General features: G+C 42.1%; 1 protein-coding gene across 3 annotated transcripts; it reads right to left on the bottom strand.

Moving 5' to 3' along the window:
• Positions 1-51,888: 51,888 nt before the first annotated feature.
• On the bottom strand, positions 51,889-127,699 carry SEPTIN7 (septin 7). 3 transcript variants are annotated; one of them, XM_082753914.1, is made up of 14 exons: positions 127,674-127,699; positions 109,629-109,731; positions 76,889-76,995; positions 71,063-71,163; positions 70,328-70,462; positions 68,186-68,303; positions 66,254-66,346; positions 64,907-65,003; positions 63,291-63,342; positions 62,537-62,662; positions 58,508-58,528; positions 55,597-55,732; positions 53,445-53,584; positions 51,889-52,913 (listed from the first exon to the last, which is right to left on the bottom strand). In XM_082753914.1, the coding sequence occupies exons 2-14, from the start codon at positions 109,636-109,638 to the stop codon at positions 52,874-52,876; spliced, it is 1,176 nt and encodes a 391-aa protein (XP_082610040.1). In that variant the 5' UTR covers positions 109,639-109,731; positions 127,674-127,699; the 3' UTR covers positions 51,889-52,873. The 3 variants fall into 3 exon arrangements, with proteins under 3 accessions (XP_082610040.1, XP_082610039.1, XP_082610041.1); XM_082753913.1 differs by lacking the exon at positions 127,674-127,699; XM_082753915.1 differs by lacking the exons at positions 58,508-58,528; positions 127,674-127,699.
• Positions 127,700-144,179: the final 16,480 nt, after the last annotated feature.

Here is a 144,179-nt window from a genome sequence, read left to right as displayed (position 1 = left end):
TGTGCAGGCACATGATGCTTTGGCAACCAAACACATCTGGAAAGACAAATGCTGCTCCTTCAGTATGTATACCTATATAATATATTGCCATCCCAAGCTGGATGTGAGTTCACTCTACATGCTAATATAGGGCTGAGTGCATGGTGACCTTCATGCCTGGGGCTTCAGGAGCCTCTTCTGGATACACCAATTCCCCATGCCTGTCTGACATCCAGCACTACCAGGCAGACATCAAGCTGTCCACCGTAGCTGGATGACTTTTACCTCTCAAACTGTCAGTTTGAGCTACTCAGACTAAGCAAACAGTAGATGTTAGGTGCAGTACAGCCTTGGTGCTGCACAGGAATGGGGTGACTGATTTTTTTTTTCCTTCAGCTTTTTCCATTGCACATCACTGTTTGCCAGCATTACTCCTAATAGCGTAGGACAGTATGATTTCAGACACCCAGGTGAAAATACAACACGGTATAATCTCCAACTGTTTTGGAGATTATCTATCAATAGAGGTCTGCATATTTCTAATGGCTTCTGGCCCAGCTCTGGGAGGTCTTTGGACCCAGGCCTGTCATTGCATGCTGTGTATGAGGATCTGCCATCTGCATTGCCCTCACTGAATCCAACTTTCTCTAGCATCAGTATGCCTAGCTGGAGAGCAGGGGATTGCCCAACCTGAGGAAGGGTATCAGCACATGGCCTTCACAGGGTGTGTTTGAGATAAGCAGTCATGTACGCTAGCAGTTGGCAGGAACACTAAATGGCATTCACATCAATTGATCCTGATACCATCTGGCTTTCAAAGGGCTAATTCTGCCAAAGACAAACACTCAGTGGTTCTTGCTGGCTTTGTGGTAGATTGAAAAGAAATAGGGAAGGAATTTTGCTCCATCTGTATGCTTTTGTCCTCACTGCTTTTAGATAAGGTGACACAAATTTTCCAATTCAGTTTGGATTTAGGCTGGTGATTGTTTAAGGCACAATGATGACTCTGTATCACAAGAACAAATGATGAAAGAAACAGTGTTAGAAAAGATCCCTCAGATCAGTGAAGACGCTGTAGTTTCCTCTCTCTTAAGCTTTGAATTTCATCTGGTTTTCCCAAGCGTAGGCCCTGGCAGGACTAATTTGGGGTGCACTGCCCAGTAGAAACGTTGCACCAACTACTAAAGGATATCAAGACCTAGATGACCACTCACAGACGAGTTCCCCAAGGTGTCTGCAAGCCCCTCAGCAGTGCCAGGTGCATGCTTCCCTTTGGACTTCAGGAAGAGTTAGAGATTCCCAGGAGATCAGGCCAGGCTTTGTGCATGGAAGCAAAAAATCAGGCCAAGAATTGATCCTACCTTAAACCAAGTGAAAGAACAAAAAACAGACAAAAGTAAAGAAATAAACAACAACAAAACAACAGCAACTTATATAAAAGCCAAAATAGGGGTGTCTGCCATTCTCTAGGAAGTTCCTCATACATCCTATAAAGCACGGTTTTAATTAATATGTTCAGCAAGATCGTATCAAGTAGTTTCACTTTCTAGAACTGGAACATTTAATAAGAAGTGAACTGTAATATTGATTTAAAATTGAAAGTTTAAAGTTGAATTAAACTTTTAAAAGAAACTTAGGAAAGGGGAATATCTGAACAAAATTTACTCTGTTAGAAAAGACATTCTTACTAAAAGTGTCAGACATTTGTGACAACTGTCAAACAATTGTTCCAAATTCACTGTTCAGAAAACCCTAAGGCATCTTTTAAGAATTTTGTTTTTTTCCCAAAAAGTCTTGAAAATCTCTAATATTTGACTAATATAAGTTGTTAAAGGAACAGATGAAAAACCAGCTGAAAAGGGGTTCACCTCACTTTCCCACGTCACTTTGTAGGGACAGATATTTAATATTCACATATTTTAATCATTGGATAAAGCTCAAGGGCTGCCTACAGAGAAGATAGCCATCTCTCTCCGTGCTGTCTTCTAAGTTGTGGATGTCTTCTCTTAACAACTCTCTTATGTGTATGATGGTGTCACAAGTGTCTCCTAATCAGGCCCACTGAGAAGCAATTAAGATCCAGGACCGAGTTACCCAGCAGTTTTCTTTGCTTCCCACCTTCTGTACCACCTCCTTCCTTTCACTTGGCATACACTCCCACTCTTTATGACTGTGCTTTTTACAGCTCCTTATGTCTTGGAGCTATCAGTGGCAGCAAATCAACAGAACGGGCTGCAATGGGTGAGGGAGAGGAAGCATCAGACGGCACAAGGGCTTCTCTCAGCACCCCAGTGCCCTTGCAGTTGGGTCAGTTGTTTCTTCTCTTCTCTACTCTGCTCATAAGGCTCTGCCAGCTTGCTGGTGTGGTTTTGTCATTTCTCACTGTGCTACTCCTAACTGTGGCCTACTTATTAGTATTAATAAGAGTTATTAATAACCTCTTCAAATGCGTTCCATTACAGCAGAAAATTCTGTGCAATCTTCCCCCCCCACACACAGATATCCCCATGAGAGTGGTACAGCCTTGGGGCAGGAGTCCAGAGAAGCTCAGAAATCTACCTGTGGAGATCTTTAAAGCCCAACCATAGATGGTCATGAGCCACCTCATGTAACTGATGTACCCCTTTACTATAACTAGGGTATTACACTATGTGATCTCCCTTCTAACATAAAGGGAGTTCTGTAGAAGATGGTGGTCTTGGACTTGTCTTGATAGACAGAAGCAGTGGTAGAGCTTGGTGAGATGTAGACAGCACCACTATGGGAAAGAGAAGAGGTAAATAGAGGGTTGGGTGGTGTGGGACTGGTACTCTCATTTCCATTCTTGGCAGATCCTTGGGGATAACCATCCCAATTTAATCTGATGAACTAGCTTCATCTATACTAGTTGAACGATACTTTTGATAGTTGAAGAAGTTGGATAAAACAAACCAACCCCTCATGCATTTGTTCTCAAATAATCAGTGTTTCTTTTCTTTTTTTTTTTTTTTTCTTTCCTTCTGGTTCTTCAAAAATTGAGATAATGGTCTGTTAACACTGTGCAACTAAATCTGAAAGTCTTCTGTTAAAGCTTTTTGGAGATGGTCCAGTAGAGAGACTCCCTAGTAAAGGAGAGTTTGTTTTGTTTTTTCTGAGAAAAGAACCTCACCCTTCTGACAGAAACATCACAGAGCTTATATTCTGCTGTCACTCTATGTGACGCGTGGGGTTAATTTTAAGAGAGAAAAACCGAATGGCCTTTTTTTTTTTTTTTTTTTTTTTGCCAAATAGGGAGAAGTTTGCTTCTATTGTTCTGATGTGATCAAAGAGAAGTTAAAAGGATTATTTGTCTTCTAAATGGAATTTGATGTCCTAATGCAAAGAACAGGCTTTAATTACAGAAAGTTGAAACAATGTCTCCTTAGCAAAAAGTTTGAGGTGTGTTCTTGTTTTGCTTTGTACTTATTGTTACAATTACTATGCAAAGGGATGTGTGTGCTTAGGAATCCAAACAATTATAGTAGGATTTAATTTAGTCTTAAGAAATATCATCACTGACAACAGGAAGATTTTCCCTTAACTTATTTGTTTAAAGAGCAAAATACAGATACCATGACGGGTTCATAGTCATTGGACAACATACTGCATCAACACAGAAAGGGACAATTGCCTTGCCTTCAGGAGGCAGACCCTTTCCCCATTTGAAAGCACAGCCCAGTACAGAAGACATAATACAAATAAATCTCCATCTCCCACAGTAAAAACAATCTGCCATCCCTCAGAAGAAAAAACATCAAATACTAAAGTCACATTAAGATTCTGCTCCATACTGGATGAAACTGTCAGTTCTTCCTAGCTTGTAGTTATTATATTTGGTAACATCAATATTAAATAATCAGATGATGACTAATTGTGTTAATAAAATAGCCCTGCAATACAATACATCATTCTGGCCAGGTTTTCAGGTTTAAAATGCCTGCAGTTTTTTCCATAGCTATTCTTTTCTGCATTTTAATGGTCATATCACAGGACATAGATAGTGGTTTTCTGGCATCACTTTTGGACGTAGAGTTTCCAAAACTTGAGGAAACTGAAGGAAAAGAAGTGAACTCCCACACTTCTGTGAGGCTTTCTGAGTATGAAAAATGCACGCTGTGTTTGTTAGAGGCTGAAGTTGAATTAGCATTTAATTGCATTAACATTTAAAGCTTAAAAATGTCAGGAAAAGGCTGGGAAAAAAAAAAAAAAAAAAAAGAAGAAGAGAGACAGATCTGAAGCACACAAATTTAAATGCCTGATTTGGATTCCTGATGAAGAACCATCTCCACTTTTCTTGCCATGCTGTAAACAACAAATTAGCGTGTTCCATCTTAAATGCCCCCACCATCAGCTTTCTAAACAAGTTGAAGCTAATCAAATTTAACTACTCTTCCCAATTAATTCTGTTTTCCAGAATGTCATTTGATAATGCAAATTGCAATGGGAGTAAAACGGAGCATGCTCTTCTGAGGGCTCAGGGCTGTCAGACATGCTCCATTTGCCCTTAGCACCCAGCTGCGGGGAGGAGATGCACTCAAGCTGCCGCAGCAACCATCACCATGCCTGCATGACTTGGAGCAACTTGAGAAAAGTCGTGCATGCTCAGTGACTGTGTTCTTTGAACCACATGGCTCAGAAACTTGCACCTTCAGGATACAAGTGATCCATCAGGCTGAGAGGAGACCAAACATAACAGCCCATGCTTCCAGCTGAGAGAATAAAGGAGCTGTATACATTTACAGTCCCTGCTACTGGAAGAAGTCTTATGCTGTAGCTTTTTTAACCATGAGATTTCTCTAACCAGCAACTGTACAGAAAAAACTGTGGTTTAAAAAGGCCTGATAGAGTCTTTTGCGAGGACTCTCTTGAGGATTTTTTCCTCAATTATTATTATCCCCTCAAATCTGAGCAGGGATCAGATATCTACAAAGTATAAGCTGACACCAGAAATCAATGCAGTCCTAGAAGGTCCAGTAAAAGCATGTGCTTTTGTGTTCCGTGGGAAATGGTACTCCAGCAGTATCACATTGCTGAGAACTTGCAATTTCATAGCAAAATGAACTTGCACATAGAAGAGAATATTCAGAAATTCATAACAATATTCATTTTTAATGAAGACACTGAACACTGAGAGCTTTGTCGCTTCACTTCTGTGCCCAGGCTGATGCCTCTGTAATGAGACTCCAGGCGTAGGAAGAACTGGAATGGTGCAGAGGTGTCTCAGCATTTCTGTGCTGGAGAGATTTCAGGTTTTTGGTCTCTTCACTTAAGAAGTTATTTGACAGTAATGGATATTAAAGAAAGTAAAGTGTCTAGAAGATCTGAGAATAAAACTTCTTCTGAGTGGGGCTAAGGACTGTTTGGTTTTGATGAATATTTTCACTGTACTGAAAGCCCCAAGAAGGACCTCTTGCAGACTGGGATGAGCAGAGCAGTGTCCAGAGGACCAAGGCAAATGAGGCAGGTTACTACAGCTTCATGGAAGTATTTCATCTCCTTCTTTCTGTTAACAGCAAGGTTCACGCCTACAACGTATGCCTCATGTATGAATAGGATATACAGGAAATCCTTTGGGAAAATACCAGTGAAGGTTTTTCTCTAAAAACTTCTGATGATCCTAGGTTATAAAATGCTCAGGGGTACTTGCTCTGCTACACTTTTCAAAGGGGCACGGCTGAGAAATAAAAAACTAACAATGAGGGATTGTAAATCATCTGCTGGGGTTCCCACCACCACCACACATTCTTTCTAATCAAAGCACCTCAGGAACCTCAGGAATATCACAGAAGTCTTTCTTCATGCCATCTTTGTTACAGCTGGAGGTGCCATTAACTTTTTTTTTTTAAACAACTGAAAAGCTAGAGAATAAAATTAAATGCCTGAAATCACAGGTCTTGATATGTCTCAGGCTTTCCCCTTACCCCTGGAACTGCTCCATTGCATATGCTACATGTAGACAATCCTGTAAAGTCAAGCCAGAAAGGAGAGAAAATGTTGAGAACCATTTGTTTCGAGATACATCATTCAGACACTGCATGATTCTGCATGCATCAAGAAAATAGCCTCCTTCACCAACCTCTCCTGCCAGCTCCCCAGTTTCTTAAAGCAATATCCATAAATTTCTGGAATTTCTGTATGGACATGAAAACAAAATGTTACTGTACTGTGACGGCTTTTGGCATGGTCACGTATTGCATTTGAATCATTGCTTGTAACATTTTTATTTCTGGACTGTGAAATCTTGCCCACCTGACTCTTAGATTAATGTATTAATAAGATAAAGCTATATACCATAAGGCTTCTCAGATAAAAAGCTTAGCTATGAAAAGGTTTCTTCTTATCCATTTTTATCCTTGACTATGTCAGAGTGAATTGTAGCATCTAACGCTTCAGCTAAAACCCCTATTCTGTGTTTGATCCTTAAAACTCCAAAATAAAATAAATACTATCCTATTTGTTAATTTTAGATGAGGTGACATGCAACAGAACGAAGCACAGGCTCTGAATAACTGTCTCCTGCTGTGTGATAAATGACAGAGTACAACTGAGTAATGCAGAGGCAATTAAAATAGGAATACCGCCCTGGAAGTTTTCACCCTATAACCCCATGACTAAGGGGACCCAAGCAACCAAGTGAATACCAACAGCTTCAGCTACATCCATGCAGCATGCTGTTCATATATAGCCATACTGCATAGCATGAGGGAGAATAGTCCAAATGAGGAGAACTTTGGTCTGCTTCTCTGGGAGCTGTTATTTTTGCCACAGCACAGAAGGGCCCTCCATACAGCAGCCTTCCCTTCCCTACCACCACCCATGAAGGCAGTCGAGATCATGTAGTGCAGCCAAATAAACAGGAAGACCTTTCATGAGGTGGGACATCACTCTCCATGCAACAGTTCTTTCAAGAAGCTGCTTATTTTGCTGTGAGTTTAGTCTCATTGGTTTTGCTGACTTAGTGAGCGTACATGCACACTTAGGTGTTGGCATGTTTTTTTTTTTTGCTAGAAGTCATCCTCTGACACCTATGTGCATTATGACAAACGAGCATGCAGCAGTTATGGTACCATCTTCTGGCAGAGATAGTCTGTGCTGCAGCTAGGAGAGGATGGATTAAAATAAATAGATAATTGGCTGTGATAGAGCAGGGAAAACTTGAAAATGTTAAATCTCTTACTAGCTGAAACTGTAGGGCGGGAAAGGCAGTTGGCAAAGTCCATTTCAAAAGCACACACAGACAAAGTGCTAAGATAACCCTGACTCCTGGCTTAATCTCAGTTAACTAAGGTGTCATACAGTCTTAACTGTGACAGTATCTGAGTTATCTCACCAAGGCACTGGAATTAGTCATAAAACAGAACACTATAATTCATTCTGTCAAAGCTATTTTTGTTCACTCAGAGCTGTTTTTACAGACTGACATAACTGTCAATAGGTATGACAAGCCTTTATTGTGATGTTACCTTTGCAGAGCTAGAGACTTTGGCGTAGGAGAGGATGAAAGACAGGCTTCTGCCAAGCATCACGGCATAGAGAAAGCCCATCTAACCTGGGGAAACTGGGACACCATGTTCTTCTTCCTATTAAGCCAATACCAATCCCACTAAAGCTGCTTCACTGTAAGGCTGGCTCAGAGTCAGAGCCAAGGACTGGAGTGATGCTCCACGCTGGCAGTTTCCCAGAACCCAGTTCTAGACAGAAGGCATGGGTAATGTGGAGACAAGGGGGAAAAAAATAGAAAGGAAGAGATTTATGGTCTAAATATTCACTTTTTGAATAAGCTCCTGTCCTACACAGCTGTCTTTTCCCTATTCCTTTTTACAGCCCCACCTGCACACCTGACCTGACAGCCACACACTTCCAGAGCACAAGGATTATCAGATATCAGCTGAATGGGATACACTCATCTATCAGAGGGGAATACATGCAATACACCACACAGCTTATCTTTACTGAGCCAACCAATACCCCAAAAGAACAAGAAGTTCTCTGTATTTCAGCATTACCAGTGTGCTCTACTAGTAATTTTTAATAGGGCTTCTCATCCTTGGGATGGACTGACTTCTTGCATTACCTTTGTCATGGAAATCAATAACATGCAGCCTCATTTCACCCAACAGGCAGCTCTGGCAGGGAGGTTAAGCTACAGCTCTGTGGCCACGGAGGGCTACACACCCCGCTGCTTGGCACACCAGTCTGTGTCTCAGCAAAGCAACACATACATGGTACGAGACAACCAAAACAAAATGAGCTATTTACCTTGGTCTGTGCTGAAAAAGTCTTTGCAAACTGTTCCTTGCTTTGCTCTCAGAAACTGCTTGCAAGCAGCTGACAGCTGAGGCTTAAAAACCACACTGATTAGAGATGGCCTGTGCTGAGTTAGAAAACCTGATGCTTAAAAAAAAAAAAAAAAGCCAGCTAGGAGCTAGCATCCTGTTAGATACTTTCCCATAGCACCTAATGAGCTGGCTTTCAGGAGGAGCTCCTCATCTGGCTGAGGTTGCCTTGTGAGCTTTTCTGAGCAGAGATGACTCCTCTGCCAAGCATCCTGCTGTGTTTAGCTCTGACAGGGTCTGCTATAATGGAAATAAGAAAAAAAAAATCAATCTGTGTTGCTGGCACCAGGGGAGTTCCTTGCCCTGCAGTAAACAGGGCGATGATGATTCTCCCAGCCCTAATGGGGACCAGTAAAATGTCAAGGCTGGTAGCTGCCCTTTCCCTTCTGATGTGATGGTTAGCCCCTGGAAGGGAAACAAATTACTGAGGTGCTCCGTCTGACAGCCACTAAACACCTCATTAGGGGTGAAAACTGTATGTTCAGCATCGCCATGTAGATCCTTACAGCAGCTGGGGTGTCGAACAGCAAGCTGCAAAGTGAGCTCCCCTGCCACACAGCACCTTTTGCTGAGGGGAAGCTTCTCCTTTAAATAACTCCAAATCCCAGGCAAATAATCGTTTCCATTCTCAGCGCTTAGCTGTACTGTTTGGGGCTGTGTAGTCTGCCTGTGTTTATAAATAACCCACTTTGTTTACCAATTATTTTAAGTATTTTCAGGAAAGGGAAGGAAGAAAACTCTGGGAATATTGCAATTGCCTGTCTGCCCTCATTAGCCCAGTAATTATTTCATTGTAATTCAATTGTTTCTTGTACTCAGTTCAAGATAAGAAGACAGCAACAGCAATAATAGCTTATGAAGTTCCTCTTTATTTTTTCTTCTTTCTCCAAGGCTATTCATCCCTGCCTCTGCACCACTCTCCCTCCTTGTTAATATACACATCTTGGGGGGCTTACTGCTGTGCATTGAATTGGAGTTAAAAATACTTCTTTTAAATACTTCCTTTCTTTTCAACTTTTTTTTTTTTTTTTTTTTTTTTTTTTTTAAACCCAGATCAGCTGACATTTTTCATAGTGGTTACATGGTGAAAGCTAAATGAAATTTATCTTGTTTGATTCAAGTTAATAAAATCTGCAAACATGGTGTGACCTATTACCGAAAACTAGGATGCTTTAACACCCACATCTGTGGATACTCAAGACTGTGCCAAAGCAAATGCTTTGAACTACACACCAGCTTTTGATGCTTTTTACTATAGCAGCAGAAGTAGGAGGCAGAAATGTAGATCCCAGGTGTACGAGCATTCCCATCAGAGGTAGTAATGGCCCAAAATACTCACAGGAGTTTGGAGTTTCTGCAGAAGACCAGCTTCCTGCTGCTTGGGGCTTGAGTGGACTCACTGGGCACACTGAGAAGATAACCAGGGCTGCTCAGCAGATGCACAATGTCTGAAAGCAACCTGCTGTCTTTGTGGCTTTGCCATGACCAGGGGTACAGCCAGAGCAGCACCTCCAGGGAGCTGTTCTCCACTTTGGATTCTCCGCAGTGTCCCAGCCTTCCCCTTAGTGCACACCACGAGGCCCTGCAGCAGGCAGCCCCAGCAGGCAGCCGCTTGAGGGAGAAACCTCCCTCAATTTGCTGGGAGTGAGCAGAGCGCAGCAGGGTGTGCTGCACCTCTGCTGGGCACCCTGCACTCAAATATTGAGGCTGTCTCCTCAAACTACCCTGATTTGGGTTTGGAAAACAAACAAACAAACAAAACAAAACAAAAACAAAAAACAAAACTTGATTCTGCTACTAGACGCAGGTAAAAACCCAGTCATGAAGGAAGGGGGGATTTTAGTATAGCTCCTCCATTTTTAAAAAAGCAAGTTTTGGTGTCAACTTTGATGACACAATTTCCTCAGCCATGATATGTTGGACTGAACAGTTTTCAATTTGTATCTTCACTTAATTTTAAAGCTAAAATGATTAATCCTCCTGCTGTTGGACTCAGATCTTCATTTCAGAGATCAAGGAGATCTCCTTACTTGGGAGAGAGCTGTATATTCCTCCTGCTGACACGTCTACTCCCACTTAGACCTCAGCAGAGGAACAGCATGGAGTTGCATGTCTTCTGCAGCAAGGACAGGAACCGACAATTTCCTATACACATTTCCTTTTTTTTTTTTTTTTTTTTTTTTATAAATTATTTCCCCACTTTTTCAACCAAACAGCAGCCACATCCCTTGTACTGCACCAAAGTCTCCATGCTCAAGTCCATGTCACTTAAATCCCCTCTAGGCAAGTGACCTTCTCCATGTATGTCTGATGCCACCACACCTGGAGGGTGCTGAGGCTGAACATGCAAAGGGCAGCATGCTGCTGGTGAAGAGGCAATAGGAAGAGGCAGAACCAGTGGGGAAAACAGCTCTGGCTTCACCAAGACTAATTGCATGCAAGGAGCTGTGAACTCTGCTCGAGTTTCTCAAATCTTCCATGCATTTATTTTGGTCATCAGCATGGCCTTTCTCAGAGAAGCTGGGATGTTCTGGGAACGGCTCAAGAGGAGGAAACTTTCTCTGACCTCACCAGCATGTCCTGGAGCGGAATAAGAGGCGTTTGGGTTGCTGGTCAAGGCTTTTCTGGTTTGCCAAGTGGCAAATTGCTTTAACTCCCATAAACACTCCAAATCCCTAGAGGTGGGGAAGAAGAGGAGGAGGAAAGAGCAAAGAAGTGATGGAAAAAAAAGAACGTGAGTTCTCTTGAGCACCCAAGAGTGACCGAGTACTCATTTGCAGTAAACCATTTCAGTGCCAAATTTTCCATTAGCTTCCCTCTCTCCTGAGGCTTTTCTGGGGGCTAATTTTAACTCACATTGCTGTTATAAGGTGGTTACCCATATCCTTGCAAGCAGTGTTACCAGCCCCACCACGAGGTCTGGGGTGAAAGAGGAAGAGTAACCAAGAGAGGAAGAGGAATGAGCGTTTAGTTTGGCTTGGGCTGGCTGGGCCACCAAGAGGAAAATCCAAATAGGGATGGAAATGCCTTTTTAAAAGAATATTTGGAAACTGCCAGGACCCTCTGAGATGGGCTCAGCCCTGTCTCTGTACATCTGCACCTAATGTCAAGGCCACTGACTGTTCCCACCAGCGTCTTGTTGCATTGTGCGTGTTTGTGCTGTTTCTCATGCAATGAAGCTCTCCTCAGAGCTACACATTTTTCCTTGTGCGCACTACACAAGGGAAGTGCTGGACCTTGTTAGCACATTTCAATTGCTCTGTGAAACTGCCTTTCCAGGAGGAGCTAATATCCCAGCATCAAAACTGGGAATAGCTTATCTTGCAAAGGAACAAGAGGGGCAAACGTCCTTGACTGTATGGAGTCAGTGCTGTTCAGCTCTTTGCACTGAGCCCTGCCTTGGCAGTGGTAAAGGACATCATCCTTCATGTTCTGAAGCTGCTCAACTTAGTTCGCAGAGTTTCCTTCATGCTTGGTGACAAGCAGAGAGGACCTGCGTGAAGAAGAGAAGCTGGCTCTGATGGCAGCAGCCCATGCCTTTGAAGCAGGGAGAGCTGCTTTTTCCCCATCTGTCACTGGTGACTTTCTGAACAAACGTGGCATGCAGGGGGGTGACAATCACTGAGACCCAGTCGAACACTTTGCTACAGCGATGTTGTTTCCAGATTTACTGCAACAAAAGCAGGGAAGTCCAGCATAGTGTCCTTCCCAGACAGTGAATGACTACCGTGAACACCCCCCAGCAGCAGGATTGCTGCTGATTTTCCCATACTTGGACTCTAATCACTTAGTACATATCCACTTCTCTTTTCAGCCCTACGAACATGAATCACCTCCAACAGGAGCCTGTACCATTTGCAGTATGTCCAGCAATGTTGCACAACAGCAGGATTATCCTGTAGGGATGTCCGAACTTGTCTGACCTAATTTCAAATCCCTTCAGATACAATGAATTGGAAAGTTCAGCTCAGATTCATGCATTTCTATGTGCGAATTGATAAAAAGTAAACAGGGAGGAAAAAATGCAGGGGAAAATGGTACTCAGTCTATGAAAAAAACAAACAAACAAACAAAAAAAAACAGATAAAAATGATCATGAAATTAGAAGCCAAGAAGGGAAAGAGAAACTCTCTAATAAAGCCATAATAATCCATGCTGTGTGCATGTTACCTCTTCGAAGGAGAAGGAAAGGTCATTTTATCCCTGTGTCATCATCTGTCTCCTACCTAGAACGTGCTTCCATTGTAGATTAAGGGACCACTGTAGAAACCATAAAATAAAACATTTTGGAAGCTAAGCAGATTTGTAAACCTCTTCAAAAAGTATTTAGAGCAGTTTGTAAAGACCACATTCATAAATACCTACTTACAGTACCAAAATCTGGGGAGGCTATGGCAGATGACATCATGCTCTCACTGTATGCGGCTTGCTCCTTTGTTTTTTTTTAAATCAATAATCCTGAGGCTATTCCCCAGCAACATTTGCAGGCCCATCCAGCCTGCTTCCCCACGAAGTCCTGACTCAGGACAGCCCCAGCTGCCTACCTGCTCTCAGGTCACAGATGACTTCTGTGCAGCTTTCCATCCATACCAGGGGGTGCGAAACTCAGCAAGGTAGGTTTTCCAGGTGGAAAACTGAGTTATGGTGAAGTGAAACAGCTTGTTTAATGCAAGCAGCTCCTGTCTATGGCTGGAAAAGAGGCTTTTGCTTGAAGAAATACATTTCTGGACATTTTTACCACTGGGTTTCTCATCCTTTTGGGACACCCACCCTTTAGCCCAAGATGTTTATGCAATAATCTTTTTCTTGATATTGGGCTTCACTGTCCACTCTCACCTTCCATAAAGCTCTTAGGAAGGAGCCAATTTATTATAAGCATGGATTCCCCATGGATTCTCCTCCCTGCACCCTGTCAAGCTGGTTCAACCCTCTGTTTCAGTCACCTTGTCTATAAAATGGGACTAAAATAATTTGCTTGTTTATAATAAGGGTTATTATTTGATTTAGAGTTTGTTTATAAAGAACTTTGAATATCTTACCCATGTGGTGAAAGTGCAAGATGTTGAACTTTATTTTGCTTGAATTTGATTTTGAAATGGCATCATGCACCCTCAAGTCCACTCTCAGAATCACAGAATCACAGAATCACAGAATTTTTCTAGGTTGGAAGAGACCTCAAGATCATCGAGTCCAACATCTGACCTAACACTAAGAGTCCCCACTAAACCATATCCCTAAGCTCTACATCTAAACGTCTTTTGAAGACTTCCAGGGATGGTGACTCCACCACTTCCCTGGGCAGCCTGTTCCAATGCCTAACAACCCTTTCAGTAAAGAAGTTCTTCCTAACATCTAACCTAAAACTCCCCTGGCTCAACTTAAGCCCATTCCCCCTCGTCCTGTCACCAGGCACATGGGAGAACAGACCAACCCCCACCTCGCTACAGCCTCCCTTGAGGTACCTATAGAGAGCGATAAGGTCGCCCCTGAGCCTCCTTTTCTCCAGGCTGAACAAGCCCAGCTCCCTCAGCCGCTCCTCGTAGGACTTGTTCTCCAGGCCCCTCACCAGCTTCGTCACCCTTCTCTGCACCCGCTCAAGCACCTCAATGTCCTTCTTGTAGCGAGGGGCCCAAAACTGAACACAGTACTTGAGGTGCGGCCTCACCAGAGCTGAGTACAGGGGGACGATCACCTCCCTTGCAGAAACACAGTATTACTCGACAAAAACTTCAGTTAGAAACAAACTTATCCTATTAATAAAGAGAAAATGAGTTCTATTTTACCAAATACAACTCTTTCTCTTGAGATATATTCCTCAAGTTTTTATCATGATTTATGGTTAATCAATAAAATGACTTCATTAAGTTCTTCATGGCCCACACATCTGGTGTGTTATGGCCTGGTCTATAATTAAGCATTTTATTGGTGTAACAATGTTAGAAGTGCATTTTCCCGTATTAATAGCAACAATAAAGAATAAAGGAAAGTGCACCAAAAATTCTTTTGCTAATACATTTTGCAGATTGTAGGGAATGGATGCTACTTATAGGTTGTAGGCTAAAAAATCTTGCATGCAGGTGAGATATCCTGCACAGATGAGGTGGAAATGAGCCCAGGACACCTATGCCTGCATGATATACAGCACTTCCCTTCAAATGCTCTTTTGTAATAAAGCTGTGGTTAGAAATGAACCTTTCCTGATCCTTTTCTCACCTTCCCTAGGAAGGATACACTTGGTGAAACACAAACAGTTGGACAGTTTGGGGGTTCACCACTGAAAATCCCTCTTTCTCACTTGACACCTCTGATTTCACCTTCTAAATTGCTTCCAGATTTCTGATGGTTTGGGCAAATTCCATCTCCATTTCTTATCTAACTGAGGGACAGTAAAGATCACCTGGGCTTTGAGGACATACTCCTTGACTGACTTGGAGGCAGGAGGGATGTGAGAAAACCCTCCTGCTGACTGAAATCCCACTACATCTGTCCATTGGATGGTTTTCCACAGCCTTCAACTTTCACAGTTTCCTGGACCAGTGCCTGAAATCTGCCTCAGATAGCTGAGCTTTTCCTGGGGGAAAGTTAATATTTTTACAAGCGTGTGGTGCTCTGGGGCGGGGTCAGTCCCTTCACTGTGGTGCGCACAACCCAAAAGCACAACTTTAAAAATATAATCATGTTATTACTATGGAGTCCAGCACAGCCTGGGAGAGAGAGAAGCATCCTGGCCCAGCTGTCTCTTGGGGATGTCTCTTGGGGAAGACAAACCCTGCAGTGTGCTGTGGTGTCTGGGACCACATGGCAAGGCCAAGCACAAGGTGATGGGCTTTGGTGGTTCCCTGAAGCATATCCCCAGAGGACTGGAGCTGCTGAGAAGAAACCTGCTCGTCCTGTTCAAAAGTGTCCATTAAACTCATATTTAAGAATGTCTTCAGGGGTAATTCAGCATTATCTGTAAACGTGGATTACTGCCTTTGTTAATATTTTATGATTTCAATTAGTCATTTATATTTTTAGAAACAGAGACCATAAAAAATGTAAGACATTTTGCTTCAGTTCTGCCATGGCAAAGATCTTTTTCTCTAAATTATATTTTGTTAGAGCTTTGTACATCTGATGAAAGGAACTGTAGTGAAGTTAGAACAGATCTGCCTCGTCTCTAGTTTTCCACCAAAATATGGGTCTACCTGAGTGTATGGCAGTGTATATAGTTTCACTAGTCAAGCAGAAAATTCTCCTCTCCAGATCTCTTGACAGCACTGAATGCCCTAAATACCTCTCATTTCGCTCACTGTGTTTCTCCAGGGCTTCTCCTTTTCCTACACAAAAACATACCTTACAAGTTAAAGCCATACCTTTGTGCTCCGTTATATTTAAAGCCCTCCTAGCTTTTCCATTGTGTGAATATCCCTGCACCATATATTTCCACTGCCTTGGGCATGTTTCAGCACAAGGGCAATGAGAGAGTCCAAAAAGCCAACTAGCCCATGGCTACCAGCTTGCCCACCCTCCCTTCTGAGAGGCTGCTCCCCTTCTGGGGAGCCCTGTGGGGGTTCAAAGAACAGAGGCCGTGATGATCCATTATGATTTCTCTCTCCCACATCTAATCACAGGCAGGTCCAGATTTTGGTCTGATAAGCTCCAAGCACAAAGATGACCCATGGCCATCAGTGTTTGGGTCAGTTGTGGTGGACTACGTGGTCTGAAAAGTTCAAGCAGCATTACAAAGGCTGAGCTTATGCTAGTCCCCAACTCCAGAAACTTTCACTAAATTTTATCAAATATAATAAAAACCTGCATTCCTTGTGGCTGGCAGGCAGGAGACGGATCTGGTCAGGCAGCACCTGAACATGAGAGCTGAGGGTGTCACTGCACTGTGCTTTTGCTCCCAGCTTTTGGCCAAACTGGGCAGACTGCTAGCTTCACGCAGATCCTACTCAAATGCAACTTGCCACATTTCAAATGATTTTTAATAGGGAGTTGGAAGACACAGTGCTGATATGATGTTTCCCAGGAAGGGGGAGATGACTAAAGTTTTCCTAGAATCCAGCTAATTGCTGATTTGAGAACAGGCTCAAGCACAGAAACTGCAAATGCTGTCAACATCCCTGTTCAAGAGGCAGACAGAGGATTTCAGAGAGCAACTCATCAGGGTTGTGGGTGCTTTCAGCAAAATGTGGCTGTACATTATCGGTGCTCTGGATCTCTGCAAACACCCAGCTGTCCCATGGGCTGTAAGTGAAATTTGGGCACTGTTGCCTTTCATACCCCGGCTGTTCAAAACCGTGGCACAGTTGCAGGCAGGAACCCATTAAGTAGTTTTTTCCCTTGTAATGTTATTGCTCACAGCTGCTGGAAGTGCACACACTCTGGCTTCCAAATATAGTAAGTATACTTTCACTGTATATCTTCCCCAGCACTCCCATTTTTCCACAGCTTGCTTTACATCCTCCAGGTCCACATTCTTCCTGGAACTTTACATTAGTTTCTAAAATGGACTGGAAGATCCAGGAGGCCCGTGGTGGAAAGTCACCACCTTTTAAGTTCAGCAAGTGTAAGGTGAAGCAATACTTAGAGCACTGCCAGGTTGTCCTCTGAAGTGCTCCCAGTCCTTTTGTTTGGAACTTGTGGTACACTGAAAGCATCTGGGAGGAAAACCGTTTAACACGGGAATAAAGGGAAATTAAAGAAATAACTAGAATATAAATCTTCACTGACTCTGCCCAATCTGGCAGGATCTATCTTTTTTAAAACACTTCGAGGCTTACGCTCTCTTAAAGGGAACCTCATCTACAAGCCACAGAATTACAGCCAAGGTTAAGACCCACATTCATCCCACAGACCTTATCCTCACAGTACAACACGAAGGGAATGAGGCAGACAGATACAGGCAGACCATGATTTCTAGCCACATACCTTCCCTGCTGCATGCCCAAGGACCACGCTCAGAGATGTGCCAGAATGTGGGAAGCCCAATGCCAGAAATGGCTTTTTCTATGAAGACACATCAGGTGAGCTCCAGTGGCAGCTTTTGGTCCTGTTGTACAATACTGCAGCCAGGACAGAAAGAGGAAAAGTAATTCCAGTTGTTTGATGTCCGTGTGATGGGACAAACGCTGTGGGACCATCCCCACTGCCCTGGGTGGATTTCTCCATTCTGTCCCTGCTCTTCTTTGCATATTTTTGCAGTCTAAAACATTTCTGTACTGTGTAGGTGACAGAGCACTGGTGCAGACTGCCCAGGGAGGTGGTGGAGCCTCCTCGGAGATCTTCAAAAGCTGCCTGGATGTGGTCCTGGGCAACCCATTCTAAGTGGCTCTTCTTGAGCAGGGGTTGGACCAGGTGTCCTTCAGAGGTCCCTTCCCACCTCAGACATTGTGTGAATCCTTGAAAAGAACCATAGGATGAGAAAGCAGCTCTGGGCTTTTCATTTTAAATCTCCCAAGAACTGCCTCATGCATCGATGAAGCAGATTTTACAAATGTCCTTACATCTGATAACAAACCTACACAAAGTTGTCCCCACACTTAATGAGATGTCTGAATGAGATGTCTGAATGCTGCTTTCCTGTCAGGGAGCTGAAAAGGATCTGCTAGCTTTCCTCTGCTTGTTTCCCCTCATAATTTATGAAAAAAATCTAGTTTCGAGCTACTGAGATTAGCTGGTTAACAGTACAGGGTCAGTCCTTCCAGCATCCATCACCCAGGGCCTCATTTTATGGATGCTAGAAGGTGAACACCTGGAGTGACAAGGAATGTCACTCTGGTAAGATAATTTCTCCACCTTCTTTATTTCATCATAGTTTTTCTGGTGGGCCCAACAAACAAACAAACAAACAAAACACAAAACAAACAAACAAACAAAAAATGAATGACAACGTTGGGGTTAGAGAACACCCCCAAAGACTAATCCATCTGGGAAAGTTTTGCTGCTTATGTAAATGGATAAAAGTTATACTAGCAAAACTAGGCCTGGAGAGATATTTATTCTGTGTGCTTTGGTTTGTGGTTTATCTTAACCTCCTTCCAAAATGGCAAACTGGAATAAAAGCAGTTACACACTGAAGTAAGCCTCTGTAGGTATGTGTATAAGTATTCATATTGTTTCCTTCCAAAGACAAAACCTGAGAAATATACTAAATAATGTTCAGGAAAAAAATGTAAAGCTTATGATATTCCAGCAGATGGAGTCTTGTATACTACAGGTCTTAGGACAAAAGGACATAATAAATGCATGTTACAAGCCCAATTCTTTGCTTGTATAAAGTGGCAAACTCCTGGAGCTGATGTAACAGTGGCCATATACATGAGAATTTTGTCCATCTGGTTGGCCACGTGAATAGTAACAGCATTTACAAAAAAGTGTAACATGCCAAAAAAAATGCCCATTTTATGTTTTTGCTTTTAATTAAACATGGTCACCCCCTAACAGCTCTATTTCCACCTTGGCAAATCCTCATCCTTCTCCTATGCCCCAAGCCCCCGTGTACTACCTGGGACCTCATGTCCTGCTGGTACAAGACCATGTCCACCTGGGACCTCATGAGGCTCAGGCAGGACTGGTGGCCCCACAACACGTACCTAAGGAAATATATCAAAGTTATCACCTTCCCTTCTCGATTCCTATATCTGCTCAGTGAGCTTTGCCAAGGCATTTCACCTTTTACTGCCTCTACATCCACATCTGCCCAGATAAATGGTAAGGAAACATACGGCATGTGAATGCTGAGTGCCACAGGAAGCATATCAATGAATCACAGATTACAGAATCACAGAGTTTCTAGGTTGGAAGAGACGTCAAGATCATCGAGTCCAACCTCTGACCTAACGCTAACAGTCCCCACTAAACCATATCCCTAAGCTCTACACCTAAGCGTCTTTTAAAGACCTCCAGGGATGGTGACTCCACCACTTCCCTGGGCAGCCTGTTCCAGTGTCTAACAACCCTTTCGGTAAAGAAGTTCTTCCTAACATCTAACCTAAAACTCCCCTGGCTCAACTTAAGCCCATTCCCCCTCATCCTGTCACCAGGCACGTGGGAGAACAGGCCAACCCCCACCTCGCTACAGCCTCCTCTCTGTAGAGAGCAATAAGGTCACCGCCTGATCCTCCTTTTCTCCAGGTTGAACAAGCCCAGCTCCCTCAGCCGCTCCTCGTAGGACTTGTTCTCCAGGCCCCTCACCAGCTTCGTCACCCTTCTCTGCACCCGCTCAAGCACCTCGATGTCCTTCTTGTAGCGAGGGGCCCAAAACTGAACACAGTACTCGAGGTGCGGCCTCATCAGAGCCGAGTACAGGGGGACGATCACCTCCCTAGCCCTGCTGGTCACACTGTTTCTTATGCAAGCCAGGATGCTGTTGGCCTTCTTGGCCACCTGAGCACACTGCTGGCTCATATTCAGCTGACTATCAACCATCACTCCCAGGTCCTTCTCTGCCTGGCAGCTCTCCAACCACTCATCTCCCAGCCTGTAGCTCTGCTTGGGGTTATTGCACCCCAGGTGGAGGACCCGGCACTTGGCCTTGTTGAACTTCATGCAGTTGACCTCAGCCCATTGGTGCAGCCTATCCAGATCCTCCTGCAGAGCCTTCCTACCCTCAAGCAGATCGACACACGCACCTAGCTTGGTGTCATCTGCAAACTTACTGAGGGTGCACTCAATGCCCTTGTCCAGATCATCGATGAAGATATTAAAGAGGACCGGCTCCAGCACCGAGCCCTGGGGAACGTCACTAGTGACTGGTCTCCAAATGGACTTGACTCCATTTACCACGACTCTTTGGGCCCGGCTATCCAGCCAGTTTCTAACCCAACGAAGCGTGCACCAGTCCAAGCCAAGAGCAGCCAGTTTCTTGAAGAGAATGCTGTGGGAAATGGTGTCAAAAGCCTTGCTGAAGTCAAGGCAGACCACATCCACAGTCTTTCCCTCATCCACCCAGTGCGTCACTTTGTCATAGAAGGAGATCAGGTTCATCAACATCAAATGCTGCCTTTCATGCATGCTGACTAGGCCTGATCGCCTGCTTGCCCTGCAAGTGCTGCGTGATGACTCTCAAGAGAATCTGCTCCATGAGCCTCCCTGGCACTGAGGTCAAGCTGACAGGCCTTTAGTTTCCCGGGTCTGCCCTCTGGCCCTTCTTGTAGATGGGCGTCACGTTTGCTAGCCGCCAGTCAACTGGGACCTCCCCCGATAGCCAGGACTGCTGATAAATGATGGTAAGCGGCTTGGCCAGCTCCTCTGCCAGTTCTCTCAGTACCCTTGGGTGGATCCCATCCGGCCCCATTGACTTGTGCACATCCAAGTGCCGTACCAGGTCACCAACCAGTTGTTCGTGGATAGTGAGGGCCACATCCTGCTCCCTATCCCCTTCCACCAGCTCAGGGTACTGGGTATCCAGAGAACAACCGGTATTGCCGCTAAAGACTGAGGCGAAGAAGGCATTAAGCACCTCCACCTTTTCCTCATCTCTTGTAACTAAGTTTCCCTCCGCATCCAGTAAAGGATGAAGATTCTCCTTAGTCCTCCTTTTTGTGTTGATGTGTTTAAAAAACATTTTTTGTTATCTTTAATGGCAGTAGCCAGATCGAGCTCCAGATGAGCTTTGGCCTTCCTAATTTTGTCCCTGCACAGCCTCACAACATCCTTATAGTCCTCCCTAGTGGCCTGCCCACTTTTCCAAAGATTATAAACCCTCTTTTTTCTCCTAAGCTCAAGCCACAATTCTCTGTTGAGCCAGGCTGGTCTTCTTCCCCTCCAGCTTGTCTTTGGGCATGTGGGGACAGACCGTTCCTGTGCCATTAAGATTTCCCTCTTGAAGAGCGCCCAGCCTTCCTGGACTCCTCTGCCCTTCAGAACCACCTCCCAAGGGACTCTACCAACCAGTGTCCTGAACAGCTCAAAGTCAGCCCTCCGGAAGTCCAATACAGTGGTTTTACTGGTCTCCTTCCTGGCCTCGCCAAGAACAGTGAACTCCACCATTTCGTGGTCACTCTGCCCAAGACAGCTCCCGACAATCACATCCTCCACCAGTCCTTCTCTGTTTGTGAAGAGAAGGTCTAGTGGGGCGCCACCCGTGGTAGGCTCACTAACCAGCTGTGTCAGGAAGCTATCTTCCATGCTCTCCAGAAACCTCCTAGACTGCTTTCTCAGGGCTGTGTTGTGCTTCCAGGATATGTCAGGGAAGTTGAAGTCCCCCACGAGAACAAGCGCTGAAGATTTTGCAACTTCTGTCAGCTGCCTGTAGAACTCCTCATCCGTCTCCTCATCCTGGTTCGGCGGTCTATAACAGACCCCGACCAGGACACTAGCCTTGTTGTCCCTGCCGATCCTAACCCAAAGGGACTCGACCTTGTCATTCCCAGCCTCGAGTTCTACAACATCGAAAGACTCTCTAATATAGAGAGCCACACCACCACCCCTTCTGTGCTGCCTGTCCCTTCTGAAGAGCTTATAGCCGGTCATTGCAGCACTCCAGTCATGAGACTGGTCCCACCACGTCTCCGTGATGGCAACCAAGTCGTAGCCTGCCTGCTGCACGATGGCTTCCAGCTCCTCCTGTTTGTTACCCATTGGTGTAGATGCACTTCAGCTGGGCCATTGCCTTATCCGCTGGCCTTGCTATTGTTCCGCCTGGCACAACGCCAGCAATCCTTGCTTCAGCCCCATCCCCCTTCTTACCTCCATTCCTCCTCAACTACCAGATCCCCTCCCTCTGCCCGACGGCGACAGGGCAGGGGGTCCACCCCCATTTGGGGTGTCTCACCTCGATACCTCTCCTTGAGCCCCTGCAGGGAGTAGCTCCACAAGTCTATCTCCCTCTCACACTCCCTGATATCCCTCAACCTCTCCACCTCCTCCTTGAGCTCCACCACCATGCGGACCAGGTCATCCACCTGCTCGCACCTCACGCACGCAGTTTCTCTACCTCCCGCCGATGGCAGCAACAGGCTCAGACACTCCTTGCATCCGGTGACCTGAACTGCTGCATTTTGAAGGCACTGACAGTGTTAATCAGCAAGTGAAGGCTGGGCAATAAATTACCATTGCTAAAGAACTGTTGCATTTTGCAATGCTATTTCTCTCCCAAGTATTTGTTTCTAGCCGGAAAGTTTGCAGCCCCCCCACATTTCTGGGAGAGAAGTTTTACTTCTCTACTAACAGCACAGAGCTGAAACACTCAAGATACTCGTATTTCACTCTGTGTGTAAGACCTTTAGCAGCATAACCTGATAGTGATGGCAAACAGGTAAAGGAAAAACATGCTCAGCTTGAAGTGCAGGTTTTCATAGCAGCATGACCTGGGAAGAGGGAAAGTGCACAGCATGCAGCAAAGCAGCTCCTTGGGAAACTGCAAGGAGCTCACTTGTGCAAACGCTCTCAGGGCACACATTGTGGTGACCTCGCATAGCCACGTGGACAACAAGCTCTAAGAACAGCCACACTGCACTCCCAAAGCTGGACAAACACCCTTGCAGCCTTACCCATTGTGTATATTGTTGGTCAAACCTGCCTTGATTTATAGCCCACTGTAAATGAGGATCAGCAATGGGTGGAGAGACATTTTTCAGAAATCACTGAACACCAAGAGGGAACATTCAATCATATATCAAAGCAGAGCCAGCCTAGAGACCTGGGTTTACAGCTAATAATATCACATCCTGTTAACCTCCCTGCTGTGCAGAAGAGGTTTTTTGCAAAGAAATCCACCTGGCTGTAGGGCTTTCACACAGTGACTTCTCCACTGCATTCAGCAGCAGGAGACAAAAATAGGAAGAAGGTGTGAGAGACATAATTAGCACTGTTAACTTTCACTACAGACAGTCAATTAGGATGAGCAGTGACCGCTTAATTCATTCAAAACAACACCTGTTAGGAAGGAAACTTAACTCAAAGCCTAAGAATGAAAACCAGAAGGATAAATAGAGCGTATGATGCCCTTCAAGCCACACACGTGGGATTGCAGCGAGTGGCAAAGCAGCCCCATGCAAGGCCTGGCCATGGCTGCATGGACCACTGTTGGCTTCTGTGGCTTGGCTGACTTTGTGGTGCCTTAAATTGAGAGATGGATGGCAGGTGAAGGGAAGACAACACGAACAGCTTGTCTGAGCACACAGGCAAATGCCAGCTTGTGTTGACCTTGGCTTGGGGAGGCAGGGAGCCCACCGCTGCTCCTTGCCCTGTGGCTTCCTACAAACCTCTGCTGCGGGTACAGCATTTCCAGAGGCAACTGGGCCAGCTGGGAAAGCACAGCAGCAACTACCAGGAGCTGAAAGACTTCTCTTTTCCCAGGGATCTTATCTGTTTCAGCAGAAGCTATGTTTCTGAGAATCCCAGCAGCCGCTGTTCAGTGACTGAAGGATCCTCAAGCCCTAGAAAAGCTGTCCTCTAATCGCCTGCTCTCATTTTCCTGTTTCACCATCAGGTGCTGTGAAAATTAATTTGAGAAAGTATCTGACTGGACAGTGCTCAAGCTGCAGTGGGCAACATAGCTGGATGCCACCAGAGACGGATGTCAAGAAATTAATTCCATTTCTCTCTGGCTCAGTACGCACCCATTTAACCAGAAACACTAGAGGATTTTTAACCCAACATAAGCAGAATTTCCAACTTACCAATAAATCCAGTTTCACACTACATGAAAAATTTTGGGAAGAAATACACCTTAAAATTTCTTAAGTGTTTTCACAAATTGTTTTAGGCTTTTTTTTTTTTTTTTTTTTTTTTTTTTTTTTTTTTCTTTTTTGAGAGGAGAATATTTAAGAAGATGTATGAAAAGGTTTGAATCATCTGTATTTATTGAATCCAGCAGTAGGGCTGATACAAACCTTGGAAAGAGCCTGCCAAATATGTGTATCCTGTTAGATTTTCAGCTTATTGCTAGCACATTTCAGAGATGGAAAGCAGGCAATTGCTCTGGTTGTATTTGACAAACAAGTCTTGTGAGATGTAAATTAAGAAAGCCTGTTTCTGAGATCTGTATCCTCGTTATGCCATATTATAGCACAGAAGGAACCCTAGCTTGTGCAATAATGGCAATGAAATATTTAGATGTACCCAACGGAGAATCAAACTGTCATCTTTCAGCTTTGTCTCTGGATTAGATGCTAGCTGGAGCCAATTTTCCTGACAGGAGAACAACACTCAGTCACTGACAGCAGAAGAAAAGATCACTTTGAAATCTGTTGAGCTGCCATGAGTCTTACGGACGCTTCACTACTTTTATTTTTTTTATATATATTATTATTTAATGGATGCTACATGAAGGTGGCAGGCTTAAAATGAAGAGAAAGCCATGGTTCTTCAAACACAGCCTTGTCAGAGGTGGGGCAGTGCAGTGGCAGGGTCCTGTGCACGTGAGCACAAGAAAATGGGGCAAAGCCACCCCTGAAGCATACAGCCAAATGTAAATAGTTCGATGGATGCCAAAACAGCAGGTGGATCAGCCCTAAGATCACCACCAGGTCAAGAGCTGCCAGGCAGCTGTGGCTCAGAGGCTGACGCGGACCAAGAAGGCATTTGATTGCGTTTTTCCTTGGTGATCTTATCACCTGGCTCAGCTCCTGGCATCCCAGCTCCTGACATCTTATCAGCTTTTCTCAAGCCAGAAGGGAAATGCTGAGCCACGGCAAAAAATCAAAACAAAGGAGACTGACTGTTGTGGACAGGCATTAAAAAAATAAAAAATAAAGAAAAGAGTCTTAAGCTGCTGGATTAAAGAGACCATGGGGCTTTTATATTTAATTGAAGCACTTCTGTATTATCTCAGTGACAAAGCTTCGCCAGGATTATCCTCTGATTTCCAATCTCATGTCCATGTTTTAGGGCTACCTTCAGCTGGTGAAGTGATTAAGGGACCAGCCAGGCACTGGGATCCTGCTCTGCACAAGTCAGGGTCAGCACCTACTTTTGTAACAAGGGAAAAAGTCCATAGAATGTTTAGTTGGAAAGATAAAAGGGCAGATTGTAATGTTTTGTTACAGAGTCACAGAAACCAGTTCTGGAAGGGACATCAAAGAAGTCACATCCTCAAAGAATATGAATGACCTGCTCTCAAAGATCTCTAGCCATGGACCTTGTGCAGTGCCCCAGAAATTAGCACCTGTGCGGAGACATATTGGTTTTAATAAATGCTTTCTTAATTCCTGGCAGTGCCTGGGCTCCTTTCTCCAAGATTCACGTACAAAGGCAGGACAACAATGACAAGGGGCTATAACTGGATCCTTCACTCCCCTGGGCTTCCCCAGTGCACGGCTCCTCTCACCTTTATAAGCACAGTGAGCTTGTAAGGGTGTAACAGGTTTGTAAGGGCCATCCCAGCCCAGTAGGCGAGACCAGACCTCCAGGTAAGCTCCTGGAGGTTTAAGATCTCATTTTCTTCTGCTTGGTTGGTGCCACGGCTAAGTCCCTACATCCTACCCGTGCAATAAATAAAAAACTTCTGAATTTCTGAGCAGTAGTTTGGTACCGGTTCGGGACTTTCCCTGGACTTCACTGGAGAAGAATGAAGCATGCAGTGAACAGCACTCAAGCAATGTCCCAAACACGTCCTTCCCTCACAAAGCACATACTGCTGCCAGAGACCTCCTAACAGCTGTGAGAGCTGAGCTTCCTCCAGCACATGCCCCAGGAGGTATCATTCATCTCTGCTTCTGTGCAATTTGCGTCTCTTACCTACATTACCATTTGTCTCCCGCTTTTTGCAAACGTTACACTGGGTCAGAATAGCAGGCTATTTAGAGAACAATGGCTCTGTTGTGCTGGATTTATAAATCACTGCTGATATGAGCACTGATGAGTACCGATTGCAGAAGTCATTTGTATCTATATATGTGTATGACATCTAATAACATTTTGTTATTGTTTATAATCTCTTAAAATACATGTTTACCTGGGCACCTGTAGTCATATCTATATATAGTTCTCTGCATTTATCTGCTAACTTGGCACCCCCATCAGCCTCCTCTTAAAAACAGCTCCAAGGCCCCCATTTCTTTATCCTCCCACCCATGTCTCCTTCCTTTTCACCTCATCTACCTGTCTTCACTCCCCAGTCTCGTCCCCTTCATCCCCACCTAGCCTCCAGTGCCCCACTGACGACAAGTCCTCAGTTAGGCTGTCTGCACAAAAGCAACTCCTTACACTTGTAGCAGAGGCAGTAGCCACAGATGAATGGGAAAATGAAGATATTACTGTTAATTCTTTCCCTGTAGACACCAAACATAGAATCACAGAATAGTTTGGGTTGGAAGGGACCTTAAAAAATTCATCTAATTCCAACCCCCTGCCGTGGGCAGGGACGCCTCCCACCAGACCAGATGCAAAATGACCCCCCAAACTCCACAACAACATAAGTAGCTCCTCAGCCACGCACAGGGCCAAACAGGGAGGGCAGAGGGACAGGAGGGCAGCACGGCTTCAACCTGGCGGGCTGGCAATGCAAAACGCCCTGGCTGGCATCATGCAGCCAGAGCTGGCTGTGTGCTGGGATGTAGTCCCAGCACTTGACAGCAGCAGATCTGGGTAAACAACCCCAGCCAGCCTGTCGGGAGGGCTGGCATAGCTCTGCAGGGTGTAAAGGTATGCCCAGAGGCTATAATTAGCAAGTAATTCAGCCCCATAGGTGAGTGGACTAAAGCAGCTGGTGTCCACGCGCTATAAGCAGCCCCGAGGTTTTATTTCAGATGAGGTCTGGTTCCTTGGACTCAGTGTCCCAGAGGCCAAATGGGTTTTGGGGCGTGCATGGATGCAGTTTCTGGTTTGAGTCCCTTTCCTTATCTGCACAGGCGAAATTCAACTAGCTCTGAAAAACCATTAAGAAACAAAACAGGACAAATTCATCAAGTGGGCGAATCTCCTGGAGGCAGCGGCGTTACTCAGAGCGTCAATACCACTTCATGCTTTTCTTTGTCACGTTATGAAATACGTAGAGCGACAAATGGCTGTTTTGACTGGAAATAGATTTCACCAAGGAAACATTCACCAATTTTAGCACCCATTTGACCTAGGACAAAAACAGCAGCAGCGCGGATCCGTGTCGGCCGCAGAGCAAAGAGAAGGCTGAGCAAATTCTTTTAGTGGTTTGCATAGCTGAGGCCCCAGATGGCCACCACCATCCCTGTGCTATTAATAAGGACTATTTTGGAACAAATGATCATTTCACAAGCAAACAATCTTATTTATTAGCATTATCGTTGTTACTGCCAGCTGCAAGGTGTTTCGAGTACCTCGTGCATTGCGCCACGGTGCAGATGTATCCTGACCAAGGGAGGCAATGGTGCAAGACAGAGCCATGAATTAGCTTCTCTGCTCAGTGGTACCACTGGGAAAAATCTCACGGCACTTTTCTGCCCACTTGGCTCCTTACTGTAATGACCTGCAGCAGCCGTTCTTCACTGCTAACGATAGCAGAGATGGTGCTGCTCACATTATCTGGGTTAGCCCCCTCAGGTATTGGTGTTTTCCTCCTCAGTGTGTGCTCTGCAAACGGGCTTTGATGACTCTGAGTGGCAGAGCTGGTCCCAGCTGAGCTGGGCTTCAGCCTACTTGTTGCTTTTTATAGGTTAAGCTCTTGCAAAGTGATGTATTCTGGATGCTGAATAAAACCACAATAAAAAAATAAGAGGGGAAAGCAGGGAGGGTGATGAAGTGGTATCAGCCCAATATAGCACACTGGGGAGGTGCTCATTTCAAAGCCATCCTGAAACTTTTACTCCTTCAACTTTGACACATAAAAAGGCAACAGTGGAGCTGGGGGGTCATTGTTTGGTTCCTTATATGCTAATATTGTCATTCACTGGCATGAAGAACTATCAGAAACGACAGGACAAAGCCTGATTTTCAGCCCAGATTTCCCCACCATGGTCCGGCACAGACCATAGGTGTAATGCGGGAAGGGCAAGACCTAGCACTCCCTGGGATGCCAGCAACCATTTCCAGCCCCATCCCAGGCAGGATGATGCTCCACACAGCCGGGCTGCTCCAGGCACCCTGGTTCAAAATCCAGTGATGGAGAACAGCAAAGCAACCCTGCCTCCATCCTGAGGGCTGCCTGCCTACTGATTTTGCAGCATCTGTGAACTCTTTTGTGGTCTGGGGGAGAAGCCAAAAGCAGGCTTGTAATAGAAGTTCAGCCACAGCCTTCGGCATAGCTTGGCAGCTCTGATCCTATAATAAAATCCAAAGCACACGTGAATCTACAAAACAGCACCGTGAGCTTTCTATTCCTGTCTGCAGTATTTTTAGCAAGCAGAGCAATTTTTAGCCATTGTGGTTTCTTTCTCTTTTGATACAAAGAGGTTGTCAAAACACAAGCATCTGCTTGCAGTGCAAGGAGCAGTCGGTCAATTCGGACAGACACCCCTGACATTTCAAAACAATGACTGCTCAGCAATCAAATTCCTGGCATGCTGTGAAATGCAAACACGTGAAACTGTTACCTATGACAAACATTTCTTCACTGGATCTATCACAGGACCGCAGTGAGGAAATCCGAAGAGGAGGGAAAAAGTCAACATTTCTCTTGTGCAGACAGCTTAAGGGAAAGGAATCCCAAACTTTGGGCAGATGTTTGTTTTGCATTGTGGCAACAACATTTGTTTCCTAAACGGAGAGAGATTACAGCGTGATCTGCATTTTTGTTTAAAAATACTTCTCCCACTGTCTGGGCTGCAGCATAAACAGGATGCGCTGACATTTTGGTTCATCCAAGCCATTTGCCACGGCAGGCACATGCTTGTGCTCGTAAATCTAACCCACCTCCCCAAAATAGATCTCCATCACCCATACAGAGCCGGCATCGCCTGCTCAGCTTTCTGGGCATCAGGAAATGTGGGGATGGAAGGCTCCAAGGCTGCAGCCAGCAAGACCGAAGGCAGCGGCCAGATCAGGGCCTGGGGGACACAGTGCTTCACAGCCAGAGCCCAAGCTGTGCGTACCTCCCCGTGCCACCGGGTTAATCCCTTTCTGGCCAGCCACCAGCAGTTATTAGTGCCTGGCCGTCCCTGCAGACATGGAGCAGGTCTGTACCTCCGTGACTCATCCCCACAGTTGTCACCAAGAGACCGAGATGTTTGTCTTTGGCTGCTGCTTGTGTCGATATGGACTGAAGAAATTGCTAGGGACAGTCCCACTTGCTTATTTTTTCTCCATTAAAAGAAATATGACAAGAATCTTGCAACCCCCTTGGGCACAAGAGCTGTCTTTGCCAGCAACAGGCAGCAGCTGAAACACCGGTGGTTTCCCAGAATAAAGTCATTTAAAATCTACACAGGAAAACTCTGCCGGGTCTGGATCCGAGCTTTCCTTACAACATGCCTTGTACAGTGCAAGCACCTTCCCCATAAATGCTACTGCCATAAGTCTTCAGTAATGAGAATATTTTTTCTTCTCTCTTTTCCTGAGCTCTGCCCCGACACAGCACATGAGGACTTGCTTGGCTTTAGGATGCCTGTGGTCACACTGAAACCAGAAGGGCTGCATCCTTTTGCACAAAGGCACAATGTGAGCAGTAGAAGGTAGCCCTGGTGGCTACAACCACATCAGACTAAATTATGCACCCCACAAGCTTGTGTTCCTGCTGAGATTCTCCAAACTCTGGTGAACAAGTTTATTGTCTCCAACGGCGGCATCCAATCAAGCTCAAACAGTGTAAAAAGGTGTTGGGGAAGCATATTTCACTCAGCTGTCATCTCTTTAGCAAATAAAATTCCCAGAGAGCTGTCTGGAGTTTTATGGAGAAGCCCTTTGCCAATGATAAGTGCCTTGGCTGTGGGAAAAATTTTACCAGCATGTAACAACTATAAGGGCTAAGGATGAAAGTAATTGCTTAGAAAACAGCTCCACAAAATGAAATAAAGATATTTGTTTCAACTCAGTGAGCATAAACTGCCGGTTGAAGGAACAATCTTTGATTTTGTTTGCTTCTTTCTGGTTAATGAAAAACCAGATACGCTTGATTTTCAATATGTGGACAATGACTATAAATACTATGGTCCCATGAAGCAAATCTTTGCTCTCCGTGTTTCAGCCCAGAAATTGATGGGAAATGCAAAGATACTGCACATTTTCTTACAGGTAGTTGCAAGTCCTTTAGAAAATAGGTTTATCATTAAATATTCCTGGTACCTCTCCTCCCCAAAACTACCTTGTACTCCAGCATGGAGTGCTCCAGTGGCGTGAGCACCTGTGTAACAGATCCTTTATGTTTCCCACAGCTCAATCCTGCATGCAAAGGTGGTCTATAACATACAGGTGCATCTGCTAAGACACAGCAGGTGCTGAAAGAGGTGAAGGAGGAAACGCATAGAGTTTCCTAATAATTGTAAGGCTCGCACAGGTGCCCCATATAGACTTGGATGTCCCAGCATCAATGGAAAGAGAAATATCTGCTCCTGTAAGCCCTGGGTGAAGGTCAAGGGAAGCCAGCTGGGATGGCTAGGATGCTTTGAGTGGGCTGGCAGGTCAGGAAGTGCACTTGGGCTTCTGCTGACAGATTTTGGCTGGTGCTAGAAACATAAGATGAGGAGATGGCGGCAGCAGCGGGCAGGAACATTTGACCAAGCACAGCATTTACTGCTTTGAAACAAAATATGGGAGAGGAGGTAGGCCCAAACAACACCTGAAAACCCTCACCATTTTCTCTTTAGCTTTCATTTAGAGCAAAGGGAAGTTTTACTAGAAAGATCACATCCCAGGCAGAACTGGCTTTATCTCCAGGAGGTGTTGCTAATGTAGAAGCACAGCCACATTTCTCTCCTCAACCCAGCTTGGCTTTCACCTATGCATGTCCTAGGAGTTTTGTCACATCAGACTTCTGGGCTGGGGGCATCCAAATCCAAGAAATGCAAAGGAGAAATGGAGGCTCTGGACACTGATGGAAGGGCATCAGCTCTCACTCATCACCCCAGCCTGCAGAGGAGTGCTTGAAAATGCACCCTCATCCCCCTGAAGGGGGAAAGAAAGAGCCAGGCATTTACTGCTGTTTTTTTTTTGTTGTTGTTTTTTTTTTTTTTTTTTTTTTTCTCAGATGAGGATATTTTTACACCAGTCGCATGTTTTCTGGTGAAGGCTGAGCTGCTTCACAATTTTCAATGCCAGGAACTGGCAAGGCAGCAAAAGCAAAGACAAAGCTGGCATCCAGCTCTGTGAAACGAGCGTGCCTTTTTCCCTCTCCCTCCCACTCCTTCCCTGCACCAGATGCCAGCCGGGACATGCAGAAATGCCTGCCATTTCCCCAGCCCCCTGCACGCTGCCTTGCAGCGCAGCCAGCTCCCCACCATCCTCTACAGCAGGGCAGCCGAGGCATCTGTGCTCGCAGCTCCCCATCCTCCGCCTGCCTGTTACACGTCGCAGGGGTGCCATCCTGGTGTGGATAGCAGATAAATAAAGGCTGCATTAAAAAAAAAATAATAAAAATCAGGGCAGGGAGGAATAACCCCAGAGGAGCTATACCAGCAGGGAAATATTAATCATTTCTGATTAATTTCTTCCTTTCAGCTTCAGACAGGCAGAATCTCCCCCTCTCTCTCTCCCCTGCTCTGGACTTTGTGCTGTTGGGTTGGTTTGCAACCAAGAGAAACGCCACATGGAAGGCCACCTTTGGAGCATCTCCATCCCACATGAAAACGGTGCACATCCAAAGGCAGCACAGCGCAACCCACTTGCATGAGACTGCGAGCCTGATATTTATCGGGAAGGCTTTGGCCATACAGAGAGTTCTCTGCAACCAGAGATGCCTGCAGTGAATGTGGCTTTGAAGGGGTGGGAGTTTTTCAAGCTGCTGGGCATTGGCCTGACACTGCTCCCAGGAATGTCAGCTGGAATTTCACACCTGACTCCACTGGAACCAGGGTCAAGCCAATGCTTCGTGCTTCCCAAACTCTTTCCCGGAGCTTAGAAACTTGCTGCCTACCTGTCTCTATCCCCAAAATATAGCTCTGTATGGGATGGCACTCAGAAGATGGGGTTTTATTCCCTCCCTCCAAGACACAGAGAGGAAGAAGTTAAACTGAAGTCCTTCAGGACCAAAGGCTACATGGAAGCCTTGGCTTGTGAACCAGCCCAGGCCCAGCGGTAGAAATATCAGCTAGGGACCAGCTGAATTTGGCAGACACTGTGCGATGCCTGTGGCTGAGGAACTTTAGCCTCTTTGTCCTGAGGAAACAAGACAGACTTCGTGCACAGCTCTGGAGAGAGGAGAACACAACTGGAACACAGGGGTGCTCTGCCCATGGGGAGGGCAGAAAAACATAGGGGTCAAGGCAAGGGAAAAATGTCTGTGTGAGCTCACCAAGCATGACACTGAGCAGGAATCACGTTCAGGAGGAGATCTTTCCATCAGTTACGGGTGCTCTGGAAGAGGGACACAACCTGGCTGCTAGGGTAGCTTTTTGCCACAAGCAGCAGCTGGGGGGCTTTGCACAGGGGCACTTCCCTCCCAACACAAGCTTGGTTCCCACCTCGCAGGGAACCTACACGTAGATGCCAAATCCCTTCATTGCATAGCTTTCCCCCTTCAGGCAAGAGCAGGTCATGGTCATGGAGAACTGCTCTGATCAGGGACATGAGATTGAATGGATTAAATCCTCTTCCCTCACCTCCACCCCTCCTTGCAACAGCTGGTGGAGAAGAGCACAGAGAAGGCCAAAACAGCAGCGAAGATGTAGGGGCTCTGTGGCCTTGTGCTGGTCACCCTGCCTGCTGCCAGCTGCCACATCTTGGCCTGAGTTTTCAAAATACATCAGTGATTTAAGATGATGACTTTTTAGGGGTGCCCAGATTAAACACTGCAAAAAGATCAAAGTTTCAGAGGGTGTTTGATGTTTTGAAAAAGCAAGATCCTTGCAGGGTGCCTCCAGCTGGTTACCCAAATGGAAAAACTCAGCACTTTCCCTTTTCTTACTTCATCTTCATCACTGGCTAAGCAGCAAGATCATACAAGGAGCAGATACCCAGAAAAGTAAAAACTGCTTGGGAAAACACATACAAAAATAGCAGCAGTGACCATTTTGCAACACAGGGCACACAGCTATGTGAAGAATACGTTTCTGTGCCAGCAAAGAAACTCAGACAATTCTGTTAATTAAGAAGCATCGATACACAGACCTGCTGTCCTGCTCCCATGACAGTCAACAGCTGCTCTTGCTTTAGAGCTGTAGCCAGCAGGGGGGTCTGCCCTGCAGAGCACAGGATGGAGGCTTGGGAGATGGGAATTGCTAACCCTTCATTACCAGCCTTCCTGTGGGCTTCTCCAGCTGTGAGATGTGCCTCCATTCTCCTGCAGCATCCCCACTGCTTCAGAGCTGCATGTGGTCAGTAACTACAGAGGATAACAGTAGAAAAGTGAGGATATACGTGGATATTCCTTACAAGGGGCTGGTGCACTCCTAACTTATTGCTCAGGCAGGTAGCACACGGTTTCTGAAATAAGAACTCCTAAAATGCAAGCTTGCAGTAACATAGCCTCCCCTTCACACCTTTACTCAGCTCAGAAGCTCCAGTGCTTCACTATTTCTTAATCGTTCAGAGCTGCCCAAACTCAGAGAAAACCTTTGCAGGCAGAGCCAGCGGCCAAGCTCCTCAGGCCTGGCCATCCCTGGGCTATTGACAGAAAAGCAGCTCTGGTCCCAGGAAGACTGGTGGTACTTCACCAAAACCTTCTGCAGGGCTGAACTTTCCCCACATAAATGCTAACTAATGCTCTGGCCAGCCACCAAATGGCACTTCTATCTCCTGAACAGTTCCTGTATCATCCACAGCTGACCCCCTGACTCTACTTCAGACCAAGGGCAGCAAGCTCTCAGGGTTATTGCAAGAATGTCAGGTCTCTGTTCACTACAGGGATCTCGGGCATGGATGAGGTGAGAAGTGTAATCCCTTCAAGTCCAAGGGCCCTGATGATGGCCTGGGCAACCTCCTCCATGCTCCCAACATCAGCTTGTGATAGGGAACGTGCCCCAGCATCTACAGGATGATGTGGGCTGTTGCTACTGCGACTGCGGCCACAAGCATCCCAGGTGCATCAGAGCATTTGTTTTGTGTTCTCCCCCACCCCTCCCTTTTGCTTTGTCTTTTTCTGTAAATCATGTGAGTGTTTCCACTCTAGGAGGCCAGAGGCACTGAAGCAGCACTCAGTAGCAAACAGCACAGTGGTGACCATGCTTATGAAGGACGATGGTAATACCCACTTGACTTTTTTTCCCAAACCACAGCCACTTGTTTCTACCATAGGATTGCACATGGGGCCCACTCTCCCTGGCAGGATTATCCACAGGGTGGTGTATGTTAGCTGCCTGCATGCTCCTGTGGGGGGGCTGGAGGTGAGCAGATGTGCCCCAGCTTCTCCTCTCTTTTTGCAGAAGGGTTTCTAGGAGCCCCCCAAACTAGGTTTTGGCTGTGGAGCATGCTGCAGGGCATACTGGCTTTGTGAACAAGTCAGCAAATGGGAGTAATAGAGTAAATAGCATTTGTCAAGGCAAAGCCAAGGCAGGGAGACACGGGCAAAGGGCTTTATGGGACTCAGGATGGGGGAAAGTAGAGTGAAGGAGGAAAAAGGTTCAGATTGGAAATAAAACAGTAAATGATGCACAAAGGACAAGTGAGAATGATAGCTAACCTGTCACTGCCAATCCAGCCACATGTGCTACAAATTTACTACTACACATAGGGCTACAGCTTGATACATCCTCACTAGATAAAGGGAAAGGGGACAGCAAAGCTGTTAAAGTGGGATCACAACTTTCTAGCCCCCTCAGAACAGGAACAGAAACCCCAGCTTCCCCATCAAGCAGAAGCAGAGGTGTTTTATTTTTTATTTTCATTTTGCAAACCCAAGTGGCATACAGAGATCTAGAGTCAGGAAACATGGTGGAAAGCTGAAATCTGGGCTTGCCCCTAGCCCTGCTTTACCCAGCAAGGGCAGCTGCAGCACTGGCTGCAGCACTCATCAGGAGATGCACATGTGTGTGTGTAGGTGTGTGTGTGGAAGCGTAGGCATCTGAGAAAGGTTTCATTTCCCTGCTAAGAGATGCACTGAAAGTATTTTTGGGAAGCCCAACATCCCCTTGGCATGCAAATCAGCCAAGCACCCCAGCAATAACTGAGGCAGCCCATCTTTCTTCTTTCACTTTTCAGCCAGACAAGGTAACCCCCAGGTCGGGCACTGCAGTCAGGATGGGCCATGAGAGGGAGCCCCCAAAGATCCTGGTCCAACCAGGATGGGCAGTATGACTCCTCCAAACTGCAGGGAAATCAAGGAAACCAGCTGCTGTCTCCTGCCTCTGAACCACTGCTGCAGCTTCCTCACCCCTCAGCTTGATGAAGTTTGAGTTTGGCCTCTCTGGCAATTGTTAAAATTCCTTTTGTAAACAGAAAGATATTATCACAGAGCAGAAAAAAACAGGTGTGGAGCATTTGGGCTGAAGAGCACACAGCCACCCATGCACCAAGCAGGCCTTCTCTGCCCACAAGGCAAGTGAGGCTCTCGCTGTTCTGCAAGGTGTAGCGCACCTCACAAGCTGCAGGGCTCACCTCACAGCAGGGCCTTCTGCCTCCTAATGCCTTTGCCTTTCATTTGAAGATCAGAAGTCATTACAGTCAGGGCTACACTAGTTATAAACCGCAAGCCAACAGGAGCCTTGCCTGAGAGCTGTTGTTTAGCAGAGGCAGCTGTGTTTGGGGTGAAACAGCAGGGTCCAAGAGCTGCCTGCTGCTGTGCCTTCATGCGCCAGGGAAGCAGCAATGGTGCTCAAGGACATCAGCGGTTATTTATACACCTGTAGGTAATGAACACCCTTGTGCTAGCTGCAGCTATTTCCATCTTGTGGATAAAGATGCAAGTGAGCTGTGAGCCACACCTCTGCCCACAGGACAGCAGCGCACTCTGGTTCACACGCTGCCCCCAAAACCCCCCAAATGTATGTGACCAAGCCCCCTGGAACACGTCAGGGGTGAGCACTTTGTATGGCTTCACTGCAGCAAGGGACACACACACTGCTCAAAAATCCTAATGGACCCCCACTCAGCTTCAACAAGGGCACAAAAACACTGGACTGCCTGTCAGCTATTCCCTCCTGCAGTGGCTTGCAGCTCAGCTTTGTCTTTACAACAGCTCAGCACTTGGAAGAGACTGGCAATGAGCAGGCACTTGCAGCATCCTGATACCTCTGCACGGTATCCTCCCTCCATGGCCAGCGGCACCTCGATATGCCAAGGAGCAGTTGCTGTGCTCCTACCAGCAGGTGACTGGCAGCATTTTGGTTCAGGTGGCACGATAAAGGACCACCCGCAGTCAGCCAACACCCTGATGGCAGAGGCAGATGCATGAGGGGTGCTGGGTCTGATGACCTGAATGAAGCCACTTCTCTCCAAGTGGTGTCATTTGGGCACTCCCTCCAGGCAAAACCCGCCTCCCTTGTAAAGGTTGCCCCAGAAGTCAGAGGAGATAGGGCGTTCATTGACTCTGTAAGCAAACAGAGCGAAGCTAAGCCCACCTTGCATCACCTGCAGCCAGCCAATGCTTGGGTGGAGAGGAGAACAGGAAGGCCGGGGCCCACCCCACGGCTCTTCTCCGCTCCAGCAGGCTCGGACAAGTGACCCCTCCAAAGGACACAGCCACAAATTGCTTAAACAAATGCAAAGTTCAGACAACTGCAAAGGGCTCACCTCACTTGCCAAAAAATTACAAAACACCAGTGTTTGCTGGAAAACAAGTCTGCGCAGCGCGCTTGTGAGAAAGGCGTGATGCCAGAAGGCAGCGAGCAGGGCAGATGAGGAAAGACTGATCCTTGCCTAGACAAGACTGATTTTTTTTGGCTAGCTTTGCTGTCACTGCCCCAAGAGAAGGGTGTGGGGTCATCTGCAGCCCAGGGCCGGGGACAGCAGTGGCCCTGTGGGGCTCGTCCTGGCTGGTGAGGCAATGTTTGCTCACACCTCGTGGAGCAGGCCCAGGGCAGCTCCTTCCATCGCCTGCTTGGTCAGGCGGTGACTGACCTCTGCACGGGGGCTTTGAAGTCCTGCATTGCCTTTTAATGCAGACAGATTTGGGGATGAAAAGCTGACTGCTGGGAGCTTGCCCTTCCCCTCCAGCCAGCAGGGAAGACACACGAGCATCGCCTACTGCAGCAGCACGTTTTGAGTGACAAACTGCTGCTCCCCTCTCTGCCCTTGAAGGCAGCACAGGAGGACAGCTTTCCCCTCCGCACAGCACCAGCTGTTGCTTGTCACTCTTGGAAAAGCAACTCAACACTGTCACCCAAAAACAGTGTCCGGAGCTGTACATAAGTCCAATGAATGAAAATCTCAGTGGCCGAGGGGACAGAGCTGTTGGTGCCAGCACAACTGCTCACACAAAGAGGCTCAGGCTGGCTAGAGGCTCCTTTGTGCTGGACACAGCAGGAATTACACAGGGATTCTGCAACTCGTGGCATGAAGATGTGACTGCATCTTCCCCATGCGGTCTGTCCAGGGAAGAAGAACAAGGAGCACAGATAGCAGTGCTGGTGTGGATGACTACAGAAGGCTCCAGAATGCAGAAAGCCACCTGTGCCACAGGCCAGGAGTTACACAGCCACGGAGAACCACCTAGGTTGGAAGAGACCCTCACAGTCATCATGTCCAGCCACCAGCCTCAGCTGCTGAACCCCACCGGTAGACCAAGTCCCTCAGTGCCATGCCCACATGGAGTTACGGAGTGGTTTGGGCTGGAAGGGGCCTTACGGATCACCCAGTTCCAACCCCAACATGTGAACCAGGCCATCAGGGCAGATGAACTCATGTCTTTCCCCATTCAGCTGCACAGCAGCACGTATATGGGTATGCAGCTCCTTGCGTACCCCACGGTCAGGAGTGCTGCCAGACCTACCTCAGGCGGCTCTCCAGCCAAGCCACATTCCTCAGCATGGTTTGGCACATTAAGAAACCATGAATCCATCCCCCAAGGCTGCTTTTTGAACAATTAATTTCAGCCCCTCTCACCATTAGTAAACTGTTGCTCTTTACTGCTAGCTGCAATGCTTTTTTGGACAGCCACTGAACATCTCACAGCACCTCTCCTTCCCAAACACACTGTTTTGCTCCACACAGAGCTGCACACCAGCTGCCCCACAGCAGGGACTTAAAACCCTAGAACTTGTTTCTTCTTTTCACCACCAAGCCCTACAACCTGCTCATGCTTTGGTTTCCATTACAGGGACAGCAGCCCCCAGATACATTTAGGAGGTAAAACACACTGTGTAAGGGGCTGTGATGAACCACCTTAAACCCAAAATCTTTGTCAAAGAAGGGTTTGAATCTCAGCACATAAAATTTGGCTTCTTAAGCTATATAGAATGAATATGAGAGACAACAATTTAGGTCTAAAACCTTCCTTTCCCCCCTCACTTAGAAGGATTTACCAGCCACCCCTGCCCTCAGATGCTGGAAATCTCTCTCCTGAGGTCACCACTGCAACAGCACATGGACCAGAGTGGAAACACAGCCACAAAACAACAGCCTCCGGTTCCCTGTATAACCTGAGCCATACAACCGGCAGCTGCAGGGGATTGCATCCCAGCTGATGGGGGTCAGCAATCACTCACAGCTACCACCCCAGGAAGGTGCTGGGATCTTTGGGGTTGGTGATGAGCCTGAGCCTTTTCTGCTCTGCCCTGTGCAGCTGTTGGTGTGTTTCCAGAGCCTGCAGAGCCCCTGCTCTGCTCTGTCCAGGAGAGGTGATGCACGAGGCTTCAGAGTGCCATCCAGCCATTTCCCACCACTGAGCAGGTGTGCTAATTAAACAAGCTATGCCATTAAACACTAACGAAGATGCACGGCCTGGAACAGCATGATAGCCTCCCAGCAGGGCCTGAGCCATCACAAAGCAGTGCTTGCTTTACTATGCCTGCCCAGAGAGAGCATCCTCGGGGAGCATCCCCACATCTGTCTGCTGCTGGTGACCAACAGGCAATCAACAGAAACACGTAGGAAGAAGAAATTCCCATAAACACCACTGGCTGCTGCTAAAATTAAGTGGGAAAGGTGCTTCTCCCTAATGCACAATTCCTTCCTGAGTTGTTCCTCCCTCCTGGCTTGCAGCGGTGCGGTGAGCCAACAGCGAGCCAACACTACATGGTGTGTCAATGGGTTTTGGTGAAGGTGTTTGGCTTCTCCTGTCCTTGCCCACTAGTTAAGATAGCTGGGGCCAACACTGCCAACCCCACACCAAAGCACAGAGTGGGGCTGTGTCCCCAGCCCAGCTCTCAAACCTGGGTCCTCCAAGCAGGAATTTCTCTTCTTGTCTGTCTTAGGATGGGATCACCAACACTCAAACAGGGATCTGCCTCTGGAGCCATGCTGAGCTTTCCAAGGCACCCAGGTCACACTGTATTTCAGCAGCAGTTGGAACCAAGCTGAGGTTTTGGGGAAGCTCACAATGTTTCTACCCCAAACCATCCCAACCCTAGACCTGGGCATACACATGGCCCTCAGACATCCTTGCTGAGGCTCTCCTCACCTTCTCATCCTGAGACAGTGGGGAGAAATACCCCAGGTAGGGCTTGGGCATGGCTCTCCAGGCAGGGTGAGCCATGCACCGAGGTGGCTGGGGTGCTACCTCCCTGCTGCTGGAGTCTCAGCCACCTTTTTTTGTCCTGTGGGATGAGGCATTGGCCAGAGAAGGAGACACGGAATTAGATGTTTTTATGAGCCTCCTTCTCCTGAGCCACCTGCAGAATGCAGGCCCAACATCTACTGCACTGGTGCCAGCTGTGGAAAGCAGGCTGCCTCTGAACCCAAGGGCAGGTAACCCCAGATGCTGCTTGCTTCACACCAGGGTTAGCTGGTGGCTGGATTTCAGATACGCTTGCCACAGGCTGATGACTCCCTGAGGTAGTAGCTCAAGACCCAGAGCTGCCAAGAACACAGAGTTCATCCTGTTGTGTCTTTGGCTCCAGCCCTGCTACTTTCCCCAGCTCGGACAGGGGCCAAGCTCTTCCTCTGTGAGGTTAACGAGAAGTTCAGCACTAATAAATCACCTCCCAACACCGTGCAAACAGTTACCTGGTGCTCCTTGCTGGGCCCAAGGAAGCAACCCTCATCTTTACTACGCCAAAAGCAGTGGCACAGGAGGCTTTGCATGAGGCATCATCTCCACCCAGAGGATGGAGACTTTGGTCAGTGTGCAGCACGAACCACGAACCCACTATCTCCGTAGGTAATGAGGGGTTCATAAAAACATGGAAGCTGCAACCCAGTTGTTTCACTGCTTATTTGGCAAGAGCTGGCTGGGAACTGAAGTTATTTGGGAAGCTGGTGGAGGGCCATCCCCCCTGCCAGGTGTCACCTCTTCCATGGGCACCATGTGCCAAGCACCTGCCACATAATTTTGCAGTGCTGTCCATTCAGGAATCTTGCAAGTTTTTGTCCGAGAAAGTGTTTCTACCTTCCTGTCCTGGTGTTTCAGACTGAAAAGCTGGTGCCTCTGCAGCACGAGCAGATTGCTTGAGGACCCCCTGAGCCAGCAACGATGGTGGGCCCATGGCCAGGATGTCCGAGCTGAGCTCCTGCATGGCATGGGCCCAGCCGCAGTGTCACTCTGTGTGGGTTGCTCTCCAGGGTTGGAGCCAGCTCTGGGTGCTTGAAACCGGCCTAGTAAACAGAAGCTGATAAGATCAGTAAGGACAGCAAACGTGGGTTGAGGGCAAAATGCAAAATCATGGTTATTTTTCTGATAAACAATATCTGAAGGCTATCTGCTGCCCTTTCCACACAAGCCTGTGCACCTGCATCCAGAGTCAGGCTCTTGACCCAGCCAGATGCAGAGCTGGCAAAAAAAAACAGCGAGTAAGGGATGGGGAGACAGACCTCCAGCAGCTCTCAGCACCCCAAGCCCAGCACCCATTCCCATACCACTGCCTCTCTACTGGGGCCCTGAGAAGGAGAAAGCCATGCTGATCAGCAAAATTTCCACTTGCTTGCCAGGCTGTGGTGTACCACCTCCCGTCCATCTCTGACCCTGCTCCCAGGGACCCACAGGGATTTAACATCCCTGCCCCAAATCCCCCCCTATCTGAAGGCAGACATCCCCTAAAACCCAGCTCATGGTGCAGCAAACCAGCTCAGCACCCCCAGCACTGAGCCCCACATTGTGCCCATCCCACGGGGCTCAGCAGGGCAGGATGCTGCCAGCTGCATGCCCACCGTGGCCAGCCACAAATTCGGGCCCCACTGCCCCACAGAGCCATGACCACCACTGCAATGACTCAGGACCCAAAGGACACTGCAGGGACACCAGAGCCGGGCTGCTGGTGTGGGATGATGAACAGGGACGGCACGTGCTGGCCCCCAGCTCCCGAATTAGGTCAGTGGAGTTGTAACAGCTGGCAGTGGAGCTGCCTTTCTGCAGGAATTAGGCCCAAATGCTGCTTGGAGGCTTTGCTGTAAATGAGCACCCACCCTGGAGTGGAACCAGGGGAGCTTTGATGTCCCCCCACAAACACACAGCATCTCCACTTAAGCAGACAATTGACAGACAGCAGCTTTGCAAAGACACAGGCCAGCCCCCTCAGCCCCAGAGGTGCCTGTGCAGCCGAGCCAGTCACAGGGACATGCACAGCTCAGGTTGTCTCAGATAATCCCAGAGCCAGTCCAGTTCCTCCAAAATGTGACCATCATGTCAGTCCAGACGGAGCCACAGCTACCACCGGCGCCACAGGTTTTGAACACTGGTGCAGGAAGAGCATGTGGAAGAGGAACTGAAATCATCAAGTAGGAAGCAGCAGGTGTTGAGCTCATGCCTTTTATTGTTGTGGCATATTTAATTTCTAAGTAAATGGGAATGTTTGCTTGCATTCATCTCCGTGCAGCTGTATTACCACAGCTCCATATGGCTGGGGATTGTCCTCATGGATGAAAAGATTGGTAGACATCAACATGGTATGTACAAGAACAACATTGAGAGCATGTTTTAAAAGGAAGACTTTGAGGCAAATGGAAAACTAACTGAAGAGTAATGTGAATCCCATCCCAGAATGACAGCCACTGCAAGAGCACAAGATAAAAAAGAAAGGGGAAGCATCTTTGTTGCCAGTGCCCAAAATGAACTTTGCTACTTAAATAATGTTGTGATTTAAGAAACTGGTCTCCTCACCACTTTCAAATGTCATCTGCTGGGCTTTGAGGCATTTACTGCTGACCACTCATCTTTATGCACAGAAATATTTTAGTAGCCTTTAAATCCTCTTCATCTCTTTGGGAATTTTCAGGACTTTCTGGGCTAGCCTTTACTGTCTGCATAGCTACAGAGATGACCTTTTGTTGTACCAAAACCCTGTAATCTGACTTCATTTTCTGGCTGCTGTTTTGTCCATAATAGTCTCACTTATTTTGTCAGTTCTTGTGTGTTTAAAAAAATATGTGACCTCACCTCTGGACCTCAGGGTTGTCTGTCAGTGCCCCAGATGAGATGGAATTTACAGACTGTGCTTTTATGGAATATTATTGTCTGCTTTCTTGGAGTTGAAGCTCACTATGTAGATTTTGCACCATTCTGTGCAGCAACTCATCTGCACCATTAGCAACTACTGCCAGATCTGAATGTGCCAAGCAGAATTGCACTGCATTCAGAAGGGGAGTTGGTTGGTTGACTTTTTATTATTATTGTTTTTAAACATCAAATTTTTGCACATCACGTTGTCCCTCATACTTCATACCCAGGACATTTTGGTTTTGCTAGAGAGAGGTAAAGAAGAACTGGACCATAGAGATGCTTCAGAAGAACAACAGACACAATGGGAAGAATTTAACCAATGTTCTTTGAGTAATCAGAAATCACACTATTAAACCACTCTTGTATGGACCCTGGCCCTTTTGCCTGGATCCTTTTTTTTTTTTTTTTTTTTTTTTTTTTTTTTTTTTTTTTTTTTGCCACAAATGCCCTAATTTTAGGCTTCTTCCAACAGCTCCCATTTTAAAAAGTTTTGGCCTTCTCCCTTTTGGGACTACTCCTAGACACCTGTCCAGATGCTGGGGCTAAGTCATGTCCAAGCTATCAGCTCTGGGCTGATTACAAGTTTGTGGTCGATGAACTTGGAATGCCAAGAGCCAAGGCTGATGAAACCTGGATATCTCAGGTCTCAGCACTGTGGCATCAACACGGTGCCAGGAGATTCCAGGTCAAGGCTTGAATCCATGCTTAAAGTCTTTGCTTGCAAGCCAAGGCCCACACAACTGTACTTCGTGAGGAAGCTGAGATTTCGTGGTGGAGCTAGACAGAATAATAGTAGCAACTCCATCAACACACTGTTAAAGGAAATGCAAGAAATACACTAAGGAAGAGGAGCAGGAGGAGGAGGAGGAGGAAGGTTCTAGAGGAGAGAGGTACCACCAAGCACTTCCCTGCAGGGAAGTGTGGGTATGGGAAATTGCAGATGTTTTTCCAAATCATGCATTTAAGAAGCCATTAAAACACACACATGAACATCCCTGTGTTCAGTGAAAGCTTTTTTTCTGCATCTTTCCCTAATCTTGTCAAAGCTGTCTTGTATAAAAAACATTTGTCAGCATGCATGGAGGCATTCCCACATGCCTTCACACACCACTGACTATTTCCAGGGAAAACTATTTGACCCACAGGAAAAACAAAACAGCAACAACAACAACAACAAAAAAAAACCCTTCTCTAGAGAGGAACTGTAGTCCTACTTCAAGATACTTGTCCACTGCATTTCCAAAGGTTTTCCTTTGGAGTCATTGGCAAACTGCTCCTGAGAAATGTAGGGGCTGGAAACAGAGCCCGCTGTTTCTTCAGCTCCAAGAGAAAGAAAACAAACCCTTTGAGAACTTCAGTAGAATTTCATACAGTAGAGGATGTTGCCACCTGCTGTTTAAATACAGGCAGACACTAGTTCCCCCGGGCTTTGGTGGCTTTTGGTCATTTCTGAGTTTTTGCAGCCTGGTAAGAAGGTGGTGAGGAAGTACTGCATGTTCTGGTCAGGGCACTAACATTTAACCTTCCATGCTTCTAAATCAGCTTTCATCAGCTTCTCTTCCACTGTACCCTGGCAAACACCATGACCTGTGCAACAGTCCCTCCCTGCAGAGTTTCTTCACTGCAGTCAGGATTTCAGTTGGTGGTCTGTGACAGCAAGCAGACAGCAGCAAAGTCTCCAGAAGAGCCCAGATAGGTATACAGGGGGCCACATCTGCTTTGGTGCCTCTTCATAAACTCATAGAATTGTTCAGGTTGGAAAAGACCTAGATCATCTGGTCCAACCTCCTTTAACCTAGTTCTGACAAGTCCACCACTAAACCATGCTACTAAGTTCTACATCAACATGTTTTTTGAAGACCTCCAGGGATAGTGACTCAACCACTTCTCTGGGCAGCCTATTCCAACTCCACACAACCCTTTCTGTAAAGAAATTTCTCCTAATATCCAACCTAAACCTCCCTGCTGCAACTTGAGGCCATTTTCCCTCATCTTGGTACAAGGTGAAAGTCTTCTGGTATGATGAAGATAAAAGCTGGCCAAGTCTTGGGGGTCTGAAACCAAACCTGAGACAGAAGTGTTTATTATTATTGTTGCTGTTTTGAAAGAGCTATAAATAGTGCTTAAGCTAAACACACTAGGAGCAGGTGTTGAACTGCTGCCCTTATTTGCAGAAAAATTAGGTCATAGTATTGAGGATTAGAGCATACACAGCTTGGTATTAAAAAAAAAAAGAAAAAAAAAAGAAAAAAAAAAGAAAAAAAAAGACTCATTTTCTGAGAGGGTGGCTTGGTGATCAGAAAGAACTAAGACCAATGTAGCCTGGGCTGTTCTGCAGGCACAGCTGATGCAGCAGCAAGGCTAGATCACTGTTCCCCCAGCACAATTTTTTCCCCCTGGCCATCAATTACACCTGCCCCGGGGAGAGCTTCGGCTGCAGATGCAGTCATGGTGCTGGGGAGGGGACAGCAGGGCAGAGCTGGGTGTGCTGAGCCACGGCACACCACCAAACATCCATCTGGGGACCAGGGGAGAAAATCCAGCAGAGCTCCCTGCTCAGTAAGGATGGAGATGCAAAGTGTAGGAAATCCAGCTGATTAAATCTGGACGTGCTTCTGGCTGCTTCCTGTAAGGTCTCAGAGCAGGATGGAGTTACACAGCTACTCGCTTCTTTTCTTGTTATCTGGGAGCTGAATCAGGAGACTTTTTCTGTCAGCCTTTTTCCTGATAGGGCAAGTTCACCTTTATGGCTGCTGCTGTCACCCAGTTACCCAATTCCATGATAATTTTCCATCCCCCGAACTACTTCCATCTAGGTTGCTTTTTAGGATTTTTTTTTTTTTTCTTAAATGCAGGGCCCAGACTGGTGGCCTGGATGGTCACCAGCCCCCGGCTCCTCCTGCTGGGCCCTGCGCAGCCAAGATGGATCCTCTCACGTTCCAGCTGTGGGACCTCAATCTCTAAAGTGTCACCAGCTGGACTGAATGCAGGCTGGACACTTGGGGGACTTATGGCCAGCTGCCTTTTGTGAGGCCATCGGGTGGCAGTGACTCTGGGGTGACATCACAAGGGTCTCGGGGTGCCCCTGATGGCAGCACTTACAGAAGTAACCTGTCATGAGACGATGCTGACATGAAATGGCTGCTCCACACCAACAGGAGCAATGTCTGCCAGGCTGGGGTCCAGGTCAGGAGCTCGGCCTTCGACCTGGGAACTGCACCTGAGAGCCAGGGATGTCCTTGACATGCAGCTGGACACCTGAGCACAAGAGACATCCTGAAGAGACCATCGGGGGGACACAAGAATCTGGGAAACATCAGCTGGGATGGTGACAAAGAGCCTAGGCACAAGGAAATTGGCCCAATAAAGTGGGAACGGGCATGAAAAATCAGGAGTTGTTTAAAGAATATCAGGAACATCATCAGCTCTTGGCTGTCCCAGGAGGATGGCAGAAACGGACAGCATCTCTTGGTTACCTGAAGTGGTGGTGTCATCGTAGAATCATCACAGAATGGGCAGGGTTGGAAGGGACCTCTGGAGATCATCTAGTCCAACATCCTTGCTGAGCAGGATCACCTATAGCACGTTGTGCAGGATGGCATCCAGGCGGGTTTTGATTATCTCCAGAGAAGGAAACTCCACAACCTCTCTGGGCAACCTGTGCCAGTGCTCCGTCACCCTCACAGTAAGGATGTGCCCCTTCGTATTGAGCCAGAACCACCTGTGCTTCAGTTTGTGCCTGTTGCCTCTCGTCCTGTTGCTGGGCACTACTGAAAAGAGACCGGCTCCATCCTCTCGACACCCTCCCTCAGATATTTATACACATTTGGGGAATGAGACGCTGGAGAGCAGCCCTGCAGAGAGGGATCTGGGAGCTGTGGTTGACAGCAAGCTGAATGTGAGCCAGCAGTGTGCCCTGGTAGCCAGGAGGGCTAACCGTATCCTGGGGTGCATCAAGCATGGCATCACATGGCATGGTCAAGGAAGGTGATTGTCCCGCTCTGCTCTGCGCTGGCCCAGCTTCACCTCGAGTACTGTGTGCAGTTCTGGGCACCACAGTACAAAAAGGATGTAAAACTGTTGGAAAGTGTCCAGATGGTGAAGGGCCTAGAGGGAAAGACATATGAGGAGCGGCTGAGCTCTCAGCTCCACACAGGACACAGAAACACAAAGCAGCAGCAGGGAGTGAAGGCAATGAGCAAGCAGCTGCACTGGCTCATGCCCTAGCAGGTGACAGGACTCTCAGCTGTTCACTGTGGCCAAACCTGCTTCAATTTCACTAATACTCAAGCCCCTGCCCTCATCTCCCACAAGAAAGGTGACATTTTTGCTTTTGCATGGAGACCAGAGTATCTGTGATTTGTTCTCTTTTCTATATGGAGAACTAAAGAAAATAATGACTTAGGTGACTCATCCAAGTTCTCAATGGTCTTTGCTAGCCAGGTGGAAGCCTGAAGGCTGTTCGCAGTTTTCAGGCTTGCAACATAAAGCACAGGCTTTCTCTTAGGGAGAAATCAGTGCCTGCACCCTGCTGTGGCTCTGGTTTACCTTTGCTGACACCCAAAGAGCAGGGCTGCTTTGGCCAGAATGAAGATGGTGGCAAAAAATTGTCTCCAGATTTTAACACCACCTTCTCCAGCATAAGCAAAATTCAGATCAGTGGAGACTTCAGAACCTCATTTACTGCTGTGCTGCTGGAAATCAGGACAGCTTCAGACAGGCACATTGCGGTTGAAACCAGGGCAAAGCTGGGGGCAAGCTGCAGCCCCGTACAATGATGGGCAAGGGAGGGGCTGGAGCAGGGCAGCCCTCGCTCCAAAAGGCAGCAGCCACCCTGCAAATGGTGCTGCCCTTGCAAGACAAGCACAGTCCACAAAACACAGCATCATTGTGACTAGCGTGGGACAGGCTGTGTAAGATCTGAAGCCATGGCACTGGGTGAGACATTACTGGGTGCCACTTCTCTCCTGAGAAGTACTTGCCATGGTTTGTGTGTGCTCACCTCACGAGCACATGGGGATGTTTCACTTTAGGAAGAAGTGATCCAGTGGCTTCCAAAGGGAAGGAACAAACTATTTTAATATCTTCATGAGAAGCTCTTGGCAGTAGAAAACAGGTTCCTCTTGGCTATCAATAATCTTTAAGAACTATAAAACCTGTCTCTGACATTGCTCAACAGCTGCTCTTTCCATTCCTTGGGCTTCCATGAGATTATTGCTAGCAGACAAGGAGGGAATTGGAGAAGGCAGAGGAATAATATTCTCTTAATAAATCAAAACCACAAATTTTATCTTGACTTACGCAGGCTATCTCAGGGCAAGCTGCAAGATGATCGCCTTCATTAGAAAACTGCTCTAGCTGCAAAAAACAAGCATTGTGGCCGCCTCAGAGACCTCTCCGGATGCCAGCACCGAGGTGATACATTACAGGAAGATGAGAGAACTTGAGCTGCACTCCAAAACACGAGGCAAATGGATGAAGATTTCTACTCATTTCCCTAAGTCTGTCAGCGGTTTCTTCTCATTATATCACTTGGAAACCTGGTTCCCTCAGTCATTTGCTTTTAAAAGCTCATTAGAAGAGTGCAGCACACAGAGCAGATTATTAGCACTTGCATTAAGCAAAGCTGCTCCCTGGGGCAGAGCTGCGGGTGCCTCGGCAGCATCTCTGGCTGGCTGCCCAGCCTGCTCTGCAGACCCTGCTCCCCTCCTACCTCCTGAGGGTCCCCAAGGTGGATCCTGATGAATTGTTTGGGCTCCCAGGTCTCACAGCTGGAGTTACACATCCTGGAGACCACAGGAAGGGAAAGAAAGACCTCGTGTGTGCTGTGCTTCCTCACTGCTGGACATAATCAAAATTAGGAGAAGCCGTAGCAGCACAATGTAATTGTGGAACAACACACTGCTCCACAATCACCAGGTGGGTGAGGAATCCCATTCGCACCCTCTGAAGCTTACCTCTCCTGTTTTTTTTTTTTTTACCAGGAGACAGCGCACATTTCTGAAGTGGAACATTTGGGGCTGGATAAAAGCCATGGAAGCATCCAAGAGCACTAGCTGAGTATTCCCTTGGAGAAATAACCATGTGACTGAGGTGGGAAAAGCAACAAGGCAATGCAGAATTTCAGAAGTGCTCAGCTCCTGATGGTACGCGAGCAGCTCATTCCAGGAGGAGCAACAGCAGGTCCTGGTTCCAGCAGCAGGCTGGCACGCTGGCTGGCCACCAACCCCACCAGCCACCCAGCAGAACAAGTTCCTCGACAGGATATGGGATGAAGCATGATCGGATTGTGGAGAAGGGAGTAATTGCCTTTCATGAACCTTAAAGAGCACAAGCCCAGGAAACTGAGATGTTGGCAATGGAGGAATGTAAACAGTATTGAGAGGCTTGAACACATTAAGATTAAGCTGGCAAGAAACTTGAGAATTGCATACAAAAGCTAGCCCTCAAGGAAAAGCAAGCCCTTAGCTTGGGCACATAACACAGCCTGCCCTTGCTACCCAAGGACAAACTGTGTGAGCTAAGATGGACCCTTAATATACTGGTCGGCTCCGCACTTACAGCTACACCTGGTTTGGCCACACCTTTTGCTTACTTCCAAAGCATAAAATTTTAATCTCCCACCCAGTCCCTGATTCCCATATTGATTTATTTGTATTGAAACCTTTAAAAACATGGTTTTAAGCTGTTTGTGTTAAAGCCAGACTGAGGTGTTTCTTGAATCAAGAAAACCAAACCAACCCTCTTCTCAAACAAGTAAGGACATCTTTGTTATGCTTTTCCTGGATATTATGAAGATCACCTCTCTCCCTAGGCTGTCAAATTGAGGAGTGTTTTTGGTATTGCTTGAGCAGCATGCTCACAAGGAGTACTCGGGTGACACAAGGTCACCTGAACTCAGGAGGTACAGTATGCGGCCTTTTGAAGAACCAGAAAGGGCACCAGCTGGTCAGTGACTACCAGATGGGAAAGCTGCTGTGAAAAGTGAAACCCTCAACATCATCCCATGTTGTGGTTTAACCTGGCAGGCAGCTGGGCACCATGCTGCCATTCGCCCACTCCCCTCCTCCCCATCCCACAGTGGGATGGGGGAGAGAATCAGGGGGAAAAGTAGAACTCATGGGTTGAGATAAAGACAATTTAGTAGGACAGAAATAGAAGGGAAAATAATAATAAGAGAATATACAAAGCAAACGATGCACAGTGCAATTGCTCACCACCCACTGAGTGATGCCCTGCCATTCCCTGAGTGGTGGCAGTCCCCCGTTTTATTGCTGAGCACACCACTGCTGCATGGTGTGGGACATCCCTGCGGGCAGTGCGTGCCAGCTGCCCTGGCTGCGTCCCCTCACAGCTCCTGGTGCACCCCCAGCCTCCTTCTGAAGCTGAAACTAAGCGAGGCAAGAGAAAACGTCACCTGGATGCAATAGGTTTCTGACCAACTGCTATACATCAGCCCACAACAAAGCCTCTGCTGCAGGTACTTTGAGTTGCAACACAAATAAGTAAGCTTAAGATGCTATTAAGTAAAGTGAGTTTTTAGTTTACAGAAATAAAATGTTTTTATTATTATATATTCAGTGGGAGAAAAAATGGGCTGTCATAGTACTTCTTCAGCTTAAACATTTTTATTGGCTACACAATTACTCTTTCAAGGTAATTTTATTTATTTCTATTTATTACAAGTGTGGAAACTCTGAAAAAAATCTAACTTTTGGCAAACTCATACTTTTCTGGTGAAGCCCAAACTTACCATAAAAATCCAAGCATTTAAGAAACAAGTTCAGAAGGGACAACAAACGGACAATGTTCCATTTCCAAAACCAACTCAGAACATTTGATTTCCATATGCTCTAAATGTTCATTCAAATACAATAGCTATTATGTTATATAATATTTTATGCCCTCATACAAAGACCTAACGAGAGCATAACCTCATTTCTGATTACCCCAAATGTGGGGGGTGGGGTGAGGGTGGGTTTAAGGTAGGGACAGAAAGAGAATAAGTACAATTAAAATTATTTGCTGATAACTTAAATCCTTATTTCTGAACAAATGGGAATGCTAAAGTACAACCATTTCCATAGGAAGCAAATCCAGAGCTTTGACCAATCCTAAAAGCAATTCAGAGCTGGCGCTTCTTTTCCTTGCAGTAACTTTTGCCTGTTCTTCACATTGTTCAGTTTCATGAATTCCACTGAAACCTGAGAGGGCACGCAGGGCAGACAGGAGCTGTGATATATTAAAAGATAAGAGATTTTGCAATTATTTTGCAATTCTGTTTATTTGAAAGGGAAAACTACGTCTACTTATTGATGACCAGTGTCTTCTGTGAAAAGAAAGAGGCAGTGTACTTAAAAGGAGTCCTTTATACAGACTACTGAAAAGCTCTTCATTGGGAAGCTGTATGAATAAATGACATTTCCAATAAGTGTAATTCACATAAAAGAAAGCATGGCAGCAGGGGTAATACAGTGGCATCTGAAAAAAAAAAAAAAAGAAAAAAAAAAAAAGCTGTTCTTCATTGTTTTGCAGGCAAACAAAAAGATATAAGGAGTCTGCAACAGTTTAAGAAGTTACAACTGTTCTTTCTGTTCTTTATATACCAAATTCCTGACTACTACTACTACTAAAACTGTCTCAATTCACTTTGAAATCAAAATAAAAGGGTAGAAAACAAATGCTTGCCGATGACAGAAGTTCCTGAAGAGGCTGCACATGTGTTAAAATGCAGCTAGATGCACATAAAAGCTTCCATAGGGCATAAAAGACGATGCAAAGGCAGTATTCCTGGGCCTGGAGCAGGTCTGACACACAGCAGGAGCGTGTGGACAGCTGGTGCCCTCTTCTGGACAAGCTAGATACTTGTTCAGCCAATGCAGAGCACAGCTGGCCCCCAGCTACTCACTCAAACAAGATTTACTAACAATTCAACAACTCACAGGCATTTCTGTACCTTAGGCTAATTCCTCAGGCAATTCAAAGACAGGTCAATGTGGGACAAAGACAAGGCCTGTGGGAAAGAGAAAACTGGAGCACTTCCCGAGTAAGTGCTTGGCTATACAACTCCTTTAAGATTTCTGACACATCACCGTGTTACATCACAACATTGTTTATTATGTGACTTTTTACAATACAAACAAAAAAAATACAGAAATGCAGTATATGAATACAGCTAAATGCGAAATGGTGACTTTTTCTTGAGGCCATATTCCCATTTCTAGTAAAATAAAGAAAGACTGCACACAGGTAGAAACAGGTTGGTAGTTAACTCCACAATTTTGCCTAGAAATGACCTATAAATGTGTTTTCCTGCTACTTACCATAAAATGTAAAAAGGGAGTTAAAGGAAAGTTTTACTCACTGGTTCCTACCATATGAAAGAAGCTATATTCTATTTAGGAGGGCCAATATATGGAAAAATACCTAAATTAAATGTTATTACAAAAATGAAGCAGTAATGAGATCCTTCAGGCTAAAGAAGTTAGTAAATGAGAATAGCATATATTTAAAGAATCCAAAACATAAAAGGGTTGTTATAAAAAGCTTAGGTGCACTTTAAGCCTACGACTTTAGTTTTTCCATGTGTACTTTTAAACAATGGAAGTGTCAAAAATAGGGTCAACTGTGTTAGACTAAATTACATTATTGTATATGCTGCACTGAATGGAATTCTTGTATTATAGTAATAAAGAAGCATCGTTTGCATCATATTATGGCAATTTGTCCTCACTAAAAACCGTCTTGAGTCCTTGCATTTTTGAATATCCTGTAAACCGTCAAACCACCAGAACATGATTGTACAACAGTAAAATGTTTTCTTTTGCATTAAAATGACATCTGTTTTAAAAAAAAAAAAAGGAAAAAAGGTACTTAGAGCTGTTATTTTTCCAAGTACACAACACCCTAGACAATTCAAGGCATCTCATTCTCCATCAAAATTAACAAAAATTTGTCATGCTGTTAAATCCATTACTATGGACACAACTGGTGCAAAATTGATCAAACAGATCCAACAAACACTGATGTCCAGGCTGGCATATTGGCAACTAATACGTAACTGGTGGTCAAAATGATGCATTTAAAATATCTTCCCTTTCTTCTTGTTCTTTTCCAAGGTTCTACAATGATATAAAAAAAAAAGTCAAACATCGAATACATGTTATTAAATTCACTTTTTACATGATTTTTTTTTTAAATAAGCATTTTCTCAAGTCTTACAGGTTCCAATACACTGTATGAAAATGTATTATATTCATCGTACTTGTGCATGAAGTCAAGCAGTGCATTTATCACGTTACCCTATCTTGTGGATTGCAGACTTAATCAGTTTAATTCTTGAAGCTTTAACTCTCCACCCTTCAGAAGTCTGATACGATCTACCTTTCAAATACTACATTTTTTTTAGATAGATCTGGCTATGTATGAATATAGCATTTTTCCAGATTAAAACTTGCTTTTGAAGCTAATAATAATCCCAGTATTTTTGAGAGGTGTTCATCTGCAACTAAATGCAGTTTCATTTTTTTATTGGATTTTAAATGAATTTCCATAGAGGTCAAACACCACTGACCATTATTACTATGGAAATTTCCTTTTAACAGAAAGTTACAGAACATTTACTATGAACTGCAGATTAAGAATCAATTTACCTGGAGGAATTCTGTTGTTCCAAAATACGTTGCTGAGCTTCCCAGTTTGCTTTCTCATCCTCAAACTGGCGACGCTTTTCCTCTAATTCTTTGTGTTGTGCCTCCAAATTCTTTTTCATTTGCTCATGGCGTCGCTGCAGCTATAGAAAAAGTCATGAACGGACTCAGCAACGACACAGAACACTGCAGCAACAAACATCAGCAACTATACTAAAGTGAGATAGTATCAGTTTCTCTTCAGAGAAAGTAACTCTTAAACCAAAACTTCTAAGGTTATGGGTATAATTAAACACAAAGAAAAGCGTTTTAAATCCCTTAAACACGTTGTAAAGCTCACAGAAAACTCCCCAAATGCTGCCTGAGTCACAAATAGGAGTTGTAGCCAGTTACATGCAGCAAGCAACAGGAAACTCAAGGAAATGTTGGTATTTGATGCAAACCTTAAGCAAATTACAAAATATTTTAATATCAGTAATACATAACATAGTAGCTTTGACTTTGGAGGAAAAAAACACACATTGATTTCATCCTATAGTGTTAACTACATTAAGGATCTGTTTGGAAAAACATTATTAAATGGATTAATTTACTCACTAATTAAACGAATTATTAGTAGTATTACTGAAGTGAATTGTCTACACTGCCAGTATTGCATAAGAAGTCTCTCCTGAAAGCTTCTGGTGATGGGACCGGCAATCAAATGCCCTGGATGCAAGAATGGAGACACTGTGAGGAAAAGTAATCCCATTCACGTGCTGCAACAGGTTTTTTTAAATGACTTCATTAAAACTCCCTCTTCTCTCTTACAAGTCCTTATTCTTATGCAAACCCTTTAACATAGATTTTACGTTTTTTTTTTTTTTAATATACTTTAAACGCAGCACGGTCTACTGCCTACTTATAGAGATATACAATGGAGTTTACGAAGTCGTGAATGAAGAAAGGGGAGAAAAAAAACTTATCAGTTTCTAATTGTTTGTTCAATTCAGCAAGATGCTATCAGTGAAAAAAGTCGAGAGATAGTACATGCAAAAAGACGTTTTTTTTGCCCTGTTTTTCCATATAACAATTTATCTACAGAGTTGTTGTCACAGCACATTGTGGAAGCCAGAATTATAAATGGGTTTGAAATATTTACAGAAATTAAGGAAGCAGAAGTTCATCAATACCTAAATAAACACTGTGATTCAAATAAAACACTTAGCTTTAAAACTCTCAAATTTCTGACTGGTCTACCTTAGTATTTATATCCTTTGTTTACCTATTGACTTCTTTTAATGAACAAAAAAATAGACTGAAAAAAATGCAAGCCATCAACCTGATTCAGTATACAATGGCTCCTTACAATGCCTAGACTGGCAAGCATTTCAACTACCCTGCCAAATTTCCTCACTTTCCCTCAAATTTGGAGCCACACTGCATCTTTATGAACATTGACTATTTAAAGCTCTTCCATTAAGCTTCTTGAGAGAAGCTGCTTACCCAAAACTTAAAATTAATTTTCTAGTTTAATGTAATTTTATACTAGTCTCTTAAAAAGAAAACACTTCAAGGGCTGCTTGAAACCCATAAAAACAATTTCACTGTGAATAAAATCCATTCACCTGGATGAGACAGAAATTAGTTAAGTATCAATAAAATTTATGTATGTTTAAACGATACAAAAACAGTGCCAACAAGATATGCCTGCCTCTTTCTTCATCTAGTAACTCTTATTCAGATTATCCCTTAGACACTGTATCAGAAGTTCCTCAAATGCCTTTTCAGTATGCAAAGCAAATTATTATTACTAAATTAGCTTATGTAAAACATGAAAGTCTGAAGAACTTTTTTAAGCAATTGTAAGAAAACAGGTATAAAATATTCCAAAGAGGGGAATATTTTAATAATAATAATAGTATTTTAATATTTTAAAAGAGAGGGTAAGAAAATTAAGGAGTATTTCAAAATACTGTGATTGTGAAAATAAAACAAGAGTGTATATGAACATTAAAGTTGCATTTGAAGTTTGTGCTTATCCTATTTCAGCAAAGAGAAAAAGTTGGGAAAAATAACTGAGTTTTTGTTACACGTAAAATGTTGGAAAACCTTGGAGAAAAGAACCATCTTTGTATTTGTTCACTTTCAAGCATATTTAAGACATTTTCATTACCTCAGCTTCAGAGTCCTTCAGTTTCTGAACTTTTTCTTTGACTTTCATCTCAAACACCTGTTCCATCTCCATTTCCATTTTTTTCATTTTGGCTACATGCTCTCTCCTTTCCTCTTCCATCTGTGCCAACGGGCTCCTGCCACAAATCCAGAAGAAGTAGTTAGCTAATAAAAACTTTTTTTCTTTCTGTAATATTTGGGTATCTGTATAAAAAAAGATAAAAATCCTGAAGCATTATGATAAATAACACAGCTTACATTCATTTTACATTATTTCATTAACTGTTAAGCTTCCTACCAAAAGGAAATTTCATACAGTATATCTCCCCCCTCTCCCCCCTTTTTGATTTATATTACATTACGGTTAAAGAAGCTCTTGACTTTTTATCTTTGGTAGAACCTGGTCATGGGTAGGGAATAAACCAAAGTTACGAGTAATAAAAAAAAATGAGTATCTTCCAAGTGATCTTCAGGCATCTTGTTCTTTGCAGTTCAAATATATATAAAAATCAATAGATAGAACCTTTATGTAGAACAGATTAATAAAAATTTTTAACAGAGTTTCAGACAGAAGTCCCATTTTTCCTTTAAATTGTCACTGTTCAGAGTGATTGTAAGCATCAAGTTAGCATTGCAACTGTGTTGAACGAGGTGGTCATACTTCCAAAGAAGTTGGAAAAAAGTAGCAAAAAAGTTTTGGGCAACTGAACATTCATCAAAATGATAGCTGGAAGAATTTCCTTCAGAAAATTATTCATTAAATTGATGTATAAAAAATAATATCTTTATATATCTTTATATTTATTTATTTATTTGTTTGTTTGTTTGTTTGTTTAATGGTTACTACTTTTTGGAATCCTACAGAATTTTTAAAGCTATATAAGCTTGAGACCCACATGAATGTGGTGCAAGCTCTGAACAGCAAGTTTCATATTAAATACCCAATAAACAGGATGGTTTTGATCTAAGGATGATTGCTATATGCAGCCTTATCATAAGAATTTCATGCTGTTCAACAAAAGCAACCCAAACAAATCACTGGCCTCTTTTTTCAGTTTTGAGAATGCATGGCTTTGGAAAACATCAGTTTTAGTTGTCTTATTGATAAAAATGGAGAAAACAATGTATAGGGAACAGTTACAATCAACAACAGAGGCTATCTGCTGTAATGTATGCATAATTTGCTCAGGCAAGCAAATTATAAATTAGAGATGGCAAGTTTAAATCCTAGCAGAAATATTATTTTCACTTTCAGTGCTTAAAACAAACATAAAAACCCCAAACTGTTCTGCTTCAATTCATGCAGAAAAAGCACTCTAGGAGGCAAACTAATTAAGGAACTTCCAGCAATGACTGAAATAAAATTAGCAACATCTATTTTGATTCAGAATGTACCACTCATTCTTAAAGGAATGAGCTTACATATTCGCCATAGTTAAAATGTGTTTTTTAAGATCTGTTTTGACTGTTAATGGCTCAGTTTATCCTTATTGCTTGCTTTCGACAACTAGCCATACAGTGAAAGTAAGCAGGGTCCCATAAAGTTTAGGCCATGTGAACAGTTTTTCAAATACCAGCATTTTAAAATGTGCTTTAAAGGTTACGATCAGGAGTGGTAAGGAGAAAGAAAATGGCATTTCCACAAAAAATCTGATTGAATCTGAACTAATAGTTGCCAAGTTTGGACTGGTGAATAAAATTCTGTATTACATATGGAACTGAAACCGATCCTCAGTTTAATGCTTACTCTAGCCATTCAAAAGGCCAACTGCTAGGAACTTTTGTCAAGGAAAAAAACTTGGTTAAACACGGGTCACATATAATAATACACAAAAAATATCTCGCGTAAGAAGAGAATGAAAGAGGAGGTGAGTAGCAGTATTTGTGTAAGCTAACCATCTGTCCTAATAAAATTATTTCACTGTTACCTTTTAGAGGTGTAAAGTTCTCAAATATGCCTGCTCTTCAAAAATTAACTGAGACATGGATCTGAATACTAACAGATCATTGCTGCATTTCCCATAGACTTGGGAGGGAAGTAGTACTGTCCTTCTGTTGACAGCCTCATCATCTAACACAGATGTCAGGCAAGCTTATTTGAGAATTTGAGAAAGTGGCAAAAAACAGTCTGCACAGAACATTTGATAAACTTACAAGTGAACTTTTACAGCTGAGATTTTTACAACAGAGGTCACAGCTAGTTTTGTTGGGTCATAAGTATGTGACATGGGTAAGTGCACATTATCCTTTATTTCAGGATAAAATAATACAAGGGGCTTAAGCAAAAAAGAGCTGAAAGCAAAACACTAAATAAATACGTAAAACATTTAACTGATTTAACAGGATGTGTGTTAAAGCAGCCCTCTAAGATCTGCAAAAGTTAAAAAGTTATTCTGCATATGTGCAAAGTGGAACCTCTGCAAGCCAGTAGTAAGATAAACCCATGGTCAGAGAAGGTTGAAGTAATTGATTTCCCAATCCAATGAAAACTTGTAAATTTACAGATAACTATAATGAATTAGTGGAATTTTCATAAGCATCTATATAAACATGATGGAGCTTGAGATAGAAACTGGGTAAATTTCACAATTTATGCACTGAAACAGCCTTTTCTACTCATTGTTGAAATTTGACCGTATTTGTCTTGAGGCTTAGCCAAAAAGTTCCCAAAGAGAAAGGGTTTTTACAGAGATATTTGTCCCTGAAATTATTTATAAGTTCTTAAAATTTACATTAGCAGTGCTTTATAAGAAAACCAACAACAACAAAAAACAGCTAGGGAAAAAAAAAACAATGCCAAGAGCTGGATAACAGAAAACTGTTATAAATTTGAAACATTAAACAGTAAAACCCTTTTTGTGTTTAAATAATTTTTGTCTAAGTTTTTTGGAAAAATTTAAATGACCACTTACATGCCTTCAACTGTGTCAAATCTAAAAAACAAAAAATACAGAGGCTTAGCTTAGCATGCTTAAATAAAACCACAAAACCAAAAAGCAGTAATTAAAAAAGTAAATTCATTATTAATAGAGTCCTAAAGCTAATTATCTGCTCCCCCAGAAAGCAAGTTTTTCACAGTAACAGGAAAGACTGTTAGTTAAAGCTTATTATATTTAAAGTTCAGTTAGTAAATCACTACACCGTGTAGATATTAATGCAGATTTGATGTGCAGATATTTTCAGCAATAGTTTACCTAGAGTATGCAAGCTCTTCAAGCAATTTTAAATAGTTCAGTGACACAAACAACCACTTGCTATAAACAAGTTTTATGAAACCGAAGCCATATCGAGGCTTATCTACTCATTAAAAATTATCTCCTAGTAAAGGATGTTATCAATGATGTCCTTTTATTAATGAAATTAATAATGTTCCTGTGCTGCAAAAAGAGCACTTCACATCAATGGCCAGCAGAGGTCTCACCGGAGGCTGTGCTCAGCTCTGGAGGAAGCTTCACTGCAGTTATTTCCCCTGACCTTGATGCTTTACCCTGAGCTTGTGTTGGGTTAGCATTTCACATACACCATAGAGGAGAAAAAATAGTCTGAAAACAAGATTCTCATATTAAATCTCACAACAAGTAAGATGGGTTTAATACCCTAGAACTATTTCACTGAATTTCCTTCTCTCTGGTGAAAAGGAAGCAGAGAATCTTGGCTTTTTGGTAAGATAACAGTAAGAATATGGTCAAAAGGAGTTAGAAGTAGTTTAAACTAGGCAGTTAGAAGGATTTATGCATTGTGTATTTTGTGACCCAGTGTGCCAGTTTATTGAACAAATCTCTAGATAAATAAGGCTGATCTTTACAGTATACAACACGACTTTCAATTAAATATGGTTTTATGTTGAAACTCACTGAAAATATCAACTTTGTATAGCAATTTAAGAATTTTATATTTCAGAGCAAATGCAAATTTTAGCATACGCCACATAGTGCACATGTAAAATTATAGTTACTGCACAGTGTGAAGAGACAAGTTATTGCTATACCTGAAGATTACCCTTGATGATTATTTATATATTATTTAAGAGATGAAATGATCTTGACAATTTGAAGAAATCAGACACTAAACATAAAACACAAAAACACTACGTAATCATGGTGCATGCTTTGGATGGCTCTTAGGTCAGTGTGTTACTTGTAGAAAAGTCAATTACAGTTTTACCAAAGCAAAGGAGGGAAAAATCAAAGAAAATTATCATCTAGACAGAACAAATTGCTTCAGTTCATCTGCACAGTATTATTAAATCTTATAACGTGGACTCATACTGATTTTCACATTTGCACTTTTGTTCAAAGAAATAAGTCAACAGTTGCCTGAAAAATAAAGATCCGCTAAGATCAGAAAAATATAGCTGCATTGAAGGTAAAAAGATCTGGTCTCCAATATCTTTTGGAGAAGTGCAATAACCACAGCTTGTACAATCTCTGCCTATATATACCCTTCCAGTTTACAAAAGAAACAGCAGGTTAGGAGTTTCCAGAGCCAGAGGTTTTATCTGTGTTTAACAGGATGCTTGTAACACCACCAGACAGCATCAGAGCATGTCTCTATTCTCAGACAGAGACACTGGACCCATCTCCCATTAAAGAATCAGATTTCCAGAGGACAAGTCAGATATTGCTCCATTTTGAGACACAGACATTTCTTTCAAAAAAGGAAGCAGCCAAATATAAGATTCCTCAGGGGATGCACAGATAAAGCGTTAGCATTCATTCTTCCCCCTTTCAATTGATTTCTAGGAAGACATGCATGGTTATTAGGAAAATTTTCTCTATGCTGCTTCACCTATACTAAATTCAAAACCATGAAAGCACACTAAGCTTTAACATGCTTTTTGGCTTAAAAAAAATGCTGATAATTCAACATATGGAAAAAGTAGCAAGACAAGAATAGCATCAGCTTCTTCATAACCAGCATGTGCATTCATGATTTATAATTTTTTAAGTCATCCTGAGTTTGAAGAAAAACTGCAAAAGATTCAAAATTTCGTATGTTTGCAATAGATTTTGCCACCTTTCAGATGGCTGAATCAAACTGATAACTTATTTCTTGAGAAAAAAAACTGACAGCTCAGAGTGCCACCTTTATTAATTCACATCAGAGATTCAGTGCTGCAACATTCTGTGCATCAGATTTCTTAGCAAGAAAATGAGTTCCAAAAGGCACTAAAAGTGCTATAAATATTCAGGTGGAACAGCACAGTGACCTCAGATGACAAAAAACTAAGCATGATTCTGAAAGCAAAGTAATTCCAAACATTTGGAGCACAAATCCTAGTGGAAAAAAGTTTCAGAAATTAGCAACTGATTGACAAGATTGAAAAGATTGAAAGAGGAAGAATACAAACATAGTTTTTGAAGTCCTTCTGGTACAGGTATATATACAGAAATGCATCTTATTTTGTTTGTAGTATAGGAATCAAAAAAATCACTTTTTTAAAGAAGAAAAACAACAAACAGTACCTTGGATATAACTAATAGACTAAGTCTGTAGGTACAGACTAACATAAATACAAACAGGCACAAAACACAAGAAATAGTAAATGTTATCACAAAAACCAAGGTTCTTCTAAATCTGAAGAAAATCCACTGAGATTCAGAAACAGAGATAAACTGCTACTAAACACTGCATTAAAAATCAAAACAAATTCCTATGATACACAAAAGAGCAATAAAAAGTTTCACTTTTCAGTACAGTGATAGCAAATAGCACAGTAAAAAATAAAGTGAACAATACACTAAAAAAGTATAACAATAGCAAGTTAGATAGATGCTGGAGGCAATGAGTAATCCTCTATTCTGCATTTTCTTTAATCCACTGTCATTGAACAAAGAATTAGGCTAAAGATCTTCCACCCAAACGCTCAAGAGGGCTTTCTTCCCTGTTGTTCTCCTAGCTGTGCTATTTGTTCTCCATGGTGACTATCTCATTTAGTAATTTCTGTTTTTAAAACTCCTCCCCTCTCAGCCATAATACTGTACTGTCATGAGGATGAAGTGCAGCTTGAGAAAAAGTTCTAACATACTTGCTATATGTACTCAGGAGCCTTGACATGTAAATCAGGGATAATGTGATGGCAATAAATATGAGTGAGAAGTAACCACTGTGCTATAAACATATTTGAGGACTACTTCTGTCTGAGACTTGACCTCACTACATCACTAATTCATAATAATTTAATAACCGATTATTGTTGATAAATATAGAACTGGGAAAATGCATGTATTAAATGAAAAAAACATGGTATTCTCAAATAGTATTGTATATGAAGAATTCAATAAAGCTTGCTTTTAAATCTTCAAATAATTTTACCATGTTGGCAAACAGCTTGCCGTCAAGATGACTTACTAGCATTAAAGAGCAAAAACCGCAACAAAAATAAAAGCAAAACCCCTGCATTGCAACTTTCCTCTCACAATGGATGAAGATGTTGCAATAATTCCACTATCATGATAAACAACCTTAGAAGAAGCCATGGCAGCCATTCAATAATGACAGTGCGTCTGGATTGCCAAAGTTTCTAAATAAACATTAATCTATTTTTCTCTCAAAAACATCCCTGATGCTGACTATTGAGTATTCATACAAAAACAAATAATGCCAAAAGAGTATATATACCAAAATAGAAACACTACTGCACAAAAATTTTCCAGTATCTACTAATGAAATACAACTCAGAAACAGTGAACGTATGGTTTCTCTTCAAAACTGAATCCAACTAAACCCCATTTTTTAACCTATTCACTTAAGACTAGTGTAAACCTTAATGAAACAGAACAAAACATGAGTAAGCCAGAAGTATAGTGTTCACAGACCAGAATGCAGCAAAGAGGCAAATGACTGAAGAATAGAAAGTGAAATAAGTAATTCCCACCATGAAACCAACTAAAAAAATAGCGGAAGGATTAAAGAGCAATACAATCTCAACAAAAACTTACTTTGTTAGCTGCCCTTTGTTTTTGTTGTTGTCAACACCATTGTAGGTAACAGCTGCCAGTTTTCTGCTCCTATAGTTCTCATAATGTACATTGTTAGTGACATCCTTCAGGTCCTGCATATGAGTTCTGTCAATAAGTGTAATTTATCAGCTTAGTGCACAAATACAAAATACTACGTGCAAAATTAGTCTCTGTGCCTTGTGCAGATTGACTTAAACTATATTCTGACATTAAAGCCCCATTCCCCACAATGTTGTCATTCTTCCATTTAAATAAGAGTTGTCAAGACAGCTAAGTCACAGAAATAGCTGATTATTTTGCACTGAACTAGCAATTGTTAGAGCAGATGAACTTACTGAACTGCTGTGAATATAGGAAGAAAAACCTCTCAGCGCTTAACACAATGAAGGTTGCTTTAGAAAATACTGACACTGAAAATTTAAAAAGATGCCTGCAACTAAGTACACGTCAGCACTAACAGACAACTTGGGTTCTTATCGTTTATCACCTTTTTTTTTTAAAAAAAAAAGAACAAATCAAAAAGAAGAGTGGTATCCGATAAAAAAATTTCACTGGCACCCCTAGCTAGATATATGGTTAAACAAATTGGTTTCAAAGAGTACAAATTTTGTTTACAACTAAAAACACTGGATTAGTATGAACTCACAAGTTTAGATCTTTTTTTCCTCCAACATAAAACTTTCCAGCCTGTTAGACATACTAGAAAACTCCATGTTACCCATTAGTCGCTTACCTTATCAACATGTTCCTCAGAATTGTGAAGTCACAGTGTTCCCCATTTTCAACTGTGGAAAATTATAATTTTTTCTTGAGACTCCAACCAAAATATATGCTTTACTCAAAGACATCATCCACTTCATATGCTCATTCAACAGGTTACGCCCAGACTTTTTTCACTCACACAGGATGCGTGTTTACAGTAGAAGAGAATTAGTGATACGACTTTATCAGTACATCTTACCAGCCAAGGTATGTTCCCTTAAGCCATACTAGAAAATTGCACCCTGAATCAGTATAGCAGAATAAACCACCTCAGCAGAAACAGTTTTGCCAGTTTAACTAACTTCATGATCCCTTGGAGGCCCTGTCAGCACAGCTGTATTATTGAAGGTCAGACATTAACTGAAGACCTCAGTCTAGATCCAGTTATGCCCAAAGCCTTTAGAAGACAGACTTCATGAAGTCTATTTCTCCCTCCAGCCCCACCAAAGGAGATATAAGTCTTCAGTTCAATTTTAATGCATCTTTTGTTGTTCAACTAGACAAAGGAAGTCTGTATATTCAATTTGATGCACTTGTCTACAACCCGAGTGTGAAATATTTCTCAAGTTTGTTTTAAAATAAAGAAGAGCAGTACCATTTTGTACATTTCAAAATACTAACGCAAGAGCCTTAAAATAAAGCTTGATCATCTCTGGTGCAGCTGGTTTTTGCTTTGTGCCAAACCTCATTTCCTGCCAGACATGTACTTTAAAGAGAAATGCTGCAGCATTTTAAAGTATTGGTCCATACTGTGCTTGGATTCTTTGCTATTTTGACCCATATTGAATTTATAGTCATTGCCCTTGAAAGGCAGAAATAGTGAGAAAAATCTTCTCTTTCTTCAATACATGCACTCTACAAGGAAAAAACGTGTAATCATAATGGAAAAACAATGCAAGTTTATAACAATTCTTTTCTTTATATGGCATGGTGCGAGCTTTATTTTTCATGTGCTGTTTCAAATAGGTAAATAGATGTGAAAGCACAAGCAATGGTTGTCAGAAGAACATCGTTATCTTTAAAGCTTATCTTCTACTGTTAGAAAGGTCTAAACAAAGGGAAAAAAAGGAACTATGAAAACTATTCAATTCAATACAAGCTACCTTCCTGTTGCTAAGCCCCAACAATTAAGGCTAATATATTTTGGGTATTTGATAGGTATAGGAATTTGGTATTTAAATTCTTACAGAAACTTTAAACTGAATTTATGCTAGTCAAGCTGATCAAATTAACATTTATAATGTGAATACCCTGAAAAAAAAAAAAGAGTTCAAGAAATGAACACAGTTTATATGTAAGAAATTAAAATAAGAATGCTAGTAAACACTTGGAATTTAAGTCTCATCTTATGTAGGAACTGTAATAAGTTACTACGGGTTTTTATAATTCCTCAGTGAAGCTTCAACAGGAATCTGCTTGCAAAATTACACGTTGCTGAACCTTTACCTTGTTCCTGTCAGAATAATAAAAAATAGTACATTCAATGGATTTCCAGTGCACATTATACCAAGCATTTTAAAAACATTTCAAATAAATACTAACATCCTAATACATTTCAAATGGCCACAAATAACGAAAAAGCCTTACCTTCTGCAACTCCCCACGGGTACTGCCTTCCTCTAACTCTCTTGCCATTGACTTCAATGATCGTATTACTACCTACCACAGCAAGAGGTAAACGATCCTACAACATAAAGTATTGCTTTAAAACTCAATCTTCTCTAATGCAAAAATATACCAAAAGCATATCATGTATAAACTTGACTGAGAGCAGTTGGGTGCTGTAACACTGTAGTGCAGCTTGCCCAAACTGCCAGAATAGTTGCATTCACTGACCTCTGACTTGTTTTTATTACACACATTCTACACACACACCTTTCTGAAATTCCCTATACACTGTCACATACTGTAAAACTGGGTAAGAAGCAGACACTACTGTTACCTGGTAAACTGCACAGGCAAAACCATTTTCTATTTAATTAACTTGCACAGTAATTATTTATCAATTTGTATCCCCACTGGCTACAAGGGTTGTTATTTTGACTGGATCTTGCATCCAATTTTCAAACATTTGCCAAAAATACTAATTCAGGTTCTTGTTTTCAGCTGAAGCAAAAGTCTTTTCAGTGTAACAAGCAAAGTAGTCAAGAGCTGCTTCAAATAGCTGAAAGGAATAGCATACAAAGCCAAATATTTTGGACTTCCATCCTTACTTTTATTCTTCCTCTTCTCCTTTAGGCTAGCACATCTTAGTCCCAGAATAGCATTCATTTGTGCCATTTGTGTTTTATCTATCCTACGCGATTCCCACAGTAACAAAAGATGTAAAAGCTTTTATAGGCTGTTAAAGTTACTGAGCAAAAAAGATAAGTCCATCCACAAGATGGACTTCAACATGAAAGAACAAACCAAAAAACACAAGCAAACAAAGAAGTCATGCAACAGCCTGACAGCCCAACAGTCATTCAGATTTCCTTTAGTCATTCGTCTAAATTAAGGTTTTGGTATATCAATTGGTTAGACATAACTTCTATTGAGTACAATGCATGCAATTCATGCCACTGCACACCTTCCTGAAAGAGGATCCTTGCCTCCTACCAAGCTCACAGTCAAATGAAGTGTGGCAGGCAGGTAGAAGTCAAACAGGGATTAAATAAAAAGAAAGCAAGTGATCTGTAATCTTTCAAAAGTTTATTAATGAGAATGTGATCTCATGTTCTCGTTCTAAATTTCACCCATTAAAGGACTGAAGCAAATCTGAGAAGAACTTCATTCTCTCAAATAAGAAACAGTGCATCTTAGAACAACCTCTCATCTTTTTATCCTCTACATTTTGGTGGGTTCTTCACTATCAACAAAGCTTTTCGCTCTCCTCCCCTTTCCCTCCCCCCCCCCCAGTCAAAGCAAAAGAGAAGCAGTTAAAGATATATTTACCTTTATCTTTTTAACAATCTTACTTTCTTCTTCATCATCTGTTTCTGGAAATTCATATATTTTAATTTTGTGTTCTTGGATTTCTTTCATTATCTAAAAACAAGAACATGTTATTTGCTTGACGAATGCAGCAAGAAATAAATTATTATAAGACTATGAAATCTGATTCCCCCTCTTTGCATACTAAGGTGATTAACTTACATCATAGAACTTGTACACATTTAACATCATCTGGCTACTCCAAGGGATTATTAGCAGGACCATCACTCCTGTGGCAGGAGAATGCGGATTAGAGCCAAAGACCTCATAGCTAATGGAACACTGTCCATCAATGCAAGGTACAAGAATCAACCAGCAGTTTTCTACGTCTGGGCCAACAGGGAGATTTACGCAAATGGCAAAAACTAATACGATCAAACTTAAATTCTCAGACTAGTCTAGCAACTGAATACCTTATAAAAAAAACACTGAGTAGATAACTGCTGGCATACTTCAGCCCTTTTAATTCCCACAACAGCTACTGCTGTCACACCTATTCTTTTCTGTTTCCAGCTTGCCTGAGCACCTATTGCTTGAAGCAAGATCATCTATTTTAGATAGAGCTTGTGACTGATGGACTGATTCCAGTGGCAAGTTGCGCTGAAAAATATTTGCAGGCACTAATGAAAATGTAAGAATAACTGACAGCCTGATCAAAAATGAGGCTTTACTGTTTTGGTGCCTGATTTGTCCGAAGCATATTTTTAGAAACAAGCTGATTAGTTTTCCAGAATTTTGGAATGGAAAAGTATTAAGCCATTTAGCTGACAGCTACATTGCAGAGCCTTTGGGAATATTTCTGGTTCATGAGTTTGCAATCTTACAAGAAATATATGCTTCCAATTCAGGCAAGGACTTCTTTTCAAAGTTTCATTTTGGAAAGTCTGCCACATTTAACATCAACTCATTGATAAAGCTATGTATGTACTAAGAAATATTCTGCATTCTACATTTTTTTTTACCCCTTCCACACAGGGTTACATCCAAAGAAAAACCACTTGAAAAGCTAACAAAATGGACTTCAGGTCTACAGCATCTTGCCTACACTTCTCCAAGGCAGAAAATGTCATTGCATTTTAAGTCTTAAATCAAGAGCTTTTTGCACAGCATTTCTTAACTCTTTTTTTTTTTTTTTTTTTTTTTTTTTTTTCAGAACCTGTGTTTTTTTAAAACTAGGATGGGACTCAGTTCAACAAAATCAACTTCATGTCTCATTTTATCCTGTTCTGTGTTCTCCTTATCCTCCTCCTTGCATAGCTGAAATAAAACAATCCACTTGGGAAGCATTACTACTAAATTTATTGTAAAAACACAAAGAAAATTTCATTTGTGTCAATGTTGCAATTATCTTACCATCTTTAAAATACATCGCAACAGCCCAAAGCTTAACACAGACATACTGTTTCAAAGCTAATATTTAATGTATCTTTACATGGCATTCACTTTCATGTTGAAGTGCTAATAAAGTCAGTAACAGTGTAAATACTGTTAAATACTGTTTTTGTGTGTGTTTGTGTGTTTTGGGGATTCTTTGTTTGGTTTTGGTTAGTTGGTTTGGATGTTTTATTGTTCTCTTTTCTTTATTTTAAACAACTTCTGTTAGGCACCTAAATCTTGAAAGTTCCCTTCCCACCTTACTGATTTTTATCTCAGTAGTGAAATACTTCACCCGCCAAGAATCATGCTACACTTAAAACATCTTTCCCTGAGGAGAGAAACAAGATTTCACCAAGAAATATAATTAAATCTAGAGATATAAATTACTTAGCTTTGCTGTCTCAAGTCACTGCTTCAGGGTTTAAATTTTGCATACAAGAAGTTAAATCTCACCATTTCCATAGGGACCGGCTTACTAAATTAGTCCACGTCGTAAATATTCATCTTTCAACTCACCTGTTTTTTAAACTGTTGGCATTCCTCAGGTGTAAGTGTGTCTGCTTTGGCAATGAGTGGAATTATGTTCACTTTTTCATGCAGGCGCTTCATAAACTCTATATCCAAAGGCTTAAGTCTGAAAGACAGCATTAATTAATATAAATTGCAAGGCTTTGAACAAGAACATACAAATGATTCAGGATTTGTCCTGACAACTGTTCTTAAGGCACTGATTTATAAGTGATAGATGGTAGAATGAAATTCAGAAAAGACTACCAGCAACTGCTATAGGAATTCCCTAGCATAGTATAATGCTAGGAAAGTAAATTGTACGTTAATGTTACTAAGCAGTCAAGAGAATTCTGCTAGCTGAAATTACATTCATTTAAGCAAGTGATAAAAATTCTTCTACCAAGGTTGCAAAGCTCGTGTCATTAGCTGGAAAATAGTCCTATTTAAAACCTGACTTGGTAGGAGTTTATAGTTGTGAATCATACCATGTTCACATATCCAGCTCTACTTTCTGAAAATTATGTTTATTTACATGTCCTTTCCTGAGAGTGAGCTGTAAGATTCTTTTTTATATGTATTGCTAAAGACAGTTAAAACTGTGGCCTGCATACAAACAAAGCAGAAGTATCTCATCTCTGAAGTACTATGTTTAACAAAAGAACATTATGAAAGAGGATGGCAATGACTTAAAAAAAATAAACACCCACCACACAGGTACATCAGAACACCAGATATGGGTCAAAATGGTCAATAGTTCTTGTTTGCTAAAGTAAAGCCATAGGTTTTGATGCATTAATGCTTTAGAATTATAACAAGTTCAGTCAGGCTTAAAGGATTCACTTAAAGGATTTAACAAGATTATTTCTCATATTAAATAAATTAGGATTAGGAACAGATTGATTTGGTACTCAAATTAGCTTCTCCTTGAAACCATATACATACATACATAAAAGAATAAACAAAACATCACAGAAAACGTATTTATCTCCAGTTTAACAGCTTCTACTTGCCACTGAAAGTCGCAGCATGATTCCTTTAAATAGCTAACATTAATGTATTTCTAGTTTAAGAGCACTGGTGTGGCTATCCATTCACCCTTGTATGCTTTCCCTCTCATTTCAAAAAGCCACCTAAATCAACTTCTGGCTGATGGTCAGCTGCCAAAGGAGAAGGATAGTTCCCAACTACAGCACTTGCTTGATTAACATGCATGTTAATCAAAAGAAGTTTAGTGAAGACAAGTCTACATTAGAAAAATAGCATTTTCTTTCCAAAGTTTAGAACTCTGTGTAGTTCAAAATGGTTACTGGAACCATTCAGATGCTAACTAGAGAAGCTGAATGTAATAACAGGCTTTTTTTTTTACTACCAGAGGAATATTCCTCAGGATTTCTTCATTACTTCCTTCACAGATTTTACTACTTTCCATCTATTCAACAGAATAGGCTACTTATCTTCTCCTTCTCCTGGTTTTGAAGGTACAACTTAAGGAGTCTCTGAGAAATGTAATCACTTGTAATACAATAAAATGCTAAGCAACAAATTTCAGATCTAGCTGGCCTGCATCTAATACACCCTGGAAATGCAGTTCCCTCTCTCCACCACTAGATAGAAGTCTGATCAAGTTAAAAATAGGAAGGGGTGAAGGATTGCATAATAACTGGGGAAAAAAAATCCAGAACATGAATATTGCAACTGTCACTAGTCAAAGGATTACACTCCAGGTGAATAAAACATTCTTAAAAGGATGCAAGTAGCTTTCAATCTTTGATTTATCATTAACCTCAGAAGGGAAGAAAAATCCTGTGCCTGAGATGCGAACCAGCTTCTACAGTTGAAATTTAAATGTGTTTGGGCAAAGACATACATATCAGAAGCAATCCTGGCACTTTTGAATACTTATGTGTTTTTTAATTGTTCTATTTTTTTCTTGGTATGTTATTAATGCACCATCATATTTTCTCGTGTTCTAACTTATTACCTGGCACGCTTGCTGATGTTTGACAAGTCAAAGTAAGTTTGTCTTTGAAATTAAACATGGTCTGCAGGTCATTAATAAGCCATATCTGGAACTTTCCATACATAAGAATGCCAAATTTGGGTGTTTGGGATATAGACAGAAAGGAAACAAAATACACTAATACTAACCCATGTCCTGAAGGAGCAATGAAGTACAAACAGCACTGCACTCTATTATCTGGCATCTGACGTCTGTTCACTCGAGATTCTGCGTTCAGGTAGTCCTCGAATTTACTGTCGATGTAGTCAATAACAGGCTGCCAGCTGCAGAGGTTACATGAATAAAAACCTGTAAGTTACATCACTTATGTAAAAAAGTCTGACTTTGCTAAGAATTAAGTGTACGCTATTTCCCTATGACTTTTTTTTTTAATTAAAAGAATTCAACACAGTATATTGTAAGCAACCAGCTCCTCAACACACAATCAAATTACACAGCTGTACAGATACAATCTACTAGCTCATTGAAAAACCCTTTCAAACACAATTACCATCACTGTAATAGCATTAAAGAAAATCCTTAAAGAGAGTATAGGAATACACCAAAGGAATATACTTTCTGGTCAAATCTTGTGAGAGCATTCAACTAGGTTTAGCATATTGGAAGTGTTGATACAGATCTAAAGGTTCCATTCACTTTAAAGATAATTAGAGACAAGCTGATTGTGTTTCAATCAAGTCATAATGGTAATAGAAACTACAGTAGTCTAAGTTTTCAGTTAATAGCAAACTGCAGACAAGTTTAAAGCCATGAACATTTTAACTGAAGATCAAAGTGTACATTTTGAAAAAAGTCAGAACGCATTGTCTCACACATACAAAAGAGATACAGAATTTTGTGGGAAAACACAAAGAATGTCTTACCAATTACTATTATCCACAGCATCTCCAAATCCTGGTGTGTCAACTATTGTAAGTAGTAACTGAACACCACCTTCTTTGATTAAAACTTTTGACTGCTCAACCTGTAAAATGAATGAGATTAAATGCCTAGCAATTTAGCCATTGATTTTAAACACTAGGAAAAGGATTCAATGAATAAGAAGTCTGACAAAGAATTGCTGACCTTTCTGCTTCAGAGCAACTTGCTTTGCTTATAAAATCCAAATTATTTTGATATTTGTTGATTCATACATTTTAAATTTAAATCACAACTTTTTTTTTAAACTCAGTAATAGAACCCATTTAAGCATATAAAATGTCCCAATAGTTTAACTCCTGTTCAAAAGATGAAAAACTCTAAACAACAATACCGATGCCAGTACAAAATTGAGAGAGAGAGAGAAAGAGCACTAATCCCCCCTTCCCAAACAACCCAACTAGGCTAGAAACGTAGCTATACTCTAGTCCAGGTTATTAAAAAGATATAACATATTTGTTTGTCTGCTTTTAGTGCAATGCTTGGGAAAGGAATCCTAGAAAGTGAGGGTTTCCTGCTATAGAGGCAGGGAGATGGGAAGGTAATGCAATCTCGCTGCAATCTGCTGTGACACAGCTCACGTGACTGTAATGGTTTTCTGTTAGCTCAGGGCTCGGATGGAAGCCTGACTCAACAAGACAACTGCTGCAGCGCAAGACATGATGCAAGTTTTGGGTGTGGGAGTGCCTGCCTGAGTTGTGACCACCCATCTGCAGCACAGTTCCGTCCTCTTGCAGGAAGCAGGTCGTGAAACAGAAAGCTCAAGCCACACGGCAAATGGATGGCTAACACTTCATATCTCAAGAATTATCGCCAATGCCAGCATCAGGTGCATCTCACTGATAAAGCAGCATTCGGTGAAAAGAGAGCTATAAGCACTGTTGTATCAGCCAATCTGACCCACAGCAGTGAAAAAAAGAAAATCACATTAGCAGTTTGGCTCTTTTGAACTGCTCACACATTTAATCATGCTTTTTCTGATATTAAGACAATTTCTATTAATTATTAGTGAAGCTGCTTTCTTGACACAAAATCAAGAAATTAATTATGCCAGACATTTATTCCTAACAGCAAATGGCTGCAAATAAGTTTGCAGATGTTTACGCCACAGTGTTGCTTAACATACTTCTTAAGCCTCCTGATCATTACCTGGGGAGAGAAAATTAAGTTAAAAGTAACTAGGTGAACCCTTAGAGAAGATGCAGTAATGAACTTTCAGAGAGTAGAAACTTGGATAATAAATCCCATTTGGATGGCCTCTTGACCAGCTCAAGATTTGAGAGATCTCCTCAATGCTACTTAAGTGCTTGCACATACCCATTTGCACAGCTGAAATGGATTGGCTCACAACCATACCTGAAACTTGTTGCAAACTCTTTGCAGTCACTGGTTATGTGATGCAACTCCAAACTACAAGATAAATTAGCACTCTGCATAAAGTCCAACTAAATACCTCTTGCACAAGTAAAACACTGACTGTAATTAAGAGCATGTTCAGAAGCACAGAAAACAGCAATAAATAACTCCAAAGAAGCTGGGGCTCTGTATTTAATCTCTGAATTTGCAGAACATTATTTTCCCCTACTTTTCAGCAAGGATCCTATCCAAGCCAGACCTATCCATTTTGCTGCTAGGTCTTGACAAACAAATACAGCAATACCATGGCTGTCTGCAGCCTGCGGTAATTATGAGCTGGTTCCTCACCAAACAAAAAGGCAAAAAAGAAAAAATCATTAATGCATCTTCACAAAACAAGGACGCCCAACTCTGGGCTACCTGGGTAGTCAGTCACAGGAGAAGGTAAATTGGAGTGGACTTGGAGGTCACTTAATTCCATCTCCTGCTCAGGCGTGCCTAACCACAAAGTTGGGAAGGTTTAAGACAAGATTAAAGAACAAACAACAAAACCGAAACACACAACACCCAGCAGCCTAAGACACCACCAAGTTACCCCTTCTATAACTGCACAATTTCTATCCTTCCAGAAGCATCCAGTCCAAAGCAGTGAGAGCCTGGGAATGCATATGCAGCATTTGAAAAACTCAAGTTTTAATTGTTGTGAATAGATCTTTTTTTCCCTCGAGAGCGCTACAGAGAAATTTTATTGTACACAATTGATGCCAGAACTCAAGGCAGTAATCCCCAGGCACACAGTCAACTCAGCCAAGAGTTTACTACTCACAAGCTTTAGCACGCAGGAGATTAACTTCTGATTCCTTTAATTCTTTTTGCTATCTTGCATGCAGTAACCACAGAGCCCTCACATAACGGAGCTCTCTGTAAGCATAAGAAACCTGTAACACTTTCAAAATATTGCAGATGATAAGGTTAAGAACTGTAGTATTGCCAAGTGCTACAAGGTATCGACTTTATTCTCTGGCACACAAATTCCCAGCAAAAATCATTAAATTATTATGCTCTCATAGCGGAATGCTTATTCAGAAAAAACAATTAATCAAGTACAATTTTGAATGTGTGTTTACAACAATGAAAAAGGAAGGTCAGGAGCTCTGTAGAAATGCCACACCACATGTTTTTCCTGACCCTGTATGCTTGTAAGTGTGGCTAAATTCCTGAAGTCACCTTCTGACAAGTGGCCTGCAGTAACTGAGTACCTGTAGGCAGCACTAATACCTTTCTAGGTGGGGGGGATTTAAATTCTTACGTTTCATCAATTCATGCAGGTATCTTGCAGAGCTTTCAAATACCTACAGAACAAGAAACTCAGTGCATCTAGGTAAGTGTGCCATGAAAGCATGGGAGACAGACAGACCATATCCACCACACACTGTAAGCAGCAGACATGGCTGGTGAGAGACAGCAGGTGAAGACCCTGCCATAGAGCCTCCATGTCTTTCTTTCGTAACCTGGATGGACGTGCCCATACATGGTCAAAGACACAGCAAGCAGCAACATCTGGCAAAGACCCAGAAAATCTCTGTAAACGAGTGTCATTCATAGTTAAGCATCCAACTGCATCCTATCATCTGGTTTTACAAGTTTTCCCAAGGGATTCATGGAAAACATTAGTTCAAGCCTTGGAATTTAAAACTTTTTAATGAAAATCTACTCTGAGCGGCCATTTTCCCATGCACTCTGGCTAGCTGGGTCACACTGCTCTGTCCTCCAGCACTGCACCAAGTCTTGTGATGCCACACACGTCACAGCTCGAGGAACTTCAGTGGGTTAAACAAGACTGCATCCATCTGACATCAAGTCATTTACTATTAGCTGTTTTCCATGAAAGGAATACAAAGAATCTGCCTCACAAAACGACACGCTGCTGCTTTCAAACATTGCCCAAAATACAGTTTGCAATTATCTGAGAGAGTCTCTTACACGATGCCTAATCAGTAAATGGTTCCCACCATGTAAGAACAGGAAATTATTACGACCAAGATTTTAGGATGTTTTGGTACCCTAAATTTTCTTTTGTCTGTTTCACCTCTATGCTATAAAACCCTTAGCATTTTTCAATTCAGAAAGGTTTGCAGTGGCAAAGAGCACAGATCCCATGGATCCAAAGAGCACCTTCTGCTGCTAACTCTTTGGTTTCACATTTGATTGGAAGCTGTGTGCTGGCAATTGTGGCTGTCTTGTACGTGATTCCAACGCTGTAGTGGCAGACTATTTTATCCTCACTTCAAAACTGAAATAAGACAGTTTCATCTCTGAAGAATGCAACATGTCAGGATGATTAGATTATCTAATTTTGCAACCAAGCAGATGAAAGTACTTAACTCGGATTCCAGAAACTCCACAGACAGAGCGTTCAGTTAGTTTTCCTTACAGTGATCCACCATTAATCAGGGATGGGCTGAGTTAATTTGAAACCTGTCTTGCAATTTTTTGTTTTAGCTTGTATGTAAATTTTTACTATTTTTCCCAATTAAAAAAAAATAACAAAGTAATATCTTCTAATGACAGGAATCCAACTCATCCTGAAGTTATTTAAAACTATGCCTGTAAGTGAACTTGAATTGATTTAGCTTCAGCTAACAATGTGTAATCAACAATAGCAAAATCACAAGAAGCCCTTCTACCAATAAAACTCATCCTTCTCCTAAGTTTTCCAGCATTCACCAGGCTTCATCTCCTTTCCTTAATAAGTGTATCATACTAGAAATAAACTATTTGCATCTTTTCCACACCACTTAACATTTCTTTGAACCATATACCTAAACTCAGCCTAATTCAAATAATACTCTACTACCCCTACTAACAAGCTAGCAAGCCCATTTTGTCAGTCACTGTTATCTTATATTAAAACCAACCAAATAGCTTAACAGACATGGCCAAAGCTTAGAGAAACGTAAATATATCATCAAACTCTGGATGTTCAAAAACTTTCCTCCAAATAAAAAATAAAGTAATAACAAAAAAAATCAATATTCTGCAAATACGTTTTTTTATTAGTACTCAAGCCTGATGTTGGCCTAACTGACAAGCAGTTTTATTTAACCTTTTCAAGTATGAGCATAACTAACTTTTCCCTGGCCCTCTGATAACGAAGTAATCCAATGTTCTGAGATTGAAGAAAAAAATCCCATGCTCCAAACAAAATCAGAAAGCCCACAAAACACGAAGGTCAGTGGGTCATACCACTGGAGCAGTGTTATCCAATTCCAGTTTAAAAAAAAAAAATTAATTTTACAGCTTCTCTTTAGAGCTTTGACTACCTACTAGCTCAACATAGGCTTCCTAATCCCCTCGTGACAGCTCTGTAAGTACACCACAACTTCAGACACAGCTGAGGTGCTCTGAGACTGTCACGTTTTGCAGCTGGTAAAGCCATGCTGGACCACAGCAACTGTGAGCCATAACCTGGTCTTCACCAAGGGGTGAGTATGAGATTGATGAAGACAGCTTGTGATAATCCAAAGTCTTAAACAAGTGACTGATGTGCATCAAGGGAGATGAGCAGAGCTCATCTGTTCCTACTCAGTTGCTCAACTGCGGAGGCAGAAAGTAGCATGCTGAAGAGCAGGAATTTCCTAAACCACCCACAACATTAAGAGGACGTTTCACTATTTCTTAGTATTAGGCAGTTTTCACTTTCTTTTTGAATAACATTTTTATAATATAAACAGCATACTTTTTTTTTTTTTCCTAAGAGAAAAATATATTGATTCATAGCAAAATATTACAGAAAGCAAACCAATCAAGTTCATTTTTTTGATTTAAGCGTTTCAACCGTATCATGCACTTGCAGGAACGTTGTCTTTACTCATGTAGTGCTTAAGTCAGTCAGGTTCACCCTAGGCCAACAAGTGTCAGAACAACAACTAACAACAGGTAAAAAATGTACAATAAAGGACACAGGTTGCACAATATTGCCAAATACTTTTACATAAAAGATTTGCAGTCAGTAGAAAGACCGAATAATACGGTTTCTAAAAGCCTGCCGTAAACAGTCAGAGGTTTTAACACACATTTAAGTATTTCTAATATAGATACTTAATATTTAAATTGATAATAAGACATTCCACTTCCTGACAGGACTGCACCTGTATCACATTTGTAAAGCACAGGCAGCACACAAAGCATCTCACGGATCCCTCCTTTCAACATCCTACAATTTTCATAACCTAAAAGTTGTGTAGTTACTGTATGCTGAGTGACACCCTGAATATTTTTGTGAATATTTCTGTGGTTTACACTGTGGCTGCACTTACTTAAAACACAGGTACTTATGTGACAACTATAGCATTTTATGTCACTACATTGCAAGTTAATTTACTCAAGCTGCAGTCTTCCACCCCAAGACGTACCTGTACAGTCTTTTTAATTCTGTGTGAAGGACCTGGATACTCTGGGGAATATAATTCTGTTAAGAATAATGAGTTGATTAATGTTGATTTTCCCAGTCCAGATTCACCTAGAAGAAAACAGAACAGCTTCATTAAAACTGGTAGTATCACACACAGTATAAGCACTTAGCTCTAGATCCGAGTACTCTTAAAACATAATACCTGAAAACCTTCACTACATTCCAAGGTTTTGAGAAGCTGTAATCTTTTTCAGTTTCAAGGAAAACTCTGCGTTTGTGGTTTTTTTTTTTTTTTAAATCAGAAAATCCAACTGTCACTATTGGATTCTATAAATATTCATTTTTCCAATCACATTTTAAAGTAGTGCTAAACACATTTAGCACTTCTCCATCGCTCCCATTACAATGCTTGAAGATGATATTGCCCAAATTAAAGTTTATAAATAAGCCATCTTCCTGGTATCAGTTTCTGTCACTATGCCAAAGCACACTAAGCTTTCTCCTTTATGTCAACTATTATTTGAGGGTCTTAAGGGGGGCGGAATTTCGAATTACCCTAATTACTGAAGTCACAAAAGCTAAAGAAAAGTTTAAAAAAAACAAAACACACACACATCACCACAAACAAACAAACCTATGTGATTTGCATGGGAAATTTGCAAAGGAGCTATTTCAACACGACAACACGACAATTCACACCAGAACAAGAACTAGATAAAAAGATATGAAACTGATGCTTTCTGGTTTAATTTTTCCATGTGCAGTGCTGTGAACGTGTTAACCTAAACACAGAGAGTGACACAACTTTGCTCTTAAACTAAGAAATCTGGATGCAAACTACTGTAAACGTATTTACACTAAAGGAAAAGAACCAACTACACTGCCCCCGTACTTTAAAAAGACAAAAAAAGTTGTCTAAGCCCCATCAGCCACCCAAAATGATGACTGATTTTGAGACTAAACTCCCAGCTTCAAAACTCGTCCTGAGCTAAGTGCCCTAGGCCAACACAAGTACTTCAGGGCTAGGAAACAGAAAGTAGCTATGGACCTCAGCAGACAAGAGTGTCTCCCCACTGTAATCACTGGCTGGATTTCATCCACAAGCTAGCTTATACACATCAGCCAGCTCAATTACAATTGTGGAGCTTGAAGTCTCTGGGGCATTGAGCTGAACAATCTGATTAGCTATCCTGTAAATGGATTAGCAGCTGCTGAAATGCTGCAAGCAGAGCTCCTGCAGGCTGGCTCCGTTATTAGCGGCGCTTGTTCTCCAAGCCCAGCCCTGGGTGAGAGATGAGCTAACGCGTGCTTTGAGAGGGTCTGGCTGTGCATGAGGACAGAGACACAGCGTTACCACCTCAGCAGAGCACTGCTGGGAACACCAACCCCAAAACGACAGCTGTACCAGGGCCAGAAGGGGCGGGTTTGCTGGCAGGCACCTCACCGCTACTATTACGGATTCTGCCTTTCTCCGTGGTCAGACATGTCAGAGCTGTGCCTCAAAGTGTTTGCTTGCAAGGGATGCGCATCCACTGCTCTTCTGGGAATGGTCAGCAGGAGCTTAAAGGCCTTTCCCTACTGAGTTTGCACGAGACAGAAGCTCCTGAAAGACACGGCTTTCCCAACTATCTCCGCAGCCAGACTGAAGCTGTGTCTTCGTCTCAGCACCCCACCCAAGATGCACACATTGTTCCGGATAAGCTGGAGTATTATTTATCCACCCTGCTGAGCCTCCCTCTAATTCTGCCATTTATAAGATTCATATTCTTTCATCCATCATCCTGTTATATATGGAGTGGTAATTCGTGTCAAGAAAATGGTTGATATTAATAAAGGGGGAGATTTGGGAATGTGACCATGGGGGTTGGAAAACCCTGTGATTGAGATAACATTAAACTCTTAAGGATGAGGCCATCAGGAATATAAAAGAGTTCAGAGGGAACAAAGAAGGGTGATTCCGGAGACTCCATGCAGTCTCCGGTTTCTTGTTCTCCAGCCGTTAAGGCATGGATGTTTCTGGGTGTTTGCTGTTGTTGTTACATTCAAAGTTGTTTAACCAATGAAAAGTTGTTTTGAAAAGAACTGCTGTGGAGAGAAGGGTATAAGAGGAGAGCCTGCCCTCAAGATAAAAAAGGCAACACGATGAAGTTATGATCAATAAAGAAGCAGGAAAAAGAAGTGAAGAGGAACAAGCTAGCAGAATGGAGACCAGGACGGGAACAGGCATTTTGATTGCCTCATGAAGATAGGTTCGGCCAGACTTGGCAAACCGCTCAGAGAAGCTCGTCGCTGGAAATAGGCGCACTGGAGCTGGAGAGAATCTTGAGCTGAGAGAAGCGGACCTGTGCACACAACTGCCTCTCGCTGGTAAGCAGCCGGGCATTATGGGGAATCATACATCCTTAGGAACAAAGACTGTCCTGGTAACCTTACAGCTCATTCTCCATCTTAACAGTCAGACAGTTTATGAGCCTGAAAGATGGGGCCAAACTGAGGTCAAGGTGTGGGACTCTGCAACTAAAAACGACAAGGTTGCAGGAGGATTGCTCGGCACCTGGCGAGCAGTCTCTGAGGCCTTAAAGAGCCATGTGGAGCCACAATCACAAACGCGTGGTTTGCCAGATAGTGAGGGAGCTGTGGGCTCCTTTACTGATCCGACTGTTATGGCATGGGCCCCTCTGCTGCTACAGCCATCGAAGGCTTTTGCTGTTACGCCCCCTGCTGACCTGTACGTGCCTTTTGACCCAGGTCTATTGGCCTTGAAAAGGAGATGGATATGCTTTTCTTCGATCTGGGAAGAACGGGATACATAAGGCCTGAAGACCGAGTTGCTTGAAAACTTAAAGTGAGACATATTGTTCAAAAGGAATGAAAAATGGAGACTGTTAAGTCATGGAACTTAAAGGATTGTTTGTTACCTTTCCAGATTGTACGTATGTATAGGCATACTCTGGTTTAGTATGTAAAGCAATGTCCTGTATATTTAGAAAGTTTGATGTTTGTGTGTGCATGTTGGTGGAGCGTAGACTCCCTGCACACCCAGCGCTGTTTACTTGCCTTTTATACCTTTTATAGCTTTTATACCTTTTAGAAATATTTGTTTTATAAATGTTACAAAATTCAGATTGAATTGAGACCTCATTTATAACAATCCTTTTTTCAGTCGACCATAATCTCACAGAAGGCTCTCTGCTGAACTGTTGAAGAAACACGGATGGGCTGCAGCACGGCCAACACTCACGTGGCCAATTCCACTTCAACATGCGAAGAGTTGTCCCTTCTCCCCTGTCAGGCTCCCTGCTCGTCTTAACATGCTGCAGTACTTAAAGCAGAACACACACACAACAAGCCCTTTTCCCAAGGATTAAACTGCTCGTCATGTTGCCATTGAAACTGAACATATGGAAAGGAGATTTTGAACTCTGAAAGGATCCAATGAAAACCAGGAGCGCACCCGAGATGGTTACAGCAGCTGGAGCAGCACTCTCCATACAGGATGGCCCCTGAACTACTGCAGCCCCAGGCACAGACAGATCTGTGTGTCCCCAAACCCAGCACCAAGGGTGAGGTGGCAGTTCTGAGCTCAAAACATCTATGAAGGTAGTAAAAGGCTGCAATAGCAAATACAAAATTACACTGAAACGGTAGAAAAAACACCCGTAACAGGAACATTTGGTCTAAACTTTTGGGCAGACCTGTGTGGTGCCAGGAGTTGGACTTGATGGCCCTTATGGGTCCCGTCCAATTCGGGATATTCTGTGATTTGGTACCTTACTATGGGGAAAATGCTGCTTCCACTGCTGTCAAGCAGAAGTTTCTCTGCTGCCTACAGGGGATGCAGAATTAGAGAACCCAAGTGCATTCAAACAAGTCTAGCCAGCCTCTTCAGACACATTCAAGTATTCTGAATTTATCTAGAAATGTAAAACAAAAACAAACAAGCAAAACCTTTGTTTTTCCCATATAGAAGATTGTTCAATGCAAATTCACCTAAAAGGATTCCCTCCCTACTGGAAAGCCTTGAGTTGCAGCTTCAGAGGATTCCAATGGGCTATGAATACTATGAAGAAAACAGAAGAGAACAGGGAAAACAAATAGAATTTACTTTGCCTTAACATAACACAAAGACACATCCACCAAAAATGCTTCCTCCCACTTTTTGTACCCACTTCTAATGACGTTTTGCACTGCTGCCACACCATGAAGCCAGGAAAGCACCATGGCAGTGTGCTAACTCCAGTCACTCCATGGATCACAATGCGTTCCGAGATCTAGCTACCTAATTCACACTAGGCGATTCTTTTAGAAATGTCCTGACTTTTCTAGTTTCAGCATAAAATGTGTCATTTCACAATGAAAAAAATGAGAAAAAAAAAAATCCTCTGACTTTGCAGGATAATTGGAAACCAAACATTCAATTGCTATCTCCTGTCTAACTACTGCTGACTGCCTTTACCTTGCCCTCCCTCTATATTTAGCTTTTTCTTTTCTATTTAAAATGCATTTTTGGGTCTGAAGAGACTACCAGTAACTGCTGGAGTGGCCTGCAAACTACAAAACATAGTCTCTAGAATAATATGAAAACAGGTAAGTACAGAGAATAAACAACTGGAAAACAAGGAAAACATGAAAACAGGTGTAGAATATATATATATATTTTTTTTAATTAAAACAAACAAAAAACCACTCCCCCCCATCACCAACTCAGGAACAATTGCTTTTGGCTAAGCTATACAAATCTTTCACCTTCATTTCCAAATCGCTCATAAATTATCACAGATCAGGAGTTTTGGAAGATCAGTTACTGAATTTATCTACAGTTAACTTGCATGTGTTCAATGCACGTTTTTCTCCTGTTCAAGTTCCATCAGCTCTTGTTGCAACTTTGATACTTTAAAGGAACTTAGGCTGCAAGCATCTCCTCCCTATAATAACAGAAACGAATTGTTATCCTTAAATCTTAATGATGCTGCTTTTTTCACCATTCATTGTTGTGGCACGTTGAGAATGTGGCCTCTTTCCAACCTCCTCCAACTTTTCTACCTCCTTCATCCTTATTTAAGCAAGTACAGAAGTGGACAAGCAGTCCAATTCCATTTCCAACTTTATACCTAGTTGTTTTTTGATGAATAACTCCTACTGGACAGAGGTATCTTCTCATTCACATATTACATTTCCTGATAACGCACCACAGTACATCTTCCGGCTATCATATGGCTCTGAAAGTCCAGGATCAGTTTCCTATTGTGATCTCCTAATACTTTTAGAACCTTGTTTGGCTAAAATCCAACCCTTCAGCACGTAAGTGTGACTTACACACTTGGATTTATGAGGGTTCATTAAACATATCGAGTGATCTAGCTAACTAATCGATACTGAAGATTCTCAGCGTGCTCTCTGCATGTTGTATAAGCATTTCCTACCCCTTCATTACTTACAAACTACTCTGGCAGAACTCACCAGCAGTCTGTCCACTCTTCCCTAATGAGTGCTTGGCTACTGGCAGTCAAACAGCATTTCATGTTGTGCCCTGTGACATACAACCACACAGCTGGGAATGCGACCACGTATCCTATCTGTACTTTAGAGTTTCAAGTTGCTTTCCCAAGCCCCAAGCAGGACAATTTGTAAACCTTCTATTAAATTGCCCTAAGAAGCATGCTTCAGGTATTCCCACCAAGAAGACCCAGTCTCAGTGTATCTGCTAACTAGTGTATCTACTAGCACCAACAGACTACAAGGATGCATCAACTGCTAGCAACTGCAGTGGGTGAGAGAAAGGGGGCAGAGATTTTTAGTGCACCTGATAGCCCCAGATAGTTATTACAAAGAGATCAAATGCAACAGAAAAATGCTGCACTTCCCAACAACACAGATATACAGAATATTTACATCAAGGAACATTTTATTTTTAGCTGGTGAGCTAGGTTTTTGATGCAATTTCTTCCATTTTATGAGTTCTAACTCGTGTCATTGTTTGTTAAAATATCACCCCAGTAGCTTAACGCTGGTGATTCAAAAGAGGAGAATAAGCTTGTCAGACAACAAAAATAATGCACATTATCTCCTTCCATCCCTGTACAACTCACAGTATGCGCACACAACAGCACTTGCACCTTTATGCAGATGCCCAATGGCCTTGATGGTACTAGTTTTGATACAGAAGTGAAGCTACACGATTAATCAAATTTCATTATGAGGCTGCAGACTAACACGTAGCACTGAGAGCAAATAAAGCATTAAGAGCCCAGAAATGACCACAAAAAACAGAGGCTACAAGATGCTTTTAATTTTAAGGCTGATTTTAGAAACTTTTGCAAAGGCTAGTTCTTGCCTTCGGCACTGTACGAAACGCAAAGCAATGCTTCAATAAATGTACAGGAAAACCCAAACAAAACCTGTTGGGAGCTGGGGTGGGCTCAACACCATGCTCTGTGGCTGTTCTCCCCTGTAGCTACAGTATCGCGAAGGACGGTGTCTCGTGCAGTCATGCAGATAGTTCAACGTTGTGTTCTCAGACACTTATAAAGGGAAGAAATCCAAAGCTCCGCCATTTCGTAATTTATGCTCCAAATTCAAGTTATGGAAGTAACATCTGCCAGACCCACAGAGTTGATCCCAGTAAAACATAACAGGGAAGTCTGCTGGTGATAAATTTGCTTTTGCCTATCAGCAACTGCGTCAACAACAAGAAGAATTTGACATTCAGTATACAAGGAGACAATTTCATCAACTTTCTTCGAGCATAATTTAAAATTTAAGTGCAGTAACTGAGGACAGACTCTTGGCATATTGTTCTGGCCACAGATCCCATTCAAATAATTCAGAAAAGCCATTAAAAGCAAGGAAGTACTTCAGAAGAATACTGAAACAGATTCAAGATAGCATTTTTCAAATTATGTTATTCCCTCTCAAAGCAGAAGCAGTTCTCGTTTTCTACAACTTGACAGATTAAAATGGCCGTGAAGCAGTGGTTTAACTGACCATGTTAGACTTTGGCTGCTGCCAGAACGAGTGGCCCCTGCTCCCAACCCACTGCTTGTGCTGGAACTCCTAACACACCATGGAGAGGCAAGAAGCGATCCTGCTAACTAAGGCATTAGGGTGTTGGGGGTGGGAAAAGGAGGGAAAGTAAGGGCAAGACAGATGAGGTAAGTCAGGTCTACAGGTTTCCATATATATATATATATCTATATAAAGTTAAAAAATCTACACTTAAAATCAGCCCAGGCATGCCAAAGCTTACCTTGTTTTTGTTTTCAGTGCTATTTAAAAGAAACCCCTACGCCTGATAAAGCTTCAGTCATACTGCAATGCAGTTTAAAAGACATTACAAGCAACAAGAAGTTGTCAAAACTGACCTACATGGAAAATCCAAATGCACAAGCTCCCTGTGAAATAACTGGGTTGAGGGATTCAGTTGAAAATGACAGCAACTGCAGAGCTCCAGAACAACAACCTTCTGCGGTTAAATTCCATAACCAGCACGTACCTTGAATTTTCAGACTTCAATGAAGCCAAAACAAAGCCATCACAAAAGAAGAAAAAATATACAGGTCCAAGATGAAAAAGTGAGGAAAAAAGTTGCTTAGATGCTAAAGGATTTTTGTTTGTTTGTTTGTTTGTTTTAAGGCTAGGAAACATACATCTGAGAATACCACTGCTTGGTCTGGAAGAACTATGCATCTAGAGGAAGCCGCAGAGCTGGGCTTGCTCTCTGAAGAGATACAAAGTGATGCATATAATTCATTACATTCCCCAGTGATATGAATTGAAAAAGGAGAGAGGGAAAGACAATGGTAACACAATTTTCACCTATACATTACTATCGGCAATGTACTATATAGCATTTCAAGCACATAGAGTAATTTCTAAGATACCTTTAGTTCTCTAGTCAGCAGATGTTAATCAACAAACCACAGATTAATTAGTCACAGCAGGATCCTTCATTACTTGGGGAAAAAAAAAAAATACAGAGCATGATGATGAGAAAATGTTAACAAAAAAAGTGACTTGGATTTATTTTTTCTGAATAAATTTTTCTGAATAAAAGAGACCCTGGTACAGATACAGGACCCACACCTTAAGGACAGTATGGCTTGCACTACTCGCTTTCTACTTAAAAACAAGTGCTACAGAGCAACTCAAGCAAAAGGAGAGACAGGTGAAGCACATTAGGCAGGATGTCAAAAAAAATGAAACATCTGATAGCAACAGTATCACAGAAATTTACAAAGGACAAAAAACCTGAATTTTATGCACATGGAAATTAGTAAGTCTTCCACATAATTCTACAAAGAGCACCTTGACTTACTCAGCACTCCATTAGCTCTTTGCTTGCAAATCACGCATCAGAACAGTGAAAAATATTGAAAATAAGTGCTGAGTGCTCTGAAAATATCCCAGGTGAAACGTTCTGCTATTGAAGCGATCCACAAAACATGTCACAGGACTGAACTGAGAGATTCCTAGAGCCAGTCATAATTCTTTTCAACATCTTATACCTTGCCTCTAAATGCCGTCTCTCCTGAATATCTCTGCAAGTGCTTGCTGTTGCAGGCAGCACAAAGGAAGCTGTATTTGGACAAGGCTCTTCGTATCTGGCATGACTGTCAAGAGAATGATGCAGAAGGCTCACTTAGGGAACTCCCCAAGTTTAACCGTGATATAATTTGGGGGCAAAAAAGAGAACAATTAGGGCAACGACCTCTGCAAATTAGGATAAATGGAGGGAATTCTATGCCTGCTTTTCAATATTTGGCTTAGTGCTAGTAAATCAATGAGCAAAAATGTTGCAGAGATGCTCTTCTGGATATGCTGCTGCCTCTTCTCATGACAAAATACACAAAATTTGATACCTCATTTACTTGAGGTGGTTATTTTCTTTAGTTTCCATACGATAACTTCCACCGTATTCCATAAAAATGGGCATTTTGTCTCTAAAGGAGAAATATGTAAGCTGAGGTAGGTTTGGATTGGCTTGTGTTGTCAGAACTACATCCTTCTTGATATGTTAAGAATTTCTTTTGTTTAAATGCTAAGCCATTGCTTCCAAAGTACTGCCACCACTATTTAGCTTTCTAGTAATTACTTAAGAGTAAAACTGAGCTGCTTTTACAGCCAACATCAGGAGCATATGTTTGGAAAGCTGAAAGGAAAAGAGACAGACCTGCTGATAAGGTTACACCCTAAGGTCTGTCTAGCATGTTTGCGATGTTCTGCTGTGGCTGAGCACGAAGATCAGACACAGGAGGTAGTCCAGGACTCCTCCTGGAGCTCCTGAGAACTGGTGAGGACAGCCTGGAGCCCAGGAGGCAGAACGGGGCAGTCACTGCCTTGTCCTTCAGAGCAGGTGAGGATGTATACAAAGAGTAAGCACATGACAAATGAAGCAATTCTTAAAATATTTTCCCATGTAATTCTTAAATCATTCAGTCAAATGCCATGTTAAAAAAAAAAAAAAATACTGACATGGTAAATTAGTGAATATCTAGCATCTTCTCTTCCTTCTCAATGTCTGCTGAGTTGTTTAGCTATTGGTTTCTGCCATGCCTGGCACTGATGCAGCAGAAAAGTGGTGAACAAATACTTGCCAATTGTTAGCTTCCTCTGAGTTAGCAATTTTGGATGTGTTCAGCATTTCTGTCAGCAATGTATACCTCCAAGACCTAAAATACAAAGGATCTTGCTATTTCTCCTCAACTACAGTGTAACAGTATCCCTTTAAATTAGCCTTTCTAATACAAAATACCAACAAAATCTCACCTCATCTCCAATTGCAGTGCCTATGCTATTCTAGTCTCTAGGTTTCACCAGGGATTTTACAGCCATTTGCTTTTTTAGGGATAAGAGTACATCGCATATTCTAGTAATTTCCATATACCAGAACCCAAAATATTAGCATAACAGCTTTGCAGTACTATGGATTTCTATTTTATCTGAACTTCACAATCTGAGCTGAAGAAAAAAAATCTTATGTTGCTCTCCCACAGTCAAAGCTCGTGCCATCTTGAGGAACTTGCCTTAGTAACAGTCAAATGGATTCCTATTCAAATTAGTTCTTGCAGGTAAATGCTTTATCATCTACTTGTTTCTACTGAAATGGAAATTTACTAATGAGCCTACAAAAATTTAAGAAAAGCTTCAGTGCTGCATGGAAGTCTAAAGAAGATACATTAGATTAACATGAAGCTATTTATTTACAATTTAACATATTTGAAAGCTCCCCATTTAATAAAAACCTTAGAGAGTCAGCTGCAAATAAAAACAAGTGAGATTTCCATATTCAACAGCTGTTTGATTTGAAAGATCCCAAACAACTGCTATAAAGCTAAGACTACAGACACGCTAAACAAGCTATCATTCATTAAACTGATGAGTTTTTGTTTTTAAGATAGGACCAAAGACTTACCTTCATCCTACACAGAACTGGGCAGCAGCATTAATCAAGGCTTCAAAAAGAAGCGTCAACTCAAAAGCACGTTGCCAAACGATGGCATTATGCATTTATTAACAGCAACTACTTTGATCCATGACTTCAGCTGAGCAGTGCTACAGGTTGTGCTCCTCCTGAACTCTCAAAAATTTCAGACAGCTGCAGAGTCCACAAAATACAATTTCTAAATACTTAACACCTTGGATTATTTCTCAATGGCCGATTATTTCTCAAAAAACCGACTCAGGCATAGCTTCACTTAGTATCTTTAATGTGGAAGGTATCCCTAGGATGATCAGCTCCCCCAACTGCAGAGGGCTGAAGATTCTTCAAGGAAAAATATCTTAGATCATAAACACAGATCCTTCAATGCAATCACCACAATACAGGAAGTAATTCTGATGTTAGAAGATTTTTAGCCAGCACCAAGCAAAATTCCAGTACAACCACAGTTCATTTTGACAAGTTACTGCAAAAAAAATGATTAATCACAAAGTTGTATCAACCAGGATCACCACCAAAAAAAAATATAAATTCCAGACTCCACATCACCTGTTCTCTGTATTTGTGTTTTTTTTTGTTTGTTTTGTCACTCTGAAAGACTGTCTGAAGACTTAAACTTCCATGCCGCTCCCAGAAAATTCTCCAGCTGGATCCATACGCTAATCCAATCTGGCCAAAGCACTGTTAGTTGTCTCAGCAGCAGCAAACACTGCAGGCTGGTCAAAATCTGAACTACAGCCTGAAGAAACAGTTGCTGTTGTTGGATTGTTGGATCACAGTTTTTCCTAATTAAACCAGAACGGTGCTTCAAAAATGCCACTGAGGCCGGTATGCCTCTTCAAGTACTTAAAAGTGACAGATAATAATTTCTGTAGTCTTATTTATGCAACTGAGATCCTCTGCAACTGAACTTTCCATTTCTAGCATCTTTAAAAGGTTGCCTGCTACATTAAGCAATGGGGTGAAAAGGGATTTCCAGTATCTGTTAAAAAAAAAAGACTCAGTTTAAAAAAAACTTCTAGACAGTAACTAGTCAAAAAGAGACTGACCACATATGGAATGCACAGCTTAATTTTTTCCCCTTCACTTTGTTCTGTTTTTCATTAAGTAAGAAAACTCCTCGAAGTTTTGCAGTGAAAAGTATTCAAGTCTCATTTTCCTAAAAGTCACGGTAACCTGGTTTGGAGAAAAAAAAAGCTGACACGTACATGATACTGAAATGGAAATATCCTCTTAAACTTTAGTTTTTTGAAGGAGTGTGATTACTGAAAGGCTAGACAAATGAGAAAACACAAATCTTGAAATAAACAAGTCTAATGCTGACTCTAGAACCACAAAAAGAGTGTGTTTTTTTTTCTGTATAGTGTTTTATCCATTACCTTTTGTGACGCTAATCATCCTTGCCATGTTCCGATGGGAAATCTCTCAAAGGAACCAGTGATCTTGGAGACAGCAGCTCCAGTTATTTTCCACTGGTAACTTGATGCTAGTCACATTACAGACCCAGATGGAAGGAGGACTAGAAAGAGACACTTTGCCACTTCAGATTGGTTGGTGGAGGTAATGAACTGCAAAACAGAGCCATGGCCAAGGCAATGGCTGCCAAGGAACTTGCGCTGATTCTAATATATTTGAAAAGAAAGATGCAATTCTGGATTTTTCCTACCTATTTCTAAATGCTATGACTAGAAGAGCTCATTGCATAGTACGGTGTCCTTGTAAAATGGAAAACAAAACAAAACTTTTACAGTGCCAATAGTGTCATTTAGTGTTGGAACTTACTACAGGGAAGAAAACAAGGCAAGTTTTTATAATTGCATATCCGTAGTATTATTGGGAACTCCACCCTCAAAAGCAAAGGAAAGACAACAGCCCCAAACCAAGATCACTTAAATGAAGGTCTGAATGAAATCTCCTAAGGAAAAGGGAAAGAAAATGAAGAATCCAACAGATTCGGCAGTCTTACTGCACTGTAAGGCATCTCAAACATCAGTCTGCATCAGAAGATACATAAGCACACACACACACACCAGAATCAACAAAAATTAAAGGAACTTGGAGAAGAGAAAGTTGGAAAGTCTTTGAAAAGCATGAGGAAGTTGGAATAAAATTGAGAAGTAAGCTGCTAGCTGGATCTAAAAATAATAGATACGCAACAGCAGCCCCAGTCTATGCTGCTTTGATCAGAGCTTGCTGGCACCAAAGCCATGCAGAGGAGCTAATTTGAAAGCAAGGGCAGAGTCCTGAATTGGCTGTCACACAGGGAAAGTGGTAGCACTCACCCCAGCACCCAATTACATAGAAGTCAAACAGTCCCAGAGAAAAATCAATCAGAAAGCTGTGGAAAATGGTTTTAGGCAAGATTCAGACTTTAGCAGAAGTGTCCGCACTATAAAATACATCAATAAGGCCTTTGCTCTCCCAAGAATCTTTGTTCCAAAAATAAACCCACTGCAAGCAACCATAACAAGCTTCCTCTTTACATTATGCATGGCAGGTTAACTACTTTTTACAGCCTGTTCTAAATTCGTCTACACTGAAAAATAAAAACATCAGGGTTGTCACTACCACCCTCCAAAACGCTGTCTTTCCTTCCAAGTAAAAAGAGACTCTTAGAAACTCATCTTCAATAATGGTTCATTTAAATTACAGGATTATAGACCTAAATTTCTCCAGAGATAATTCAGGTACTAAAATGACCAACCAAAGTTATTCCTAATTGGGCATAACTTGCTATTTTTGCTACCAGAGCTCCATTTCCCAATACCATCCCATCCCCTCAAGCAGTGGCACCTGTCAGGGTGCTATGCTTCTTTTGCCTGGACAGGCAATTTCAGAAATTAAAAAGAAAAAACTCCTTCTCTACCAGGTAACATCCTAATTACTGCAAAAGAAGTCTCTTCATGCCCTTACCCCCCTCAAAAAGGGTAAATAAAAGATGCAGGCTCCTGCCTCTTCTTATATTTCAGGGCTTTCCCTCCCAACGTCGTGAGCATGAGCTGTGTCATTTCTAGTAGTTAAAACTATCCTGAAGGCCTGAACATAAAGGTAATACATTCCTTGGTCCAAAAACGTTCCTGAAACATACTTACCTATGATTCTGAAAGGAATTATTTAAGAGTGTTCAGTGCTTCTGAAAGAAGACATAAGATGTTCTCTGTCATTAAGTTTATGATCTCAAATCAGGTCAGATTTCTCAAAGGCAAGTTGATTTCACAGCACCTCTACAGGAGCACAATAGATTTGGTTACATCTTCATTACCAAGCAGACTTTAAGGAGACTTTCGCTGGTTTCTTTTTGCTATTAGGCTCAATTTCCTTGCAGATCAATACAGCTCAATCGGCCTTTATTCAGCACACGTTTGGAAGCACCTCATTCATACGTTCCTTCATGCTTAACTGACCATGTCACGAGTGGGAACAAGCAGAGAAAAACAGCATTAGAAACTCTCAGTCCATCAAAGAGGAAATGGATCTTCCTGCCAATTTCCTCATTAGGAAAAAGCAAACTCAGCAGGCCTACTGCGGGTCCTCGAGCGCTCTCTCTGTGCTAAACATCTTGGCATTTATGGAACTGAGAGCGACAAGCTTGAAGCTTTTTACTACTGGCAAGTTTGCAACAGTTGACAAAGTAATTTAAGAATGTTCAGAACTACTCTGGCTAATTCAACTTAATGATGCTGATGAAGAATTACATGAAATGATGGCAGACAGCCTACTCAGGCTGTGGAACGTGTCTTCCTTCAGTTAAGTACAGCGGTGGGGAAAAAGGAAAAAAAATACAATCACCTTTTACTGTCATGTCATGAACACTCAACACCAAGTTGTGCCAGGCCAGGTGTGCACTCACGATTGCTTTAGACCTAAATGCTACAGAAGAGCATCAAATGGTAACAGTCTCTGAAGGAACCCATAGCTCTTACCTCAACATGGTGTACAAGCCCCTCAGCGCAATACACACGAAAGAGAACAAAGATGCACAGTAACTTCTCAGGAATGCTAATTTATGCCCAATTCTCCTCTCCTCCATTCTGCAAATTTCTGCTTTTCAAGACACAGACTTAAATTTTAACATTATGAAATAACACTAAAATGGTGTTTTACTTTAAATGTTTAAGTTAAAGCTTACAGCCTGCATTTAAATTCATCATGTGCTTTTATGGATTCTTTCAGCATTTCTACATGTAAAAACTCCAGGCTTCTAAGATGTGTTACTAGACACGTAGTGCCTTGCTTCTTTCTCCTTTTAAAGACATCAGCATAACTTAACAGCAAATATAAACTACTTTCTCCATGCAAGAAAAGCCAAACACTGCAGAATTTCTGTAATAATTCATACTACTGGAGTTAAACAAGATTTGACCGCACCTAAGGCCAAGTTTACACTTTCACAAGAACAACAGCTACAATAAGAAAAATTTCTGTCATTTCTAAAGAGTCAAGATGGGCTTTATTGCATGTCTATAGTAACAAAAGCACCTAGATCTGTGCATTATTACTGCAGGAGTTGTTCTGTAATTGGCAGAACCAAGCATGATTTCCCAGACACCAGTCACCGTCGCTTCCTAAAAGCAATTACCGCAGCAGCTCCTTCCTTCAGCCCTCTTGCCCGTCTCTCTCTGCCTGAGAAGTGCCCTCAGCATACACCTCAAAATGATGGGCCAGCAGCTGGAACTTGCTGCAGGCGTCCTGGACACACTCTCCTGATTTCGTTCATCTGAAAGAAATGCAGTTCTTGTGCTGCAAGGCTACCCCATGATGTGGCAAAGCCCAGTAAATGGGAACAACTGGGAGCTTCTCTTCCAAAACAAGTTGGGGTCAGAGCTAAAACTCCATTGCAGATGCAGGCAGCTAGCATGCTATCTGCCCAAACCAGAAACACAAGCGTGACTTGCTAGCCGCTAACAACTGTGCTAACTAACCAGCTAACCAACACAAACCATAGAATAAAAAAAGCTCGTTTATACTGTCCTCCAGGGACAGAAAAGCACACGATCCTACACAAGTTTCATTAAAAGTATATACCTTTGTGAGATTCCCAATCTTTGGTACCTCTTGAAGTTCCTCAAGAGGTCCCAGTGTTATCCAGAGAGGGACGGAGGAAAAGGAACGGCAACCAGCAGCATGAGCACATAGCCTTCCGCCCATACAGAAGAAGAACAAATTCATGGGTGTCAGACAACAGCTATGGGGAAAACAGGACTGATATTTTATGCAGACATCTGCAGTCTTGAGGTGAACCACAGAAGCACTGATTTTAAAATCTGAATGCAGAATACTCCCCCAGTCTCATGGGGCTCTTTCGCATGATCACTGCCAGCCTCAGTTATCTAAACGATTTTTTCCTGGATACACAACCCAGTGGTACAGGCACGCATTTATGGGTCAATCCAGAAAGGAAACATACTTCCCTTCTCTTTCCTCAAAACTGAAGGGTCTCCCTTCCCACACCCATGGAAAGGAGTGAGGAAGTAAGCTTTTATTCAACCAAGAGAGGAACACACCCATAACAGTTTTTTCCTTATATTTCATATAGGTCTGTATTAATTCTTTTGAACTCTAGCTTCCTTACACAAAGCCTGTTGGTCTTTTAACTCTCTCACCCTTCAAGTGCAGGAAGTGTTTCAAATACAGCAGAGCAGTGCCTCCTAGTCCTCACTCCTTTCAGACTAAAGCAGCCTTCCTCAAGCCAAGAGTCACTTTCTCCCCAAGCAAGGTGGTGGTTCGCCAACCAAGGCAGCAGGATTCACACGGGACAGTGGAGATACTCCTGCTTACAGGGGCCAAGCTGAAAGAAATCCATTGATGTTGGCATCTTGGAAGTGTGAGGTAACTACTGGGAGCAAGGAGTTGACTCCACTATCAAATAGGGACTAGAAATTAGTTCTCTTAACCTTCTATGCAAGAATCCTACCCAAGAAAGCAAACCTGAAACAGCCTATATAAAGCTATGCAATTTTTCAACCGCACTCCTACTCTCAAATCTGTGGTTTCATACATGTACTGTTTCATAACCCACTGAATACATTTACAGCTCTAACATTAGCCCATTCACCCCAAGAACAACAAGCTGCAGAAGATGGTTAGGCTACCTTGAAGAATATTTTGTAAGACATGCACATACGCTTGCAAAGAAACTGAATTTAGGTCACAGGGGAGTGATGGGAACTTAATGCCATCTCTGTCCCCACGGTTATGAGAAGAAAGGATGGCCTAGTATAGGTGCAACAAACACACTCCTATCTGACACATGCTGTTCTGCACCAGACCTCCTAAGATTTCATTAAAAACAAGCTGCATACAACTTTTGCGTAAAACTAAAAAAAGCAAACAAACTCCAAACCACACAGAAGTGAAATTCTGAAGTTGCTCTTATCGTTTCCTTTTACTTGCTCCTTTCCAAGAGCACTATTCAACCCAAAGCACAGTTGAAATACTATTTCAGAGCTTCAGCGCACTTAACCAAGAAGGATCAACACTCAACAATTACTGTGTTTCATATATCCTCAAAGTGCCAAGAAAAACATGTATTTAAAATGGCAGAAAGCTCTATTAATCCATACTATTCATAGCTTACACAAACAGTGCTTAGTTTTGATTTATAACCAACGCTAACGACTGATTAGCAGGCTTAGAACAGAGAGATTAACCAGGCTGTTCCAAAAGGCAAGCTATAGTTGTTTCAACAAGTTCTGAGTAGTTAAGTTATCAACACAAAACAAGTCACAGTAACTATGAATGAACTCAAGTACAGCCAACAGGATACATTAAGATAGTAAAAAGCAAAAAACACCTTTCAAAAACCACAGAACGCAGCAACTTCAATACAACTTAAAAAGGTAAGAATAGATTGCATTTTAGCAAAACTTGTACTTTACTGGCAACTTTTTTCTTCTTCAAATATTCAAAGTTTTCCTTATATAGACTATCTCCATATCCAAGTTTTGTTTTTAAAAAATAGGAATTCCAAATCCCTACACTCTATAACTTAGAGTGAAATTATATGTCCCAAAGCAGATGAAGAATGCAAAGAGCTTGGGAACAGCTTCAATGTATCTTTTGTATTCTTTTCAGCAATACTAGACTTCAAAAAGAAAAGCAGCATATTCTGCTGTTCTGGATGCAACTAATCTGTTATCATATAGAGGTTTAAGCAGAGACTTCAGATGAAAATGTTATGCTAAACCCTCTTATTTCAAGCTAGACAACTGACCCAGCTTTTCAAAGCACGAGGAGAAAGGAAAAAAATAAAACCCTTCAGAATTGAGAATATTCGATATACCCAGCGCATGATTCAGACCATGAGTGAGGAAATGGACCACCACATCTGCGGAAGAACTAATTTTGCACTTACCCTTTATGTTGCTTGCCTGTTAGACATGACTCACAGAAGACCGAAATAAGTCACCCAGATGGCTACAGAATGCATTTAGCGATACTCTGAATACACCAAGGGCAGGACCAAACTTACACATTTAAGCCTTCGAGAGGAAACACCCCATGAGCTCACATGAAGCACAACACAAGAAATATCTTAAAGAGCTACAGAGAGGAACGCACACTTGTAAAAGGGCATCCATGACGACTTATACAGACTAACTCCAAAGGTTAAGCAGAACATCAGCAATTGAATTTATTCTGAATAGAGTATCTATGCACAATGTCCTCGGCACGGTACCCACTAGACACAGTCCATCAGACAAGAAGTCTCCCACAAGAGATCTGCTTGGAAATAAACGGTGTTAAATGGCAGATCTTTTTCTGACATTTGGAGGAAATGCTGAATGCCACCACCTCTACTTCACTCAGCTGCGTGATTCCAGTGCATTGTCACATCCTCATCTGCAAGGACTTCAGTCACCTTCCAGGAAGACCTCAACATGGTGAGAGAAAGCTGGTGGGCAGGAGGGTACTGCGGAGACCTTTTTGTGGTACACTGGAAAAGGCTGAACAGAAATCCACCTGTGTTCACAGAGATAAGGAAAATTCCTTCCCCCAGCACCGAACCCGAATTGTGGCATTGCAGCTGACAGCAGCACATGCCAGCACTACCTAGCCCAGTCACTTTGTTATTTTTAAAACATTTTATCCACAAGAACTTAATTGCTAATTATTTTTGCACTGGTTATCTTTGCAAATCAAAATTTACTGTATGTCAAAGCTAAGTAACAATAGATAAAGTTGCCTTAGTCTTCAGTTTTCACCTGCTCTTTCTGGATTTGCTACGCCCAGGTGGGAAGATACTTGCTTTCTCCCAGAATAGCTTCAAGAATAGTAGCTTTTGCTTGCTTCTAGAAGCAGATATATCTGAAGTTATACACATGTTCTGGCATATGCAGTCATTTTGTTACAAAATGTGGAAATGGATGAAGATGTTTGTGAATACTAAGCAATAACAAGCCTTCTGGGAAGTGTCCAAAGTACATCAACAGTAAGCTACACTCAGAAACAAGACCTTTGGACATGAAAGGATGCTAAATATACTCAACAGTAGTTCTGTGGCACAGCAGCTTGAGCAGAACAGGTAGCAAGGCATGTGAGGATAAGGCTCTTGAACTTCCACTCTCAGAAGCATAAACATAATCAAGACAAAGTTTAGCAGACCAGACCTACATGATCCTCTACAGGTACAATGACAGTTTAAGTTATAGTACTGTTTTTATAGCTGGACAATAAGAATTGCCAGAAGAATTGCTTCTTTCTTTTCTTTTTCTTTCAAAAAAGATACCTAATTTAAAAGTTTTTCTCTGTATCCTGAAAAGCCAGCTGAGTTGTTGGAATCCTTTTGCTTTTGATGTAACAAAACCTACCATAAAACTCAACTATGAGGATGCTTCATATAAAAAGCCAAAATAATAATAATAATAATAAAAAAATCTTAGCTAATTGTGACTACAGTTGATTATAAGCAAGAGCAGCTATTTATTTATCCCTCCTCATAAAAGAAAAAAGAATAAATCAGTACCACTTACTGAGGTGTTCATGTCACCCTGATAATAATGTAAGTACTGGCACATGCACCAGAAAACGCTTGCAGGAAAGAACAGGAATTAAAAAAAAATGCTACTTCGTGGGAAAATTCACAGGAAATATATAGCAGGCACCGACAACCTAAATTTGGCATACACACCCACCTCTCTAAAAGGCACCACAATCTGCAGTATTTCTAACTGTGTCTATGTTCATTTTCTATCTCTTCTGCAGAGTTTAAAATCTTATCCAATAAAAGCCAGTCTCAGACTTGATCTGAAGAGTGTTGATAGCTAGCATTGTTAGATCAATGTCTACCTGAAGAAAGTAAGCAGCTTTAACGAATGTGTGACTTTTTTTTTCCCCCTAGAAAATACAGGCTTTCTTCTGCAAAGGTCTAGCCCTCGATAGCTGGAGCAAAGTAGCAAGCAGCTTTCTTCTTATTAAGACACACCCTACCAAAAGCAACAACAAAATGCAAAAAACCCACCTGCCACTTCTATTATTAACAGGATAGCAAAGGTGGTTCTAAAGAATTAAGAGTTGATACAGCTCAGTATCTGAATGAAAATGCAAATCACTTTACGGGGAGAAAGGGAGACTTCAAGAGGGCACGCTCCATAAAGCCCCAGTATGAAGAATATGAAATTCTTCAGGTTATGAAATATGAACAAGTTATTAAATGTCTCCCCAAAAGAAAAAATGTAGTTTAAATTCATCATTTAAAGGCTAGGGTCTTAAGCCTAATGCTTATTTTTCAGTTCAGCAAGATGAAGATAACCTAACCCTAGCAAGTTACATCCAAACTACATCACTTACAAACGTTCAAGCAAGGAAAGAACACAACAAAACAACATTTAAGTGAATCATGGTTGTTTATTATTATTATTAATATTTTAATAGCCCATTTGAATATAGATCATATTGAACATTCATGACTTTCTTTTAAGAAGACAACAGCAGTCAGTCAAGGAAACTGGTAAATACACAACAAACATAAGGTTATTTGAATAAGCAGAAGAACTCCTCTATTTCTGCAATCAGCTCGTCTTTCTTACCAGTAATGAGGAAGCTTTTTTTGCCCTGCTTTCCAAAGCATAAAAACGAATACAGTAACATATTGGTTTTAAAAATAGAATAGGATGATCAACTCGTTTTATTCATTAATTATAAAGTCTTTATTAAGAAGAGCTATATTGACAAAGGTATTAGCACTCCGCATATTGAAATCAGTGTCATTCACATAAGAATTACCATTAAATGAAATTTAATTGAACATAGTTTCTATCTGAAATAATACTATTTAAACTCTGATTAAGCAAATACTTAGTACCATGCCATGATTTCAACTGCTGTCATAACGCTAATTCTCCTCTTGATTTTCTGTATTTTGTTACGTATCTCCTGCTGTCTGTATGCTTGCCAGGTCTCAGTCAGCCACCCAACATAAATTAATAGGCATTAGAGAAGATAAATGCGGCACTTTGCACTGGGTCAAAAGCAAGTTACTTTTACCACAAAATGAAGTTTCTTTTTACTCCTCCCCCCCCCCCCCCCCAAAAAAAAAAAAAAGTAGACTGATAAAATTTAAAGAGATCAACAAAACCAGGAGTAAACGCATATACACACAGAGCCGTGTATCTCCCCATTCATTACAGAGTACGGTTTATTTTTTGAACTTGTAGGTCTCAGCTCCTTTCTAACTAGACAGATGTACAAAAATGTTTTGTAGTTGAAGAATAAATGCTTTTGTTGTTATTTTAAGCAGAGGCTGATTTTTTTTTTTGAGTAGAACATCAAATAGCCTGAGTATCTGCAAAATTCATAAAGTACTTCCTGAGTTAGCTTTATTTGTTATCTGAATGCTTGCCATTTGACATAAGTCAACAAAAGCAGATAAATTCACAGTCAAGTACAAATTTGAACAAACACTGTCCTCGTTCAAACCACAGTCTAAGAGCATATACGGTGTATAAAACCCACATCCTTTTATGTGCTGTATAGCCTGGAATAGCTACGATAATTCAAGGCAATTTGTTCCCATTCAAGGGATTGTTAAAACTAAAATCTGGCCTGATTATCCAGTCTCAACTCATTCGTTTCCAATCAGTCACTAAAAATATTTAATCATTGAACAACTTCACTATTAAACAGTGTCATAACTTTACATAAAAGGATCAAAGTGTACAGAGTGAGAACTCCTTCAGAAGGACATTGTTTATTCCCCCACAAGAAATGGGCACAGATTTAGTTTCCCAACTACTAGACTGCCTTAGCCTGCTAATGGAATGAATAAGTAATGTACATTGTTTGATCAAATTCTACCTGGTTTTGCACAAGGAGCAAATTTGAAGCATATATCAATGGATTTTGCAAAATGACCAATAGAATACTTTTCCCTGCATTTTTTTTTTTTTTTTTAAGCTTCAGTTGCTTGGGAAGAACTAAGAGCCGAAACAAAACCTTGAAATAATCGTTCAAATAAAAGTTTTATGTACTCTGAACATCCCAGACTACAAATGAAAAAAAATCATCACGGCTTTACAGAACAAATGACTGTAAAAAGCTATCCTTATTGATCCAGAAATCTACATACAGGAGTGGATGTGGTACAGCAGCCAATGAGAGTGCAGGCAAGACCTCTTTGAAGTCTGATGTCTTTAGGGTTTCCCTAAAGCTCATAAACTGGCTACAAATAGTAGTGACTACATTTCAACTTGAACACTGTGCTTTATGCTGCACTAACCTCTCTGCAGGTCATGAAGTAAAATTAACCTTAGCAATCTGATGATCAGAGTCAGGGTCATCCACTGATACTTTGAAAAGTCCCTTCTGTCTTTGACTTGTGCCATCCTACACGAAGACAATAGTATTTTTACTTCGGGTATTACTTGAATTGCTCAAAGACCTCTTTGATAGGCTGTTAGTTCTTATGTAAAGTATTTTCTGGGGGTATCAAAACAAAACAAAAAAATCGTTCATCAATGGAAAATGTAAATAGTTAGTAAGGAGATCAGTGAAGAAAAAATAACAGGAAGTAGACAGTAAACTTTCTCATACCTTCATGAAGCATGAACAGATGGTAAAAGAATTACTGACTTTCAAGACAAACAAAAAAAGTTTACTCAGAAAATCCATATCTCCCTTTTAACTCTGCAGGACAAACTTGAACAAAGTCTCCTCATGGGAAGATGATGTAGACGTGAAGGCAAGTTAACTGAATAACGCAGACCCAAACTGAATGGATTATAGATTTCTAACACAGAGTCTGAGAAGATACTTATAAATGAGGAGGTAGATTCAACCAGATCAGAAGGAAGATTCAACCAGATCTTTACCAGAATATTGTATCACAGATCAACCATCCATAAGAATTTCAGAACACTCCTGAAATTACCTCATTTTTAACAAAAATTGGGCTATTCCAAGAGAATATAAGTCCCATTACATTTGGGACAACACTTCAAAATCCTTTAACTTGCTGAACTGTTGGTCTGATGGGTGAAAACCAGGTCCTAGATAACCTTTCAACCACAGTAAAAACAACACAACTTTTTGTTTTACCACAAGCTAGTAATGTTCATGAACAACAACAACAAAAAACATACGGATTTTAGGCAAAAAGAGATCCATGGCAGTATGATCCAAACATCAGAACAAACAAGATTTCAGTTGCTTCAAAAACATATGGCTCCCTAACTTGCTTTTGAATATAAAACATTATTCCTCTCCTGAAAATAGGGGCAATGTGGATAAAGGCAGCAATAATAATCAATGCATGTGCAATCTATTCCTATTCATGTATTTGTTGTTCAAGTCCGTGCCATTTCAGCTTATCAAGTACCACCAACTGCTTATGTAATAATTACAACATTTTTCAGCAGCGGTTTGTTTTACAGTTCTTAGTTTAAACACAATGCTTGTTAGTCTCTTCTGGAAAGTGCCCCACAAACATTCCAGAAACTGCCTTCAGACCACTGATTTGCTATTTAAGTACATCTAGCTACAGAAAACAGACCCAAGATCCAGGATCAGCCTATGAATTCAAAACTTAACAGATGATGACTTCAGACTGCAAAATTGCTATCTTAAAGAGAACTGAACTGCAGTTTGCAGCTACTGAGGTCATCTGAGAACGCCTCAGATTCTTGTCAAGTAACCAAGCTGTTACCTTACATAGAAAACAGCTTGGCTTCACGTGCCCCAAGAAATACAACACTAGCCAGGTGCCGCTAGAACTGACTTGTTGCCCTTTTCTGCACTTCAGTTGGGCTGCGTCTCATTCCGAGGAAGGCCAACAGCTCAATTCCCTTAAATCACAGACTCTTTCTGCCCTTCTGGAGGGCACCCTGCAAAACACTTGCTTTTCATTAATGAAAGATGTACTTGAATGATGCACACTGCATTAGCTTCGACACATTCAAAGTTTTGTTTTAAGCTGTCAACATAATTTTTGGCTCAAAGCCTCATCACTGATGAAGGCTGAAACTACAGTGATAGAATGCCAAAGCTGCTTGTGAAATTAGGAAGTTGGGCCCCTCCAAAAACAAACAAACAAAAGCAAAACACTAAAAACCCTAAAACCTCTTAGTTCCTTCTTCCTGTTAAGCCTGGTACGTTGAACAATGTCATTACATACTTGAGATGCTTACATCAACACTGACAGACACGTAGCATCATTTCAAGATAGTTTAAGAGTTCTTCTATTTGCATTTTTGATACATGTAACAAAAACAGCTGCATTGAAAGGCCGGGATAGAAGTCAAAGCTAAGAAGAAACTAAACAGAAAAATTAATTTGATGAAACATGCAACTTGTGCAGCCTTGCTCCCCTTCAAGCACTGACAAATCGAACTGCTCTGGCCTAGGTATTATAAAAAAGCAAGCGAACGAAGAAAAACATCAGACACCACCAACATCACAACAGAAGTGAAGAGAAATTCTTCCTAGAACATGTTCATTCTCTTTAATAAAAATAATCCTAGGCAGGAGCAAGGTATAAACTCAAACCTGTCAGTAAACATACTCAGAAGCTCAATAGAAAAGGACCCAAAAAAAAACCACAAATGAAACATTTGCATGCAATAGCCATACTACACACAAAAACACTGGAGAAATAAACTAAATTTAACAGCTTCAAATGGAGTCACAGTAAAGATGTGAGCTGGCTATGGCAAATCAGCCAGAGGGAAAATATGTACATTGGATCAGAAGGGTCATATTTAATGGGTCACTGCGGCTTTACTACAATTGGAAGCTTGGACCATAAATACTCCATCCAAGAATATCACTTCGGTCACAAGATTAACCTACTCATTCATGAAATTTTCAGCATTTTTTGATACAGCAGGCCACACCTATCGTTTTTAGCCAACAGGAAGAGACAAGCTATTTTCAACCCACACAGCACGTTTATTAAAGCAAACAAAGAAAAGAAAACGTGCTTTGAATCTAACTCCAGGGTTGTGGCAAACACTGCCCCAGAAGCAGCCCAGCAATGAACTGGCACCTGATTATCCAAGGCAAAGAAAAGGGATACTAACCACACAACTTTGAAACCCATCATTACTTACAAGACGCGCAACATTTTGCTCATACCAATGCACTACAAAAGCTCGGGACAATCTGATGGCTTCTGAGGTTTGAATCAAACATCAGCCATCTGATAACCAAGTTAAGCAGCAAAACACATCTGCTAGTTAGGTACCTCCTTAAGACCAGGTTGAATTTGCGTGTTACTTTAAACACCATCACATCCAAGTACGTACAACAGCAAGACTAGGACACCACGCAATGGCCAATCACTCTAATGTTAAAAAAAAAAAAAGAAAAAAAAGCTTTGTTCATTTCAGTTAAGTTGCAAACCTCAAACCTCTAACCAAAAGGAACAAGAACCAGATCCAAATGCTGATCTCACCATGAGAAGGGTTCAACAAAAGGACTGCAATATAGGAAATACCAGCTTAGTAACAGCGTTTGTGTACATGCACACACGTGCACAGATGGGTGAATTTAGCAAGGACATCTTTATATACACTGAAAAACTGATAAGCTAGCAGAAGGGAAACAAAGAAAAAATATTTCCATAGATACATGGAAAGAAGTTTACAACAGGCTTGAAAACAACTACGATGAAAGAAAAGGGTTAATTATATGGGTTTGTATTGGAAAACTCCAGAAAGCTGAAAAAAGACAGAGAGAATAACACCTACACAGTGTACAGCACAGTACCTCATTAGGTTTTCATGAAATTCCCTGAATCTATCCCTTGGAAACACTATTTTCAATACAAATAGAAGTAAAAGATTTCATATAATTTATTATGAGGCTGACAACAAAATGATACATGAAACAGAAAAAAAAAAGAAAATGTTTTTTAAAAGAATCACCATTTGTTCAAAGAAATAAAAACCACATGGGTTATACGCAGCTTTTTGACAAGTTACGAGTTCATATTCACAAAGTTTGCTGCAAGTCTCTTCCCTCAAAACCTCTGTGAGGAGACAAACATACACATTACAATAAAAATTAGGTTTTGACCAAAACACTGCCACAACAAGAAACAGTTTGGTTGAGTTAAATACACAAAGAAAGCTTCATAAAACCTTTCCTCAGCTGCTTCCTCAACTTTCAAAACAATATTTGAATATAATACACTTGGCACATAGTCATCAGGACTCTGTAGTCATATGATTGCATATTTTACATGCACAGGCAAAGCACAGAACATACAGGTACGGCATCTGGGAGGAGATACTATGCTCAGGTTGGCCATCATATAATCTAGTCAGCAAGCATGGCATCCAAACAGTTAATAAATTAAAAAAGAAAAAAACAACGCCAAAAGCTATTAAGACCTATGCAGTGAGCACTACATTCCCAACTAATGTTGTAAATTGCTAATTTAAAGAAAATGAGTATTGAAGAACTGCTGTTTTAAATATCAGATTCACTTTTAGCCATTATAGTCTCTACAATTTTTCTTAGGCGCAAGCCTAAACTATTGCACAGTGAGCAAGGAAAACGCTTAAAAGCAGTTTAACAAAAATTAAGGTGATTTTTTTTTCATATGGACTGAAAAAAACACTACAGTGAGCAATTTGTGAGACTACATGAAGAGCTAGGGTTTCTAGATAAACACTAACTGACTTTTAGCAACACTAAACACAACAATAAATTCAACAATAATACGATGTAGAAAGTTTTGCTTTCTCCATCAGGTTTTGGTCATTTGTTCCCCAGATTCTTGTGTCCTCCTTGATGGTCTCTTCAGGGCATCTCTGGTGCTCAGGTGTCCAGCTGCACACCAAGGATGGCCCTGGCTCCCAGGTGCAGTTTCAAGGCCAAAGGCTGAGCTCCCGGCCTGGACCCCAGCCTGGCAGACATTGCTCCTGTTGGTGTGGAGCAGCCATTTCATGTCAGCATCTTCTCATGACAGTCACGCTAATTTCCGTACCACAGGGTGCAGTCCTTCAGGAGCAGACTGCTCCAGCATGGGCTTCTCTCCACAGAGCAGCACAGGAAGCTTCTCAGATGAAAGGGGCTCCATTTGGGGTAGAAATCAGGCCCATTTTACACCATTTTTACCTCTTACCCTTAAGAAGGCATAGGACAAGGGGGAATGGTGTTAAACTAAAAGAGGATAGACTAGGCATTAGGAGGAAATTCTTCACTGCAGAAGGGTGGTGAGGCACTGGCACAGGTTGCCCAGAGAAGCTGTGGATGCCCCATCCCTGGAGGTGTTCAAGGCCAGGCTGGATGGGGCCTTGAATAACCTGATCCAGTGGGTGGCATCCCTGGATATGGCAGGGGCATTGGACTAGATGGTCCCTTCCAGCCTCAGCCATTCTGTGATTCTGTGGTCAGGCGTTAATCCAACACCAAGGCATGTGACACCTTTAGGAATACCCCGGCTCCATCCTAGGCTCCACCAGTTTTCTGCACCTTGCACATCCACAAGTTCTCCTGAATTCTACGTGTCTTGCTTTGGGGGTGTGTTGGTTAGGGGCAAGGATTAAGCTATCCATTTTAATGCTCTGTAGACATCATCACTGGAACATGTTGAATCCACACAGCCAGTATGTGAAAGACAGTAATTTTTTTAGGTCAAAACATTCTTCAAAGGCCCTTTCTTGTTTCTGTACTTCACTGAAACCTCACCATCCAGTCAACAGAACACCTCTAAGTTGAAATCTTTTTATCTGGTTTCCTAAGGGAGTCACGTCTGCTCCACAAGGGGTGGACACAAACACTTTTCTTTACAGAACGGGCAACAGTGGGAACTGGGAGAGCGCTGACCTGGCACCAGCCAACTGGTACAGCAAGATCATCGTGCAAGGAGCCCCAAACGGGCCACAGCCAAGGCAGCAGTACAGAACACACGACTGTAACAAAGGTTGGAGGAGAGGACTGGAGAAATTGAGGTATTTTGAGGAATGGAAGTTACAGGGGAAATGGCAGCATGGAGGCAGGACACATTCAAGACTAAGCAAGCTCTGGTAGCTCCTTTCTTTAAGAAGCTTTTTGCTTCTGAGATAGATGCATGTGCCAGGGTACACCCCTGACTGTACATAGACAAGGAAGAGCTCTGTAACTGGTAATACAACCACACAACCAAAGAAAGCTGAGAATTGACTGGGAAGATCAGAACTCTCTTTTCTTCCCATCTAGGTCTAAAAGCGAAATGTGTTTTAACATAAACTGTATTTGTATGACAATAGAGCCTTCATGCCTCAAATATAATGGCTCAGTTAGGCACTGAATAGTCAGCATCACTGAATACTCTTTGTTAATCCAAGCAAACCAAATATGAAGGACACATAAAAGCCCAAACATACACTCAGATACTGTGGTAGTAGAGGCAATAAAGAAACCTTAATTAAGAGCATTTCAAACCACAGCAGATCAACAACAACCGGAAACATCCTCAAGTGGTTGGACTGCCTGTCCAATGTTATTTTTCACTTAATTATTTTTCCTATCCTGTCATATACTTGATGGTTTTGTTCCTGGCTCTAAAGTGCAGCTGGGGAGGACAGGAAGCCATGCATCGGCAGAAGACAAGTCCACATGAGCATCTGAGGCGGTCGGCATGCCTGCTGGCCTGATAAACAAACTGCAGCAGAAAGTGAACAGAAGGGTAATTCTCACCAGAACATGATCCATCATCACAAGGTACCACTATGAAACTCGTCAAAGTTTTCTTCAGGGACGAGTAAAGTCATTTTAAAACTCAAGTGTGCTTTTTCTTTAAGGTAACTTCACGTCCTGCAAAATACAGCTTCTACTTTGTGTCCAAGCCAAAAAGCCATATTTAAACCAGAACGTTTTAATGTTTGCATGTAATTATAAACAAAATGCTATCACAGTACTGTATATTTTCCTTTAAGCTGTAATCCACAGGTGAGGTACAAGGGTAAAGCAACAATTAGAAAGCAAAACAGACAATTTGCTACAGCAAAGGGTTCAAAACAGCTCTCCGAGTCAGAGCTACCACACAGTCATTCAAGAAACAGGAACTGTGTAGAAATGCCTTCTGGAAAGCCACCTGCCTGGAAGGCTTCTGCACACGGGAGAAAAGCTGATGATTTCCAACAAAATTTAAAAGTCCAACCTCCAATAAGAGTCATGACACCCAAACACCTAAAAGCATATTGCTCTAAGAAAAGCTACCCCAAATAATTATGCTGAAGTACCTTGAGAATATAGGTGAAAAATAATTTAAAAAGATTATGACTGTATTTACTTGGGTGTTATTTCAAAACATACCAGTATAATTTCAGTACAAGAACAAGAGGGATTTTCTGATTCAGTGCTTAGACAAAAGACCACAGTGAAAAGTAACACGTCTTATTCCACACCTCATTACCCTGAAACAAAACAAAAAAAAAAACAAACACACCCACTACTTATCCAAGTGTAATTATATTAATAAGCAGACAACTACAATTTCACAATTAAGATTTCCTTAATTGTGAGCTCCCAACCATGGTAGTATTACTACCAGAATTTCTCTTGTAAGTTTGACTTCAGCAGGCACTTTCCTCAAAAAAAAAAAAAAAAAAGACTGAGAAAGGGAGACAGGAGACTACAGTCTTAATATTTAGATGATGTATTATATTGTTGAAACAGTGGAGAGTCCAACCATCTTATATGTGAAGAGATTACACAAAATTACAACGGTAATAGCCTGCAAACTTGACAATTTTGCAAGTGGTGAGCTTTAAATATTCAAAATGTAGAAGTAGTTTGTATTAAAGCATTATGTCTTCTTTTGAACGCATCAAGACTTAAGCTTTCACTGCGTATTTCTGCCTCCTTGATGTCTTATCCTCAGAGCAGGCACCTGTTAGCCTTCATTCTACAAAGAGAATTTCAAAAATAGTGGGATTTAATTTAAAATACTGATTGGCCTTTTAGAATAGGTCCAATCCAGAATTCACAGTCCCGTGAAGGTTTTAAACACAAAATAATGTCCTAATTACACATGATCAAGTAGGAAAAAAGGGCTCAGTCTTCAGTTTCCTAAGAAAAGTTTACAAACTCTACCAAACAAAACAACACAATTTGGAGAAAAAAAATGAATATAGCCAATGAGCTATAGAGCCAAAGTTGCAGAGCCAAGGCTGCAGAGTAATGCCAGTTCCTGTTAAGGTTAGCTTTACAATGATTCCCAAAACATTAAATACAAATGAGGATATATATTAACAGCAATGATTTATCTTTACATGCATTTCAAACACTTAACATAAACGCCTTGGAATTAGCAGCTGTGTTTACAGAAAAGACCTCCCTAGCAATACACGAATCTCACCAGGCTCGACTCAGACCATGTTACAGGACAGCCCGCTGCCCACACGGCTGAAACAGAGCCACTTCCAAAGCATGCCCACAACCACCATCCATCAGCTCCAGTAAGGAGCATCTGCATCCTGGATCTGCTCCAGAAACCAGCTTCTTCAACAGCCACTGGGCCTTATGCTCGCCTAATTTCAAAAGCCCTCTATCTTGCTACACAAATCCAGTACGGTGAATTGGTAATTGCAGACTAAGTGAACAAGTAGGAAGCAGTACCTATACAAATGAATTAGCTGCAATGGTAAGCCTCATCAACACCTGGAAACTGCTGGGCACAGACTGCAATACGCTCCCTTGTATCTGTAGCAACCAGAAGCACTGGTCCCTGTTTTTCATTTCAGACCAAACAGATGATATACTGACGTTGAAGCATCTATAAATATAGCACAGCCAGCAGACTAGTGATTGTGCAATCTACAGTAAAAGGCAGCTACGCACACATGACTCTTGGCAGCACAAAAAGCAAAAGATATTTTGGATTTTCACAAAGAGATGATACAGTGTTCTTATTCAGCCAGCACTGACCATATACAGATTAGCACTACATTCTGAAACTTTGAAGTCTTAATAAATAGATTATAGATAGCTCCCTTTACTACTGCAGAACCATACCCTCATGTCAGCTGAAGAACCTAGCCCAACCCAGAGTACACTACCTCAAAGCAAAAAATGCAACAACAGCTGATTACTATTACAAATCAAACTGCCCACTACAGGTCAATTTCTACCAACAGCAGCACCCAGTAAAATATAAACTATTTCAGCTTAGTATTTAAAAAACATGTCTTTTCAGCACATGCATTACTAGATGCATCACTGAAGTACCAGGAGAAAAAAAACACCACCCCCATGATATTAGTACCAAACGATCACATAGTGTTGACTTCTGTATTTGGGGTGGGGGGAAAACAACAGCCAAATTTAGAATATTACTGACAACCTCCCTCAGTGAATATCCACACAATGGGACAAATTTGCTTACAAATGAAGTCTTACTATTATGTATAAAAACAGTACTAAGTATAAAAGGAGTAACAAAATTTTCTAATTGAGATCTCATTTCCCATCAAATTTTAGAACAAAGAACACAATCTTCTACCATTTTCCTAAATGCAATTTCATTAAGCCATAAGTTATTAAATTAAATTATTAAATTAAACAGGCAAAAGAACTGTAAATTAACTGTATGCATTTTCTACAGCTCTAATACATTCACTACATGTATTATTTGCATTTTAAGTGACTTGGTTTTTGCAGGAATGAAACACTGAACTGCAAATTACAGCCCATTTTGTTTAAAATTTACAAAAATCATTTCCTCCTTTCTGCCTTCCCTTTCTCCCCCCCCCCCCCCCCCCGGACAATAATGGAAAACCAAATTTTAAGACTGAACAGTTTTGTAACTATCATTATGTAGTTGGATGATAGATTACGATGGGACTTCAAGTTGCAAAAGAAAAAAGCAACACTAAAATTTTGAAATTCTCACTCTGACATCAAAATAAACTGATATTTGACCTTAATTTCTAATTCCGTCAACAGCAGTTTTGTTACATATCCATAATGACTGCACGATACAACCATTGTATTGATGACAAAACATCAAAGCATTAAGCAAGCTACCCAAATTACAAGATAAAGGAAGACATCAAGGAGACAGATGACTATTACAAAGTTTCTTTTGTTTGTTTTAATAATTTTAACCATTAGCATGACAAAAGTGAGTCACATAACCAGTACATATGCATCAGTTGGGTACAGATATACCTAAACCTTAATAATGATCTACTACAATTCAAATACTCAAAGGGGGGGGGGGGGGGGGAAGGGAAATCGGATGTCCTAGCAGGACAGGTAATAATTTGGGTCATCACCAAAGCCTAAATGAACCATTATGCCCAGCACTCTTCATCCATTCTAACTACAGTTTCAAATTCTCTGTAGTCCATAGGGAACCAACTGTTTACATTTGGTTTTCTTTGCAACCATACAAGCTAGAAAGGTTTGTTTAAATTAAAGCTTTGATTTTGTAGCACAGTTTTGTGGCCACAGAAATGCAGGATACATGGGATCGTGCTGAATGGTGATGTTCAAAGAAAGACTCCAGCTTTACTTTTGGATCTCAGGTCATCATGCTGCATTCACAATTTTAAAAGCAGTTCCATTTTTTATTCAAATGAAAAAAAAAAAAGCTCAAATTATTTATATTCTGTCATAGTTGCAAGTATACATCTTAGACAAGAGCCACACTGGCCCTGTTTCTTAAGCTCTATGAACTGTACAGCTCTTCATTCTCATTCTTTCCTACTTGCACAAGACCTGTTCTTTTGAACACTATGGACTTAACAGTATGGAAATGAAGACATTTTTCTCATGAGATCACAGAAAAATATACTTACATCATCATGTTAAATTTTAAGAACTATGCCAACATACTTCCAGTGATCACCACTGAATGAATAAAAAAGAAACATACCTACTACCATGAGTGTGAACTCAAATCCTCTCTTCACAGACTTCCGGTATACTTGATTTGGAAGATTTGCAAACCCCACATATCCTTCAAGGTTCTTCTGTTGCTAAGATGAGATATTTTGAAGAAAAAGTTAAAAGAAAAGCTTCTTATTGTGCTTGTATTTCAAGCTATTTAACAGTTTGCTTCATTTTCAAAGAAGGGTGCTATCTATCCTACCTCTCAAAACCCTAAGCTGCCTACATCAAAGACCATGCAATGTACTGCAGCAACAAACAGGAAACCCTAGCGTTTTTTTTTTTTTGACTGGATTGCTAAGAGACTGGCACAGAAAGTTAGCAAGTTCAACTGCCATGTAATTGCTGTGCAAGCACAATAGTGTAACAGTGCAAACATTAAAATATACTCAACTTTGTACAACACCCATTTGAAACACAGGTAAGTAGTATGAGTGTAGCTCTTCTACAGTTTTGAGAGTTGTGCTGGTACTGCCCCAATATTATCAGGACTAACTTGGCAGTCGCTTCTCCTGCATCACACAGTTGGAAGCCTTTATTAATCTTTTAGTGGTAAATCTGTTTCTGATGTATACTAATGCAGCATGTATCGCAACAAACCCTTCACACAGGCAAAACTTCAGTTGGCTTGCACTCTGAAGGAGTCATTCAAAATATTGCCTACTATGAAAAGAGATGAGAATTTCAGATGTTACCCATTACTCCTTCTCACAACATTAAAAACGTTGAATGTGGTTAAAATGCCTCTCCATCACTCTGCTAGACCTGACTAACCTCCAGAAATCACCCATGTCATGTTACTTTTAAACCATTCTTTTAGTAGAATTCTACCAGTGGGCTTGTTGATCATGCAGGCCTGAGCATCTTCTGAGAAAAGACAATTCAGTTCTTTTACAGAAAAAAACAAAAATACTTTTGACACAATTGCCTACTGAACACAACACAACATACTGTTTTACATGGAGCAAGGGCTTTAAAACCTTAAGCTTTATATCTATCCGAAGTTGACAGGATGTGATTTGATAATACCTCAGTATTATCAAATCAGTTTCAGATTTTACAGCACTTATGCACATCCTTGGAGCTGAAGCACTGTCTACAAATTTGAATTCCCCTTTCCACAATTAACTTCAAGAGGACAGAGGGATTCTACAAACACACACAATGTCATCTGTTCTGCTACAGGCACTATTGCCTCAGAACTTGACTGCATGGGATGGAGTATGGTCGATTTAAATTTGGTATGTGGTTGACTCATGTTTATTTGGATGCTTTTTTCTAAACACTAAAAATCAATAAGTAAACTTGTTAAGAGTAATAACTTCTAGAGTTAAAAATATGTTTATTTTAAATTAAAGCAAACATTCCTTGCAAGGATAGAAAAACTCTCTCTTTTAAAGTCACTGAATGCAAATAAGAATTAGCTTCTTTTCCTAGTGTTGTGAGATTGCAATGAACTGACTTTTTGCTTTAACTGACATAATTGCTTTCTCCATTTGGCAAAGAAACCATTATTTTCTATCAAGATTACGCTACTATAAAGATACATTATACTGGTGCTACCACTGAATTTAAATAAATCCAGAGTCTGAATTTAGCAGAACTGTTTTGAAAGAAAGGATGAAATCCTAGAACAAACAATTCCCAGCTCTAATTTAGTGATAATATAATAATTTTCCTTCAAGTTTAAATAACACAGTATCTTTTAATTCATTAACTCATAGAGAATGAAGAGGAACATTTAATGACAGCCTGCTAAAGCCAGGCATTGTAACTTCGAGTTCAAATACACACAATAGTACAAATGTTAGTACTTCTCCAAATGTGCAAGTGTTTGCCTTCTGTCATCAATAAACTCTTTAAGATGCTTTTTGATTGAATTCAGCCTTAAGTGCAGCACTAGTCTCATCTTAAAGGTTTCAAAAGATTTAAAAAAAAAAAATCAGCCAGAAATGTAAAAATCGAGGGACCGTTTTACTTCTCCAGGCTATTACTACAACTTTTGAGAAATACGTCACATTTTAAAACACTAAATAGGAGCCAATGCTTCACAGACTACCTCACAGACAGGTGGATGCTCTTTAAGGCATTAAAACTTTCCTCAACAGGGCATGTCCTTAATAACTATTAAGGATGTGTAATTACTATTCAGTCTACAAGGTATAAAAGACCTACTCATATTCAGACACTCCTCATACATGTAGTTCTACTTGTCGACCAGTCACCTGCATCTTTTAATTCCTACATGCCTTTTAATGTAAGTCATACTTACAAGAAAGAGCTTATCCCTTGCTTTATATCAAGGTATTATTTCTTTTGCTTTTAAGAATGCCTTTAAAAGTAACTCGTTTTAAAATATTATTTTTTCTTATCTCCTTGCCTTCCTCTTTACATAAGAGTTGCACATTTAGAATAGTTTAACTTCTAGGAACTTTAAGAAAGCCGAGTATGAACTGCTAAGCAAGATCATATAGCAACTTTCAGGTTGTTTGCTCCATTAAGTGGATGTACAACATTTACATCCATAATTTGTTTTATTTTAGACAACAAAATATAAATTCCACTAATCAGAAAGATATATGAAGAAACGTCATACCTAGCGTTAATGCTGTGTTTAACTTCAGCATTTATACTTTACCAATAAGAGAGCCTTTCTAAAAACCAAAGCTGGTTGCCAGACTCAGATTTCTCATACAACAATATCAATTAAAATCAGTGCTTTCAACGTACAGGTTTTGAAAAGGTCCTAGTTGTTCAGGAACCTTCTGTTTCTAAACAGAACAACAACAAAAAAAAACGAAATCAACGTTCTTAAATTCCTCAAACAGCTTTTACAAGAAGTTACTTTTCTGTTGAAGTATTAGCTTCCACTGTATTGATAACTGTGTAGGGTGAGATCTAATGTTTCCAATACCTACAAGAGCTTCTCCTTATCTTTTATTCCTTCTTAGTTTTCAACCAGCTGCTACCTAAGCTCAGTTTCAGTTCACCTACTAAAGCCTTAATGTTTCTTGCATTTGCACAATAGCTGTAACACGTCTTTATCAAAGGAATACTTACAGCTACTTTGTAAACAACACATTTCCATCATTTCCAGTGTTGAAGACATGGATAGAATACATCCAAGAGTAGTCCAGTAAAATGATGAATGTGAACCATCACAGCAAGGAGCCCACATAGGCACAGCAGCAATGCAGGGAGATTAAGAGGGGTGGCGTGAGGAGAGAAAGAAAAAGAAAGAAAAGTTACTTACATTTGATCAACAAAGTTACCCAAAATATTTTTGATCTAGTATACTTAGAATACACTGTTTTACGCAACCACGATTTAGTCTGTTTTATACAGACAGCTTCATTTCGTGATAATGAGCTACACAGCCTGCAAACCATTTGCCAATACAGGTGGTCACTCAGTAGTCCTTACTATTCTAGATGTTCAGCATTTACCATATGCTACCTGAACCTGCAATAGATTCACAGGTATTTGTTTTCTACATAGGTGCTCACCACAATACATAATCTAATTTCACCACACTACTGTACATCCTTTTTATTTTAGAGTGGAAAAGGTAAAAAGATCAAAGCCACCATCATCATGAACACCTCTCAGGTTCTTGTATTTCTTTATCACTTTATACATTCAGTGAGCAGTGCCAATTCACTTCATTTCCCATACTGAGCATTAAAGCACTACTGCAAGTTTGGGCATAACTGTCTTGGTTAAACAGCCAGAAAATAAAGAACAAATCAGTGTGCACAAGTTAAGTGCCTTTTTAATATCATCTGACCCTGTAGATGACAAAAGACCCAAGCTAGCTCTCCAACACGACACTTTAATACTTTAACGATAAAACCATATTCACAAAGACCCTTTAAATTTCTGGGGGTTGGTTTGTTTGCTTTTCCACCAAGTACCTTCTGGTGCTGGAGCATTTCAAGATACTGTTACAAGAAATAAATAAATAAATCTCACTGCCAAGTTCTAAGACAGCAGTCAGTAATGCTACTGAACCCTAACACCCAATTTTTAATCAATTCCATACTCCCAGAGGCTCAGAGCCTATTTCTAGACAATTTACACTGTCATGAATACTAGCTGAAGCAGCATTGAGGTTCCCTTCTCCTTTACTACCCAGTGGGATGTATGCCTTCTGCTTTCCCAGCCCCCCTCACAGCGTACCAGTGTGCAGAGCCACAAGAACTCTGCCTATTTAGCTCTTTGCTGCTGCACTCTTCCAAGGAGGCAAAAAAACAAAGCCCTGCCCATCAGTCCCAGTGTCCCTCTCTGCCTGCTGAAACCAAGAGGCAGCACAGGACACTCCTTGCAGCTCTGGAAGGACAGATGCACATGCAGCAGAAATGGAGCTAGCTGTACAGGCTGGGAGACCAACCAACACTGCAGACACTGCAGCAGTATAAACACCCAAAAGTTTTGATACCAAGCACCAAGTTACTAACATTTATCATGTTGCACATCACCACTTTAAACTTTGAAACAAGGCAGTGCTGTGAAAAAACAGTGACATTCCAGTTTGCCAAGCACACAGTGCTACCTGTGTTGGAAAACAGCCTTAATAACCGAGCACGCTTCTCTGAGAAGCAGCTGTTTCTGCCTCTGATCACCTCCAGTGCTCTTCTGCAACACTTCCAGATCTGCAAGCTTCTGGAGAGGTCAGGTGGGAACTATGCATGGTATCCAAGAGGCAAGAAGTCACAGATCTACACAGCCACATCACATGGGATCTCCTGTTCTCTGTTCCTTTCTTATTTTCTCCCAACACCCGGTTTGGTTTTCTGACTACTGCTGAGTGCTGAGCTGAGGCTTCCAGGGAACCACAGCACAGGCCCAAGACCTTTTTCCCAGACTGTAGCAGATGGTCACAGCTCCCTTCTGAGCGCACAGCACAAAAGCTGTCTGTGTATGGATCACTTTACATTCACCTACACTGCGTTTTATCTATCAACTTTAATCAAGTCTTGTAATATCTTCCTGTAAGCCCTCATTGTCATTCATCATCTCTGCTCTCACTTAGCACAAATGAAAGCAAGTCATACAAGCAATTTAACGTTGGCCTTAGCTGACTTACGATGCATCCACTTTGTATGCTCAATGTTACTTTAACAGAGGCTTGCCCCAAGCAAAATGCCAGAGCCCACATAAACAAGCAGCAGAGCTGGTGCTTTTAGATCCATCATTTGACCTGGCGGACTAATAGCCAACAGCAAGCTGCTGTAACTATGCAAATGATGAGAAGAAAGAAAGGCGGCACTTTCCTAGGAGGCAATCAGGAAATCCTCATTACCTTGCCTTCCATTAAGTCTATCATCTGTGTTGTCGCCCAGTCACTGTAATTTACATCTCTCCTTTATTCTGAGCTGACCATGTCCAGGAACAGAAGAACTCCAAGTCATTCTGCAGGTAATGCCATCTGGGCCAAAAGATGACTGCCATCATGCCCACTGCCTGACCAAACAGCACACCTTATTCCCTTATCAAGGAGAACTGCAAGTCCAAGGTGAGCTAAAGCCATTTTTTGCCTCTGTGCAAGCCAAGAGCTCAGCTCAAAGCCTACATGAGTAAGTGCAGCTGCTGCGCACTGCCAGTCTGTTACAGGATATTATGATAAATGTGAAGGATTTACGACCCAGCCAAACCAGCAGCAAATATGAATGAAGACAGCTGGAGAGAAAAAAGGATAAAATAGAAAAAACAGTTCAACACTGGAGGAATCTCTGATCCAGCCAAAGCTTTTGTTATACCGGGGCTTTGGAGCTTCTCGAAGTTATTCTAAAAGCAAGAAATGTGATACATTTTCCCCCTGTTCTCCTTCTAGGATTTATCATCATTTTTAAAAGTCTCCAGAAGCATCCCAGAAAACCCAAGAATGAATTGTTGAACTTTGACTACACTATAAGCAACATAAAATAGTCTTAGAAAGGGCACAATTACTTACTAAATTAGACATGCGATAGCAATGGCACTTACCAGTGCAAACAGAAGGTAATCATTTTTAACTTATTCCATGCATTTGGAACAGTGAATACATTCCCAACATAATATTTTTTTCTAAAATTCACATTTGCTACGCAGCCAGTCTGTTCCTGTACAGTATCTAGGCACGAGGCAAGTTTCTCTTATACGCAGTTTACTTAGAAAATTCTTTTCTTCTGGCAGGTCCAGCATCTTCATCTGCTCTAACACTGCTTTCAATAAAGCTAAAACCATCTTTTTAGAACTTTTAACTAATTTCTGCATATATTCTAGCCACAACATGTCTATTCAGTTCCTTACCATCACATTATAAATAGGGTCAGTTTAGGTGAATTTCTAGTTTTATACAGAAAGACTACTCTATAAAGCACTATTTCCTTAAGTATACCTGATATAACTTTTATTATTATTATTATTATTACAATTTTGCCCATTGCAACAGTGCTAGTTGTTTAAAGTCCCGCAGGTTTAGATTTCTAGGAACTGGGGTGGACAGACTAGGAGATACCCTATCAACATCTTCGGGGCCTTAAAAGCTTCCCACAGCTTGACAAAGTCTGAATATTTTCCAATTTTCAATATGGAGACAATGCATAAAGCATACAGCTAATACACATACCCATCTTGCCCTGCCTCGTCCCAAAGGCAGAGAGCAACTGCATGTTTTGCAAGTGACAGTTTTTGTTCTTAGAATAGGAGCTTTAGGTAGCAGTATCTAGTACAGTAATGCTGCTACTACACCCCTAGCACTTGTTGTTACAATAGATAATACCCTAATCTTGCTTTTACAAACAATAAGATATACACTATCCACATTTACAACAAATACTGAGTTTAAGTATGGAGAAAACAATCTGAAAAAGGAAACTCATCAGCTACAGCTGTAGAGTTAAACTTGTGCTGAACATCTACAAAAATGTTTTTCCTTTCACTGTTGAAAGTATAAACATCTGCAGAGTCAATAACATGTGCCATAATCTGCACAGCACAAGTCTAGCACTGATGAAAGGGAAACTGGCACTTCTATTCCCTCTAGCACACATCAACTGCAGACAGCAGAAAGCTACTAAAAACCTTTTGTAGAAGGAAAGCTTGGCTTGTGAGTGCAAGCCTGGGGTCTTGCCTATGTTAGACAAAATTAAAACTCGTCAAAAAGGATCCAGAAGATAAAATTCTTTCACTGTGCAACCACTACCAATAAACCACTATCTCGTTCAGCCTTCAGGAGCAAACTGATCAAGTCAGTAATCAGTAACTTCGACTGCTGATGCAGTGACTGCAGTTCCAAGGCAGATTGTTCCTCTAAGTCTCACTGGGCGTAGCCACTGAGTCAGTATCAGTAAAGAGTCAGCTGGCTTCAGACTCGCTCTCTCTCCCCGTGCCAGACACTCAGATCCGGTTTATTAGCAGATAGTGCTGAAGCGCATGAGATTTATAAGAGCAAAAGGATTCTGCACTGCAAGAGATCAGAAAGAGCTGGCAGTACAGTATCTGCTGGGCTACGGGCAGTGCACCCACATGGAAAGTGGTAAACTCCAAAGGAAAACAAAAGGAATATAACCAACACACTAGTAAACCTTAGTTCATCTATTATAAAAAATGAAATAGCTGCTCTTCATAGCCAGCGTGCAGCATACAAGGGCACGCCTGAGCAAACGGAGCAGGCTGCAGTAGCTGCAGGGACCACAGACAGTGCTGTCATTCTTCCAGCAAACAAGTGCGAGAAAGCAGACAACTGCAGGAAAACGAAGCCAGCCAACTATTCCGAAACAACAAAACTAATGATGGATAGGACGGAAAACAAACAAGCCAAAATGTTGTCAACCTACAAAAAGCAGGCCTCTAGAAGCGCAGCGTGCTGAAGGAAGTCCTGCCCAAGATGACCCCACAAGACACCCAGGCCAGCCACACGCAGCAACAGTTCTGTGTCATCCTCTACTGGAATTAGCTAGGCAACTAATTCATGGAAGGAAAAGGAAGCTTTCTTCTGCATTTTAAATACAAGAGTAAAATTGCATCTTGTGTGTTTAAAAAGCTTCTTGTTCTCTTTGTTCATTTTCCCACTTTACCCTTTCTTTAAAAGAAGAAAAAGGCCTGAAGTCTGGTTGTAGAAACTGACACACAGAACACCACCAGGTAGCAACTTGCATCTAACTGCAGCGACCCATTTGAAATCAAATTTGATGGCAAGCGACTGATTATCTTCTGCTCCATAAAGCAGGAGTGAAGAAGAGGCACAGAAGACAGGGATGCCTACAGAAAGGGGTCGCCACGAGGCAGCCAGGGGTGCCAGTGTCAGAACAGCAGAAGCCTGAGCTCCGACCAAATGTGACATGGTGTTATCCATCACTTCTAACTTTTCTTCCTAACTCCTCCGCCTCCTCAGTTTTACTAACGTTGAATGTTTATGCTGATCCAAACACTAAGGCAAAGCTTGAAGCTGAAAGATGCAAAGGAAACATGGAAAGAGCTAGAATATGAAGGAGCTTTGTTTCAAAATATTTCAAAATAGAGAAATCTGTATATGATTCTGCTATATAAAACCTCTGAGAAAAAAAAAAAAATCTGTATTTGGCTTCATATTTCACATGTCCTTTGTCTACTTGGTTTGTGTAAGTTTCCCAAAGAGATGTAAATAAACTTGAAAAGAATTAAGAAAATGGTGGGAACTTTCTGGCAGTTTTACCACACACACTCTACTTTCACCTCCTGTGAAATCCATTAAAGTACAGGTTTGAGAAGAGCCACCTTTCAGGAACCAGAAATTCTCCACAACATTAGCAAGTGCCTCAACTTGGGGACCATTTCAAGTCTTACTCACTGCTGGAAACCTAGTAGAAAGGGCGACAAAGCATCCTACCAGCACCATTAAGAAACACGTTTAAGTGCTGTGCTGCCATGTATTGGTTTTGATCCTTAGCCATTTCCTTTTAATCCAAGGTACTGGTGAAAATACTTTCAGCTCCTTCAGGTTCACATAATCCAAGTAAGATTGTATTTTCCTTCAGAATTTGCATACAGATCAGCCAGTTAAACAAAGACTCAGCAAGTAGTGATAGATTATGGTTTATAGGTCTCACTCTATAAAGTGTGCTGCTGATTTCCTCCCTCTCCACCCCAAACCTTTGGGCAAAGTAGCAGTAGCAGCCAGGGCTAGCTACAGCCGCCCAAACATCGGGGTGAATTTTTCAGGAAGAGAAGATTCCTGCAATCCAATTGCCCCTATTTCAACTGGGGTGCTTAGATAAAGGCAGACCTGCACTCTGTGCCTACTTTTGCTCTGTGCCATGAATACAGAAGTAAACCCATTTGGCTCATCAAGGAGACTTAAGGCTGGCAACCCAAGAAATAGCCCATTAGGCTAGAAATGCAGCAACACCAGCAGACCTATTTCGAGTACCCAGAGCATGCAGATAAGGCACAAAGAGCTCAATTACTCATGCAGAAAGACTCTGGTACCTTCACCATGCTCCAGGTGCAGTGCACACCCCGAGAACCTTGCGAGAAGTTGCAGCATGTCTCCCCTGGTGTTTCTGGTAACAGCAGGACTTCTCTCTTAACCTACCAAGGCTGAGGGGCTTTTGCCATGTATTTCTGCATGGCGGATGCCACCCGTTCCCATATGGAAGCCATCTGCTTTCCTATATATTCTTTTATTTTCCTACACTAGTTTCTGTACCAAATACCTCAAGTTCTGACTTGCAGGAGGCTTCACCAAGACAGACATGCCGAGCTAAAACTTTCTAAGAGATACGTCCTTGTCACTTGCCTTTTACTATTAACTGCCTTTTGGGCTGGCACAAACAGCCCTCCAGAACAGTGTGAACTGGGCACTTCCGAAAGTGCTCATCCCTATGTTTCCAACAAGCAATTCCTTTGGAAAAATTAACATATGAGGATATCTCATCGCTAACAGAAGTCAGGCTTTTAATTACAAACTGAATTTTCAGGGCACTCTAAAATCATGTTTACTTTCACGCTTTAGTATTTCTGCAAGACACATCAAGAATCAAAAAAAGCGCCTTGGGATATTCTTAAATTAGTAATATTTAGAAGACTTTATTTTTTAACTATTTCCACACTTCCTGTGGAATGCTGCGTTTATAATAGGAAGAACTCTAATGAGACCAAAAAGATAAAAATAACAATCAGGTGCTATTTCAAAGAATGATGCCAATTAATAGAAACAGTCAGTGTGTTAACCTCAGATGCTACCAAGTTTTGAAACACAGCTGGCTGCCTGCATTGTTTTGAGCTATTTCTTAAGCTGGAAAGATACCACAGAAAAATTGTTCCATTGTAATTACTACGTAGGGAAGACAGTAAGTAAAGCCTGGTTGCCATCAAGATCTCACACTATTGCAACCCACAGGGAAACATCCTGATATGAAAGAATGGTCCATACTGATAATAACATTAAAGCTGGATGATATTAAGATGACTACAATATATAATTGGTATCTTACAGATGAGAAGTAATTATAAGCTGGCAGTTAGAAACCCTAAGTTTGGATTTCATTTATTCCACTTAAAGGAATCCATTTTTACCTCAGTGATTACTGCAAACATTTTTCAAATAGGAAGGCAAACCTCGGGACGGTGTTCAGGACGCCAGCTGTCCAGCTCCCTCAGGTGCACAACTGACTGCAAGGACCACAGCCACAGCTCCATCCTGATGATCAGCAGCATCAAATCTGCTCGTTTCCCAGCTTCCCAACTACTTTAATTCCTGGCACTAGACACCAAGCTGGCTGCAAAGAGCATGCGTTACGCGGTCCAAGATACAGAGCAGCAGAGCAGCTCCGCTGCAATTAGCAATGCTAAGTTTCAGAGTGGGAGTTCACACCTCTCCTTACCTGGCTGCCACACCGGAGTGCCTGACAGCCAAGATTCACAACTGGGAACACAGCTGGAGAGAACAAGAAACACAGGGTCATTTTCACTACCTACAGCGAAAAAGAATAAACCTTACGGAAAACGAGTCACCTTTACCAAAGGGGGATACTGACACTGGATGACTTGCAGGCATACCGCTAGGCAGGAAGCCAGGGACACAAAGCAAGGGCTGAGCAAAATCCATTCCACGACCAGGTTAGAGGCCATCTCTAAACATTTCTTTGGAGAAGCTATATCTTAATCTCTTCCAAAGTCTTCTCCAAAATCAACTCTTGCATCTGTTCAGACGAACAAGATGTCAGCTTCCCTTTGTTACCAACACATTAGCACTCACGTACCATAACCTGGTATGCATGAAATACTGAATCGTGATATAATTTTGAATTCACTGATAATTTCAACTGCTTAAGGATCCAGAACACAGCAAATCTTGAATACCTTCTGCAGATGCCTTGTTAAACAACTATAAAGGAATAAACAGCAATCAGCTGAAAAAAAGTAACTTGCTAAATCAATTTAAAATGGCTTGTAAGGAACAAGTCTGTGTTGAAATTCCAAGCTTTCCTTGCTAATTGTTTATAGAACGGGTGTTCAACATCCCCATCTTCTTCTCTTCCCTTCAAGCACCCAGCCTTAAGTACTGTTTGGAATTTCTAACACTTTAACACAATTTTCTTTTAACTGACTAAAAAGAAAGCTCCTGCAAGTTCCTGTGAGAGTCCTCAACCTCACAAGGTCTGAAAAAGGATTGCACAACCATATCCTCTAACTTTTGCCCTGGTCTCTTTAAAGTCTTGTCTTCCATTGCTTCCATCTCTTCCTTGCAAAGTCATGTTCCCTCCACTGCTCTGAAGTCTGCAGATGCCCAACTGCAAATAAGAGCACAGAAGGTCAATACTTGGCACAGCTGAACAACAGGAGATGTCCGTGAGCTCCAGCAAACAGCACTGCAGCAGTTCGCAGAGTTGAGGTTCTCCATCAACTACTAAAAACATAAAAAAAAAAAATACATATAGAAGGCAATAAATAGGTTGGCCGCCCTTTGCCCATGATCAAGGGATTACTCAGACCTTAATTTCACGCCTCTCAACAGGAAACTAATTTAATATCGAATCTCTTGGTTTATTACTATACCTTACCTAACTAAAATTACAAAGTCTTGTTTGTTTTCAGAGGCAGCGAAAAAAATATATAGAAATAAATGAAAAAAAAAAAAAAAAAAAAAAAAAAAAGGGTTTCTTGGACTCGCACCACTTTGGGAATTTTCACTGCCCCAAACTTGAAACCATTCAATTACATTTGAGCCAGCATCCAGAACTCAAATTTTGAGTCATAAACTCCGAGTTTTGCATTCTTGTTTTAAAAAGCTACAGGGAGCACTGGCAAGATTATACAGTGAGAAAAATGTTTGCTGTCAGAAAGCTTCCAGAAAAATCACATTTCTCCAGCAGCAGCTGCTAATACCTCACACGACCACTTTGTTTTTGACAAGAAGTCAGCTAAAAGCAGTATCTTAACTCAGTTAAAACATCATCACAGTAGGATCTGGCTAGGACAAGGCCCTCTGCACTGTAGGATTTCTGCAGTCATCATCAGTCAGGGCTTATGAGGATCCACGTATGGATCCTCAACTCAGTCAGCAGCTGGGCACGGAGGGGAGAGTGCTGCCTTCAGAGCTGCCGCCACTCCTTGCTCCAAGGGGATGGGGTTTTCCACATTCCCTATCTTAACCACGGGTAGAATGGCAGTAAACAAGTTGTACAACTAGATCAGCTGCCGCGTATCTCCACTGCCTTGGGCACACCACCACAGCCTTCAGCCTACGTTAGGACGGAGTGGAAAAAAACAGGGTGTTGGGGTGGGAACAGAAAATCAAGCTCATGTCTCTCCGCAGCAGTACTGGGCTAAAACAGGCACTGAACTAGGGATGCACCAAGCCATCTATAGCCAAAATGGTCCACGTCCCATCTCCTGCCTATAGCACACTTGCCTTTTCTTTAGCGCCAACAATTCTGTGATCCCACGACAGGACAAGGTTCAGGGAGCTCAACTGAGAGGAAAAAGCAATTCCTGCAAGTTGAGCTCCATGAAGAGCAGGGCCAGAGAGGCACCACGGCAAGGGCAGGGAAAGCAGCTAACTGCCTCCCTTCGAGCCACTGGCCAACAGATTTGCCCAGAAACCATACCACCAGGGTGAGCTTAGGCTTCCCTCCCATCCGCCCTGGTAATTGTACAGCCAAAGAACAAGCCAGATCAGCTCAAATATCCAGCTGACAACTACCCTACCCTAAGGTTAGCTTTCATTTACATCAGCAAGCTCATCTAGTCATACCAGTCACATGAACACCAGAGGTAACACAAAATAGAAGAGGTGAATACACAAGCAAGGAAGTCTTTTTCAGCTGCAGTCCAGTTACACAAGTGTAAGCAATGAAATCCTGGGGTAAAGGTGTTTAAGAAAGGGAACCACATGGAAAGGATGCTGTTCATGAGTATTGCTGGGCAGCTAAAATTTTCTGTACACTGTAAAATAATTATTTTGCATGTAAGAGCCTAAAACACTCCACTCAGCCACTATCAGAAAAGACATGAGTTAAGCTTTATGCTAACCATTCCCTCAAGTACTCTTGGCAATCCTGACCATCTCCCTAGGTTAAGTTTCATCTTATTTAAAGTTCATCTTAAATCACTACATGAATATTCTTTTAATGCATGAGATATAAAAAAAAAAAAAATCAGTTTTTCATGTGCTCTTCTTCTAATAATCTGCCTCCCCACAATACAGGGACAACCACTGGCACCAGTATCAGCGTTCACATTATCTTGATTTTTTCTTCAGTGTCAACTACAGTAACTTACAACACTTCTCTAGGCAAGTGTCACACCAGAAATTTTGCCTTCAACATCAGACTGACTTTCTGAAAGGCCTGATCATTAGTCTATGATAGACTGTTTTCTACAGAGAAGGTAACTATTTTGATTGAGATCTGGTAAACTGCTACTTCAAAGCACAACATCCCGGTCTCACCTAGCACGTGGAAGAGAATGCCTCATACCTCGCTTCCCTTCCTCTCGTTCAGGCCCTTGCTCTTAGCACGCTTCACCACAAAACAATGGAAAATGTTTACCATGTGATTTTCTTTCCCTCCAGAACATGCTTCTAGGCCACTGTCACCCCTTGGTCTCTTTGTGGTCGAATGAAAGAGTCTCAAGTCAGATTCATTCTTTCTTTCTTCAGATCTCTCATCTTTTGTGATTATGATGCAAGCTTCCCTTAGAAGGCTCTCTTATAAAAACGCTGACACTAGAACAATACGCCATATCCTAATATTGATCCTCCTGAAGCTACAGGGGTCAACGGAAAGAGAAATCTCCCTGATGTTTTAATCATTCCTCCCCCTGCTTTTAAGTCCTAACTGCTTTGCTACTCAGATAAACAAACACACACACAAAACATTTAAGTGCAAAATGGGCAAAAATCAATTAAAAACCTTCATCGTGAGAAGCGATTGTCAATGTCGACTAAAAATTGCTTTTCAAGTCTTCTACGCTAAGAAATCACTCAGTTGTAGTTCAGTTACATTCAGAAGCTAGTGAACTTACGCAACACCGGTAGTGTTATTGTTCTGCAATATTGTTTCCACAATTATTTGCAAATGCATTCTGAACCATCACCCTTTTAAATGATGGAAATCTGGCAAGAAAAAAACAGCCCTATAAAGAGCAGTTTGTAAATAAGGTACAGAGTTAGAGCCACTGAAGAACAACTTTGCCTGAAGTGGCTGTGGGAAGGCCAAGGAAGCTACGCACCAACCTGTGCAGCAGCACCACCGGCCTGGACAGGGAGCTCTGCACGCGACTCGCAGACAGCTTCTGCAGGGCACACTTACGAAGGTGGAAGAGCACAAAAAGCAGAAGTCGGATGAAGTGGCTTTTGCAGAAAGGAAGTCCGGGATGCACATCAGAACAAGGTTTGGTCAGCCATGTGCCTTGTGTACCTCTCGCTCAAATTCCAACCAAAGGACAGCGGATACACGCTGTCTTCTACCTGCTTGTGAGCCTGCAGGTTATTTTCCCATTTTTAACTTAGCACGAAGCATCAGAACTTTATGAGGCTCTGTAGCCTCACAGCCATGCTCATGCAATGCAGCAATTGCCTGGTTTTGCAGGGCAGCTGCAGTAAACCAAAGCAGAAAGCAAAACTACACATTACATAAGTGAAGAGCGCTTTGATTCCTTACTGAAAAGGAAAAACCAGAACAAACTGCGAACAGCTACATAATGACGTTATGGAACCATCGTGATGCTGTGATTAAACAAGGGGCAGCGGCAGGAAAAAAAGTCCAATTTGACTCACCACTGACATACACGAACTGAAACTCCCTCTGACAAGGTGAGCAGGAAGTCACTGGTTTCTGCAAGCAGAGTTTCTAGCCCTTGCAGTTGAGAAATCTCCTTACTTCACCTGTGTCACCATCCCCACCTCTGTAATACATCTCATAAACATCAGTTCAAGTCTGGCAAAGCCTTGTTAAGGACAGTTTGTGTCCGCCTAGAGACTAACACTACCCAAAATTTGAATTACTAATTTATATGAGACTTAACTAAACTACTTAAATGGTGACTAAATGCCATTCTAATTATAGAGAACACATTTGCAATTAACTGGCTTATTTCGGGAGTGAGAGAATGAACTTAGAGAAAACAGAACGTCGCTCATACATACACATCTCTGGTCTAGACAGGTTAAGTGAAGTCTGGCAATAAATTAATGCTAAAAATGAACGTCGCGATACAGTTCTGAGAAGAAACCTCTCTCCTACACTCTCCCCAAGGTAAAGTCTCCTCCACCAACTGTATTTAGAACAAGGTTGGGATCTGTAGCCCTTGTAATGCATTTGTAATTTGTTGTATTAATGTGTATTTCAAGGTGGTATTAAAAACAAGAAAAATAAAGCACTGGGGAAGTTACTGAAAATTAAGAAATTTAAGAGTAATGAAAGCACCACTATATCAGCAGTCAGTCAGAGGGGAAAACACCCAAAAACCACACTACCATACATGCTTACACGCACTTCTAATGGGAAAAAAAAATCCAACCAAAAAAAAACAGAACTTACTGTATTTTTGCTTACAAAAAGCACAAGTCTCATCCTTTATCTCTGCTTAAGACAAACGATGAAGTTTCTGTGCATATATACAGACACATTTCTTCATCACATTAAGTTCACATTCGAAGTACCACTTTAACTGTGGCACGTCACTTGTCCTTGTGGGTAAACTGAAGGAAATACCGCGAGTTATTATCAGAGCACAGACCGATACACACGGTTCTGGGTATGTTTGCTTCAATTTCAGAATGACTAAGGAGCAACCCTTTCCCCCACAGCAGTGGACAGAGAACAGGTGATGTTCTTGCATTTTGATTCCAGTTTCTGTGTGGACAAGGCAGTTGCTGACCTTTAAAGTAAAATCTTTTTGACACTTGCTCTCCTAAGTAAAATTTCTATTTATTGGTCTCTGCTATTTACATGTTAGCTAAAAGACAATTAAAAAAAAGCAGCTATCTGAAACCAGCAGGAAACAATGCTCTTATATGTACAAGTCATCAGCCAGAGATGCCAGTAATCTCACAGAAGTGAACAAGACATAAACATTATAAAGTACACTGGCATCAGATACCTAAATGCTACACTACCTAATAAAGATACCTAATGCTACACTAAACTACATTTTATCAAATTTCCTAATATTTCAGCAGGCAAGGACTTTAAACTACACACAGACAATTACAAAGCAGAAATACAGTACTATTATTTTGGTGTCTGGTCAGAAATGAAGTTAGCATCGAATACCAGAAAGCTACTGCTACGAAAATGTCTTGCATAAGAAGGTACAATCTGTCTTCTGGTGAAGATATAAAGCAGTGGCCCATCTAACTTCCAAGGGAACTGCCCATACACTCACATGGATGTTTGTTTTTTTTTTTTTTTTGGCTCAACATTAATATAGATCACGGATGTCCCTACGCATGGAAGAATTTCTTTCTTGGCATGTAATCTAAAGCCAGCGCGAAGCAGAGGGAGATCGTAATGGACATGAAAGAACATGGATACTTCTGACAGCCTTGCGTTCGCTGATGTTTTGTCAGCAGGAGGTGGCATACAACTGCACGCAGAAGATTCTTGAAGGCTGTTATGCTACAGAATTACATCTGTACATAACCGGTTCCGTCTGAAGTTGACAACGTCACGGTAAAATAAGTTTCACTGCTTTTCCTAAAGTTGCCAGCTACAATTATTCCTGCAGGAGCCCTGCCTTTCCCTTGGCCCCAAAACATTAAGCAGCACTGCCTTTCGCCCTGCAGGACCCATCTGGCAAGCGAGTGGCTAGCATCCGAGCTGCCTGCAGAGCACTGCTCCCAGGTTTTGGGGGTACGGGGGTGCACTTGCGATCCCCCCTCTGCTTTTAGTCGCAGCCCAGGCCAGGCGCTGCAGGTGAGGAGCGGCCGAGAGCCGAGGGGAATAAAAAAAATAATAATAATTAATTTAATGTAGGGATCTGTAAGAATAAGAAGCGGTTTTGTGGAGGGAAAGCAGGCTGCAACCTGCTGGGTGACCCCGGGCTGCCAGCAGACATCCATCCCCGGGCGGCCCCTTCCTCCTCCTCCTCCTCCTCGCAGTCCCACCCGCTCCTCTCCCCGCATATTTCCAGCCTGCTTTAATTCCTGCCGCGAATTCCTCCCTCCCAAATTTGGGCGCAAAACGAGAAAAGGGGAGGAGGGAGATTGAGGGGGGGGGGGGGGGGGGGGAGAGAGAAAAGAGAAAGGGAGGGGGAAAAAAAAAATAAAATAAAGGGAGAAAAAGGGCCGAAGGCGCAGCGATGCCTCTAGCATTTTCGCTTCCCCGCCGCCCTCGCGCACGATGCAGGAAGTGAGCGCGGGGCGGGGGGGCCGGGGGCAGCTCGCAGCGGCCCGGGGGACACCGAGGGACACCGGGGGACACGGATGGGACCCGGAGGGGACCCCTCGGACCCGCTCCCGGCTGCCGGAAGGAGTGAGGAAGGCAGCCCCCCGCCCGCCCGCCTCCATCATGGAGCCCCCGGCGCTCCCACACGCCGTCACGGCCTCGGGCTGGAGACTCACCCATGGCGCCGACAGTGTCGCTGCTGACGCTGGGCTCCGGCTGCTCGCTGCCCTCCCTCCCTCCTCCGCCGCGGCGGCGCGGACCGAGCTGCCCCCACCTCCCCGGCCCTCCTCCTCCTCCTCCTCCCCGCGCGCCGCCCGCCGATTCTCCAACGCCCTCTACGCCGACGCCGCAGAGGGGCCGCGGCGCTTCCGCACGGCGCCTACGCGCGCGCCGGACGCAATTAGCGTCCCTCCCTCGCCTCACACGCCCGCCTCCCCGGGCGCGCAGCGGCTCGGTGCGGGGCTGGCCGCCTTCCCCACGTCTCTCCGCCCGCCTCCCGCGCCGCCGGGCCCGGCCGCCGTGTGTCCGCCCGCCCCCCGTGTCAGAGGAAAAGGGGCCGCCCGGCGGCCATTTTGGAAGCGGGTGCACGCCGCAACGCCAGCGCTCGCGGGGCTTGCCCGGACTAAAGATGGCCGCCGGCTCGGAGGGGCAGAGCGAGGCGGTTACGGTCCCTTCATCCCATCCCCTCCTCCCCCTTTTCACTAGGGCTATTCTCGGAACGCCGTTATGCCGCGCGCCGCTCGCGCATCCCAGCGAGCGCTGCGTCGCCTCGCGCTTCCTTCGCACGCCCGCTCACGCAGTTGGCGTGGGAGGATCCGGGGCCGCTCCCTCACGCCGAGTCCCCGCTGAGGGGAACCCGGCTGGGGATGGCGCCGGGCTCTTTCCCCTCACAAAGGAGTGCTCGGGACCCTACTGACGATCTCCGCCGCGTTCACAGAGCCGCCACCCATCTCCCCTCACAGCTCGGCGGGAAGCGGTGGCGGCTCCGGGCCCGACTTGCCGCCCCTCAGCGCCGGGGGGCAGCGGGCAGCCTTCGGCCCGGGGGGTTCCACTTCCCCGGGGGATTTTCTGAGGCAGGTGTGAGCCCTGCCGCCGGGACGGAGGAGGGAAGGGGCTGCCAAGGCATTCATCGTCGCCGCTAAAGTCTCGCCTTTCTGGCCATCGGCGGGGGATGACTTGGCGCGCACGTCCCAGCAGCGAATGAAAACGCGTTAAAAAAAAAATACTGTTTGAAGGCAGCTGTTGGCCAGATAAAATCCTGCCAGGAGATGAATGCGCTGAAAATCACACTGCCAAGACAGCGTTTGGGCTGGTCTGGGGTGGTGCTGATACCTCAGGAGCACCCTTACCAGTCAGAGCAAACTCGGTCATGGTGGATAAGTGATCCTGGAAAAGGATGCACACTAAAAGAGGAAAAATCAAACAAACAAACAAACTACTTTTGCCTTTCCTTTTCAACTACGTATCTCAATGTTGTGTTTCCTTTATATACTCGGGACATCTCTTTGGAGCCATTTAAACTCTTTGTATGTTTCATGCTCAAACTTCAATAGTGGATACCTATATTTATGATGTGTGATTTGAAACATAACATGCTTTCTTTTGTGTTAGGGATTTCTGAGCATGGTCTGTGCCTTGCCTTTTTCACGAGACACAGTATGTTTCTCTAGTACAAAAAAAAAAAAAAAAAAGGTACTCACCAAAATGAGAAAAATACTCAAATTTGTTTTATCTATGGCTTAACTCCTTTCTGCTGTTATTAAAGGTACGTTTTAAGAGCATGATCTGCTACTAGAAGGATGAAAGCAGCAACTTCCATTTCAGTTGGCAAAAGTGAAGATGGCAGTAATACAGTATTTTTGTAGGTAGGCTTGTAGCAAGGCAGAAAAGAGCAGCAATGAAGACGCTAAGATGGTCCTTGGTTCATTTTTGGCTTCCAGAAATTCTTTCTAATATCTTACTTGACTTTTTCTGGTGTATTTGATAAGCAAGTACTTTTCACAGCAACAGTGAGAAATGCATCATTTTTTTCAGAAAGATACGCAACCCTGCGCAATGTGGTTCAGCACTGTTTAAAAACTGGAAGTGTTACAATATACTGTGGTTCTTGGATGCCCAAGGGAAAGAGATTTTTATTATCATTGGTCACAGGACTGCCAAATGTTATCTCATAAATCTGTGTCTTTCACAATGGATGAGGTAAGAAATAACCTTTTTTGCATTCTGGTTGGTTTAGGTGGTAATGTCCATGGCAATGAGATACAGCTGCATTGCTTTCATGGTTATCTGAATACCAAAAAGAGACATTTTTACATCACAGAAGTTGTTCACTGAATACAGAATATGGTCCCCACAGCTCTCCCATAAAAATACATTGCGGGAAAACAAACAATGTGAGTAATACTTGTTTTCTTCTTGTAGCACAGGCTTCAAATTCCTCAGAAAATGTATTTTGGTCTTCAGATATGCTGAGAAAATGGCTGAGGTATGTAACTGTTGGGGATCTCTTTAAAAAGTGAATGGTACTTTTAAAGTAATTTTCTTGTACTTCATGGATTGATCGTTGGGAAAAAACAAACAAACAAAAAAACAACAGTGAGCTTGCACCTGTGAAATCTACTGCAAAACTGGCACAGACTTAATAAGGAAGCAAGATGCAAGCCTGTGGGTTTTATGTGAGGTTAATGTCCCATTTTTCTGTGTTGTGAATAGCTGGGGGGGGGGAGGTCTCTTTTCATACGGTAATTTATGGGGTTAGGAAGATTCTGCAAAATTGTGTGCATTTTGAGAAGAAATGAAACAAATGCAAATGGGTCCCTGAGTTTGAAAGAATATTGTGTTCAGTGTAAGATATAACAAATTCAACCTTTTACATTCCTGCGGTGATCTGCTGTTCTGCCTTCAAAAATAACAGGCTTCCCTAAATCATCACCAAACTTTGAAGAAATGAACTCAGCAAGTAAATTTCAAGACTCTTCAGATTCTATGTAAGTTGATTTTTGAAAGAAGATGCAATTTTATTACTTTTTTTTTTTTTTGGTGAAATTAGTAAAACACTTTGCAAGGTTAAATACAGAGTGCTACCTGCCATAATGCAGAACCAGTTTGTGTCCTTCTTGTCCTCAGATATAGAAACAAAACCCACTCACCTTATTTACAAAATGTACTGACTAGGGTTGCTGCCAGGTTGGTTCCCAGCCAGCCTAGCCAGTTTTCATGTCTTCTTGCCAATGAGACATATGAAGACTATTTTGTTTTGTTTTGTTTTGTTTTGTTTTGTTTTGTTTTTTAATGCAAGCAGATGTGACTCACTAGGTGAACCAGCTTCAGCATGGGATGTGTTAGAATTACGGCACATGTGCCCTGCTGCCTTGCTCCTGGATGGCAACTGCAGTGCCTCCTGTGTTTGTAGGGTACAAACAGTGTGTTTCCAGACTGAATCATGCTTGCTCAGTTGGCACAATGCTTGCAGCACCCTTCTGAGCTGTGCAACTCGAGCAGGACTTTGCACACCAAGCTTTCATTTGCCAAAACAACCAGTACGGTTATACCACATGGGTGGAAGTCCCAAACTCCCATTCCCAAAAACAATCTATCTCTTTCAAGACACGAGGCTGAGGATGCTCAACGGTAAATAATAAGCACAGTATCCTCCCTCAAACCCATCCTTAAATCTCAGCTTCATGGTGATGCCTATCAAGATCTCAACTGCTCTTTGACCACTGCTTGTCATGCTGACCAGTAGTGTCTTCTGTCTTTACACTCTGTTCCCTCCTAGACATCTGTTGCCTTTACATTGGATGATTGCTGTGTAAATACTCTCATTCTGCTTTGTTCCCTAGCACAAGAAACAGACCAATACAATGGCAATACAAAGAGCAACAATAGTTTGAGGCATCTGGTGTCACATCTGATTGGGCCCTGATGTCTCATCTATCAGCCCTTTCCTATTTTGAGACGTGCAAACTGTAGGACCACTGGTGTGAGTAAAGGCTTCCAGAACCAGGCCCTCAGTTGCTCTGTGTTCAGAGAAGGGCTCTCACCAAACAGAAACCCCTTGCTAACTCCCAAGCTGCACAATAACCTGCTATCCCAACTATTCCCAGTGCTGCCACCATAGCTGTCGTCTTTGGCTGCTACCTATAACATGATCCTAGGAACATGCGAATGAAACAACGTCAAGTGTGCCTCTCTGGGCCCCCTCCTTAAGTCCCACCGTTTGCTGGTTAAAAAATGCTCTGCAGCACTAAGAAAGAGCTACGTTCATCAGCAAATGCTTATACAATGCTGTCAAAGTTCCACATACAGGCTTCTATTAAACAATTGCTATGGGAAAAATACAGCATCTGTTGTTTTGTAGTGTGTTTACTGTATCATCCTGGTATACATCCATTACTTCAATTATCTGAAGAAAGAGGCTTTGATAGATTATGACCCAGTGATGTGATCCTTGTGAGAGGCACACACATGCACTGATTGTTGAAGGTAGAAAATGGTTGCTTTGTGCAGTCATGGTTGTGTAGCGGAGAATATAGATCAGTAGAAGCACGAAGGGAGCTTAGCCCTTAGTCATGTATTCATACCAATTAGGATTGCTTCATTAAGTGAGGTGAGAGCCAACCTTTGTGGAAGTTTGTCCAGTGCTCTACACCATTGTGATCCTTGAGAAAGACGCGTGGCTTGGGAAATACAGAAGATTTCCAGTAACGTGAAACTATTTGAAAAATGCACCGTCTACAATGTTGTTTCCACAGCGCTCACAGAAGGCGAGTCAGTGAACGGGCAGATCATGAGATAGATTTGCTACTCCGGAGAGTCGGAGCCCGAAGCAAATGCCCCTCTCCCCTTTCCCCCCCTCCACTGGCAGGCAGGACCGACTGCTGGGAGGACCAGAAGCAAAGCGTGCAGCACGTGGCTGGTAATTCCACCTCTCTGTTTGTTTATTTGTTAATAAGTAAGCCCCACTTGGGCTGGGCAGGTCTCGGTAAATCCTTAAGAGACTTTCTGCATACCCAGGTGTGTAATCATTAATGCCCAGTGCTGCAGCCAAGCGAACACCCCAGTGAACCGTTGTGCCTGAGCAGAGTCCTGAGGGCGCAGAGGGTCTGCACACACCGACACCTTGGGACAGCCCCGGCTGCCTGTTTGCATTAGCAAATGCTTCCTACTGTGGTAGAAGGTACTGCCATCATCCTTTGCATATTAGATTAGGGAAAAAGTACTTAGACGCTTAATGCAATGTGGCACTGCATTATATTTTTCTTGTTGAAGGGAAGAAGTTCTGCTCTCCAAAAGAAAAATGTATTTTTTAGCTTAGAATGGATGTCCTGTGCAAATACTTGACAGATTTATTTTTTCCCCTGACATTCTGGAAGTAAAACAGTATAGAAGAAAAAGAAATTAATTTCCTGTATACAGTAGTCAGCTCTTTATTTTATTCTCCATACTTACATCTGAACGTTGATTCTACAAAAGTAAATGACGGGTGCTGATAAGAAAGTAGTGCTGTGTACATAGTGCAGCTGCTGTGCTTTGCATTTCCCAGTTGTACGCTTTTGACTAAAGGACATCACACTAGGAGTATTGAATCAGGCTTTGTCCTTGCAAACAGCAGAGCAATGGTATGCCCAGTACTTGAAATTGGACCTGAGGTATTAAGTAGTATGCCAAAGCAAGGCCTTAGGTGCAAACGTTGCAAAGTTGCAGCAAAGTTTGGGCCCCTCGCTACAAGAAGGACATTGAGGTGCTTGAGTGAGTCCAGAGAAGGGCGACGAATTTGGTGAGGGGCCTGGAGAACAAGTCCTACGAGGAGCGGCTGAGGGAGCTGGGCTTGTTCAGCCTGGAGAAGAGGAGGCTCAGGGGCGACCTTATCCCTCTCTACAGGTACCTTAAGGAGGCTGTAGTGAGGTGGGGGTTGGTCTATTCTCCCACGTGCCTGGTGACAGGACGAAGGGGAATGGGCTTAAGTTGCGCCAGGGGAGTTTTAGGTTGGATCTTAGGAAGAACTTCTTCACCGAAAGGGTTGTTAGACATTGGAACAGGCTGCCCAGGGAAGCGGTGGAGTCACCATCCCTGGAAGTCTTTAAAAGACGTTTAGATGTAGAGCTTAGGGATATGGTTTAGTGGGGACTCTTAGTGTTAGGTCAGAGGTTGGACTTGATGATCTTGAGGTCTCTTCCAACCTAGAAATTCTGTGATTCTGTGAAAGTGTTACCGATTGTACCATTTTCTGGCATTTTAATCACTTTGTCCCTTTTCATTTACTGGGAAACATGCAGCTCTGGCTACTGGGCTCCTCTCTGGCCCCACTGCTAAGGCGATGGGCCTCTTCCTTCACACCTGCAGGCTGGAGCCTTGACCAGGACTGGCCTGGCCCCTGCGCCCCAGAGCTCAGGGACACCCCGCGCCCTCCGTGCAGGCAGGTTCAGGCTCCATGGCTGCGCTCGCTCTCCTGACCTGCACATGACTTGGCTCCCAGATCTGCCATGTGGGACTGCACCTGGTACTTCCGTGGAAGGAATAAGCAGAAGGAATTGCTTATCAGGACCATCAGGAGCCTGCCTCCAGAGAGGAGGACTTGAACCTCTGCACTTCTCTGATCTACTTTACGTGCACATGTAGTTCGCCCCGTGCGGTCAGACCATCCTTCCTGTTTTTCTGACCAACTGCTCTGTATGAATGAAAGAAGTGGTGCCTTGATACCCAAACATCCACCCTGCACTTCCTGAAAGACGTTTTCAGATATTCAGTTGTACTGTTCAACTGCAGATATTCAAGGTGCTTTTGATACTTTGGTATCAAAAAAAAAAAGACTTTGGTACTTTTTGGTTCCATCCTAAAAACAGGTGTTGGATCCTTTGGTTACAGTCAATGAATGCAACATTTACAGTTCACTGCTTGGCTTTGTCTCCCGCTTTACTCAGAGGATGGCTTATTTGTACCTGTCTTTTGGGCTTCGCTGGTAGTTTATCTAGAATTCAGCCATTAAGCTGAACATGCCTATGCATGGTGCTCCAGTTAATCTAATACAGCTAATCTGTCCCTTGCAACAAAAGGTGATGATGTCACTTATCAATAAGTAAAAAAGAGTGTTTTTTTTTTGTTTGGTTGGTTGGTTGTTTTTTTTTGAGGCTATCTGTAAAGATTGGTATCTGTTTACACATGGGACTGACTGAAGCCTTCAGTGACTAGTGACAGCAGAAATTTTGCAATTCGTTTTAATGGTTATACCATCTCCCATTGTCAAATCTGTTATCAGAGAACATTTCTCAAATCTGTTTTTGATGAAAACAGAAAACAGCTGAAATATGTCTGTAAAATATAGAAATTCAAAACATTATAGTTCAATCTAGTTAATTAAATTTTGAGCACACAATAGGGAAAAATTAAAAACTGAAATGTAGATCAAGGAAAATGATGAAACTTAATTCAGATTGCTTTTTCTTATTTATATTCTGAATTGCTTTGTGCTGAACTGCTCTTTTACAGAAGGAGACTAGTACTTAGTGATTTTGCTCTGATGACTGAGCAGTACTAGAAATAGAAAATAGTTCTAAAAGAATCAGTTATATGGACGTTTGGGATTCATAATGGAAGATAATGGTCTTTTTGATGATGAATCTACTGTATAAGCCAAGAATATTTCAAGAGCTTGTTTCAAAGTAGATCCATTAGCATAACCTGGGACATATCCTTTATCTTCCAGATAAGAAAAGTTCTTGTACTGTTGTAATAACAAAGTTAGAGTGTTGGACAATTTTTGAAGTAATTATGTGCTTTTCCCAGAGCCAGACTTCAGACTTGGTTCCTACAGTGTATATATTTTCAAGCAAAATACATAATCTGTGTTGGTGTAGAAAAATTGGGGTTGGGGTTATTTGCATAACATCATAGACATGTTTTAAGAAGCAGATGTTTTCTTCCACTTCTGGATCACAGGGTCATTAAATGCCTTTTTGGACTAACTGGCAGCATGGACTGTAGCTATCCAGAATGTTTCTAAACTCTGTGCCAACATTTCTTCTTCTACTATTTTTTTTTTCCTGAAACTGTCTAATGCAATGCCCAATGACCTGTAAAAACTGTGGCATATATGAAGCACGCACTATTTGGTTATAAACTGATAGCCCTTTTTGATCTTGTGCTCTTCAGAGCGCATGGTAACAAATCTGCTACACAATATGCTAAACAAAACCACTTTTTTTTTTTTTTTTTTTTTTTTTTAATATATACCTGGAATACCTTGTAGCAAGTTTTTATGGTTTATGTGTATACTAATGCTTATGATGCCCATGCCCATTTTCAGGTATTGCTTACCTCCACCAAAGACACTGTAATAGAAATAGGCTATTGGATGTGACATTTCCTTACAGACTCATGGCAGTGTGCTTTTTATTTGCTTGAAATATCAATCTGCAGAGCTGAATGTTACTGAAAGAGTGTTCAGCTGTATAAGAAGCAAATCTTTCCCTAGGTTACGTTTCTTTACGTGTCCCTTTCTTTAAAGTATTTTGACTACTTTTCTTGCAAAAAGAAGTGCAGTATTGTTCTACCTGCAGTATATTATTATGGAACTTAGGCAGTTACTGATGTGTTGACTAGCTGGCCCCCAAATTCAGCGTATTTAATTCAAGTTTGCAAGCTAGCGATCTCCCATTTTCTATCAGTTTATTTCTTGGTGGTTTTCTAGTTTATTTTATTTATCTCAACTATTTAAAATGTCTGCAAATATCCCCATGGTAATGGAATTCACTTGGCAGCAATATATAGCTATATGAATCATGACTAGAGAGTAAATAAAGGGTTTAAGGCATAACTAAATACCAAATGGAAGTTGATATGTTTGGTAACAGCAGAAGGTGTTTAGTGTGACTATACTTCCACACCATTAATATTCTTTCCTGGAAAAGCAGAGTTCTAGAAAAAGTTGTTTTGGGCACATTTGAAAGTTTGGTCCTGCTGTTTGGGGGATGTCACCCAAAAGAAACCCTGAGGCTGAATTCTGAGAGCAAAGGTGGCTATTGTAATTCTGTAAGATAGAATTTGGGATTGTTGAATTTTTTTGTGATTATAAATCTGTTTGTGCTGTGGGCTATCTACAGTGGATATATGGAGAAGTAATCTTTTAGAAGAGCTCTTAGCGGGAGGCCATGTTTTTGATATACTGCTGGCTAAAGCAGTATTTAGGGACTTTTAGAAGATCTGCTGTACATACATGTACATATACTTCCAATGAGTAAACAAGTCACTGTTTTTCATAATAGTATGTAATGGAATAAGATGGCTGAATATTTGCAGAGCTTTTTTTTTTTTTTTTTTTTTTTCAAAGGAACAGTATTCAATTTTCTTTGGCTACAGCTGGCAAAGGAACCTTTTTCAGAGTATTCACAATTACCACAGCTATGAAAAAAGTGTCCATTCAACTTAATGTCTTGGATGGACCCATTAGCTACTGATGTCTTTTTGCATAAATGCACAGAGTTGTAAAAGTGACACGGGTTTTTAATGCAGGACATCGTAATCCATTGTGATAGCTATGGGGCTTCTCCTTCAAAACACAGAGGGGAGACTGTGCAGTCAAGGGTATCTTAATTCCATGCCTAAAGTTCAGCAAATGGAAGAGAGAGCATTGAAAGACTTAAATAAACCACAATGTGATAAATCATAACAAAGTACAAAATGAAAACATTCAGTTTATTTAGGGAATGTTCACAAAGAAAGGAATACATCAGTCTTGGACCAAGGCATACATTTATCCAGACTGCTGTTAATTCAGTTTATTTATAAAATGATTCCATTTCTGATAACATCTGTGTATGGCAAGATGCCTAACCTCTGGGGCACAATGGGGAGAAGCTATTAAGCTAGCGTCCTCCTTTCTCTTTATCTACAGAGAAAGAAGTTGGAAGGAACCACAGTGTTAGGCTGCTGACTCAATTTTGGCAGTAACACCAGGTGGGTCCGACTGCTTTACACCCATCAGAGGAAAGAGAGAGCTCTTCTGAAATGGAGAGGGAAGGAAATTGGGATGGGAGATTCTCAGAACAGCCAGCCAAAGCAAGCTGGACGACCTATTCTGATACAAGTCAACACTTTAATTTCTCTCATGGAGGAAATCAAACAAAAGCAATTGCAATAAGAGACTAAATCCAATCAGAAACTACCTGGTATGTTTTTTGTCAGTTTGCAGTGAAAACTCCAGCTGTCTCCAGGCGGTACAAAAATTTGTGATTATTACAATTCTGCTTTTCTGATTGCTGACTGGGAAAACACTAACGCCTAATTTCTATTTGTGCACATTTTTGAAAGAGCAGTGTGCGCTAGTGACTAATGCACCTCTCAGGCAAAGTACTGATCCGAAACAACGTTCTTGTAATGCATTTTTGTGTACAGAAATTCCTGTTGCTGCCTATCACCGCCAAATTTATTATGGCTAAAAAAAATAAATTGGATTGGCCACAAAATGTCTTTCTCTAATAGTAATGACCTAAAATATATTTTTAATAATGGAAAAAATAACATATTGGTCATTTCGTCTGACAGATTTTACCACTTCCTGCCTGATTATTGAGGAATTCAGAATGCCTTTTGGCCAACAATAAGTATGTCTACACTAGGGAATTTCTTGTTCTTTTTTTCAGGAAACACAGCTACATTAGGGCTATTAATGCAGGCTTTCTCACCACCATTTATCTAATGCTGTCTGGGCTCTGTCACTTTTCTAGATCCCTTTTATCTGCTCCACAGTGGGCCCCAATCCTGCAATTAATTCCTCTTGGTACAGAGGTTGGCAGCACTCGCCACAGGGTCCCAGCCATTAGAGATATCTTGATGTAAACACGAAGGCAATAGCAGCACCTGAGCTGGCAAACACCAGGCCGGCAGCTTGCATGCAGAGCAAATTGGGCTCGTTGAGATATGTGGCCACAAAGCCACCATTTACCCTTCTGTGCACATCTTGCTGGGGCAGGAGCTGCGTGCTGTGGGGTCCATGCCCTCCGCGGGGCACTCAATGTCCAGTGCAATCAGCTAGAAAATGAGAATGGGACTGGGTCAATCTGCTTCCCCTTTTATCTCCTCCCAGTGTGAGCCGAGGAGCTATTTCGCTTTGGTGTTTCACTTTTCTGGAGTTTTCCTGCTCATCTCTTTCCTCCCCTCCTCTTTTTAAAATTATTTTAATTTTAATAAAACTTCAATTTGCTACAACAGATCACTTTTATTTAATAAGAACTAACATGTCAGCAAACGGAAGGGTGTCTTTCAGACTTCGGCGCACTAGCTTTCACTGAACACCACACATGTCCCTGGTAAATAAATTCAGAAATAAAGAGCACTAAACTGATAAAACAATGGCTGTGTTTTGCTGACGGCTGGCATCCCTGCACTACAGCTGCTTCTCCCAGCCCTTTGGGAGCTGAGAAGGGGACAACAACAGCGAGCTGTGCGATGTGGCTGGCATCTCTTCCACTCCACCAACCTAAAGGCACGCACCTACGTGTACCCGCCCTCACCATCACTCCAGAGGCATTTCTACAGATTTTGTAGCATCTTAACAGATTTTTAAGACACTGTGAAAGATTTTTAAGACACTACTTTTTGGGGGAGCTTCTCTAGAGCATCCATTTGTGAAAGTCCTGTAGGGGTGGTCACGCAGGAGGTCACACAGGATGACATTAATGAACTCTTTTAAGCATTCAGTCTGTCTCTGAGGAGACAACCTGACCGTGTCCCTCAGAGCAAGCCTTTTTATTTCATTAAGCATTTAGCCCAACAGGTGCAGCTATGCCTGCAAGCAGCCCAAAGCAGCCAGCTGTATTTCTAATGAAATATTAAAATCTGCAGTCATCAGGGGAGAGGACTCCTCACCAAAGACTGTAAATAAGAGAAGAATAGAAGATAAACCTTGACTTCTGTCTGCTTTCCTGAGAAGCCCTGAGTGCTGTTCCTGATTGGAGGGGAAAGAAGTCTTCTGCTGTGACCATCGGGACTGGAGGTGGCTGTTCCAGGCTGAAGCTGATGCTGTAGGCCAGCAGTGCCAGGGCTGAACCTGCAGTGTGGCTCCCCGCCGCAGGCAGTGCCCAGTGCTGCTGTCTAAATGCAGCCCCTGGTTGCTCCAGCCTAGTCCCACACATTTCCTCCTCCGCTGCTGATTTATGACGGCTTTTCCTCAGTCACACCCTGCTTGCCAGTGTCTGAGTCCTGTGAGGAGCCCTCTGTTTTAAAGTGGGTGTTGAAAAGGCGAGAGGGAACAGGAAGGTAGTAAGTAACTGGGTGATGGTTAATTAAGTTAGCCTTCCAGGAGCTAAAAGACAAGAAATCTCACACACTGTAAGAAGTCACTCCTCAGGAAATCCTTGTTCCAATGGGGCAGGAAAACAAACCTCTCACAATAGAAAATATCTTCCCATCAGCAGCATTAGAAAATGATAAAGCAACCAAACTGTGGTAGAGTGAGTCACCACTCAACAATTTGTCTTCAGTGCTTTCCCAGCGATTGCTTGCAAAGGCCGTGGGTTGCTGAGCCAGACTTCGGAGGCTCTAAGATGGGGAAGGCCATTGGAAAGTCCTGATGTAGTAAAGGCGCTGACTTCTAAATTTCAGATGAGCTCAGAAGCAGAGCATCAGCAGGAAGATCCACCTTCCTTTTTCTAAATTAAAGCTGTGCATTTTAGCAAATCTGAGGGAAGTGTTGTGGTTGCTATGGATAAAATACATGCAGGGTCCAAAACTCTGAATTCACTCTCTTTGCAGACAGAGAGCAAAGAAGGCAGAAGAAGTTAAAGGAGCCTGGTGCTGTCACATCCTCTGCAGAGATGCAGAGTTGGCTCCAGCCTATGCCATGGAAAATAGCTTTGAGTGCAGAGTTCCACTGCCCACCATGGTACCTGGCCCCAGCAGCCGTCTAGTCCACTGGAGTGACTGAAGTACGGAAGGTCTTCAAGCCATCATTCAGCTCCCTCTTCATTACCCGTTTGGATTGTCCAAGGAATTCATTTACCACTTGTAATTCTGTCACAGTAGGAGGACTTGAGCTTAAAAACGGAAAGCCACTGGATCCTGCTGCATTTGTTTTAAAACTGACATCCTACAGAGGTGTCACATTCTCTTCCCTGCAGATGTAGGCTTGTCTAAAATATCCACCCTCCTTTGCCATTCAGTTATCTCTGGTGTAGCACCGTTGCCTGTAGGAGCACCGAGAACAATTAAGATAAGACGTCAGTGTTTTATCACTGTGTGGTCTAACCTTACTACTTAGCGCAAGTCTGGCTGATGTAATAAAAAAAAAAAAAAACAACTGATGCCTAACAGTACGTTTCCTGCCCTAAGGCTCATGTTATTGCTATCGACAATCCAGCCACAAGGGATGTCTCAGTGATGGAAAATGTAATGAAGGAGAGGCTGGTGGAGAGCAAGGTTTGGGGAGTTACACTGGGGCAGTAGGCATAAGGACAGGAAAAAAATGCAGCGAGGTTTCATGTCCATTGTGCTTTTGTAACGACAAGAGCAGTATTCTTGGGGAAAATGGTAGAAAAATGCTTAGGCAGTGTTAATCAACCTAATGGTTAGTGACCTCCTGAGCTCAAGGGAATTTACAGCTTCCACGGAGCTCCCTTCAGTTCTGTTTTTTTCAAGACTGCGGAGATATTGTTTCATTTCTGTGTTTTGTGTTGGTTTGATTTGCTGTGACTCCCCCCCCAAGAACGATAAGCTGTGCTGTGCTCCTGTCCTGAGAATGTCCAGACGTGCTCCATACCCTTAATGGGATTATTTTTACTCTGTCTTAAGGGTATTTTAGGTCTTCAGAGATACTGGGTTTTAGCTGCATACCTTGCAGGCATGTTAGATGTATAGAGACTGATGTCAGCTGCATACACTACTGAGTAAAGTATGTCAGAAATGTGTAATGTATGATAAACAGAAAGATGTGCTTGGGGTTTCCACCATCTTTCTTCGTAGCGAGGTATTTCAGGACTTCAACTAAATGCATGTCTTACATTAGAGAAGCTTAGCGGGCTCAGAATACGTATATCCCCATTTCCCTTCAGCCTGTGAAGCTGCCTTACTACCAAAGCTGAGTAAAGTATCTTTATTGAGTCACTGTAAACAGCTCCTATTCAGCTCTCACCCCTGCAATCACACTACTGAGTGTTGTTGTTTGTTTTTTTTTTTCCCTTGCAGCTTTTTTTTCTTTTTCGGAAATAAGAACCTTCTCATGCCCATTGATTTCATCATTCAGGAATTTAATTCAGCAGTCACCTTAAAAGGCCATTCATTTCGAGTTTAGGGAGGAGTGCATTTGCTTCCTTTGCAAAATGTGATGTCAAGGTTTATAGATTTTTTTTTCCACCCTCAATTCATCTTGAAATAGGAAACACAGAAAGCGCAGGGCCTGTAGTAGAACACAGCACACATTTATACAGGGTCGGTTAAATGAGCAAAGCTGAAGGGCTTGCAGGGGACACCTTGAGCACACTGGGTACTCTTTCTGAGGGTTACAGATACAGAGAAAGACATGGCCTGTTTTGGCAAGGTGCTGATTCAGGCTTCGTAATTAGCCAGCTAATGAGATCAAAGAGAGAAAAAAAAAGTCAGATGAAAGCTAGGTGCTGGTGTGGCTGCAATTCCTCTCTGAAATATCTGGTTCCCAGATTACAGTGATGTCAGACTGTGTCTGTCACAATTCCTGTGGGGAGGAGAAGGATAAAACAAAGGCCTGCAGGCTTCACCAAAGCACTTTTTGTATAGATTTCTCCACATTGGACCAGTGGCTGTAGATGAGCCTGGTGGCTCCACGGGTTATTAAAGTTGTCTGCACATCTCATTATAAAGCCCTGTGTCCAGCCTCTTGTCACTTTTTTGGAGTTCAGCTTCTGGAACTGGGCCGCTTTTGGCTGCTCTCACCACCTGAACATACACATGGGTATGTGACGGCACCGTTCAGATACAGGATAAAAAGCCAACAGATCTCACGCAGGTCAAAGGCTTCTGGAATGAATATTTTGCATTTGGTACTGGGAGGTGTGGAGGGGGGAAGTGGGCTTTCTGAAAGGGCTCTGTCTTTTACGGTCCTTGAGCAAATTGAGCCAGAGTTAGCTAAGACAGAAGCCTTTCAATGTCTGCAGCTCACACGTGTTCAACAGAAACCTTTAAAATTTTAGCAGCTAACCTCCCCGATGATTTTGCCTGCCTTGTGCACAGTCTGGTCCAAATTTAAGATTTTTTTTTTTTCTTGGAGGGGTGGAGGGGGGTACATTTGTTACAAGGCTCTGTGGCAGGCCGTGCTTATGTTTAGATCTGAACTCAGTGCCAGGCACTGCCTGATTTCCAGCCAGCAACCCGGGGCTGGTAATCCTGGGCAATTCCCCTGGGCAAGCTGCTGGGGATAAGGAGCCTGAGAGCGGCACAAACTGGACCCAGAGGGGGCAGGAGGGAGGGCAGGAGGTTTAAAACAGGAGCAGAGATGGGGCACAATGCTGATGCAGACTGCAAGCCAGAAGCCAGAGGGAACTGGGAAGGGAGCAGTGTGTACACCAGAGCTGGGGGACCTGGGAAATCCCCATGAGCAGAGCCTGGGGCTGAACCCCATGAAGTGGCACAGGAGGAAGGCAGCATTATCTTGGATTTGCCAGGGCCAAGGATTTGCTAGGGCCAAGGATTTGCTGAGCAAGAAGATTAGGAATGTGTGGGAAGTTTAAGGAGCAGAGGCCAGGACTGGCTAAATCTGAAGTCCAGGACTGAAAGCTGAAGGCAAGAAAATGGGGCAGTGGTGCAGATAAATCACCCCTGGTTGCTGCCTGGGATTTGGTCATGATGCTATAGAACTTGCACACGGGGCAAACTGTGGCTAATGTTACCCAGATGCTCCTCACTTCCTTTGTGATCAATATGATGCCTAACATGAAAAAGTGCTGAGTGCTCAGAGCTATAACTAAAGTCTATGAGGACTAGGTTTCTGCATATACAAAAACATATAATGTGAAGTGTTTGGAAAGGTCAGGTTTTAATATTCCTAATTGGATGCCAAAACTGAATGTATCTTTCATCTGCCCACCTTAGTTTTACAAAGAAATCATCAATATTTGTGCAGTACTCAAATTTTATAATACTGAGTGTCAGTAAAAAACCTACTTTGGGCAACAAATGATTCTTTCTTCAGAGTGAAGTAAAAGAATGCAGCCCAGTAAAGTCTCACGCCACAGTGAACAACCAGGAGAACACCAATCATGCAGTCATGCTCATTATATGGCCACCTCTCGTTCTGTGTGCTGGCTGAAGCAGGGCTACTCTGAAAAAAGTTATGTAGCATGTCAATAGGAGCTGAGTCACAGTACATCCATGGAAGTGCTAATTGGAAAAACACCATCCTTTTCCTTTCATGTAGTAGTAAATGAAAGCTTTTGCTTTCATGTAAAAGCAGTGTTTTTCCAAACAGTCCCCACTTATATATCCCTATAAACTTTGCAGGAGGGATGCAGGCCATTGGATAAGGGCAAGATAATGGCTTCTTCCTTAGTTACCTCTTCTGCAGCCCTTGGAAGTCCTCCGTGGATCCCTAGAAATCTGTAGGCCACATGTTGTAAACCAGTGTCACTGACTGTATAGCTCACAAAGGAAAAAAAAAGTTAAGTCAAAAGTCATTTTCTTGGTCTTTCTAGTAACATATGCTGCGTAATAAGGAAGTG

The sequence above is a fragment of the Aythya marila genome, assembly GCF_965140915.1.
Source record: "Aythya marila genome assembly, chromosome: 2".
In the NCBI taxonomy this organism is placed as follows: Eukaryota; Metazoa; Chordata; class Aves; order Anseriformes; family Anatidae; genus Aythya; species Aythya marila.
The sequence above is the reverse complement of the archived record's forward strand: the minus strand, read 5'-3'. Positions and strand labels throughout refer to the sequence as shown.

Coding starts and splice junctions, on each gene's coding strand:
- SEPTIN7 (XM_082753914.1), bottom strand. Junction 65,004..66,253: donor AGATTGTTAAAAAGATAAAG/GTAAATATATCT, acceptor TTTATGTTGTAG/GATCGTTTACCTCTTGCTGT. Junction 52,914..53,444: donor GAACAACAGAATTCCTCCAG/GTAAATTGATTC, acceptor ATATCATTGTAG/AACCTTGGAAAAGAACAAGA.